This window comes from Telopea speciosissima, chromosome 3 (assembly GCF_018873765.1).
Source record: "Telopea speciosissima isolate NSW1024214 ecotype Mountain lineage chromosome 3, Tspe_v1, whole genome shotgun sequence".
Lineage (NCBI taxonomy): Eukaryota > Viridiplantae > Streptophyta > Magnoliopsida > Proteales > Proteaceae > Telopea > Telopea speciosissima.
Window position 1 is genome coordinate 52,285,970 of NC_057918.1, and position 144,179 is coordinate 52,430,148.

General features: G+C 41.0%; 2 protein-coding genes across 4 annotated transcripts; both read right to left on the reverse strand.

Moving 5' to 3' along the window:
• Positions 1-2,667: 2,667 nt before the first annotated feature.
• Positions 2,668-91,843, reverse strand: LOC122654106. 3 transcript variants are annotated; one of them, XM_043848085.1, is made up of 11 exons: positions 91,655-91,843; positions 88,779-89,301; positions 88,333-88,483; positions 74,372-74,482; positions 63,807-64,009; positions 63,430-63,539; positions 19,733-19,981; positions 19,190-19,259; positions 14,148-14,332; positions 3,190-3,256; positions 2,668-3,006 (listed from the first exon to the last, which is right to left on the reverse strand). In XM_043848085.1, the coding sequence occupies exons 1-11, from the start codon at positions 91,790-91,792 to the stop codon at positions 2,858-2,860; spliced, it is 1,956 nt and encodes a 651-aa protein (XP_043704020.1). In that variant the 5' UTR covers positions 91,793-91,843; the 3' UTR covers positions 2,668-2,857. The 3 variants fall into 3 exon arrangements, with proteins under 3 accessions (XP_043704020.1, XP_043704019.1, XP_043704018.1); XM_043848084.1 differs by having other exon boundaries at positions 2,668-3,003; positions 19,190-19,262; positions 19,724-19,981; XM_043848083.1 differs by having other exon boundaries at positions 19,190-19,262; positions 19,724-19,981.
• A 32,950-nt stretch (positions 91,844-124,793) lies between these two features.
• On the reverse strand, positions 124,794-125,300 carry LOC122655266. The gene has a single exon (XM_043849472.1). It carries the CDS (start codon positions 125,298-125,300, stop codon positions 124,794-124,796), a length of 507 nt encoding a protein of 168 aa, XP_043705407.1.
• Between the last annotated feature and the right edge of the window lie 18,879 nt (positions 125,301-144,179).

A 144,179-nucleotide genomic window follows, 5' to 3' on the forward strand; every position in this document is an offset into this window, starting at 1 on the left:
TTAATTATATGATATTGAAGATGCATCTAATTATGCATTTCCATAACAAAGCAACAAACAACAAAGTAATTTTCAAAAACTACTACTCATCTTAAAAAAAACAAGACGTGTCCCAGTGCACGAGGCTCCCATACTGTAAGGGTGTCAATTGGGACGGTTCCTGGTATTTGGGACGGGACGGTACCGATACCGGTATTAAAAGTGCCAATCCCAATACCGTTCCATTTAGTTAACGGGACCAAACCTAGATCCCAATCCCGATTACTAGTGGGACGGGATGGTACCGGTTCTTAAACGGTTCTAGGCACTATAGAAAAAGGGAGAAGAAGTTTAATTGTTTCTAACAAGGCAGGTTTATTAGTGTTGTGGAATTTTTTCACTATCATGAAATCTAAGTTGTCTACTGTTTTTTATAAAACAACTTAAATTATGAAATCATAGTTTTACTTTTTCAAACTCCCTAAGATCACATGTAATAAGCTTCTCATTTTTTTAAATTTAGAGAAGTCCTACAAAATGGAAGAATGCCGTTGTATTTCCTCTTTGATTTTCCCAAACAAAACTCTATTTAGCACACAAGTCACATAGTAGTATGGTACGAAGTGCAAAAAGGAAGAACTTGGTAGTTGTAGTTGGTCGAGGGAGGAGGGAGGAGCACTGTAGCAGGTTCTGTGAGGAGAGACTTCAAGCTAAGGCTGTTGACCTATTGCTCCTCTTCGTATTCAAAAGGCAATTAGTGAAACCCTAATGAGTCGTAATTCTTATACCTTATCTTTTTTTCTTTTTTTTTTTAAAAGATCTTATATACTCTTTCTTTTTAAACGGTACTAGTAGTTTCGGTACCATCCGGTACCTAATTGGTATTTTGGTACTGGTACCATTGGGAATCCCGTCCCAGAACCATCCCATCCCATTTATCATTCGGTACCAAAATCAGATACCAGTACCGTCCCATTTACTAATGGGACGGTCCAATACTGGGTTTTAGCGGGACGGTATTGGGACGGTTCCCGGTTCTAGTCCCAAATTGACACCCTTAACATACTGTAAGGTGGGAGGGGCAAATGTACGTAATCTTACCCATCCCCTACTTCACAGGGTATTTTTATCTGTTCCATTTCCTGCCGCTCCATTTCCCCAAGTTCTTCTAATAGAGGGGGATGGACCCCATCTGGGCAGTGTGTTCGGGGAGGGGTTGAATGATTATTTTCGCCCAAGATTCAAAATCCAGGTATCGGACTCGGGATTGGTCATGGCCGAAACCTTTCCAGATCGGGATCGGATCAATCCAAATTGGTCAGGATCGATCAAAAAACCCCCCAAAATTGTTTTTTATGTATTGGGTCATGTATCAGCCAGAGTTAGTGGGTGTTGTCACTATTGTGATCTCAGGATTGAATCGGCCAATATTATCTGGATCGGATCAGTCAAAATCGGTTGGTATCGGTCAGAATCGATCAAGATAATATAAAAAACTAAAATAAAAACTTAAAAACTTTGAAAATTAAAAAAAATATTCAATTGGATCGGTCAAGGATCAAATCGGATCGGCCGATCCAATCAAACTTTGTTGTATCGGTCAAATCTCAGGATCGACCTCGACCGATACCAACCCGATCCAGCCAATATCGACCGATCTGATCTGATACCTCAAACCATGTTTCCGCCCCCTCTATTAGAAAAACTTGGGGAAATGGAGCAGTTAAAGATCCCCTCACAAGAGATGTTGTTTCTAAGTTTTTAACCTGCAACCAACAAGTTGCAATATCGCATCTTTTTTAACCATTATGCTAAGGCTCACCCACTAAAATCTATTACTCAACTAATGAACAATGATGTGATTGATCTTGACCACATATCCATCTTTCCATGATTCACAAAATCAAGATCCATGTATAAGTTGTATAACAGTCAATTAAATTATAGGGCAAAAGATCGCTATCTGGTCCTGTATCGCTTGCACCAATGCAAGGGCCAATAAGAATGCGGGCAAGACCATTTGATTAAATGAAAATTTTTTAATCCACTAGAGACTGAGAAGTAATTTCACACGGTCCTGCGTCTAGGACCAGGGTTTACATTCTTTTCCCTTAGGCTCCGTTTGATTGCAAGGGGAATGAAAGGGAAGGGAAGGGAAAATTTGCAAACCTAAAAAAGAAATTTTTGTAATCATTACCCCATGTGCTTATATAAACTACTTATATTTCTTACCGTATTTAATAATGATACATTTTACATGTAATATTTATTTTACATTTTAAACTAAAGGTAAATGGATGCACAGTAAAATGAAATTTAATAACCAAATATGGAATGATTTGAAATTAGTGATATTATCACATGGGGTAATGATTACAAGAATTTCTTTTTTAAATATGAAAATTTCACCTCCCGTCCCTTTAATTCTCCTTGCAACCAAATGGAGCCTTTAATTATTCTCCTACTCTCTTTACGAAACCAAACCAATCCCACACCCCCCCCCCCCAAAAAAAAAAAAAAAAAAAAAAATAAAATCACAATTACTTAACATTTGTGCAAGTGGGAGAGTTTGATGATAAAAAAGAATCAGATTGGCGTGTACCTTTTTGTCCTTTTTTAAGCCTAAATTTACCATGGCTAAGAGTGGATTTAGGCAACTCAGTTCCCAGTACTACAACTAGACTCATTCACAGGACTGCCCATACTGGTCATTCCATATTGGTTGATGGTGTTGAATAAAACCTAAAAACAAGATCCTACCGGTATATTAAGCTTGGTAGTGACAAATGCTAACAAAAGTTGCATCACAAGGAACAGGACTGGTCCGACCAAATGGGAGTTTCTCTGGTATTCAACTTATTGCGATCTGAAGAATGAATTACTTCACTTGACTCGCCATAATACGTAATTTCCTCAGCACATTTGATGCCGCTGATGCCCTAGCTTCCCTGGGGTTAGCCTGTATGTCCCCACTACACGGACACTCAAAGTCCATTCCTTTCACTGTTACATTGGCATTGTAGCCTCCTACAAAATAGGTTAACCAACCACATTAGTGTAGATGCAGCAATACTGCAAGTTGTAGTGATACAGCAACCAACCAAAAAGCAAATTAGAATTTAAGTGAGCAGCTTTGAGTAACGACGACTAGTATGATGCAAAGAGAGGACAATCTCTATTAAACTTCCTTCTGATATTGAAGTACCTTACCATCTAATGGAAATACACTATATCTTGGTAATATCCAGTTGTTCTGTAGGCATATAGCATCCAACTCCTGCCATGGAAATAATATTTAATCAGAACACACCAAGAATAAAGCTGTAAGTATTATAATCCACCCCAAAAGAACATACATCCGGAATTATTTAAAAACATTAACTGCAAAACCAATATACTGACAGAAAAGTGTGAGCTCAGGGAGACATTTAAGAAACTTCTCTTCGATCAACAGAAACTACATTTTCTACCTAGACCCAAAGACATTTGCACAACAAGACTGAAGGACCTCTTTGAAATGCTAGAGACCATGTAATAACACACCGAAAAAGAGAAGTTTAGTATCACTAATACTAAAAATGTGTAAAAAGTGGTGTGAATTGGAAACATCCTAAATAAAGTTGGGGAAGCGGTTCTCTGAGCTGACTGTGGAGGGTATGCAGTTGAAATGTATGGAAGAGATCAAGGTGAGAGAAGGTAAGGAAAGAGAAGAGGAGAGGAGAGGAGAAGATGAAGAAGTGTGTGTACAATGCCTTGGGGAGAGAATGAATTTCTCTCCCCTATATTGAGTTAGTGGCTTATATTACGAAAAATTACATATATTACCCCCCATGCTAACATAAGGTAGCTAAGGGAGATAAAAGGTAAAAACACAATACATGATAATAACAAAGTACCCTTATTACATAAACTCTAACACTCCCCCCCTCATGCTGGAGAATAAGTGTCATACATTCCCAGCTTGCACAAAAGGGTACTGAATTAGTGAGAGATGAACTCTTTGATGAAGATATCAGCCAACCGGTTGCTTGTCTTCATTAAAGGAGTACAAATGTAGTCAAGAGTCAATTTTCTCCTTAATGAAATGTCAACCCACCTCAATGTGCTTTGTCCAGTCATGTTGCATGGGGTTGTGAGCTATACTAATAGCAACCTTGTTTCACAATAGAGACGCATAGGTCTCTCAATATCAAACCCCAACTCTTGGATCAGCCTTCTCAACCATAGGAATTCACATGCTCCATGAGCCATGGTTCTAAATTTTGCCTTTACACTTGATCTAGTCACAACAGGCTGCTTTTTGCTTCTCCATGTGACCAAGTTACCACCCATAAATTTGCCATAGCCTAATGTAGACCTTCTGTCAAAAACAGAGCTTGCCCAATTAGCATTAGTGTAACCTTTAATCCTCAAATAGTTGTGCTTGGCATATAATAGACCTTTTCATGTAGTAGACTTCAAATATCTGAGGATATGATACACAACATCCAAATGCCCACTCTTGGGAGCATGCATAAAATGATACTACCCCAAGAGCACAAGTGATATTTGGGCGCGTCAGAGAGAGATCAGTTTTCCCACTAATCCTTGGTACTTCCGACATCAATTAAGGGAGGTGCACTGTCTTTACTTAACTAGTGATTTTGGTCAATAGGTGAGTTTGCTGGTTTACAGCCTAACATTCTTGTTTCTTTCAGGAAAAGGGGTGTTTTTCTCTCCGCATGATCATCTAGGAGTTGCGGCTTTCACAAATGCGGATTGGGTAGGCTCCCCTGATGATAGGAGGTCTACATTCAGATATGGTACATTTGTGGGTGGAAATCTCGTCACCTGGAGAAGCAAGAAACAAGCTGTGGTTGCTAGTTCCAATGTAGAAGCGGAGTTTTGGGCTATGGCCCATGGTATTTGCAAGTTATTGTGTTATAGAGTCTTCTAAAGAATCTAGGTATTCCCGTATAGTTACCGATGATGTTATACTGCAATAGTAAATCAGCCATTAGCATTGCGCATAATCCGATTCAACATGATAGGACGAAGCATGTGGAGATTTATTCTCACTTCATTAAGGAGAAGTTGGATCAAGGAGTTATTTGTGTTCTCTTTGTTAAGTCAAGAGACTAGTTAGTTGATATTTTTACTAAGGGTCTGAGCAGTAAGTTGTTTCACCCAATTGTGTGCAAGTTGGGCATGTGTGACATCTATGCACCAACTCGAGGGGGGAGTGTTGTGATATGGGTCTAATATGGGTACACAGGTAATTCGTCCTATAAGGCAATTCTTGTACTAGTACCTATTCTCCTATATTATAAATAAAGAGTAGCTGATGTCATGTTGACACAAGCCAATTATCCCCGAAACTTGCATCAGTAAGAAGTGAGGCAAACTTTCTTTGTAGATGATTCCATGGCAATGGCCTAAAGAAACTTTGTTATATCAACACAATTATTAATTTCTCATAATCTTTACGAGGATGAAGAATACTTTTATCAAGCCTAACATGCTGCTTGTTATTGACTATAGAACCCAATAAATTTTATACATTGGCATCATGATCCTTACAATGAGGCTACATAAACTTATCTGTAACAAGCTAAGCACAGTACAGAACAATGGATCAAAACACGTACAGGTTAGGTGAGAGACACTAGGGCATTTCAGGTTATGTCCCTGTCCAAAAGAAGTCCAACTATTAAATGGATAAAGAAGGCATCCCCAAATTCTAGTCTATTTATAATTGGGCAGTAGAGCTGCATAAAAGCTTCAAAATAAAAGAAATAATATATCAACTTAACTGTTGAAGTATCGAGAATTGTTGTGAGGAGAATCTCGATTAGGGTATTCTCATATCCTGATTGAGATTCTCTCCACTTACTGTTTCCTTTTTCTGATATGATTTATTAGTGGTTCCTAGTTAGTTTAGGATTAGTGATTCCTAGTTAGGTTATGTTTATGATTGGATCCTAATACAATTAGGAGTCCCCCTTTGTAATTCAAAATATAAATAAAGGTCGTGAGGGACTGGAGATCAAGACAATCGTCTCTGTCAGTCCCTGTTCCTCTTCTCCATTTCTTCTTCATCTCTTCTCTTCTCTTCTTCACTCTCGGTTCTGGTTCTTCATAGTTGTTTGATCTGCTACATGGTATCAGAGCTATACCCTTAGACTGGAAGTGACTTGCGGTTCTGGTTTGAGGGTCTTCTACAGCTTTTTCTCTTCAAGGGATGCAGCACCCACTGCTACATATTGTTATGGATTAAACCCTAGATGAAGTTTTCAATTGAAAACTAAGGTTTCCTTCACTACTACTACCTACCTGAGTTTTGAAATCGATTGGAGATTCTGGAGTTGAAGCTGCTGGTTGTTATTCTGAAGATTTCTTCTCCATCAAACCCTGATCCAATCTGTGAATCCATTTTACTGTTGAAGACTGCAGTATCAACCTATCTCTTCTTCAAAGTTTCTCTTTATTACTTCCTGCGGTAACCTATTCAGTTGATATTTTATCTCCAATTGATCCATTAAGGTGGTGAAATCTGATTTCTCATCCAGGTACATCCTTCGGTTCATCTTCTCTATTGTTTCTTTTCGGGTTTTCAAAACCCCAGTTACTGCTGCTACCTTTGGGTTTTCAAACCCTAACTCTGACATTACTACTGCTACCGTGGCTTTTTTTTAAACCCTAATCCTGCCGGCTGCTTTACTATCACTATATTTGGGTTTTTCAACCCTAATCTGATTATATTACAGAAGCCAAGTGTGCTATTGCTGCTGCTATTGACTGTGTTACTGCTACTGTTATAATTATGGCTGATCCTAAGCCTCCTATGGCTAATGTCCAAGTTCAGATTACTACTATAAAGCTCTCCGGAGTTGCCAACTATCTTTTATGGGCCCAGGCTGTGCAGGCATACATCCATGCCAAAGGAAAAATAAAATACATTTCAGATGATCCTCCTACTGTTGATCCAAAGGATCCTACCTCCGTCACAGCTCATGATGAGTGGATGCATGAGATCTCTATTATTAGAATATAGCTATGGAACAGTGTTGAACCTGCTATTGCATCTAATGTGATGTTTCACACCCTTGCCAAGGATGTCTAGAATGATTTGTGTGAAAGTTTCTCTCAAGAAAAAAAAACATCTCTCGCATGTATGATCTGTATGAGAAGCTTTTCACTTTTCAACAGGGAGATAAGTCTTTGAATGAATACTTTGCCACTAATAAAGGCATGGTTGAAGAACTCCAGCTACATCAGCCACTTACTACTAATTTGGATCAGTTAAAACAACAACGAGCTGAATTTCATGTTGCAAAGTTTCTGGCTGGATTACATCCTGATTATCAGTCAGTGAAAAGTCAACTATTCACAGGGGAGAAAGTTCCCTCTCTTAATGAAGTGTTCTCCCGTATCAATCGTCTACCTAATCCCTCCAAATCTGATACTACTACTAAAGACAGCTCAGCCTTTATTGCCGGTCGTGGTCAAGGATGTGGTCGTGGCAAATCCAGGGGTCAAGGCCGTGGCATTGGTGGAAGAGGTACTAGTTATCAATCCTTTGACAAATCTGCCCGCCAATGCTCTTACTGTGGGAAACAGAATCATATTATGGATACATGTTGGACAAAACATGGAAAATCTGAATGGGGCAATGAATTAGCAAATACAGCCATGACTGACAACCCTACCATTGAGAAACCTACCAGTGATACGAATCAGAGTTCTACGTCAGGTACTTCATCCACTGTGTCACGTGATGATTACAATCAGCTGGTCAAACACCTTCAACAACTTGAAGCCGCATCTGCCTCCACTTCTAACGCCACCTTAGCATATAAAGATAACTTGATATTTTATCCATCTTCTACCTCTTGGCTTATTGATTCCGATGCTTCATGTCATATGACTGGTAAGTCAAATTTGTTCTCTTCCATAAATCAAGCCCAAACCTCCTCTAATGGTATCCTTGCTGATGGGTCACCTACTAAGATAACTGGTCATGGAACTGTTTCCCCAACATCTTCCTTGACTTTTTCCCATGTACTTCGTGTTCCTAAACTCCCACCAAGTCTTTTATCTGTTAGTCAACTTACTAAATCACCCAATTGCTTTGTAACCTTCTACCCTTTTTATTGTGTTTTTCAGGACCTTCAGACAAGGAAGACAATTGGTGGAGGGCTTGAGCGTGATGGTCTATATTACCTAGATGGCACCGGTCCTTCTACTGCAACTACATCTACTACTATACCACCTACCATGCAATGGCATTTACGACTTGGTCATCCCTCTCAACCTAAACTACAGTTAATGGTTCCTAGTTGCAAGTCTACCTCTCGTCTTGAGTGTGAAGCTTGCGAAACTAGGCAGACATCACTATGCCTCCTTTCCTGCCCGTATTACACCTAGAAGTTCTTTATTGTTTTCTTTAGTATATTCTGATATTTGGGGTCCATGTCGTGTCAGTAATAGATTAGGCGTTCCTTATTTTGTTAGTTTTGTAGACGACTACTCTTGTTCCATTTGGGTTTATTTGTTGAAAGACCGGACTCAATTTATTACTGTATTCAAAAATTTTTATCAGGAAATAAAAACTCCGTTTGATAAGTCAATTAAAGTTTTTCGTTCTAATAATACTCTTGAATACACTCAAAATGAGATTTTTTATTTTTGTCTCACCCATGGTATTGTTCGTCAAACCAGTTTTTCGTACATTCCCCAACAAAATGGGGTGGCCGAACATAAAAATAGACACTTACTGGAGGTGGCACGGTCAATTATGCTCCATATGCATGTACCCAAACGATTTTGGTGTGATGTTGTTCTCACTTCCTGTTACCTTACTAATCGTATGTTATCATCTGTTTTGAACAATAAAATCCCTTTTTCTCTTCTTTACCCCAATCGTCCTCTGTTTGCCACTCCACTACATGTTTTTGGGCCTTGGTTGTGTCTGTTTTGTTCACATCTTTCACCCTGCCGTTGATAAGTTACCCCCTCGGTCTATTAAGTGCGTTTTTCTTGGTTACTCTAGAACCCAAAAAGGTTATAAATGTTTTGATCCGGTTTCTCATAAACAGTTTCTTAGTGCTGATGTCACCTTTTTTGAAATTCCCCTTACTTTTCTTCTCCTACACCGTCTACTGTTCAAAATGAAGATCTTCTAGGTCCTCTCATACCTATGACCATACCCATCTCATCACCTCAGCCAAGTAAAGTTTATCACCATCTCCACCGTCGCCAACCTGTTGCACCGTCCACTACTGAACCAGCCAACCTTGACCTTGGTCCCGTCCCTTCTGCTCCCACTATTTCGAAGCTGCTGTCCACTACAACAGACGCCGCTCCTCTTGACACTCAATCTGATTCTGATGCTGAGGTCTCCCTCGACTTACCAGTCGCTGTCCGCAAAGTTACTCGCTCTTGTACTCAAAAGTCACACCAATCCCATGTTGTTTACCCCGTTGAAAACTATGTCTCAATTTCTCACCTACCATCCCACTATTATCCACTTGCCTCTACTTTATCTACTAACTTTGTTCCTAAGACCCACCGTGAGGTGTTACCTCACCCTGGCTGGAAGGCAGCAATGGACATAGAAATGGATGCTTTGCTATCTCGACACGCTTGGACTCTGATTTCCTTACCCCCTGGGAAGGATCTTGTTAAATGTCGTTGGGTTTACACTATCAAATATAATCTTGATGGTTCTGTTGAGTAGCTTAAGGCCTGATTGGTTGCTAAAGGATATACTCAAACTTATGGTGTGGATTGTAACAGAGTATAGATGAAGAAAACTAGAACTGAGAATGGAGGAAGAAGAGAAGAAAGAGAAGAAGATGAGGAAGAGGAGAGAACTGTTAAATTGATCAGTCTCCCTCATAATGCTTGTATTTATAATCTCAAATAACAATAGAAAGGAGAACTCCTAATCAGATTAGGAATTCCTAATCATGATAGGATTCCAAGTTACAATAGGAAAAGAACCATGAAATAAAACTAGAACTAGAACTAACAACTCAAACTGAAACTAAAACTAACTACTCACAGTAGAATTAGGACTTGACATAATTAGAAACTAGCACTCCAACTAGGACTAGGAAAATAGAAGATACACATACCAATCAAATCACTGTTCACGTGAACAGTATTTCAACACTCCCCCTCAAGCTGGAGTGTACAAATCACCTAGACCCAGCTTGGTACAATTTCGACAAAAAGCAGGTCCAAATAGAGCCTTTGTAAACATATCACCAACTTGATTAGTAGTAGAGACAAACGGAGTAGCAATTAACTTCTTCATAACAGCATCCCGAACAAAGTGGCAATCAACCTCAATGTGCTTGGTCCTTTCATGAAATACAAGATTACTTGCAATATAGATGGCGGCTTGATTATCACAAAACATTTGCATAGGCTGAATAATTGGAAATCCCAATTCTTGGAGCAAGGATTTTACCCACATCAATTCAGTTGTAGTATGTGCCATTGCTCGATATTCAGCTTCAACACTTGATCGAGCAACAGTTGTTTGTTTCGTGCTTTTTCATGTGACCAAATTACCACCCACGAAGATATAAAAGCCAATAGTAGAATGCCTATCACCATCAGCACTTGCCCAATCAGCATCAGAAAACCCAACCAGATTAGCATTCCGATTAGGTCGATAAATAAGACCTTTACCAGGAGCACTCTTTAGATAGTGCAATACACAGCAAACAGCATCCCAATGAATTTTCTTTGGACACTGCATAAATTGACTAATAACCCCAACAACAAAGGATATATCCGGACGAGTAAATCTAAGGTAAATGAGTTTGCCAACTAATCTTCTATATCGATGAACATCTGAAAAATCCTCACCCTCAATGGACCCAAGTTTCTGATGGGGATCCATGGGAGTATCTGCTGGTTTAGAAGCAAGCATTCCAGTGTCAGTCAAAACGTCAAGAACATATTTCCTTTGAGATAGGCTAATACCTTTCTTGCTTCGCAAAACCTCAATACCAAGAAAAAACTTAAGAACACCCAAGTCCTTCATCTGAAAGTGTTAATGAAGATATGCTTTAACTTGGGCAATACCAGAAGCATCATTACCAGATATAATAATTACCAAATATGCAGTAGGGTTTGTAAACCCAGAAGTAGCAACAATAAATAGGGGTTTGAAAACCCAAAAATAGTAGCAGTAAATAGGGTTTGAAAACCCAAAAGGAAACAATAGAAAGATGAACTGCAGGGTGAATCTGTAAGAGAAATCAGATTTTCCAGATTAATGGATCAATTGGAGATAAAATAGCACCTGATATGAAAACCCTCAATGGGTTACTGCAGGAAGTAGTAGAGAGAAAAAAATTAAGTTGAATCTGCAATCTTCAATAGTAGAGAGGATCCACAAATTTGGATCAGTATTATATGTAGAAGAAGTTCAACAAAGGCAGCTTCAACTTAAGGATCTCCAATCGATCTAAGAACTCAGATAGATAGTATTAGTAGAAACCCTAGTTTTCACTTGAAAACTCCATCTAGGGTTTAATCCATAGCAATATGCAGCAGTGGGTGCTGCACCCCTTGAAGAGAAAAGGCTTTAGAAGACCCTCAAACCAGATTCTTAGATCACTTCCAGTCTAAAGGTGATGCTCTAATACCATGTAAGAGAGTATAGATGAAGAAAACCAGAACCAAGAATGGAGGAAGAAGAGAGAAAAAGAAGAAGATGTGGAAGAGGAGAGAAATGTCAAATTGACCAGTCTCCCTCATAATGCTTGTATTTATAATCTCAAATTACAATAGAAAGGGGAACTCCTAATCAGATTAGGAATTCCTAATCATGATAGGATTCCAAGTTACAATAGGAAAAGAACCATGAAATAAAACTAGAACTAGAACTAACAACTCAAACTGAAACTAAGACTAAAAACTCATAGTAGAATTAGGACTTGACATAATTAGACTAGGACTCTAACTAGGACTAGGAAAATAGAAGATACACATATCAATCAAATCACTGTTCATGTGACTAGTATCACGTGATCAGTACTTCAACATGGATTATTTTGAAACCTTCTGCCCAGTTGCCTGTTTGAATTCTGTTCGGATCCTTAATTATCTGGCCTTCAACTTTGATTGCTCCTTGTATCAGATGGATATCAAAAATGTTTTTCTTTATGGTGATCTTCAGGAGGAGGTTTATATGGAGCAACCTCCGAGGTATGTTGCTCAGGGGGAAGATTCTACTAAAGTATACAAACTTCATAAGGCTATCTACGGGCTGAAACAATCTCCAAGAGCTTGGTTTGATAAGTTCAGCTCCATTGTTACTAAGTTTGGATTCTCACAGTGTTATTCTGACCATTCTGTATTTATTCGTCATCAGAATTCAAAGGTCGTTGTGATGGTAGTTTATGTGGATGACATTATTATATTTGGTAATGATACCTCTGGTATTGCTCAAATTAAATCCTATTTTCATCAACACTTTCAGATGAAAGACTTGGGTGTTCTCAAGTATTTTCTTGGTATTGAGGTTTTGCAAAGCAGGAAAAGTATTAGCTCATCTCAGCAGAAATATGTTCTTGATCTCCTATCTGAAACTGGAATACTTGCTTCCAAACCAGCAGATACTCCCATGGATCCCCTTCAAAAACTTGGGTCTAGTGAGAAAATTTTACAGAGGTACATTGGTACAAGAGATTGGTTGGCAAACTCATTTATCTTACTGTACTCGACCAGATATATCCTTTGTTGTTGGAGTTATTAGTCAGTTTATGCACACACTAAAGAAGACTCACTAGATACTGCTTGTGGTGTGCTACGATACCTAAAAGGCGCTCCTGGCGAAGGTCTCATTTATCGACCTAATCGAAATAGTAACCTTGTTAGATTCTCTGATGTTGATTGGGCTGGTGCTAATGGTGATAGGAGCTCTACTACTGGTTATTGCACTTTTGTGGGAGGTAACTTAGTCACCTGGAAGAGCAAGAAACAAACTAATGCGGCTAGGTCTAGTGCTGAAGCTAAGTATCGGGCCATGACACATACTACTGCTGAGTTGATGTAGGTAAAATCTTTACTTCAGGATTTGGGCTTTCCTGTCACTCAGCCTATGCAAATGTTTTGTGAAAATCAAGCAGCTATTTATATTGCTAGTAATCCAATGTTTCATGAAAGGACGAAGCACATTGAGGTTGATTGCTACTTCGTTCGAGATGCGGTTATGAAGAAACTGATTTCTACTCCATTTGTTTCCACTACCAATCAACTGGGTGATATGTTTACTAAGCCACTATTTGGTCCTGCTTTTCGGAGTTGCTGTTCCAAGCTGGGTCTCGGTGATTTGTACGCTCCAGCTTGAGGGTGAGTGTTGAAGTATCGAGAATTGTTGTGAGGAGAATCTCGAATATCCTGATCAAGATTCTCTCCACTTGCTGTTTCCTTTTCTGTTATGATTTATTAGTGATTCCTAGTTAGTTTAGGATTAGTAATTCCTAGTTATGTTATGTTTATGATTGGATCCTAATACAATTAGGAGTCCCCCTTTGTAATTCAAGATATAATAAAGGTCGTGAGGGACTGGAGATCAAGACAATCGTCTCTCTCAGTCCCTGTTCCTCTTCTCCATCTCTTCTTCATCTCTTCTCTTCTCCACTCTCGGTTCTGGTTCTTCTGAGTTGTTTAGTCTGCTACATTAACCATTTATTGATTACCAAAAAAAAGACAGAAGCTTAACTATGTAATAAATCGTTTTAATTATAACAAAAATATGTTAACGATTCATTTTGGCAGTTTAGGTTAGTGTTTATTACATAGAAGTAGTTATTAGTTCTTAGTTTTTCTGTTATTTTGAATTGTTTTCAACTTGGAAGAAAAGTGCTTATTGTCTTGAAGAAACTTTGAATTTGAAGAGCCACGTCATTGCATCCATTAGTTCGTTCAGCTATTAAATCGATGACCTATATGATCTATTGGATATTAATCAGATTTTTGGTTAAATAAACAGATTGAATATAGGCAAAGGTATATCTGCCTCGAATATAATCTGTTTACAACACTACCATCTAATACTTCATCAGAATATAACACAACGAAAATAGCCATTGCTTAAAAAACAAATTGCCATAAAGGGAACAATGGCTATGTATAAAAAATTCAAAGAATGGCATGGTACTTGCCTGACATGGATTCTGTAAATTAAGAATGGCCTCAGACAATCTCCTCCTATTCAGGGATTGAGGCGAACTTTGCTTCTCCATATGTAGCTGGGTTGCACCATAAGTTTGGGTAGTCCCTCTTGAACATGCAACCCTACAAGCTTCCAGTATGGACTCTATCTTTAATATCAAGTCATCTTTGCCACCTACAGAGATTTAAAAAGGAATTCATAGAAACTTGTGTATATATGTAAGTGAAAAGAATCATTAGAATAAGTCACCTCTCAAGATAAACAATACGCTAAATAATATTGAGCTAATTCATCAGGGAACCATACTGATAAATTTTGTAATATCCAATTCCTTATCCTTTGATTCATATTCCCCTTTTAATATTAAATTTCAGGGATGTTCTTAAATTCAATGGCTTTTATAATTTTGTGTTAAAAAGGTCAGACCTGACAGTTTCTCACTCAGAGTGTGTGAGAGGAATGAGAGAGTCACCTTCTCCGTACAGCTCCATCATCAATCACATGGCAGCTCAGACAGGCTCAAAATTTGGTGAACAGATAGAGCCCAGGTTCCCCTGCTTATATCAAGTTTCCCAATGAAGGGGTACAATATGTGGTGAATAGAAGAGATTGATAATTCATTAAAAATCAAACTTTTCAAAAATGGTTAAAAACAAAGGGATGGCTCAAAATTCAAGGCAAAAGGCTGATAAAGGTTCACTACATGACGGAATGCGACTGTGCAATCTGACCAAGGTTCAAAAACTCAGGATTTCAGACTCGTTTTGGCCTGACCAAAATGATCGAAATCTACTGAAATGGCTGAAATTTCCTAAAACAGTTCATTTTTTTTAGAATATGGCCATTTTGAGGGGCAAACGGCCATATTAAGCTCCGATACTTTAGGGAAACATTGTTTTAGCCTTATATACACATTTGTAAACCTTTATATTGCAAGAAAAGTAACACAAAGTGTTGGTTTTGATTTGCACCCTTGGTTGGCTGTATACGCTGAACTCTATTGTATAACTTGTGTAGTATTGCCTATTCTAAATTGTTTTATTACTAGAAGACAGAAAACTCAAGTAAAACAAGTAAATACGCCATGAATGAAGAAAAATAATATTGACATGAAATAGTACAAAGTATATGTAACACAAGTAGAGACCCAATTCCTAACCAAGGTTCTAAAATTGGTCTCGTTTCGGTGTTTCGGTCAGGTTGAAACCCACCGAAACACTGAAATTTTGCTGAAACCTAGCATTTTTCTCAGCTTATTTCATTTTGATGTTTCGATGATCATGGCCATAGTAGGCTCCGAAACTTAAGGTGAAGCATGTTTTAGGCTAAATAAAAATATGTAAATCTTCAAATTGCAAAAAAAAATTACAAAATGTGGTGTTTTGGATTTGCACCCTTGGTTACAGTAAACATCGAACCGTGTTGTATACTTATGAAATATTTCCTATTCTACACATTGTTTTAGTACTATAAGACATAATTGACAACTAAAACAAGTAAATTATGCAACAATGAATGAAGGAACATAATATTGATCAATTATTTAAGAAATTTTGGTGAAATTTCGATCGAAACAACGACAGTCTCATGTTTCGTATTCTATTTTGTCTCGGGGCCTTCGAAATTTCGGCGAGTTGTTGAACTATGGTCTTATCTCCCAAGTCCCAACAATAAAATACTGTGTGGTGAACTAGTGATACATGAGTCAAAGTTTACCCCCTTACTAATGTCTAATACCACGAACTATGACGTGGAGGTTCGAGCCCACTCATGGAAAGCTGGAGCCGACACCAATTTTCCTCCGACTGTATGACAAATGCAACCCACGTCAGTGTGTCCAGAAGAAACGATTTTAGTCCTCCACTGCTGCCCTGTAAATGGCCTCATCTACTTATTGGAGGTAACCTAACCTAGGGAATAGGTCAACGTACCGTGAAAAACTAGCCATTGTGACTTGATGGTGATACCATCATGTACGGCTGGCGGGCCGTGTAGAAGAAGATGGTGTCCACAAAGGACAATCCAGCCAGTGACTGGGAAGATGGTTCTAAATATCGGTCAAAACATGCAGTTTCAGGCAAGATATCTCGGTTTCTCAAAACCAAGACAAAAGCCCAGTGTGATACGACTTTGTACCTGGTTTCAACTAGGTTTCGACTTAATTCGGACATTTCGCAAGTTTCAATCTGAACCTGGTTGAATCACCTATATAAATTCACTTATCCCCCATCAAAACTTGACGAAACCTGGTTTGATTTATGCCAAATATCATTTAAGTAAATGTTTTTATATTTGTTATTTCATTTACTTAAGATATTATTCATAAATAAGAAAATACCCTCTCGATTTGAATCCAATAAAAATAGTTAAAAAAACAAATTCCAAAAGGATACAAAGTTAAACCCCCCCCCCCGGTTGAAGAAGAAAATTTGAATTTTTGGTTGTAGGGGCGATTTTCAAATTTCAAATGATAGGATTTTCTCAAAGCTAAAAATTTCATAAATCTTATTGTAATAGAACTTCACTAAAAAGTAAAAGAGCAGCAAAATAATCTTTTGGTTGGAAGCTGGTTTTGTGCTCTACCCAAACAAATCCAAGATTTCTTAAATCTGATTTATATTGAAGGAGTTATGTTCCGGTCAAGCCTTATTTGGTGTGCGTGAATGCTAGTCAAAATTGCCCTGAATGGAAATCAATTTTTAGACACCAAAACAAAATAAGGTCGATCTCTTAATCTGACAAGTATTGAATCCAGATCCTATCCTATCTATTTATCAATCTATTTTCACATTAAAGATTGCATCAGTGAAATACAATCATGATCAGATGATCTTCACCTACTGATTCAGCACTTAACATTCAGTGCTCCATTAAATTTGTAGCATGGGTCACAAGTAAGCATATGAACATACAATTCTCTACCCCTCTAAATAGCACTTCATTTTTCCAGCTTTGCTAATTTAAAAGCAACTTCAGATTTAAGCAAGGATTAAGGCAGGGAATAAAAGGGTCAGAGTTAAAATAATAGTCCCCATTTCAGAATAAGAAAACCAAAGAAATAGAGATATTCCAAAACAATGCAGAAGTTAGGGTTTTAGGAGGAATTTTAAAACACGGAAAATACTGGTAAGTTGGGGTTCAAATTTAGGCCCATTGGCCCATTGTACCAGTCCCTTTTGACCTTCCAAAAATCAGTGAATTCAAACAATTATAAAGAGGCATGGCAGTTCCTGATGTTTGTATTAGGGAAAACGGGGGAGAGGTGAGGAAAGAGGCTATTAGAGGCTTACAACATGGTATTATTGTTCATTTCTGTCAGAGAATGATATCAAAATCAGAACTACAGAGTTTGACAGAATTCTAATCAAATATTCTGGGAGATATGAATAGAAGAAGTAAAGCAAAATAAAGACAAAACAGGGCATCATCAAACAGACAAGAACAGTAAGAGGAACTAAATAGGTGTGAGAAGAAGAAGAAACAATTACCAGAAGTTTGAAGCAACAACCATTAAAGGAGTTAGAAAGAAATTGATAGCAAAATAAGGGGAAGAACAAGAAGAAGGAGAGAGAGAGATGTCGAACATAAACTTCAGCCCCTTGCTTGATCTCAATCAATGGTATCCAACTAACCATCAAATTCACCAATCAAGTTTTCAAAATTCAAAAACAAATCAGCAATTCACTAATTTCCAAAAACATTAAACTGATGGGTATGTTTACTAATTTATAGACTCTCAATAACAAATACTTAACTCTAATTAAGATTATCAACTTGACTTCTAAGACAAGAAAGAAGAAATTAACACTGATAAGGATTCTTTCTAAACTAATCACGTATACCAGCTAAAGACCCACTACTATTATATCACTGGCCCAGTACATTAAGAAACCAAATTATAGGCTCAACCTATGGTCTAACTAACTCGAACCTGATTTTTGGCACAAGTACCTACATGCACTCTTAGACAGGCCTAGAAAGAACCCACAACCATGAAATTTGATCTACGTCTCTTCCTAGGCTTCGACTTCCAAAGCCTAGCAAATTATTCCATCCAGGATAGCTGTTGCATCAGACCAGGGGTCCAGGAAGGGGTACTCTAGCCCATGACGTCCGGACCCCATTCCTAATCTAGTCACTGCACTATCAGGCCAAACCCTATGACAGCTCATTCACCAATTGGACCAGCTTTCAGGCAGACAGGCTGAGCTAAGAAAGGAGAAAAAATAAGAACAACATCAATAGAATCAAATAGTATAGTCGACCATTTAAGCGTAAAATACACATATCAAAGTGTTTTCATCATGAAATGAAAGACAAATGCTGATGTAGGCATATAGCACTGAAAGCCATAGAAATTGCAGTAATTAGAACGTACCTCTATATTTCATTCAATTCTCGTCACTTTTATTAGGCTTATTTTTGGAAGGTCAAAAACAGTCCGTTTTATGTTACCTATCTAATGACACCAAGATCATGCAATTCCAATTTGTATGGAAGACTTAAGACCAATTTTTTGAAGGTGTTAGTTTATGATGAAGTTTCTATTTCTGGATTTTTAGTTAGTTTAAGTAAGGTTATTTTGGCCTTTTAAGTTATTAGCAGGTCTGATTAAGTTTGGATTTATAAATATGTCCATGTTAGAGACTATAATTCACACTTACTGAAATTAATGGATATTGTGTGCCTGCATCAGTTTGGGTAATCCCCAATCCTTCTACCATTTTGGGGGTTTATCTCCTTTACTTTTTAAGGGGTGTAGTTTAAAACCCTAGGTTTCAAACATAATTAAAACCTTTGACTTCAACTTAGAAACCAAAGATATTGCGATGTTGTTTGAATCCTACACACTTCCGCTACATCAAACACTTTTAAAAGAACCAACTTGTTTCTAATCTTACCATATAAGAGTTTCCTCCCATTGAAGGAAGATAAAAAATGACCTTTGTGCTGCCTTTTCATTGCTTATGATGTGCAAATGTAAACAGATAGACAATTAAAATAAACAAAAGAAATGGAACTGAATTGTACCACTTAAGATTTTCTGGAGGATCTTCTCACAGTGAGCAATCTCATCTTCCAGGTCACGTTGCTGCTGGGACTGTACAGAGAATAAAACTTCTGTTCATAACAAATATGAGCACAAACGGGAGCTCTATGACTACCAAACAAGGAAAATGGTAAATCAGTAGTTCAACCTGAAAAATCTCGTGTCAGAAAAAAAAACAATCAAATAATAACCATCCATCTGCAACATTCCATCTAATGGAATCAGCTGTACAGCATATGCTGGATATATATGGCCATAATCAACCGACTAGTATGCCTCTAGGCACAGCATATGAATCCTGGTCAAAAGAATGGTATAACCCAAAAAAAAAAAAAAAAAAACCTTAAAGATTTTGATGGCCATAACAATCTGAATGGAATGCCTCCTGCCACTCTACATGCATCATGCTTTCATCCATTAAAAGAAGGTCGTCACCATCAAGAGATTTACAAATAAAAACCTCTTTAACCAGTTCCCACAATTATCATTACATGTTATGGATCATAGTCATAAAAAGTACATACCAGATTATCTCGTTTCTTCTGAAGCAATTTCAAGGCAGTCTGTAACAATTCATCTCCCTTTGACGCCATTACAGCAAGGTTTTGCTCAGGCTCTTGGCCATTGGACTTCAAAGGTACAAGCAGATGATCTCTCATGGGTGTTGCATCGCAACCATGCAAGCCAAAATTCCACATATCATTTTCATCAGCAACCTTTACACCTGTGTTTTCTTTGCCGTATGACTTAACCATAGTATCAAACACCTCCACCTGAAAAATCAATCAAAAGCCTTCAAATGACACCAGAACAGAGAGAAATATTCACCAAAGGAAAAGATATAAATAAGGGTAGGATACTACTTTTTCACGTAGTACTTGGTGTTGTATCTATAATATAATGTTCCTAATATTTTGAGATGCCCAGTTTACTGGACAAGCACCTAGAAGCATACCCAACATCCTTGGACCACTCAGCATTTTGGAAACATAATAAATGAGGCCAACTTAGCCAACCCCATTAAGTTCGGATAAGGCTATGATGTTGTTGTTGTTGTAATCAGTGAGGCCAACATGTGTTCTTTCTTATCACACTAGCCCACCACCCTGTATTGGTCAGTGCAAAAATCCAAGCTTCTCATGATATTAGACATCCAATAAGCTGATTCATGGGATCCTAGACCTTCTAAGGGTTTAGGTTAGGATTCCAAAAGAAACCCAGAACTGCAGGGCAAGTTAAAGGTTAAACCAGAGAGTAATCCAGCAGTATACTAAGGTGACACTGATCTGGTCCAAATTCTATCGAGTGGCCTAAGAAAATATAAATTAAGGTTCCAAAGTTTGGAGTTAATCCAATGGCTAGTTCTGGAGAAATCAAAAGAATAGCAATTTAGCAAGTTGCTGAAACAGAGTTTCAGATTTAATAACTACAGAAAAGTCCGCAACTATATCAAAGAGTAGCAGGTGAAAATCAAAATAGAAACTGAGAATGGATTTAGCAACTAAGGAAGACAAATTTGTACGTGAGTTTAGAAAATAGAAACAATCAGAAACTGGAAATCAAAACAAGTTATGGTGCTGCCGCAGGGTATCCATGGTGGGCAGTGTGCTACCAACAAGTGGAGAAATAGGGGATGATCTGGTGACTATTTCAGCACTAGCATATGGTCTGAAAATGAAAAGAAATCCAACAGAGGTTAGTGGACAGAATAATATCTGAAGATCATATCCCAAGGGGGTTGCTCAGTTGGCAAAGACCAACACCTCGCAAAGAAGAGGTCATGAGTTCAACTCTCCTTGGGGCCCAACTATCAAAAAAAAAAAATCTGAAGATCATAACAAAATTTTAAAGAAAACCTCGTATGCACAAGGTTTAGAAAAGGTGTATATCTGACCTTGAATGTAAAGAAGAAGGATATGGACTACACCTCCCACCTAGAACTTAACCAGCACCTCACCAGTCCTCTTGGCTTCCCACCAAGGTTGCTGTTACTTCTCACAAATCACAATAACACTTTGTATCTCACAAAAAATTACAAACCATAGAGCTAACAAGTTGTTCAAATCATGGGGGTAGTGTGATCCCCTACCCTTTATTTATAAACTCAATGTAACAACCACAATGGGAAACCCACCCCCCATGCGTGGAAAGGAGGAATCCCTCACAACCAGAATTTAGAAAGTGTGAGAAGATGAGAGAAAGTGTTTTAGAGATGAATGATTGGTTGTTCTATTAGACAACCCAAGCTTCTATTTATAATAGAAGCCTCAAAGAGGCAAATTACACAAATATCCTTACTATGACTAAACAGAAAAATACATAGAAAATTACCCTTATACCCCCACGGTATACTATAATTTTTAACACTCCTCCTCAAGTTGGAGCATAGATATATATCATGCCCAACTTCGATACAAAAGGATGAAATAGTTTTCCACTCAATCCCTTAGTGAATACATCAGCGAGCTGATCTTTAGACTTCACGAAGGGAATACAAACAAGACCACTCTCAAGCTTTTCTTTAATAAAATGTCGGTCAATCTCCACATGTTTAGTACGATCATGCTGGACTGGGTTGTGGGCTATGCTGATTGCAGCCTTGTTGTCATAGTATAGCATCATGGGAAAAGAAATAGGAACACCAATATCTTGAAGTAGCCCCTGAAGCCATAACAGCTCATAAGCACCTTGGGCCATTGCACGAAATTCAGCCTCGGCGCTTGATCTAGCCACCACATTTTGCTTCTTGCTGCTCCATGTGACTAGGTTGCCACCAACAAAAGTACAATACCCTGTCACAGACTTGCGATCAGAAGAGCCAGCCCAATCAGAATCCGTATAGGCTTCAACTCGAAAGTGATCATGTGGAGATAGGAGAATTCCCTTTCTTGGTGCTGACTTCAAGTGTCGAAGAATGCAAAGAACAATCTTCATATGAGTGGAATAGGGATCATGCATGAACTGGCTTACCAAGCTCACAGCAAAGGCAATGTCTGGTCATGTGTGAGATAGGTAGATCAGCTTTCCTACCAACCTCTAATAACGACCTTTGTCAACTGGTTCTCCATGACATTCCTTCAGCCTGGTGTTAGCCTCTAAAGGGGTTTCACTAGGCTGACAACCCAGCAACCCTGTCTCTGATAAAAGGTCCAGGATGTATTTTCTCTGGGAAAGATATATGCCTTTTAATGATCTAGCAACTTCAATCCCGAGAAAATACCTTAGCAGTCCTAGATCCTTGATCTCAAACTCACGTCCAAGAAACTCCTTGATACGATTCATTTCTTCCCTGTCATTCCTAGTCAAAACTATATCATCAACATATACAATAAGAATTGTAACCTTGTTGCCATGGCGCTTGATGAACAAAGTATGATCAGCATTGCTCTGTTTGAACCCCACAGAGGTCATAGCCTTATGAAATCTGCCAAACCAAGCTCTAGGGGACTGTTTAAGACCATATAGAGCACGCTTCAACTTACATACTTTGCCACTGGTTGTGTCAGATGAGAACCCAGGAGGAACTTCCATGTACACCTCTTCATCAAGCTCTCCATGAAGGAAAGCATTCTTCACATCAAGTTGTTGTAGATCCCACCCTAGATTCACAGCACAAGACAACAGAACTCTCACTGTATTCATCTTGGCAACTGGGGCAAAGGTTTCCTCGTAATCAATCCCATAGGTTTGAGTGAACCCTTTAGCCACAAGTCTCGCTTTATATCTGTCAATGTTGCCATCAACTTTCTGTTTGGCCACAAACACCCACTTGTACCCAACTGGTTTCTTTCCTGGAGGAAGAGCTACAATATCCCATGTGTTATTTTTCTTTAAAGCCTTCATTTCTTCTACCATGGCTGCTTTCCACTTTGCATATGCAAGGGCCTTCTGCCACTTGTGTGGAATACAAACAGAGGAAAGGGAAGAAACAAAGGTACAATAGGAAGTGGACAACGCATCATAAGAGACAACATGAGATATGGGGTGTTAAGTGCAAGACCTAATTCCCTTACGGTGTGCAACAGGTAAATCAAGATCAAGAGAAGGTTGAGGAGAAGAGAGATTACCAACGGAGCTTGGATCTGGCTCAGGGGATCCAACTGAACAGGTTCAGGTGCTGTTGTGGTGGAGATCTCAATTTGCTTTTTCTTTGAATGCTTTCTGTGATAGACTTTGAGGTTGGGTACATTCATCAACCTCAACCTTTGTACCTGAGAAGTAGGCTCCCCCTATGTTGAAATGTCAGTGACAGGCAAGGGTGAGGGAACACAAATAGGGAGGAGAGGTTCCTGGATGTCAGTGACAAGCAAGGGTAAAGGAACACAAATAGGGAGAAGAGGTTCCTAGACAGCCACATCTTCGCTATTACACTCCCCCTGAAGAGGTGGCGGGGAATAATAGGGAACTGACTCATGAAAGACTACATCCATACTCACCACAGTATGGCGAGCAGGGGGGAAGTAATACTTAGAACCCTTTTGTGTGGGAGAATACCCAAGGAAAATACACCGGAGACCACGAGGTTCAAATTTGCTAGGGGAATGAGTGTCACGGACATAACACACACAGCCAAAAGTGCGGGGAGGTACAACAAAAGAGAAGGACCCCTCCAAAACCTCAATAGGAGAGTGAACATTCAAGACCCGAGTAGGCATCCAGTTTATCAGATAAGCAGCAGTAAGAACAGAATTACTCTAGTATTGGGAAGGAACATTATGAGCAAACATGAGTGCACAAGCTACTTCCAAAAGATGACGGTTCTTTCTTTCGGCCACCCCATTTTGGACAGGAGTGTCAACACAACTGGTTTGGTGAATGATTCCATGATCAGCTAGATATTTCTGGAATTGGCCTTCAGTGTATTCAGTACCATTATCACTCCTAAGAATTTTAATGGTAGCTTGATACTGGGTCTGAACCATTTTATGAAATAGTTGGAAACAATGGAATACTTCAATGTTGCATCATATAAACCCAAGTGTTACGAGAATGGCAATCTATGAAAGTAACAAACCAACGGTGACCAGAAATGGAAGTACGACGAGAGGGACCCCACACATCAGTATGAACCAAATGAAAACTAGTGCTGCTTCTTTGATTAACTGGAGAATAGATAGCTCGAGTCTGTTTGGCCATAACACATGCCTCACAAAAAAACTCATTTCGATTACATTCTTTAACAAGTTCAGGGAATAAAAGGGACAAGATCCCAAGGGGGGATGGTCCAAACGGTAATGCCATTGATACAAAGTAATAGAAGAAGTTGAACTACGCTGAGGAGGAACCGAATGAAGCTGAGAAGGCAAGGCTGTTGGTGTAGAAGCGCCCTCAATCAAGTAGAGACCACCATGCACCCTACCCCATCCAATCGTCCTCCCATGCTCCAGATCAAGGAAAATACAATGATCAAGGAAAAAGGTTACTTTACAATTCAAATCTCGAGTCAAACTACTAATGGAGAGAAGGTTAGTAGTAAAATTAGGACTATGTAGTACAAAAGACAATGTAAGAGAAGGAGAGCAGAGTATCGAACCCTTTCCAGAGACAGAGGAGAGAGATCCATCTGCCACTCAAACTTTGTCTTTTCCAGATGAAGGATTATATTTATGAAATAAGGTGGAGGAATCTGTCATGTGGTCAGTGGCACCGAAGTCAATGATCCACGGAGTGGAAACAACAGATGCACAATGACCACCGAAAGGAATACCTAACTGAGCAAAATGGGAACTTGAAGAGGCCGGTGCAGAGGCAGTGGAGGATGCAACGGAAGCAGATGTGGCCCTCAGGATGCGACGAAAGGCCTTGAGCTCCTCCAGAGAAAGAACCAATTCGGTAGGAGGTGAAGTGGCAACTGACTCTGTGTGATGAGCTTTGGTCTTGGGTTTACCTTTGGCTGCACGTTTGGCTTCAAAGTCAGTAGGCTTCCCATGGAGCTTCCAGCAAGTAGCCTTTGTATAGAATGGCTTGTTGCAATGCTCAAATCGAACAGTTTCTTTCGAAGAGGCACCCAAATGAGAGGAACTGTCAGTAGTGGGAGTAGGGATGGCCCCAACTTGGAGGGCTGATCGATCAATAGTAGGAGTATGCAACATAGCAACACAGCGACTCTCCTCTGTAAGGAGTAATGCATAGGACTACTCCAAGGAAGGAAAAGGAACTCTACCCAAAATTTGAATCCGAATCTGATCATACTCAACATTTAAACCAGCAAGAAAATCATACACTCGAATCTTGTCCACATGCTTGCGGTATGTAGCAATGTCCGTAGCATTGGTAGGCTGGTAGTCGGTATAATGATCAAGTTTCTGCCATAAGCTTCGGAGGGCTGCCCAGTACTGGGAGACAGATAGTTCCTTCTGGGAGGTGTCATGAGTCTTCTTACGGAGTTCATACACCTGGGCATCATTCCCAACCTGACCATATATCTCCTTTGCACCAGCCCAGATCTGGGCTGCAGTAGCAAGCAACAAGTACCCACTAGAAATATTAGATTGCATAGAGCTAAGTAAGAAGGACACCATGGAGTCATTTGCAATCCATCTTTTCTTGCCACGACTGTCCTCAATTGGTTTAGCAGTGGTGCCATCGATGTGTCCAGTGAGGTCTCTACCTACAATAGTCAAGTAGGTAGATCTAGACCACATCAAGTAGTTGGTACTGTCGAGCTTGATCGTAACTGAATGAGGAAGGTAATCACTCCGAGGCTGTCCATCAGTTCCAGAGGAAGCAGAAGCAAGGTCTGAACCAGTCATGGTGATCTGAAAAAAATCTCCAGAATCAGCAGCAAAACTGAGAATGATTTCTGAAAAATAGTCACAGAAATAGCTCCAAATACAGCCGTCAGAATAGGGTCAAATCTGGATCGAGTGCTCTTCTTGGAATGGTTGAGATGTGCTCCAAAAATGAGCAACTTCTGATGAGTCAACAAAAAAACCAAAATCTCAAGATTAGGTCAAAAAAGGGAGATTTCAGAGAACTTTCAAACTAGAAATCAGAACTGCCTGAAAGGTGGATCGAGTTCTGTTCTGGGATAGTCAAGTAGTTCCTCCAAAAATCAGCCCAGTTTGACGAGAGATGACTGAAAAAGTAACAGCTGAGATCGATCCTGTAGGATTTTTTTTGAAGAAAACCCAAATATTAGGAAGAAGGTTCACTCCAAAAAATAGGCAGAAGGAGCTGAAACTAGAATCGAGTTCCCCTTTTATGCTGCTGAAGTTATCCTCAAAGTATTGGCTTGATCTGAGAAGGGAAAGGCTGAACTCGATGAGGTTAGGGTTTTGACCAAAAGACCCTAAAAGCTGAAATCGATAGATGATCTTCGCTCTTGCAAGCAGTGATGGATTCTTCCACAGGTGCAGTACTTGATCTTCAAAGGGAGAGGAGTATTGATCTTCAATGATGATGTAGACTCAAACTCCAAAAAAGGAAGATTCAGAAGTTTCAGAAAAGTGGGAAGAACTCCAATCGATTCTTGCAGGGACAGATTGTTTATCTCATTGAGGTGAGTATAGGGCAGCAACTAGATTCATAAGTGTTAGGAGTAAGGGGGAGCCGTGAATAGGAGCTGACGCTAGCTCCCTATTCACGACTCCTCTAATGAGGGGTATTTTTGTCTATGTTGTTTTTATGATTTACCCTATTTAATATATGGTTTTGGGAGCAGTTATTCGAACGGCTGCAGTCCCAATTGTGCAGTTCCTCTTTCTCCTTCTCCTCTCTTCTTCTTTCTTCTTCTTCTTCTTCACTAAATCTAATATGGTATCAGAGCAGGGACTGTAGGAGTTCCTGCGTTTCGATTTGAATAAGCTTGCAGTTTTGAAGACTTGAAGGTTTGGGACTTCTCGTGCTCTTATCTTAAAGGGGATGCAGCACCCTTTGCTGCAGTTTGGTGGTTTTATTTGAGACTAGTTCATGACTATACAAAAGAACTAGGTCTCAGTTTTGTGGAGTTATTTTTTTGGTATGTGCCAAGGTGGAGATCGATTCAGGTTTTGTGGTTTTATTTTTTGGTGGTGATTGCTTGTCCAAGGTGGAGATCGATTCAGGTTTTGTGGTTTTTATTTTTTGGTGGTGATTGCTTGTTGCTGGCTGGTGTTTCTTGGTTATGATTGATTGAAGATCATATCACCTTGCTGTCCTACAGTTACAGAACTGTTTGTAATTTGAGGAGTGTTTGCTGTCCATCAGTTTCACTCTTCTCTGTGAAGATTCAAGGTGTTTAGTGAAGCATGGGTGATGCAAAGACGACTGTGACTGAACTGTCCTCCTCTTCTCATCGCATTACCGAAAGGAAACTTGAAGGGATTTCTAATTTTCAGCAGTGGAGAAAGGTGGTTCGATTGGCCTTGACGGGGCGTGATCAACAGGATCATCTCACAAAGCCAAAGCCTGAAGGAGACACGACATGGGATATAGTGGATGCACGAATATTGAGTCAGACGTTGAACTCAATGGATAATCAGATTGCAGACCTGGTTACTCACATTGACATAGTAAAGGATTTATGGGAATACTTGAATGTCCTCTATTCTGGCAAGGACAACTTGTCTCGGATTTATGACCTATCCCAAGCTTTTTATAAAGTGGATCAGAAGACTCTGACTGTAACCCAATATTTTGCGGAATTCAAGCGACTATATGAGGAGCTGAATTCCATTCTTCCTATCACATCTGATGTGAAAGAGATGCAGCAACAGCGAGAGCAGCTGGCTGTTATGGTATTTTTGGGTGGACTTCGAAAAGAATTTGAGCCAGTACGGTCTCAAATCCTTGGTGGGGATAGAGTCACCACACTTCCAGAAGCTTTTTCTCGACTTTTACGGGTTTCTCGTGAGAACAGCCAAGATTCCACCCATGGTAATGAGAGTTCAGCACTTGCAGCCTTTCCCAACCGTGGGTCTAGTGGTGGGACAGGTACGGGCAGCAGTGGTGGTGGCCATGGTCGTTCTAAATTGTTTTCCATTTTCTGTACTTTTGTGCTTGAAATTCAGAATCAATTTACTACTTCTTTGAAAGTTCTTCGAAGTGACAATGCAAAAGAATATTTTTCTGTTCCCTTTAATGAGTTTATGGTTCAGCATGGGATCATTCATCAGTCCTCCTGTGCGGATACACCTCAACAAAATGGTGTAGCCGAGAGGAAGAACAGACATTTGATGGAAGTTACTCGATCTCTTTTATTTGAGATGAAAGTGGCTAAAAATTTTTGGGCTGATGCTGTTTTGACTGCGTGTTATCTTATTAACTGCATGCCTTCTTCTGTTTTGGGTGGTGGTATTCCATATTCTTTGTTGTTCCCTTCCCATCCATTGTTTGTCTTACCACCAAGTGTTTTTGGGTGTGTTTGTTTTATTCGGGATCATCGTCCTGGTCGCTCTAAGTTGGATCCTAGAGCTCTTAAATGTCTTTTCGTGGGGTATTCTAAAACCCAAAAGGGTTACCGTTGTTATTCTTTCGATTTAAAGAAGTTCTTTGTTACCGCTGATGTCTCCTTCTTTGAATCTACTCCATTTGTTGCATCCTCGCTGCCTGCTTCAGAGTTGGACGATGATCTCCCTCTTTATGTTGTCGATACTTCTACTGTGCAGGATCCATTGCCTCATGTGCCACCTCCAACACAACCACTGGCTGTTTTTCGTCGTCGCCCACCCGATGAGCCGACACATCGCATTACACCTATGGAGAGATATAGTACCCAGGCAGCACCATCTCCCACATCCTCCTCGCCTTCAGATCCCCCTCCAGGTAATTCCTCCTCGGCTACTGTACCTCCTATTTCTGATCTTGATGTTCCTATTGCTACCCGTAAGGGGGTTCGGAGTTGTACCCAACACCCTATTAATCGTTTTGTGTCCTATGCTCGTTTGTCCTCTTATTTTGTTGCTTGTTTGTCTACTATTGACAATTATCCTATTCCTAAGTCGGTGGTAGAGGCCTTGGCTCACCCTGGGTGGTGGGTTGCCATGACTGAGGAGTTATCTGCTCTGAAGGACAATCAGACATGGGATCTTGTTTCTTTACCCTCTGGTAAGTTTGCTATTGGTTGCCGCTGGATATTTGTGGTGAAAGTTAATCTTGATGGGTCTGTGGCTCGGTTGAAGGCCCGTCTTGTTGCTAAAGGCTATGCTCAGGTTTATGGTGTGGACTATCTAGATACTTTCTCTCCGGTTGCAAAACTTACTTCTGTCCGCATTTTGATTTCATTGGCTGTTATACATCATTGGCCGTTGTTTCAGCTAGACGTCAAGAATGCATTCTTGCATGGGGACCTCCTTGAGGAGGCGTATATGGAGCAACCTCCTGGTTTTGTTGCTCAGGGGGAGTCTGGTAAGGTGTGTAAGTTGAGGAAATCTTTGTATGGGATGAAACAGTCACCGAGAGCGTGGTTTGGCCGTTTTACAGATGTTGTGTTGGAATTTGGTTTGACTCGGTCTGAGAGTGATCACTCAGTGTTTTTCAGGCAGTCAGATGCAAGGAGGATATTTTTGGTAGTTTATGTAGATGATGTTGTTATCACAGGGGATGACTCTTCAGGCATTGAGAACTTGAAGATATTTTTGGGACAGCAATTCCAAAATAAGGACTTGGGACGACTGAAGTATTTCTTAGGTATTGAGGTAGCTCAATCAAGGAAAGGGATTTCGCTCTCACAGGGAAAGTATGTGCTTGATTTACTTTCAGAGACAGGATTACTGGGATCTAGGCCTTTGGATACTCCTATGGATCCAAATGTGAAACTTATTGCAGAGGATGGAGATGTTCTGGATGATCCAGAGAAGTATCGAAGGCTTGTAGGGAAACTCAACTATTTGACTGTGACTAGACCTGACATCTCTTTTCCTGTCAGTGTGCTGAGTCAATTTATGTCCGCCCCTCGGACAGCTCATTGGGAGGCAGTTATAAGGGTGTTGCGATATATTAAGAAGGATCCAGGGCGTGGTCTCTTATACTCTAATCATGGTCATAGAAGGATTGATGGATTTACTGATGCGGATTGGGCAGGATCTCCTATTGATCGAAAGTCTACTTCGGGCTATTGTGTCTTTGTTGGAGGGAACCTAGTTTCATGGAGGAGCAAGAAACAGACTGTAGTAGCTTGATCTAGTGCAGAGTCGGAGTATCGGGCTATGGCTCATGGTACTTGTGAACTAATGTGGATTAGACAGTTGATGACTGAACTTGGATTTGGTGATGCTTCTCCTATGCTGTTGTGGTGTGACAGTCAGGCGGCTATTCATATTTCTGAGAATCCTGTGTTTCATGAGAGAACGAAACACATTGAGGTCGATTGTCATTTTGTTCGTGAGAAGCTACAGCAAGGGATTATTTCTCCTCGTCATATTCGCACTGGGGAGCAGCTTGCTGATTTGTTCACCAAGCCTTTAGGAAGTATGAGAGTAAATTATATTTGTACCAAGCTGAGCATGATTAACATCTATGCTCTAGCTTGAGGGGGAGTGTTAGGAGTAAGGGGGAGCTGTGAACAGGAGCTGATGCTAGCTCCCTATTCACGACTCCTCTAATGAGGGGTATTTTTGTCATAGTTGTCACGGCGTCACGGCGATCCAAGTCGATGGAGGGGTGTCACGTCGATATATCGACATGTCGCCCGCCATGGCGTTGCCATGGCGAGCATGTCGACCATGTTTTATTTTTTATTTTCTCTATTTTTAATGTGTTAATAGATGTATACTCAAGCCATGTTTTATTTTTTCTCTATTGTTTCTCAAGTTTTAAGAAGAAAATTCAGAAATCGAAGAAGAAATCGAAGAGGGAAAGAAGACAGGAAGAAGAAATCGAAGAGGGAAGAAATCAGAAGAAGAAAAAGAAGAAATCGAAAGGAAAGAAGAAATCAAAGAAATTGAAGAGGGAAAGAAGAAATCAAAGAGGGAAGAAGAAATCGAAGAGGGAAAGAGAGACAGGAAGAAGAAATCAAAGAGGGTCGCCATGCAACCCTCTCCAGCGCCAGGACGCCATGGCGACGCCATGACAACTATGATTTTTGTCTATGTTGTTTTTATGATTTACCCTATTTAATATATGGTTTTGGGAGCAGTTATTCTAACGGCTGCAGTCCCAATTGTGCAGTTCCTCTTTCTCCTCCTCTCTTCTTCACTAAATCTAATAATAAGAATCACCTCATTAGTGCTGCCCTGCCATGGTTTAGAAGGACAAAGGGAAGGAGAAGTGTGATGAAGGGTTTGTGGTAGAGTGGAGGAAGGAAGGCTGAAAAAACTAGATCAGATTCTAAGCTCTGATACCATGTGAGAAGATGAGAGAAAGTGTTTTAGAGATGAATGCTTGGTTGTTCTATTAGACAACCCAAGCTTCTATTTATAATAGAAGCCTCAAAGAGGCAAATTACACAAGTACCCTTACTATGACTAAACAGAAAAATACATAGAAAAGTACCCATATACCCCCACGGTATACCATACAATTTAACAGAAAGTCTCTAGAACTACTATAAAATAGAAACTAAGGGCTGATACTTGTGAGACAACCTGTCTAGCCTTCTAGAAGCAACGAAAATAAAAAAGGAACATCTTAAATAAACCCGATGCATGAAGTAAAAGGATTAAACCCCAGGCCTGAACCATTTCAGTTTTTGACAAAAACTGGTCCAAAACTTGGACCAAAAGTGCAGAACCATGCAGCACCTTCAGATCTGGAGAGAACCTTGGATCTGCATCACTGATTAATACTGATAAAAAAAGAAATTATGACCATCTACACATGGACCTAACCATCTGACTCAATGGCTAATACAGTTTAAATAACTGTAACGAGGTGCAAGTCCTGCTTTTGTAGGGTCCCAAAAGGGATGAATTGGTCCTACCCATGGTTTAAAGTATCCTTCCGTATCCACCGATACTAACCAATACGTATCTTATTTTTAAGGTACCGATACGATGCCTTAAAAAAATTGGTAAATGTAAGAAACTGCATCCTTTATATATAATCAATTGAATGAACTTGTCTTGTCGTGCTTTGTTCTCCTTTTTACACCTTTTTGACGTAGACAAGCTGATGTTTGGAAGGCATTATGTTAGAAACAAGCATAAAAAGAGAGCTGGTTCACTTAACCAATCAGTGGACCAACCCCTTGGGCCATAGGGCCAACCAGCCTTGGGCTGGGAGTTGCTGGGTCTTTCAAACCCAGATCGTGGGGGGGGGGGGGGGGCATAATTGTCGATTTTCATTGTCATTCTTGCTGGCCGATGGTCACTTATGAAGTGGAGTCCACATGGCTTTATTCACATGACAAGGAATCTTTGGTGGGGTCCACAAGAAGCAAGAGCCAACTGGAGGACTTGAAGACTTCTAGAAGACTTTCTAATTCTATGTAGTTTCTATTTTATGCAATCCTAGTTTCTAATTTTAGAACTTGTCAAAGTTAGACTTCCTATTTTCTTGTAACTTTAGGAGCAAGTCACTGCTGCCTATTTATATGTAAGGCTTTTAGAAGCCTCCCCCATGATTAATGAAGTTGATTTGATTGCTTTGTGCAAATTTTATTATCCTATTGTGACGATGAAGGGCTGAGAGAGCCGAATTCCTTGTCCCCCTTTATCTTCTTCTCGTATCTTCTTCCCCTGGCCTACTCGGTTCCCTATAGTGCTGCTGCTGCCTGTGACTGCTACAACTGCTCGAGTGCATCTTGAAGACTAGAATTGAGTCCCTCCCAGGTCCAGATCTGTTGCTGCTGCATCAAGCCAAAGGAGGACATTAATTACCCCACGACTCTGCTGTTCTGCGTAGATTTCTCCACTAACTTTGAGTATCGATATCTCTGCAACAAGAGCATATATACAGCAGAGGTTTGGAGGGCTGAATCAGACCTACAAGAGGCCCACTCGATCCCTGGTTTGGTGTCCTAAAATCCACTAGTTTGGAAGATATGTCCTAACCTTCTAATTTGACTCCAGTCCAAATCTCAGCAACCAGCCTTCACAACAGGCTGAAATTTGGGGCACAAAACCTACCAGCCCTTACTCCACTCGATCCAAGTTTGGTCCCAACCTGCTGGCTGGTTTGGTTTTGACACACAGATCTCTGCCTTCTAATTTTGGTGATCTGCTGATACTAGTGTTACTGGCCATTCAAATCTGCCCCAACTCGGTGGCTTAATTGAAGATCTCAAGGCCACATTACTTGACTGAAATCTGAGTTTCAGTTTGAACCCTAAATCTGATTTTTGGGTCTCGTTCATGCCCTGCTGTTAGGGTTTATTGTTTGTTGACTGGTTTGGATTATTGTGGATTTATTTGGGGCTAGGTTAATCCTAATCTAGTCTTACATTAATTATATATTTTCCATATTACTTGTTTATAGTGTTTTATGCTTCAAAACTGTATTTTGCATATATCCTAAGCATTTCCATATGTTTCGTGACCATTTCCATAAGTATCTAACATATCTTGCATCCCCTCGATACGATACAATACGCCACCCTTCTGATACTATACCTGATACCGATACTTTAAACCTTGGTCCTGCCTTTGGCATTCTGCACTAAGTAATGCTAATAAAGCATGGAGCAGACAAATTTGGCAAAACTTGCACTGGATAGTGTCAACATCCGGACATCTTAGACCGATGACATGTGCCATGCACAAAAAATCCCAGTTTATGAATACAAGAAGCCTTAACAGTTGGGTTCAAAGATTGTTTAACAAATAAGAACTTAGCAGTAACTTCCACTAACTCTTCAAACCTCCAAAACATATTCATCAAACTATTCAATCAGCTATTTTCTATGCATATCCGGTTCCTATTGCTTCAATTGGAGGCTTCTACTTTATGTTGTAAGTCTTGTATCTAATTAGGTTATTAATCCACCATGCTTCATACACAGTCATGAAATCAAACCGTTGTCCCAAAAGATCATTATGACATGTAGATGACGATACTGAAAAAATAAAAATAAAAAGATAGCACATGTCAAAGGCATTAATGGACATGGAATCATGGACCAATTCTTGGGGGGCTCCAACAGACCTTGGGCCAAAGATTGGAAATTGTACAGCAACAAGACACAACCTCTAAAGAGTCTTACCAACGCCCTTCTAGGACTAGTACAATCTCAAGACCTGCCTCCTCAGTGGCCAATGTAAACAGATGCCTAGAGACAGAGACTTCACCACTGATGCACCAATGATTAGAGATCGAGGCTTGTCAATGTCCTCTGCCATATCCTCAAGAACAGATTGAGCATCCACATGAAACAAGAAGAATCCAACAACTTCCAGCTTCGTTCTGATACTAAAATCAATGGAATTTTAAAAGAAGAAAACCTGTGTGAAACTTAAAAAGCATGTCTTAAGACAGCAGGATTAAGCTAAAGTTGATGCAGTTTCTTAGAGGGACTATCTAAATGACACCTCTATAGGTGCATTTAGAATTTGTAACCTTCTTTTGATTGCCCCTTGTCTTATTCTCAAAAGATCTTTGTCAGGGGTAAAAGAGGGTTTTCAAAATAATTTGAAAGTAACTTATCATTATGTCATCATTCAAAGATGTCATTGTCTTTGCACATTTTTCGAATACACATGTGAAATGACAAGATTTACCCTCATTGGAAAAAAAATTGTAATACGAAAAGGGCAGAAAAGTAAGGTTACAAATTATTTGACACCTTAATGGGTGTCAATAAGAAAATCCCAATCTTAAAAGGCAATGTAAACCATGTGACAGAAAGGGTACGTAAACCTCTTATTATTGATGCAGCTTCTATAGATTACCAAGCACCATTTTCTCACAACAGAGAACACACAACAAGAAGAAAATGGAGTCTCACAGGCATGATATTGAGGACAACTTAAAGTTGCTTATATAAAAATATGGGGAAGTACAAGTTCTTTCAAATCTAGGTGGTTCCCATGAGGACCATGAACCCCATAGTATACTAAGATATATTAAGCGTATGACACAGTAGAACATGTTCCATGCAAAGAAAAATGTTAATGTTAGAATGTTTAACGTGGGAGGGGGTAACAAGCAATTTTCAAGTCCTCCACTAATGAGTTTTCCATGTCAAAACAAACCTAAAATACCTAGACTTTGTTGCCATCAAAAAGGTATTCAGTTAACCATGTAGTTGGGCATGACCTGAGGTTCTAACCAAATCACTATAGAAAAATCACTTGGAATATTCTTTGTGATCGGTTGGAAGATAGAGAGGAGAAGAAGAGGAAATTAACTCGGTGAAATGGGAAATTTGTTTCAATCCAGCATCCTACTTCGAGAGAATGGAGAAGAAAATATCCAGGTGGACAAGAAGATATCTTTACACTGAGGGAGCATCATTCTTATTAATATCATTTTAAATAGCAGTCCTATATGCCTCGAGTCTATTCTCTTTGTACAAATTTCCATGACAATGAGGATGGAAAAATCACTTGGAATCCTCTTTGTGATTGGTTGGAAGATAGAGAGAAGAAGAGGAAATTAACTTGGTGACAGGGGAAATGGTGTGGAAAACAGATGTAACTCACCAGTGACCAGCTTTTGATCGGAATAGCTTTTTGAGTGCTTTGGAGCCATCCCGTCCCATTCCGCCATGGCTTCTGGCCTTGGTGGGGCTCTCCCTACCACAAACCTTCCCTCCCTCCTCCCCCCCCCCCCTTTGGAAACCATTCATGTCCCCTCTACCACACCTCTGCCTCCCCCTAAGACCATTCCTGTATCTTCCCCCTCCCCACGGCCTCTCACGATGGGGATGGTATGGAACTCCCTTTTCGGTCAGGGTAGTCGTCCTACAGGCAAGGGCCTTCCCCTGAGGTTTGTTCCACCTATTATAGATGGCAATTCCAAGTCGTCTCTCTGCCCTTCAAACCTCCTACCGGCTCTCCCCAAGGTCATTCCAAAGGCCCTGCTTTCCCTTCTCTGGTCAGTGATGGTATCAGCTCTCCGCTTGAGACTGCTGGTCATAACTCTTTCTCGATCCTCCAGACTGACAAAGCCCTTGAACCAAGGCTATCCTCTGGCCTTCATGTCTCTGTTGTCCCCTTCTCTCCTGGTGATCTTCCTGAAATCCTCTGTGCTCCTCTGCCGACCTTACTGCTATGTCACACTTGCAGCCTATTCTGCCTTCCTCTTCCAGCCCTGGTCGCAGTGCCCCTCTGCTACCAAACCCTCCCTCCCCTCCTTTTTTGGGAATGAACTACCCTATGGTGCCTTCTTCTAACCTTCCCCCTTCGTCCTCCATAAATTTTCCTTAGTGGTGGGACCCCCCACTCAAATAAACCATTCCTCCATGTATACCATAAACGGTACGAGGCCCTCTCCTTTGGCCCATTCCCTGTGCCCTCTTCTCACTGACCATCAGTTTTTGGCCCATCCCAAAGGCTCCTCTGGGTCATGGGCCTCCCCCACCACTTCGACCCATTCCCAATCTTGGGCTTCAAAGATCTTGGTCCAGCAACCAGCTGAACTTCAAGTTCAAGCCATAAATCCATGTCACAAGACTCACAACAAGACCAGACCCACCACATCCAGTCATACCACTCAAAACCCGTCCCTTCACATGAACCACTTAGGTCCATCACCCTTGGGTCAGTCCTCTAACCTTGGTACCTCCAACCCATCCCATTTGGCCCACCCAATTCTGCCCCTTCATACTGCCCTGGGCTGATTCACCCTGAACCCCAGATCAGTGTCCATCTCCCTCCTTCCGCTCCCCTCCAGACCTTTGTTGTCCCTCATCCCCCACCCCCACCTTCGTGTTTACCACCAGTGCGACATAAGCTCCCCTCCTTATCCCAAGAAGTGGTCCCTCTGGGACTATTCCTTGCCCAGCAATGAGAAGCTTTTGCCTCAAGTATGGATATCCGTAGTCATGTCCTTTGCCGAGACAACTTGTCATGAGAAAGGGGGCTATCCTGCATCTTTAGAGGCCTCTTCTTTTCCTGGTTCGAGCACTTTCTTGAAGATGGGTCTGTTTGTCAGGTTGTGATTAGGCCTTTTCACTATTTTAGTCTGTTGTGGTTGCTTGGGGTTCTTCCCCTTCCCTTTTGCAGGCCCTTGCCTCCCCCTTTGTAAAGGTAGGGCCCTTTTTTTTAAAATAAAAAAAAAAACCCAAATATTCTCTATGACCCGGGCCAGCCCCTAAAATTTTATGAAAAACCAATTCCAAATAATAATAGATACAAAAGGGGGGGGGGGACATGCCCGCCTAACCCCAAAACCTGAGAAGTACAAATAAATCGCTCCACTCTGAACAAACTCTCTCCCAAACCCCATACATATATATTTTTATCTTCTTAACACCGGTAGTCCAATTGCATCCTCACGGGTGATCCGTCGAAGCTCCCTTGGTAAAGAAGAATCTCCAGAGAAAACAGTGTCCATCAACGAGTAGCAAGCAAAATTTGCCAGCCAGCCTGCTGCCCTATTTCCTTCTCTATAAGTAAAGGAGATCAAAGGCCTAAGCAGCTCCACCAGATTTAGAGTTTCCTGAAACCAGTACCAACCCTTCCAAGATCCACAAATCCCCTTGGATATGCAATGAATTGTTGCCGCCGAGTCAGAATTTACATAGACATCCATAAAGGCTAACTCCACACAAAGCTTAAGACCATCTCTCAATGCCCTAAGCTCAGCCACAGAGTTTGTACACTCCCCATAATAACTTGCAAAGGCAGCAATGACAAAACCCTTTCTGTTGCGAATAATAGCCCCACCTCCACCCACTCCAGGGTTCCCCTTGCAAGCACCATCCACATTAAGTTTCACCATATCGAAAGGGGGACACCAGTACACAAGTATAGGCAGCCTCTGGATGGGAGGATGATGAGAAATTCCAAAAAATTGGAGAATGAGGGATGCTTTCAACGATGGGGATTTCACAAATGAGTAGAGGGGAACCTCATACATCCAATTTCTAACGACTTCCACAATGTGTCTTGCCGACCGCCCTTTTTCACCGTGCCTTCTATTGTTTCTTTCTTTCCATAACTCCCATAAAATAAAAGAAGGGATCAAACCTGTGATAATACCACACAGGCTTTTCCCATTGGCGTGCCCTTGCCAAAAAAGAATTTTACTCCTCACATTTTGCAGAGGAACATCTTCCACCTCTAACATCCGAGAGAAAAACGACCATACTTTAGAAGCTGTCCCTCCCCACACCAAACAGTGGGATATCGATTCACATTTTGGAGCACCACAGCATAGACATTAGACGCTAATGGAATTCTGCTAGAACCGTAGGGATATTTTGGACCCTTTTTTTGTGTTTTTTATGTTTCTAATATGTGGGCTTTAGTCCCACATTGCTTATTTGTACTTTTGTCCTCTATTCTCAAAGATATAAATAAAGAGCTTGGGGCGATCATTAATCATCTAAGCCTTACTCTAATTCTAAATCTGTTAACATGGCATCAGAGCAGGCTTTGAATTAGGGTCCTCTACCTTGTATTTTCAGCTCCTCCTTTCTCTCTCTCTCTCTCTCTCTCTCGATCTCCTCTTCTCTTCTCTCTTTTCTTCTTTTGTTTTCTATTCTTCAATACGGCAGCACTGATGAGGTGATCCATAGATCCAGCTGCTGCCCTTTCTCACCTCATTCGATGGTTAAATAAGTTTTTTGATATCAACAACACCTTGGCTGCGATATTCGAAGCTTCCCATATTTGATTGATTCCACCTCAACTGTAAGGAACCAATTTCCCTTATTGAAGATCAAGAACTGCAGCAGTTTCCTTTGTTGAAGTTTTTTTTTTTATCTCAGATCTACCTTGAAGACCCCCTAGATCGATTTCTCCAAAAACAGGGTTTTTTTTTGAAAACCCTGACAAATATCGATCTAGAGGATGCTGTCCTCTGTTGGGACTGATATTTGGAGGGGTGCTTAGTCTCTTCTAGACCCACACTCGAGCCAAGTTTCAGCTCAATCCAGTGCTTTTTTTGCAGGTTTCTCTCCCTACATCGATCCCAACAAAATCAGGGTTTTTTTAAAAACCCTGAAAAAATCGATCTCAGGGTTTTGAGCCTCTGTTGGTGCTGATTTTTTGAAGGCTGGTTCTCCACTTACAAAGACATATCTGCCCCAAATTTGAGCCTCAACAATTCAGTTTTTGGGCCTATTCTTCCCTATATTGATTTCAGCCTAATAGGGTTTTTTTCAAAACCCTAAAAAAATCGATCTAGGGAACACTTGTCTGCTGCTGCTGATTTTTGGAGACACATCTTGTGACATTGAAAGGGGATTCTCCTCCAATTTCCAGCCTTTAATTTGGAGGATTTCTTGTGTTTCTTGTTACCACAGCCCTTCTCTGCGATTTGGTTTTTTCTACTGCACTTATGGCTGAATCTGAAGTTTCTACTGGTACTTCTACTGATAATGGGTACAGTAGGAATGGCACCCGTGATCTTCTCCCTAATCCTATCAAACTGGATGGGAGCAATTACCTAATATGGTCTCGCTCTGCCTGCTTTGCCATTGCTGGCCGTGGGCTTACTGGCCATATTGATGGCACTACTGTCATGCCAGCTAAAGCTGGCCCTTCTCTGACCAGGTGGATCTCCAACAATGGTGTACTTATGTCCTATTTGATTGGCTCAATGCACTCAGACCTTGCCGATGGTTTTCTTCTCCTTGATACAGCCCATCAAATTTGGTCTGCTTAAAAGGAGACATATGGACAGCTCGGTAATGATGCACAGGTGTATGAACTCCGGAAGAAGGCCAATAATACTACGTAGGGGGAGTTATCTGTCTCCAAACACTATGCTACTTTGCGCAGTCTTTGGCAGCAACTGGCCTATTTTTTATTACCATCCCACTACAGCTGCTGATATCACTGTATATAAGAAGCATCTGGACAAAACCAAGGTCTATGATTTTTTGGCTGGTTTGAACATGGAGTATGACCAGATTCGTGTTCAGGTATTGGGTCATTCCCCTTTTCCCATACTTGAACAATCTTATGCTTTGGTCTCCTCTGAAGAGAACCGTCGGGCTGCTATGCTCCACCCTCCTGTTACTGACAGATCAACCCTCCAGTCTACTGCCCAGGCTACCCCTGCCCCTATCGGACATGTTTCTCTTGGTGATTCTACTACAGGGACTGTTACTTGTGAGCATTGTCACAAGCCTCACCACACCAAAGAGAAGTGCTAGAAACTTCACAGGAAGCCAGCTGCCTTTAAGGCTAAACGGGCTGCCAAGAAAAAGACAAAAAATAAGGCAAACCACTCTGAATTTGTTCCTATGGCCCCGGTTACTGACTCTGGCCTATCTCAGGATGACCTACAGGCTTTCCTACGACTACTACGGTCTTCTACTGCTATTGCCTCTACTACATCAGCTCCTGCCACCTCTTCTACTCCTTCAGGTTCACACTTTGCCCGGTCAGGTATTCCATTTGGTGGTCATTGTGCTTCTGTAGCTTCCCATCCTTAGATCATAGATTCTGGGGCTACGGATCACATGACCGGTTCCTCTAGCCTGTTCCATCGGTATTCTCCCACTTCTGGGAAAGACAAGGTCAAACTAGCTAATGGTTCCCTTTCCTCCATATCTGGAAAAGGAATCATCAACTGCACTTCCTCCCTTACTTTGTCTTCGGTTTTGCATATTCCTAATTTTACTACTAACCTTCTTTCTATTAGTAGTCTTACTCGTGATCTTAACTGTAAAGTGACTTTTTTTCCTTCCCATTGTGTATTTCAAGATCTGGCCTCAGGGAAGACGATTGGATTGGGTAAAGTGCATGGTGGCTTGTACCTGCTTGATGATGGTCATCTCACTCCACCCCCATTACCATCTCCACATCAAAACTCCTTAGTCTCTTCTGAAATTTACCAGTGGCACTCTAGATTAGGTCACCCTCCATTAGGAATATTAGCATCTTTATTTCCTACTTTGGTCAAATCATATGATAAGACCGATTTTTTTTGTGAGGTCTGTGTTCTGGCCAAACAGACACGTTCTACTTATTCGGTTTCAAATAAACGGAGTTCTTCACTTTTTCAATTGGTGCATTCTGATGTTCGGGGCCCTAGTCGTAAAACTTCCCTTTCTGGTCATCGTTGGTTTGTTTCTTTTATTGATTGTCATTCTAGGCATACATGGGTTTATCTTATGCACACTAAGAGTCAAGTTTTTTCCTGTTTTCAGCATTTCCATAGAATGGTCCAAACTAAGTTCCAGGCTAATCTGAAGGTTTTGAGAAGTGATAAAGGCACCAAGTATAAGGAACACCAATTTCAGAAGTATTTGGCTGATAATGGGATTATTCACCAGACTAGTTGTATCGATACCCCAGCCCAAAATGGTGTGGCTCAAAGGAAGAACCGACATTTGTTAGAAGTGACCAGGGCGTTGATGTTTTCACGCCATGTCCCCTCCCAATATTGGGGGGATGCTATCCCACTGCAACCTATCTCATTAATCGTTTGCCTTCTCGTGTTCTTGACTCCCGCAGTCCAGTTGAACTTTTACATGGGAATTCCACCTTTATGGTTCCTCCCAAGGTGTTTGGTTGTGTGTGTTATGCCAGAGACACGAAATCTCATGGTAAACTTGACCCTCGTGGGTTGCGGTGTGTTTTCTTGGGTTACTCTCCAACCCAGAAAGGGTATAAGTGTTACCATCCCCCTTCCCGTCGTACTCTGGTCAGTATGGATGTTGTTTTTCATGAACGTCTTTCCTATTATCCATCTCCACATCTTCAGGGGAAGAATTCTGGTTCTACTGAAGATGTGTTTGTGCTTCCTCCCCTTGAGGCTCCTCCTACTTTGGAGCCTATGGCTGCTGTCCAGCCTACTTTGGCTGCTGCCCCTTCTCCTTTGGCTGCTGTCCAGCCTACTTTAGAGCCTACTTTGGCTGCTGCCCCTTCTTCCACAGGGATTCCTTTACAAAGGGAGCTTGTAGAAAATAATGATGGTCATGCTCCTAGTTAGGGGAAGTTGACTCCAATCCAGAAGACCATCAATGAATTTCAGAAGAGAATTGACAACTTGAATGTTATCACCTACCAAATGCTCCAAAAGAGGGCACCATCAATCCACTGTGGCACCCATACCCATCCAATTGCCGGCTCAGGATCCAGATCCTCGTCCTCCTCCTTCTGGTGAGACTTCTCCTTCCGAACTACCTATTGCTCTTCGCAAAGGTACTAGGACTTGCACCTTGCATCTCTCGCTTTGTTTCTTATAGTTCTCTTTCTCCGTCTTTTCGTGCATTTGTGTCTTCTCTTTCTTCTGTTTCTATTCCTAAAAATTGGCAGGAAGCTTATGCAAATGGAAAGTGGAAGGCAGCTATGTTGGAAGAAATGAAAGCTTTTTGAAAAAAAATAATACTTGGGATCTTGTAGATCTTCCTCCAGGGAAAAAACCAGTGGGATGTAAATGGGTGTTTGGGGTCAAACAGAAGGTTGATGGCACTGTGGATCGGTATAAGGCACGTCTAGTTGCAAGAGGCTTCACTCAGACATATGGGATTGACTACCAGGAGACCTTTGCTCCTGTTGCAAAGTTGAATACAGTTCGGGTTTTGCTATCTTGTACAGTCAATCTTGGATGGGATCTACAACAGCTGGATGTGAAGAATGCCTTCCTAAATGGAGAACTTGGTGAGGAGGTGTACATGGATATTCCGCCAGGGTTTTCTTGTGACAGTAATCAAGGTAAAGTGTGCAAGTTGAAGCGAGCACTTTACGAGCTGAAGCAATCACCTAGAGCTTGGTTCGGTCGGTTTCACAAGGCCATGATTTCTATGGGTTATAAACAAAGTAATGTTGATCACACTCTCTTTATAAAGAGGGCTGGAAAAACCATCACTGTTCTTATAGTCTATGTGGGTGACATTGTGGTTACTGGCAATGATGGTGATGATATCAACCAGTTGAAGAAGTTTCTTGGGCAAGAGTTTGAGATTAAAGATCTAGGGAAGCTACGATACTTTCTAGGGATTGAGGTTGCCAGGTCTTCTAAAGGCATCTTTCTCTCCCAAAGGAAGTATGTCCTAGACTTGTTGTCTGAAACTGGTTTGTTAGAATGTCACCCTTCAGATACTCCTATGGAGGCTACTGTTCGTCTCAAAGAAACAGAGGGTGAACCTGTTGATAAAGGCCGGTACCAAAGACTAGTGGGGAAGCTGATTAATCTCTCACACACACGTCCAGACATTGTTGTTGCTGTGAGTACTATGAGTCAGTTTATTCATGACCCCTATTCTTCTCATATGGAGGCTGTTCTTCGGATTCTTCACTACTTGAAGTCAGCTCCTGGAAAAGGCATTCTTCTGTCTCCTCATAGTCACCTACGGATAGAGGCATATACCGATGCTGACTAAGCTGGTTCTGCTGATCGTAAATCTATCTCTGGGTATGGTTCTTTCGTAGGGGGCAATCTTGTCACTTGGCGTAGCAAGAAGCAGAATATGGTGGCTCGTTCTAGTGCTGAAGCAGAGTTGCGTGCTATGGCACAGGGCATTTGTGAGTTACTTTGGCTGAAAGGCTTGCTACAAGACCTTGGCGTTCTTCTTCATCTTCCTATGATGTTGTACTGTGACAACAAAGCTACAACCAGCATTGCTCACAATCCAGTACAGCATGATCGCACCAAGCATGTTGAAGTGGACAAACATTTTATCAAGGAAAAGTTGGAAGACGGATTGATTTGTGTTCCCTTTGTAAAGCTTACTGATCAGGTTGCTGATATTTTCACCAAGGGATTGTCAGGAAAATTGTTCCATCCTAATCTAGTCAAGTTGGGCATGATTGACATATTTGCTCCAACTTGAGGGGGAGTGTTAGAATCGTAGGGGTATTCTGGAACCTTTTCTTGTGTTTTTTATGTTTCTATTATGTGGGCTTTAGTCCCACATTGCTTATTTGTACTTCTGTCCTCTATCCTCAAAGATATAAATAAAGAGCTTGGGGTAATCATTAATCATCCAAGCCTTACTCTAATTCTAAATTTGTTAACAAATTCCCATACTCATGATGGCATCATCCGTAGCGACCCTTCCATATAAAATCTGCCACAAAAAGAATCCAATCTTGGTTGGAATTGTGCGATTCCACAACTATCTAGCAAAGGGTTTTTCAATCGAGGAAGTTCTAACATATTCCACACCGACTTTGATGAAAAATTCCCGTTCCGCACTGGAGCCCAAACCAGTTTATCCTCCTTGTCCGATATTAAAAACTTTCCTTCAAGCACACTGTTGCGTACTAAGTCGGAATCAATCTTGAGTATCTCCTCTTGGTTCCAACTCCCATCAATGCTCAAAACGTCCTTCACCCAGACTGTCAGGTCGAGATGGATCGCCCCATCAACTCGATCAATTAGCGCTCCCCACCTTGTCCAATTATCGAGTCAAAAATTAACATCTCCTTTACCAACCAGCCAGCGAGAATTCAAGATCAGCAGATCTTTTGTTTGTGGTTTTGTTTGTTCTCCCTCACCCCCCCCCCCCCCCTCACTTTCCTTTGGTTATGAATTTTTATATTTTTTCAAATATAAAAGAAATAGAAATGGTGCATTAACTAAACATTTTAAGGGGTTTGGCAATTAGGTCTATGGGGTGGTGGGCAATGCTCTTCACTCAAGTGGCTTCAAAAATTAGCTTGGAATTCATTTCACCTAAAAGGAATGTCATTGTCAGGAAATATAGGTCAAGAATTGGAGTGTTCAAATAAATTTAGACCATCATCTATATGGAAGAATGTCATGAAGCTTCATGCTGATTTTTAATCATGTTACCTTTAAGTAGAGAAAGGAGAGAGAGTGAGGCTTTTGAAAAATGAATCAATGTAAGGGTGAAGGCTCAATTACAAAAATGTTTCCTATATTATTATATAGAAAAGGGTTTCTGACACTGCCAATGGGCGGGGGGAATATTCCAGCCCAAACCAATCGGGGCACGAGAATCGGTTTCATCAATAGGAGGCCCATATGGTCAAGGAAGAGGAGAGGGTGTCAGGGATGTGTTAGGGTGTGGAAACCATCCCCACACTGAAGGCATTGGGATCTTTTCCCCTTTTTATATAGTTTGGTTGTGAATAAGAGGTGGTTGGAACTCAGCAAGGGTATGAATCAGTTGGAGAACTTCTAATGACAACCTTTTCTAGTCACAACCTCTATATTGGAAGATTGAAGACAGTTTGAAGCATCCTCAAGAACACGCAAATTTCATAGTACATCATGAATGTTCAGATTCAAGATTTTGGAAGGATGGGCTGACACAGCGGTTTCATCCAGCACAGTTCACATGGCCTACGGTCATGCATAGTTGTCATGGAGTCGCCATGCCGTCCTAGTGCTGGAGAAATGGCCATATCGACCTACGCCATGGCGTCTGTTTCCCTAAATCTCCTATTTTAGCCTTGCTCTCACCATTCGGTTGCCAGCAGAATTTTGGGGCTATTTCTCATAGATCTGGGCGATTCGTCCTTTCAAACCTTTGGCTCAGCCCCTTTCAACATTGAGGCTCCATCGCACATCAGACCTGCACCTCCATTACTACTGTCAGATATGGTTCAATTCCATCAATCTCTTGGTTGCAAGTTCTTTCAATTAGATTCTTGGTGCCCTTGAGAGAACAGGTTGTGGCGACTCTTGCCTGAAGCTTCATATCGATTAGGTTCTTACGAGGAAGGCCCACCTTCGAAATAACTTCCATTCTGTCACTGGGTTATGGTTCCTTCTTTGGCTGACGAGTCATGAGGTTGAAGAAGACTGAATTCCTTTGTTTTTTGTTTCTCGATTTCTTATCTATTAAACCCATTTTCCTTAGTTCCCAACATTACCCTTTTCTTTTACTTTTATTCCCACCATATATTATTTTCCATTTTGTTCCAAGTATACCCTTTACCCATCAAACGTGCTATCCCACTTCCTGGTTTATTTTCTTTATTAAATTGATTTCCATTAATTACAGTTCTGCCACTCCTTTACAACTTCAGATTAATTACAATTCTTCCATTGCTCTTATAAATTTTGATTTATCTACTAGTTTGCTATTCAACTTTGCCATTCAACTTTGGATTTAATTACAATTCTACCATGGTCAACATGATCGCCATGGCGGGCGACGTGTCGATATATCGATCAGACACCCACCGACTTGGATCGCCGTGACAACTATGTTGTCGTGGCATGGGAGGGGCTTAAGGGGTAGCCATGACATGGGTTATGCCTAGTGGTATTTTTTGTCAATAAAGTGAATGGTGATTAGTATGACTCTTTGCAGGGGGGGGGGCATCCTCCTTCTGGAAAAGTATGAAAAGCTCATAAGAATCCTTGTAGGGGAGTGATAGGTTGTCATGGAGTGTAGCTCTCGGATGCCTGCCTCTACACTAAAGGCTCGCCGTTGCTACACATTTCACCTGTTAACCTTTATAGCTAGGTTGTATTGCCTTCCACTAGTTAATGTGTTCTTTGTTTTCTTACCAATCATGAATGCATGTGCCTTGCTTTCATTTCTTTCTTTTGGCAATTAGCTAGGCTGACGAGTGTGGCCCAGACGCTTGCTTGAGTTTGTTTGTGCCAGTAGTTATTTTTGGGTGAATAAAAAATTCATTACTAAAAAGAGAGAACAACAACAGCCCCCTTAGGGGGAGAAGGAGAAAAGAACCAGAACCTCAAACAGGGGAGACTTGGAAAGAGATAGAGGAGAGGCCCCAAGAGACAACAATAAGCCTGTTTCATGGGATGTCAATACAAGAGGATGGAGGTTCAAAGGAGAGCCTAGCTTTGATTCAAAGGAAATGGAATCCCAAATCTGCTGGTGAGACCGAGATTAGGAGGTCCATTTCCTAAGGTTTCACTCCATCAAGATATGGTTGATGACTGCACAAAAAGCCAACTTGCCAACTGTGTCACAAATAGAAGATCCAACAAAAGTCTTGTCTATCCAAAGCCACTCTCTGTTGAAGGGAAGAATTCTCCGACTTTTGGGCCAACATTGAGCAAAAGTTCCCTTCCAAATAGCTGATGAGAAAGGGCAATCGAAGAAGAGGTGCTCAATATCTTCCTCATTGTTCCAGAAAAGGCAGCACGAAGGAGAGACAGCAATCTGACGATGGCAGAGAAAAGACTGCGTTGGAAGGCACTTGGAGAGAGCTCTACAAGCAGTGAAGCAGTGGCGAGGAATGTGATGCTTGAACTAAAGAAGATTTCTCCAGGGGACTAGAGGGCTCTTGAAGCGAATGTGATCCCAGGCAGCTCTAGTACTAAAAGAACCTGACGAGGAGGGCGCCAACATAACACAGTCGCCTCTCCCAGAGGGGCTTCGAGAAATAGAGGGAAGAGCTGACCAAATGTTGAGAAGGGTCTAGTGCGCAGAGGGCCCTGGGTTCCAACCAATGGGGCCAAGAATAGCAGCAACCTGAGAGTCTCTAGGGAGACCCGACCTATTATTAGAGCTAGATTTGTTAGGAGGAGCAGGCATGGCACAACCGAACAACAAAAAGCGTATTAAGGCCCTCAAGACCCAAGTCCGGACAATTGAGGATTTGGTAGAAGTCTACCCACACTAGTCTAAGGGTAGACGTCCATAGAGAGGGGCACCAACAGCTTGTGGGGAAGATTGACGCCCTTGAGGAGGGGCACCAACAACTCATGGGCACCATAAAGCCTAGAGGAGTTAGAAGGAGACACAAGGAATGCAATAGAGGCACTGGAGGAACAAAGTTGGTAGAACCTCATGCTCGCCTACAAGCATAGTTCAAGACTCCGCAAAATATTTCAGTTTCACAATTTGCCGAAATGAAATATAGTGCGATACTGAAGGGAAGATTTAGGCGGAAATTTCGACAATTGTTTGGCAAAATTTTAACCGAAACGATACTTTTGCTTTATAATAAATACCATATTTCAAACTTTGATTGTTTTCTAGTTTCTAAGGGTTTGACAGGAAACCTTGTGCAAAATGTGATATTTGTGATTGTTGTAAATGGGTACAAGGGTAAAATTGTCTCATTATCTTATAGGGGTAATTTGGTCTTGTATTCATTCTAGAATACTCTTCTCTTATTACAAATAATGTGGGCTTGTGTCACATTAGACAAAAGTCATAATTTTCCCAATCATGAACTTGGTATCAGAGCAGGATCTTCCTAAGGATCCACATCTCGGTTTGTTTTTTCCCCATCATCGCTACCACTGAGCACCACTCCGCCACTAATCACCGCCTCCTTCCCTCTCGAGTTCTTCCGACGGCTCTCTCTCCTCTTCTAGCGTCACCGAGAGTTGGCATGAGGTAGCACCGCCATCACCACCACCCTCGGTGGCTCTCTTTTAAGCCACCGAGGGCCCCTACTTTTTCCCCCCTTGGTTCGATCAACTCTACCGCGATGCATTAAACAAGCTGCTCCGATATTTTTCTGGTTCTTCTTCTTTATGGGATTGGTTCGTGAATTGATTCTTCATCCTCCTATGGTGATTTCTCAGGGATGATCCCTACTTTTCTTCACTGAAGCTTCATCAACTTTTCAGGGCCAATCCCTGCTTGTTTAATTTTTTGGAGACTCCTATAAATTTTTTTTGTCTCCCTTGTGATTAAAAGCCACACGCTCTATTATGCCATGGACATCTAAGATCTCTTATGCATCAATTGGGATGAATGTATCTCCTCAAGGAAATTATTTTCCCTTCCCAGCGTATTTTGTTAAATTGGATGGCACAAATTATTTGATGCGGTCACATTTGTGCTGTATTTCTATTCGCTCTCGTGGAATTTATGGATACCTTACTGCAGATGCCGCGAAGCCTATTTCTGCTGGTGCAACAATTGATAAATGGGAACGTGAGAATTCCTCTGTTATGGTTTTTCTTATCAATTCCATGCAACCACAAATTGCCTGGGGCTATCTTCTTCTTGATTCGGCAGCCAAGATTTGGAAAGCTGCCCAAGACACATACTCCCAAGTTGGGAACGATGCCAAGGTCTATGAACTCCGCAAGAAAGTCCTTGAACTGAAACAAAAAGAACTTACTCTGTCACAGTACTATGCTGAGTCACAAAGCCTGTGGCAAGAGTTGGATTTTTATGAAGAGTTTCAGGCTACCACTACGATTGATGCAACCAATTTTAAGAAACGTGAGGACAAACTTTGAGTTTATGACTTCTTGGCAGGCCTTAATATTGAGTATGATCAGCTTCGTGCACAGGTGCATTGTCGTAATCCTTTTCCTAATATGGAACAAGCTTATTCTATGATCCAACTGGAGGAAAGCCTTCGTTCTGTCATGCTTCAACAGCCTACATCGACAACTCCAGAGCGATCAGCTCTTTTTTCTGGTAACCAGCCCCGTGGTGAGCCCTTAGGACTAGTGGTTCCTCATCTAAGAGGCCCCTGTGAAGTGTGAATATTGTGGCAAAGAGCGTCACACCAATGAATATTGCTGGAAATTACATGGTTGGTCTGCAGATGGTTTTGGTCATGGTTGTGGTCGTGGTCATGGTGATCGCTTCAACCCGACCCAGGCCAATCTAAAGAGACGGTCGAACCTGCTCTCTCTACACCTGCTCTTGCTGCACCCGGTTCCTCTTTGTCTCCAAATGAGCTTACTGCCTTCAAGCGTCTTCTCTCTCGTATGGATCAGCCAGCATCTGCTTCCGTTGCTGCCTCTATTGCCCCTCATAGTGCCAATTCAGGTATTCATTTTACCAATCTTGGTATGTCCGTTGCACACTCTCCTTGGATCATGGACTTGGCGCATCTGATCACATGATTGGTTCGCCTAACCCATTTTTCAATATTCTCCATGTTCTGGTAAAGGCAGGGTTCGAGTGGCTGATGGGTCCCTCTCTCCTATCTCTGGAAAGGGTTCCATCAAGTGCTCTCCCTTCTTATATCTTTCCTCTGTTTTACATGTTCCCAATTTTTCTACTAACCTTTTGTCCATTAATAGTCTTACTTCCAATCTCAATAGCAAACTCACCTTTTTTCCTTCTCATTGTGTTTTTCAGGATCTGGTGACAGGGGCAACAATTGGCTCTGGTAGGGTGTATAATGGTTTGTATCTGCTTGATGAAGACTCTTCTCCGGTCTCTGGTCAGGCTCTTCAAACAGTGTCTCCTGTCCATTCAGACCTAATTCAATAACATAGGTGTTTGGGTCATCCCCCTTAGTAAGGGTGTCAATTCCAGGCCCGACCCAGCCCGATTATTAAATGTGCCGGGCTTAAGCCCGATCCCGGTGTGAGGTCCTAGCCCATCAAGCGCCCGACCGGACCGAGTTCAGGCCCGACCTAGCTCGACCCATTTAAGATTTCTTTAAATTCCCATTTTACCCTAAGATACATTTTCTACTGATCAAGTTTTTTTTTTTTTTTTTTTTTTTTTGGTGAATAAAAAATGTATTACCAAAAGGAAATGGGACAAGAAGGGGGGGGAAACTAGAAAGATTGGATGAGTAGTTGAGGGCAGAACTAGAAAGATGTTTTGGACAAATGGGAAAACCAAAAGCCTGCAATAGCTATTTAGAAAGCCGAATCTTGTGTACATGAAAACGAGGGATAAGTACTGCAAAACTACCCTCCTGGATTGGAAAAAAAATTGCAGAACCGGGACATGCTTCTTTCGGAGGAATTTCTACCTTCTAACTTGATCTCACATTCAGCCTTGTCTTGATCGCTTTAGAGTTGCAAACCAGAAGTTGCACTCATCCCACTCACTTGTCGTAAGAAGCATCTGGATTTGCAGGGCAGTACCAAAATCGCCATTATCCAAAGCCTGGCAAAGTTGGACAAGCTTATCAGCCGCTTTTTTAGAAATTTCTCCATTATTAAGTTTTGCAAACAAGGTACCAATTTTCCTTGAATTATCCTCTATTTCACGCTTTTTAGCTGGATTTGCATGGGAACCACCAAGCGATTTTGATGTCTCATTGAAAAGTCTTGACAACGTTGTGATAACCGGTCTCTGCTGGGCGGGTACATTTGAAGTATTAATTAATGGATTGATTAAGATGAATAAATAATGAACATCAACCTATTAGCCTGATTAAGGCCTGTTTAAAGACCGTTTAGAATTAAATAGGCCCATAGCCCAGTTAAGGCCCGATTATAGTAGCCCGAGAACGACTAAGCCCGTCCAGGCCCGGCCCGATTAGCTAAACGTGCTCACAGTGTAGGGCTTGAGATTGGTGAAGCCTGGTTAGGCCCAATCGAGACCGTCCGAGCCCAACCGGTTGACACCCCCTATCCCTTAGGAACATTAGCTCGTATTCTCCCTTCTTTCAAGCACTATAAATTGTGTTTTTTCCGTGAGGCTTGTGTTTTGGCCAAACAAACTCGATCAGTTTTTTCTAGTTCAAATAATAAAAGTGCTACTCCTTTTTCTTTAATACACTCTGATATTTGGGACCCCTCTCGTTGTACTTCTATTACTGGCTTTTGTTGGTTTGTCACTTATATTGATTGTCACTCTAGAACTACTTGGAAGTTTTTTCCTGCTTTCAACATTTCCATTGTATGGTTCAGACCCAGTTCATTGCCACAATTAAGATACTTCGCAGTGACAATGGCTAGGAATACATGGAGGTTCTTTTCAATCTTACCTTGTTGCCCATGGGATCCTACATAAACTAGTTGTGTTGACACTCCTGCTCAGAATGGGGGGTTGCAGAAAAAAAAATCGGCATCTTTTAGAGGTTGCTCGCTCTCTTATGTTTGAAACACGTCCCTCCTCAATTTTGGAGTGATGAAGTGATGACAGCGGCCTTCCTCATTAATCGCATGCCATCTCGTGTGCTTGATTTTCGTTCTCCTCTTGATGTCCTACAAGGGTCTTCTACATTTCCCGTTCTTGCTAAGGTATTTGGCAACGTCTGCTATGCTCGTAATCATCATCCCCATGGGAAACCTGATCCTCATGGTGTCCACTGCATTTTTTGGGGTACTCTGCCTTCTGGGCTAGAAATGTTACCATCCTCCTACTTGTCATTGGTTTGTGATCATGGATGTGATATTTCATGAGACCGTGGCTTACTACTCTGCGCTTCCTCTTCAGAAGGAGCCTCCTATTTCTCTGGAAGATGAGTCGCCTCTGCTGCCACTGTTAGTTCCAAATCATTCAACCCAAGGGGAGATTACTCAGGACACTACTCAGCCTAGACCAGAGAAGTGTGTCCATGTTCAAAAGCAGTAGAAACAGCCCATTGCACCTACCATACCTAGTCAACTGCCACCCCTCGATCCTGATATAGGTCTTACTTTGGAAGGTAATTCTTCTCCCTCTCCTAGTGTTGACTCTTTGTTTGATCCCAAACTTAATTTACCTATTGCTTTCCACAAAGGAACTCGGTCTTGCACTATTCATCCTATTGCTCAAGTTGTTTCTTATGATTCCCTTTCTCCTTCCTACTTCACTTTTGTATCTTCCCTTTCATCTGTTTCTATTCCCAAGAACTGGCAGGATGCTTTAAGGAGGTCACAGTGGAAGGCAGCTATGGTGGAAGAGATGCAGGCTCAAAAGAAAAATGATACTTGGGATCTTGTTAGTCTTCCTCCTCATAAGAAGATTGTTGGTTGTAAGAAGATTTTCACAATGAAGCAGAAGGTTGTTGCCTTAATGGTACGGTTGACCGGTATAAAGCAAGACTCGTTGCCAAGGGCTTCACACAGACATATGGGATAGATTACCAGGAGAAAGCTGCTTCAGTGGCTAAGCTTAATCCTATCCGTGTTCTTCTATCAATAGTTGTGAATATGGTATGGGACCTACAGCAATTTGATGTTAAAAATGTTTTTCTTCATGGGGAAATTGAAAAAGAGATATATATGGATGTCCCCCCAGGTTTTGATTCTCCCAAGACTTAATGAAAGGTGTGCAAGTTGAAACGTGCCTAATATGGATTGAAGCAGTCACCTCGGGCCTGGTTTGGGAGGTTTCATAGGGCTATGGGGTCTGTTGGTTTCACTCAAAATAATGCTGACCACACACTATTCATCAAGCGATCTGCTAGTAAGATTGTTGTTTTGATTGTTTATGTCGATGATATTGTTGTCACCGGTGATGATGTTGATGAGATTGCTCGCCTTAAGAGTTACTTGGGTACTGAATTTGAAATCAAAGACTTGGGACAGCTTCATTAATTTCTTGGCATTAAGGTGGCAAGGTCTACTCGTTGTATCTTCTTGTCTCAAAGGAAGTATACTCTTGATCTCCTATTAGAGACAGGACTTTTAGGCTGCAAACCAGCTGATACTCCTATCGATGCAAATGTTCACCTCCTGAGTAAGAAGGTGAGCCTATGGATAAGGGAAGATATCAGCGCTTGGTTGGCTGGTTGATTTATCTTGCTCATACCTGTCCAGATATTGCTTATGCGGTCAGCTTAGTCAGTCAGTATATGCATGATCCATATTCCACACATATGGAAGCAGTTCATCGTATTCTCCGTTACCTGAAGTCTGCTCTAGGTCCTGGGATTCTTTTTTTCCCTCATTTTCATCTTCGAGCTGAGGCTTTTACTGCTGCTCATTGGGCTGGCTCTCCTGATGATCGTCGGTCTACCACAGATTATGGCACCTTTGTGGGTGGTAATCTGGTTACTTGGAGAAGTAAGAAGTAGGCTATTGTGGCTCATTCTAGAGCTACAGTAGAGATTCGTGCTATGGCACATGGCATTTGTGAGCTTTTATGGCTCCATGGGCTTCTACTTGATTTGGTTGTTCCTGTTACCCTTTATATGATGCTCTACTGTGATAGCAAATCTGCCATTAGCATTGCCTATAATCCGATTCAGCGTGATAGAACTAAACACGTGGAGATTGACAATCACTTCATCAAGGAGAAGTTAGAGTCAGGTCTCATTTGTGTTCCCTCTGTCCCTTCTCATGATCAGTTGGCTGATGTATTTACCAAGGGACTTAGTGGTAGGATTTTTTATTTATTGTTTCCAAGTTGGGCATGTGTGATATCTGTGCACCAACTCTAGGGGGAGTGTTGTAAATGGGTACAAGGGTAGAATTGTCTTATTATCTTATAGAGGTAATTTGGTCTAGTATTCTTCTAGAATATTCTCCTCTATATTATAAATAAAGTGGGCTTGTGTCACATTAGACACAAGTCATAATTTCCCAATAGTGAACAGTGATTTTTGGCCAAATCACTCCCGTACAAGCGTAGAACAAGTTGTTGGGCAGTAGAGGAACACAAGGGAGGGAAGATTTGTGCAAGATTCAAAGTTGAAGGGTATATCACTTTTCTACAAAAAATAGGGTAAACACTTATGGTTGGCCTTCATTTTTTATATGTTACACACCGTAATCCGATCTATGACTTCATAGAGCCGTATTTTGTTTTTAAAATATTTTTAGAATTTTCTAGGAAAAATTGATATAGTCAGAGGATAACTTTCTTCGGCAGCAGTAGCAACATTCTAGTGATTTTAATCCTGGCCAGAACTCGATGTGGTACTAGGACTTGATTGTATTCTTGACTCCCATATCTATAACTCTTTGTAATGAACCATGTATGATGTATAACATTTGATACTTACAAAATGGTTTATAATTTTATGTCTATTCATTCCTAATGGAAATTTAAAATTGACTTGCTTATATTCTTGATTCCATATCTTTGACTATTTGTAACGAACCATGTATGATGTATAACATATCATAATTTTGAAATGGTTTATAATTTTATGTCTATTCATTCCTACTGGAAATTTTGTTTTAATTGAATTACATGTGTTCTAGTACTAAATTTTGTATGGAATAGGGCACATAACAAAATGTATACAACAGCGTACAATGTATGCTACCGAACTAGGGTCCGAAGTCAAACTGCCATTTTGGGTGTGTGTTTTAAAATCTAAGGGTTCCACTATATTTAGAGGGCCTAAAATAAGGTTTAGAAGTTTCGGGACCTAATTTGGCCATTTAGGCCTCAAAACCCTCCACCAAAAATTGCAGCCGAAACCATCCAGGTTTCAACCAAAATTTTGGTGTTTCGCGAACTATGCCTACATGTACCCGAGCTAGGCACTTATGGGGGTTCCCAAGATGCCAAAGAGCTGGAAAATTTCTTGTTCAACAAGGAACAATGCTTCCACATCGTGAGACCTGGAGAGGGAGTTAAGGTTTTGATAGCTATAATGTACTTAATGGGCAAAGCCAAACTTTGGTGGCACTTGTATGACAAGGACATCCAGGAGGGGTTAAGCACCATTGACACATGGGAGGACCTAATGAGGGAGGAAAAGAACCAATTTCTCCCTAGAAATGTCAACTACATTGCTCGATGAACCCTACCTTAGTTGTAATACACTAGCACAATACGTGAGTATGTCGAAACTTTATGGCCCTGATGCTCGACATCAAGGATATGCCAAGAAGGGCATCCATTCATTGAGAGTTTGAAGCCCTAGGCTAGGACCGAGCTGCACAGACAACAGGTGAAAAACCTTGCTTCATCCTAACTGCTATAAAGTTGCTTGGGTGAACAACACCAGCCTAAAAATCAATGAAGGGTGTTTACTCACATATTCTATTGATGGGTTGATCAATATAGTGCAATGTGACATCGGACCTCTGAAAGTTTGTCACATCCTACTCGGACGACCATGGTTATTTTATAAGAAGGCGTAGCATTATGGTTATGAGAAAGCTTACTCCTTCAAGCACGGTGGACTCGAGATAACGCTTCTGCTCGCTAAGGACTTCCCAGCAATTAAGCTTAAGCAAACAGTGGAATCATTTCTCCTTCAGCAAGTTGACTCAGGTGGCATCCTTGGTCCTTATCCAAACTTGACTGAGTCGAGTTCTTTCCAGAGGAGGAGAGTTGATGCAATTGCATTATCATGGCTATACCACTACAACCGGATCTGTAAACCCAAGCCAAGACGAAACCGGCCCAACCTGGGTTTGGACCAAAAAGAATTGGTAGGGGTTATTTGAGGATACATTAGGATTGCGTTTTACTTTGGTCGGAGTTAAATATACGTAAGGGTGTCAATTTAGAACCAAAACTGAACCGAATCGAGCCAAAGCAAATTGGTTCAATTTTATTTTCAAATGTGGAATCTTTTCTCGATTTGGTTCAGTTTAGGTTTCATGATTGAAACTGTCAAACCTAATTACCCATTTTTTAACCAAATAAACCATAATCTTTTTTAAAATTTTAGTCAGTGTCGATGATAATTCTATTGCTTTTAATGTTTGAAAAAAGTTTGGTGGATTATGGCCCAAATAAATAAGGGAGTTTTTGTTGTTCAACATGTAAAAAGTTGGCCCAAACCGAATAGTGAACTGAATAAGGAACCTAATAAAAACTGAACCTAAACCGAACTGAATCGATTCGGTTCTGGTTTGGAAAATAGGCTCTTATTCGGTTTCGGCTTCCACTGTATCTTGAACTGAAACCAAAATGATTGACACACTTAACTAATAGGAAATATTTGGTTGTTCCCTATTTTGTTTAAAGTTTCGTAGTTAAAGAGTAGTTTCTATTTTGTGGGAGTATTTTCTTTATATATATGGTTGTAAACTCATTGCTACACAGAGTTGAATGAAATTTGGAATTGAGTGTTACCTTCACAATTGCGAAACTGTGGACCAGCAACCAGGCTGGTTCACCGTGAATGCTCTTCTTCTTCCTCCACCCTTTTTCTTCTGGTATGATTTCTTCCCTTCTTCTATTCTTCTTCTTCTGTCCTTTCTTCTCCCGTTTCTCCTCCTTATTCTCTTCTTCTATCTTTTATTATTGTACTGTTGTGCCTTCTCTGGCAAATACTTCCCGCCCAAATAGAATGTGTTGATCTCCTTCACTTCTGCTCCCCTTGTTCTGTTCTTGAGTGGGCTATTCACAACCTTTAGTGCAATCCTACCTGTAGAATATCTGCTAGATACCTAGCTCGAATACAGAACTCCAAATCGAATCCATATCTTGGTTTTTTGTTCTTATGCTAAGGTTAGTTGCAGGATAAAATAATCATTTATATTGGCATCTATCGGGGCTGCAATCTCATGCATTTGATAGGGTTATGACTTAGGAGCTTAACCCTGAAATTTCTATTGGATTGGACTCTTATTGCGTGAGTTCCATCAATCCAAGCAAAGGAGTATTACTGTTGGGTTTTCTGGTTTCATGAAGGAAGAAGACGAGCTCTTCTTATTGTTGCTTTACCCCTCCCTTCTCTTTTGTATTTCCGATTTTACCCTTTAGTCATTGTATTAATTCATTCATTACATATATTATTGACTTATTGTTAGTTCAAGGATTACCCTTCCCCACTTGTTTCGTTGGTCTAGAGTTCCAGTTATTACAGAACTGCCACTGACCCTCTTGTTTGAGTTTCTTGGCTTGGGTGGACCCATAGCGACTCAGAATTAGGGATTTGAACCCGTGGCCACGCCATACATTCTGCAAATCACTTGCGAATCATTTATCACTAAATGCAGATTTGAATTCCCAAAAAAGATCTGGGTTTTTAAAATTTTGAAACTAGTAAATTTTAAATCCATTAAATAAGGAAAACCTCTTAAAAAATTGACCTTTTAAAACATTGAAAACATGGGCCATTACCCATTGCTAGTCCCGCCTACGTGGGGTCCTGGGAAGAATGAGTTTGGAGTCGGTCGTAACCTTTGGCATTTTTGCATATGGTGGTCAGTGGTCACCCTCAAGACTTGAACCCGGGCATTTGCCTTGGCAGCCCGAACCTTTTACCATTGATCTAAGCAGAGCAATGGCCCCTAATAAGGAAGTAATAATACGATCAATCAAGGGGCTAATTAGTAGCCTACTAATCAACAAGTTGAAAATATTAAAGTGCCCTTTTTCCTAGACAACTTCTAAATCAAGTATTTTATTTCCTCTCCCCCCCTCCCACCCTCTTTCTAAAAAAGGACAAAAAAATTACATACTAAATCATCTCGTCACATCATGGTTTAACCGAAATCAGGTGGTTTAACTGTCCAGGTCCAATGGTTTGCTAAAAAGAAGGACAGTTCATATGGTTCCCTCTAGTTCTCCAGGCATTTGGGTTCAATAAAGGAGCCCAACGTGAAATCATGGCCAGTTGACGGTCCAACCAGTTTGACTGACTGGTCTAGTCCGTCTTTCCAAAAATTGTCAGTAACAAATCTCTACTTCAGTCATTGTCCTTTTGTCAGTTTTCCTTTCTTGTTCTATGCTAGTCTTGTCCCTGTACTAAAACCTATTCCCTGTGACAAAATAATAAGCCCCATCACTCTAGTCTAGTTTCAGCAAAAGCATTAAATCTGAAGTTCGGGCCTGCATACTCCATAATGCAGGATTTCTGGGTGCTGAAATCCTTAAATCCTATATCAGGAAGAAGAAAAAAATAATCCAAGTTTGACCTATATAAAAAAAATCAAGAGAACGCTAACCAGTCGTTTAGCGCCTGCACCAGCACAGGGGCCAATAATAGCTTGTGCAGGAGCATTTAACTTAATGGGATTTTTTAGTTCACTGGGGGCTGAGCGGTAATTTCGTGCAGTCCTGTGTCTAGGCGCAGGAACCACGCCACCTGTTAATGTTCTTTTTCCCATAAAAAAAAGAATAATAAATAAAAAGCTAGTTTTCACAGGTGATGAATTTATGGATCCTTGGATGTCAAAGTGATGAAATGTAAACATAACTGATGCTGAAACTTGGATTTATAATAAATATCCGAGCAATGGAGAATGTTAACAGGAGTGAATTAGAGCTTAATGCTTGGATGTGTTACTGAACATCCAAGCACCTTGATTTATAATAAAAGAAGGATGAGACAAATTACATAAATAACTCCACACCACCAACTCTATTAATTAGAGTCGGTTGGATAGGGACAAATACAGAAATAAGTCCACGGTCCTATATTCTAACACTGCCCCTCAAGTTGGAGCATAAATATCAAACATGCCCATCTTGACTAAAATAGGATGAAAAAGACTGTCCCACTTAACCCCTTAGTGAATACATCAGCTACTTGATCAGAAGACTTCAAAAACGGAACATAGATCAGTCCTTCTAGCTTTTCCTTGATAAAATGCCTATCAACCACCACATGCTTGGTACGATCATGCTGAACAAGATTGTAAGCAATGTTAATAGCAACCTTGTCATCATAATACAACATCATTGGGAGACGGACAGAAGCATCAAGATCTTGCAATAAACCTCTAAGCCATAGCAACTCACATATGCCTTATGCCATAGCATGAAATTCTGCTTCAGCACTAGACCTTGCCACTACATTCTACTTTTTGCTGCACCAAGTGACAAGATTTCCACCTACAAAGGAGCAATAACCATATATGGACTTTCTATCAGAAGAACCAGCCCAGTCAGCATTGGTATATGCTTCCACTCGGAGATGACCATGAGGAGATAAAAGAATCCCTTTTGCCGGGGCTGACTTCAAGTAGCGAAGAATACAAAGAACAACATCCATATGAGAGGAATAAGGATCATGCATAAACCGACTTACCAAACTCACGGCAATAGCTATGTTTGGCCATGTATGAGAAAGGTAGATAAGTTTTCCCACCAGCCACTGATAGCGATCTTTGCCAACCGGTTCACCCTCCTTTTCCTTGAGCCTTGTAGTAGCCTCCATAGGTGTATGGGTGTATCAGAAGGATGACACTCTAACAACCCGTTCTCAGATAATAGATGTAGAATATACTTCCTTTGAGAGAGAAAGATGCCCTTTGAAAATCGAATAACCTCTATCCCTAGAAAGTACTTCAACTTTCCCAAATCCTTTATTTCAAATTCACGGCCAAGGAAAGTCTATAACTTGTTGATCTCATCACCATCATTCCCAGTCACCACAATATCATCAACATAGACTACGAAAATGGTGACTTTATCCCCAATCCTTTTTATAAACAGAGTATGGTCAGCATTACTCCGCTTATATCCCATAGAAACCATAGCCTTGTGAAATCTTCCAAACCAAGCACGAGCTGACTACTTCAACCCATACAAAGCACGCTTCAATTTGCAAATCTTGCCGCTGGTTTTGTCACATGCGAAACCAAGTGGAATATCTATATATACCTCCTCATCAAGCTCTCCATGGAGGAATGCATTCTTCACATCCAACTGTTATAAATCCCACCCCAGATTTACTGCACAAGATAATAGCACTCTGATAGTGTTTACTTTTGCAACATGTGCAAAGGTCTCCTGATAGTCGATCCCATATGTCTGAGTAAACCCCTTTGCTACAAGTTGTGCCTTATATCGATCCACAGTGCCATCTACCTTCTGTTTGACCACAAACACCCATTTACATCCAACTGGTCTTTTCCCTAGAGGAAGAACCACAAGATCCCATGTATCATTTTTTTGTAAGGCTCTCATTTCTTCCATCATTGCTGCCTTCCACTTTCCATCTGTAAAAGCTTCCTACCAATTCTAGGGAATACAAACAGAAGAAAGAGAAGAAACAAATGCACGAAAGGATGGAGAAAGGGAATTAAAAGAGACAACATGAGACATAAGATGCTGAGTACAACTCCTCTGTGAAGAGCAATATGTAACTCAGGAGAAGGGGTCCTACCTAGAATGGAAGGATGATCCGGATCCAGAGTCAGCAACTGGATGGGTACTGGTACTATAGTGGATGGAAGCTGCTTGTTTTTTGAACTTCTTCTCTGATAGTTTTTGAGATTGGAGTCATTAATTCTCCTCTGAAACTCACCAATGGTTTTTTGAACTGGAGTGAGCTCCTCCTGAACAGGAACTTCATCATTACTAGTATCCAAGGTCTCTCCCTTCGACCGAGTGAGCTCCTCCTTCTGTCCTTTGGCACAAGCTTGTCTGGTTCAAAGGCTACATCCCCCGTCACAGCTTCCTTGCCTGGAGAACCCTGAGTCTTTGCCTCCCAACTCAAGCCTTCCTTTCCCACCGAAGAATTCCTGCCCCCCCCCCTCTTGCATTTTCTGTTGGAATGGCTCTGAGGACATTGACCACCTTTTTTTCGCCTGCCCTTTCACTTCCACCATCTGGAAAAAAGCCCTGTCGTTCATTTGGCCTCGCAGCAGGAGAATCCTTTCATTCAACCGAGAGTGGCTTTGGATGGTCATGACTTTCACAGGCGGCACCACCTGCGAAACCATTGGCAAGCTTGTATTTGGCGCTACCCTCTACCACATTTGGATGGAGAGGAACCTTAGGAGATGGACTTCCAACTCTCGTTCCTTTGACCTGATTTGGAAAGCCATCTCTTGGGAGGTTTCCTCTAAGCTCAGTCTTCTGCCCCTTAAGGCCTTTTTGGACTCCCCAAGGAACAGGCATATTGTTGTTTCCTGGGGCCTAGATAGCACTTTGTTGCGCCCCTATTAGAGGGGCCCGGAGCTCCCCCCCCCCCCTTTTCTTTCCCCCTTGTATTTTCCCCTCCCCCAGCTTTTCCCTTTCGCCCACCTCGGGCTTTTAGTAATATATATTTTTTATTCACCCAAAAAAAAGGGTCTCTCCCTGTATAGGATCCTCTCCGATAGAAGGATTGTGAGAAACAAAAGGAGTGGGTTCAGGCTGGTTATACACAGAAGCCACAAAAGGAACCTCAAGGGTCAACACATTTTCACTAGAACTCTCCCTCTGAAGAGGTGTAGTAGGATAATAGGAAAGGGCTTCATGGAAAATGACATCCATACTCACCAGAGTACGACGGGTGGGTGGATAGAAACATTTGTAACCCTTCAGGGCAGGAGAATAACCCAAGAAAATGCAGCGAAGGCCACGGGGCTCAAGTTTACCAGGGGACGTAGTATCCCGATCATAACAAACACAGCCAAAACTTTAGGGGGAACCACAAAGGAGGAGCCCTGTATAAGGTCAGCTGGGGTACAGGAGTCAAGAACCCAAGTAGGCAGCCTATTAATGAGGTAGGCTGTAGTAAGAACAGCATCCCCCCAATGTTGGGGGGGGGGGGATATTACACGCAAACATAAGAGCCCGAGCCACCTCCAATAGACGGCGATTTTTTCTTTCAGCCACTCCATTTTGGGCCCTAGTTATTTAATTCTACGAATTATTTGCGAATTATTCGGCCGCACCAAATAATACCGAATAGTACGAATAATTCTCCCCAAATACGCTTTTAAAATAAAAGTCGCGCCTTTTTCGAATTATATAAAATATCGCGAATTATTCGGGAAACGAATTATATATGAATAATTCGGTTAAGTAAAAAAAAATAACCCTTTTACGATTTTAGGCTTTGCTTTTAGGGTTTTAATTTTACAGTTTTACCATGACTTGAGGGAGACCGGGAGAGCGGAGAACGGCTGACTCAGGGCACCTTGCTACTTATCCGACGACCCCGAGCCTCCGGCCACCGTTTCAAGCAGGCAATCGGCAAGCCTAAGCTTGTTTTGAAGCACATATGAGGCTTCAAATGCTGTACCATACTTGTTTTTCGAGTATTAGGCCTAATATTTTATTGAATAAATAGGCTTCGGCCTTTACAGCCAACCAAGGGTGCAAATCCAAAACACCAAATTGGGTGTGTTTTTTTTCAATTTGAACCTTTAAATATGTTTATTAAGCCTAAAACAAGCTTCCCATAAAGTTTCAAAGCAAACTATGGCCATTTGCCCACCGAAACATTGTTCCGAAACAAAAAAATAAACATGTACACTGTCTCGCCGAGATCTCGGAAAACTCGACCTGGTCGAGACCGAGTTTTCAAACCTTGCTGCACCTTTAGCCTTTAGGCTTGCGTCATCAATTCTTTTTCTCCCTTGGTTGTGAGTTCAAATGCTCCTCAAAATTGGTAAATTAGCAGGCCTGATTTAAAATCTCTCAAATCCAACTAGACTGCTCACAGACTGGACCAAACCAGTACTTTTGCTTAAGAACCCAGGTGAACCACCAGAATTTTGAGTAAAATGGAAATTTGAAAAGTTTTGACCTAAAAAACTCACTGCCACCCTAGTGTGACACTAGGGATGACAAACCCCATCCCTGTGATTTCAGGTCAGCAATTCCTACCATGTTAATGATACTATACATCTCCTGAACATTACAGTAAGCTAAAGACTCAATTTGAAAAAATCTTTAAGAGAAGATTTAAAGAATTCAAAATTCTACCACGAGCCATTAATATTAAGTTCAGGTTGGTCTTTGAAGACCCTGTGGATAAATTCAATCAACCAGAATTCAGACCTAACCCAACATGACATATAATAAATGAAAATATTCTCAAGGAAAAAGTACTAACAGCCACCAACGGATGTCCATGCAAAAAACTTAAACAAAAATAAAGCAACAAAGGAAGCTGTAGTGGAAACGTACCTTATATTTGGAACTGCTTCTGGTAAAATCCAAATCATCTTCACTGGAGGCTATGATCTTTCCCTCAAGATGGTTGGCCGGAACTTCCCTTGGAATACTCTTTCCTTTGTCTGCACTTTGGGGACAAGCAGTGGAGGAATAATCAGCCTTACTATCGATCCTACATGATGCATCCACATCTTTAAAGTCCTTTTTGGTAGCATTTATAGCACTTTCAATGGAATACGACGTCTTTCTATCAAGATGGTTGACTGTTACTAAATTCGGAATAGTCTTACTCTTGCCCACCCTTGGGGAACAAACTACTAAGGATTCTTCCTCGACCATACCATGTGACATACAGGAAGCACATGATGCCCCACTGATATGATACTCCCCAATTTCTTTCTGGTATAGAGTTTCATCAATTCTCTCAATTGTTTTGTCATCCATTCTATGTGCAGTTTCAAAGGTTCTGTTAGATATATCACTGCTGTCATCCACTTCAACAGAGGAAGCTTTTTTTGCACTCAGAGAAGAACCTATATTTACATTTCCTGGTCCCAACTGTAAAAGTGACGACTTATTTGGATTCTCCTCCCTGTGATTTAAAAGAAATCATCATTTTTCAAAAAGCCCAAATAATATATTCTAAACATATTGACACAGCTAAGAGGTAAGTAAGAGAACAAAGAATTAAAATTACAAATTGGAAACACAGAGGAGATAAAAAAAAAATCTTGCAAACTAAAAGTTCGAGAAGTAACAAGTTCTAATTGGAAGACCACCTAATGGATGGAAAGTAGATTGATTATAAGGCCGAGCCATGGCTTCTGGTATTATGACTATTGGTTGCAAACAAAGTATATAGAAAGGTTACAATTTCTAACCCTTGCCAGAGTCTGAGGAAAGAATTGTGAGGATTTTTGAGAATGGATTTCATTTGGAACCCCTTAGTTGTGGACAAAGTTTAGGGCTTGCTGTCTTTGGCAAAGAGTTCAAAGGGATCTGCTATGTGGTTTGCCATAAAAATTAGGAAATACTGTAATTACAGGAAGTAGGAGAGTGTCTAATTGACCTTATTCAACCCGCTCCTACATAATTTTTGCAATTGGATACTTCTGTTGTATAGGGGAGTCATGAGATTCCTTTCTTTTCCCTTCCATCCATATATTCGTTAGATGCATATAGGATGGCCATATTTTGTTATTTCATATATTATCAACATTTCCCCTTCCTTGCTTTTAAGAGAGCCTTGCTTCTTGTAGAAGCAAGAACCAAAATTGTCTTCACAAATTAATGGAAGTCATGTTGCCTTTCTCTAGATAGAAACCACTTCCCAACAAAAACTGAAGTTAAAATGGGAAAAAAAATTCAATAATGAATGACAAGTTCAACTCAGATACAGGCAGAGAAATATAATCAAAAAAGCTTCCACCCGGTTGGATTGAAGGGGCAAAGGGAGAACTATTGTCTCTTATTAAAATGAGGATATCTGGTTGGAAGGCCAAGCAGACTGATTCAAACTAAAACCCCATACACTTAATTAAATTTCAAAGAATAAAGAACTACAATTATTGGAGACGTCAGGAGTCAAACTACAAATCAATAGTGAGTTGATCATGATATTAATGATGGCACAGCACAGAGATAGTGTGGTGATAGTGAGCTTAGGTGGCTTAATCAGATGTTGAGATATGTATGTAAACCCGATAAGGGTATTTTGGGTATTCTCTATGTTTTATTCCTTTATTTCCCTCCCTAGCTATCATAGTCGTCTATGGAGGGTTATATTTGTAATTCTGCCCTATTAATGAAATCTATAAGTAAAGGGGCAGAGTGAAGACACAACTCACTCAAGCATTTCAGCTCTCAATCATTCTTCCTTATCTTCTAACATGGTATCAAAACAAATCTGATCTAGGGTTAGAACCAGCCTTTAATCCCATCGTTTCTCTCTCTCTCTAACAGCCCTCTCTTCACCTTCGATCTTCTTTACCTCTCCCACCTTCTTCTTCTTCTTCTCCCTTTCTTCTTGGTCTGAAATCTGAACTAAGGGCAGCACATATGAGGTGATCAATTGATCTTGTGCTGCCCTCTACCTACCTCAATCAGATTACATTTGAGAAGATTGCTTTTGGATTGATAGCTGTTGCCACTTTCTGCAATTTTGGATTCTTTATCTCTTGAAGATCGACTCTGTCCAAATATTGGAGATCGAGTCTTCCATCCTTGAAGATCCATATCAGCACCTTTGGATAGCTTCTATCAATCTTCTTTCTGTACACATCAGCACCCTTCAACAGCAGCCTCAGCCCTTCAAAACCCTGACACTCAAATCGATTTGGGGTTCCCCTTATCTGTTGCTGCTACTTTTCTTTAGGGAAGCTTCCCTCATTATTGAAGGTCCTCCAAGTATTGATCAAGATATCACCATTTCTCCTCTCAGCTATCGATTTCAGCATACAAGAGTGCTCAACAGGTGTTTGATGATTTGCCTCTTATAGTTCTTCTCAGATTGGTGTGAAATTTTGAGGACTTCTTTCATCATTAGTGAAGAGTACTCGATCAATTTTTCAGCCTATTTTATTGGAAATTTCTTGGGGATATTGCTGTTTCCATTTTCAGCAATTACTCTCTTGTGTTGCTGCCATTTGTTGGAGCATTTCTTTGAATCATCATGACAAGTTCCGACTCCTCTTCTGCAACTCCTGGGCTTGATGGACAGTCTCGGACAGAGTTGCTTCCTCTTGCTGCTCCTATCAAGCTCGATGGGACAAATTACCTCAAGTGGTCTCGGACTACTTACTTGACCATTGCTGGTAGTGGTCTTACTGGCCATATCCTTGGCACTAACACTATGCCAGCTGAAACAGGTTCTCCGCAAGAGAAGTGGATGTCACGTGATGCTATGGTGATGTCTTACTTGCTCCACTCTATACAACCAGATCTGTCCGACAATTTCTTGCTTCTGGAGCCAGCCCATCAGATCTGGAGTGCTGCCAAGGAGACTTATGGATGTGTTGGGAATGTTGCTCAGGTGTATGAGATTCGCAAGAAGTCCCATGACCTCACTCAGAAGGAGTTGTCCGTCGCTGCATACTATGCTGCCCTCAAAAGCTTGTGGCAGCAATTGGATCATTACTCCAACTATCAACCCTCTACACCTACTGATATTGCTGCCTACCGTAAACATGTTACAGTATCCATGTGTACGACTTCTTGGCAGGTCTGAATGTGGAGTATGACCCTATTAGAATGCAAGTGCTGAACCAATCTCCCTTTCCTACAGACCTACACTAGAGCAGTCCTTTGCCATGGTTCATACAAAGGAGACCCGCCGGGCTGCGATGTTACATGCTCCTATTGTTGCTAGGTCTGCCCTACAGACTACTTCCAGCCCCATTCCCATTACAATTACTAATTATGGTAACGCTGCCTCCAAGGAGCCTGTCAAGTGTGAACATTGCAACAAGCCTTATCACACCAAGGCTCAGTGTTGGAAGTTACAAGGGAAGCCCGCTGATTTTGAGGCGAAACAAGACCGGGGGAAGCTCAAACCGAAGGCAAATCTGACTGAAGCTGCTGCTCCTACTGCTACAGTCCCCTCTACTGACACTAGTTTTTCTCCGGATGAGCTACTAGCCCTCCGTCGCATGCTCCAGACACCTTCCGCTGCACCTTCTATGGCATCTGCACCCGCTGCCTCTTCTGGTTCTTACTTTGCCTCAGGTATTCCGGTCGGTAGTCATTGTGTATCGGCTGTCTCTAGTCCTTGGATAATAGACTCCGGTGCCACTGACCACATGACTGGTTCCTCCCATGTATTTCCTTAATATTCTCCTGGTTCTGGAAAAGATACTGTTGAGCGGCTAATGGTTCCCTTACTCCCATACATGGAAAGGGTTCCATTCACTGCTTTCCTACCCTTACACTAAATTCTGTTTTGCATGTTCCTTCATTTCCTACTAATCTTTTTTCCATTAGTAGTCTAACCAGAAATTTGAACTGCAAAATAACTTTCCTTCCCTCTCTGATGCAGAAGCCGAAACCATGATTAATTTGGCTGTTCTTTGATTTTTCGTTGGAGCCTTTTTATTTGTTTGTTCTTTTAGCCTAGGATTAAAACAGTCTTTTTCATGGTTTATCTTCTTAGTTCCCCTCCACGATTTTAGAGGGATTAGTATTTTATTTTATTTGTTTTAGTTGTTTACACTTATACTCCTATTTAGAGTATAAGTCTATTCTGTGTTTCATAATTAGGATTCAGATTAGGAATCCCAACTCCTAATCTGATTAGGATTGCTTTAGATTGATTATTTGTAAAGCCTTTAGGCCCCCCTTTATTATTATAAATAGTAGAATCGTGGGAGGCTCCCCCACCTATTATGTTTGAAATTTTGTTTCTTCTTGCTGCTGCCGCCATGACTGCTGCTGCTTCTCTGTCTTGTGTGTCATATCAAGACCCCTTGTGAGTAATATCAAGGGCTAGGGCTGGAGTAATCCGGCGACTCCTTGCATCTTGCAGATCGGGAGGTTCGTCTTCTTCTTCCTTCAAGTTCTTCAAGGTTGCTGCTGCTGAAATTCTGCAATTCCAGTAAGAGTTACAATTTCCTGCAACTTTATCATCTCTTCTTCTTACTTCCATCTAACCTAATCGACTTCCCCAAACCCTAGCTTCATCTACATTCATCACAGCCCTATTCCCTCATCAGATTACACTCAAAACCTAACCACAGGTCCATCACAGTAACCCTCCCACTCGATCTCAGTTGCAGCCTCACCTATCCACTACAAACCCTAAATCCCTCCCTCAACATAAAAACCCAGAAACCCTAAGATCTGCCTAGACCTAACCAGCCATCAAAACCCCACCAAAGTCCAGCCGAACCACCCCGTCCCTGCTAGGAAAACTCGACCTAAAGCCCAGCCCCTAAATCTGCTCCTAAACCCTAGTTTCAGCTTAGATCCTAAATCTGAAAACCCAAAACCCTAACCCTAATATTTCTGAATTTCTATTTCTTATTCAAACCTCATTAAAACCTATTCTAATAGACTCCTAAAATTCTGCAGACCATTACCCAATAAAACCCTAACTCAATCTCCCATTCCTAACCCTAATTTTGCCCTAGTTACCCTAAACTGCCCATTCGGCCAACCCTAAAACAGAACCTGGTCCTAAGTGAGATTTATTTCACCTAGGCTACATTACTCTCATTGTGTCATACAGGATTTGATGAAGGGGCACACGATTGGGGGTGGTAAGGTACATGGTGGTCTCTACGTACTCGACACAGGTCAGACTTGTTCACCAACAGCTTCATCCTCAGCTCATCAGTTACATTCAGTCACCTCTCCAAATCTCCATCTATGGCATTGTAGGCTTGGTCACCTTCCACTTTGAACTTTAGCTTTTTTGTTTCCTCATCTTGTCAAGGATTGTAAAACGGATGAGTTATTACGTGAGGCCTGTGTTTTGGCCAAACAGGCTTGTTCAACCTATTCTCCATTAAATAAAAGAAGTATTTCTCCAGTTGCTTTAGTTCATACTGATGTATGGGGCCTTGCCCGTCGTGTCTCCATTTCTGGCCATCGTTGGTTTGTTTCCTTTATTGACTGCTTTACTCAGACCACTTGGGTTTACATGATGCAACACAAAAGTGAGGTCTTTCGTAATTTTCAGCACTTTCATCGCATGATTCAGACCCAATTTGGTGCCACATTAAAAATTCTAAGGAGTGATAATGGCAGACAATACATGGAGGGACAGTTCCAAACGTATTTGGCTGAAAATGGAATCATTCATCAGACCAGTTGTGTTGACACTCCTGCCCAGAATGTCGTGGCTAAGAGAAAAAACAGACACCTTCTTGAAGTAGCTCGGGCCATTATGTTTGCTCGTCTTATTCCTCCCCAATATTGAACCACTGCTATCCTCACTGTTGTACCTCATTAACAGAATGCCTACTCATGTCCTCAATGGTCATGCATCTATTGACCTTCTCCAAGGTTCTTCCTCTTTTGTGGTGCCTCCCAAAATTTTTGGTTGTGTCTGTTATGCTCGCAACCACCATCCTCATGGCAAGTTGGATCCTAGGAGCATTCGGTGGATTTTTTTGGGTTACTCCGCCACCCAGAAAGAATACAAGTGTTATCACCCACCTACTCGGTGTACCTTTGTTACTATGGATATAGTCTTCCATGAATCCTTGGCATATTATTCTCAGCCACCTCTTCAGGGGGAGCATGATCCAGGCTTTGAAGACATATCTATTATTCTTCCAGCTCCTATTCAGGGGGAGCGTAGACCTATGAGTTAGATTCATGTTGACAAAATCTATACTCGGAAGCACAAAGAGCAAGTTGAGACCACCACTACCGTACCTCTTCTTCAATCGTCAGATCCTGATCCAGATCCAGATTCTACTTCATTACTTGGTAAGGATCCTTCTCTTGATTTACCTATTGTTGTCCGTAAAGGCATTAGGTCTTGCACCCAACATCCCATCTCCAATTTTGTTTCCTATGATGCTTTGTCTCCTTCCTATCGTGCATTTGTGTCCTCTGTTTCTATTGCTCAGAAACGGCATGAGACGATTGCATATCCAAAGTAAAAAGCAGCCATGATGGAAGAGATGAGTGCATTATCTAAAAATGAGACTTGGAAGCTAGTGGTTCTTCCTCCAGGAAAGAAACCAGTTGGCTGTAAGTGGGTATTTGTTATAAAGCAGAAGGTGGATGAATCAGTAGAGAGATACAAGGCTAGACTTATGGCAAAGGGCTTTACTCATACTTATGGGATTGACTATCAGGAGACATTTGCCCTAGTTGCAAAGTTAAATATTGTTCAGGTCCTATTGTCATATGTAATCAATCTAGGCTGCGAATTGCAACAATTAGATGTAAAAATGCATTCCTTCATGGAGAACTGGAAGAGGAGGTATATATGGAGGTCCCTCCTAGCTTTTCTTGTGACAAGACTCATGGGAAGGTTTGTAGGCTGAATAAGGCATTATATGGGCTGAAGCAATCGCCTCGGGCTTGGTTTGGCAGGTTTCATAAGGCAATGATCTCTGTAGGATACAAACAGAGCAATGCTGATCACACCTTGTTCATCAAGCGAAATGGAGATAAGGTCACTCTTTTTATAGTCTATGTTGATGGCATAGTTGTGACTGGTAATGATGCAGATGAAGTCTCTCACCTAAAGAATTTCTTGGGACAAGAATTTGAGATAAAAGACCTAGGACAACTCAGGTACTTTCTTGGGATTGAAGTTGCCCATTCTCCCAAAGGTATTTTTCTCTCCCAACAGAAGTATGTTCTAGACCTACTCACAGAAACTGGTTTGTTAGGGCGTCATCCATGTGACACTCCCTTGGAAGCTACTACTCTTCTGCAAGAGAAAGATGGTGATCCAGTTGATAAGGGTCGATATCAAAGACTGGTGGGAAAATTAATTTATCTCTCCCACACCAGACCGAACATTGCATTTGCAGTAAGCTTGGTCAGCCAGTTCATAAATGATCCCTACGTTACTCATATGGCGGTTGTTCTTCGTATTCTCCATTAATTGAAGTCAGCTCTAGGAAAAGAGATTCTTCTCTCTCCGCATGATCATCTTCGCAATGAAGCTTACACAGATGTTGATTGGGGTGGGAATCTAGACCGGAAATCCAATTCAGGTTATTGTACTTTTGTAGGAGGCAACCATATCACCTGGCGAAGTAAAAAGTAAAATGTGGTGGCAAGATCCAGTGTTGAAGCTGAGTTTCGTGCCATAGCTCAGGGCATATGTGAACTTTTGTGGCTTCAGAGTCTGCTCCAAGATATTAGTGGTTCTGTTCATCTTCCAATGATGTTTTACTGTGACAACAACGCAGTAATCAGCATTGCCCATAATCCAGTGCAGCACGACCGTACCAAGCATGTGGAGATTGACAGACACTTCATCAAGGAAAAGTTAGAAAGTGGGCAGATTTGTATACCTCTTGTGAAGTCAGGCGATCAACTAGCAGATGTCTTCACAAAAGGGTTAAGTGAAAAGTTGTTTCATCCTAGCTTAGTCAAGTTGGGCATGCATGATATCTATGCTCCAACTTGAGGGGGAGTATCGAGATATGTATGCAAACCCCGATAAGGGTATTTTGGGTATTCTCTATGTTTTATTTCCTTTATTTCCCTCCCTAGCTATCATAGTCGGCTATAGAGGGTTATATTTGTAATTCTACCCTATTAATGAAATCTATAAGTAAAGGGGCTGAGTGAAGACACAACTCACTTAAGCATTTCAGCTCTCAATCATTCTTCCTCATCTTCTAACATCAGACTATGGGCCTAAGTGACAACTTCAAATTGAAGCATGATTTTATAACCATGTATGCTTCTTCAAATGGGCGGCCGCATGTTGCCAATCTTTCCCTAAATCACCCTTCTGGTATTTATCAATAGTGCTCATTCAGTAAGATAAGACTAAGACAAGACTATTTTGTCAAAAAATAATAAAGCAGTAATTAGCATTGCCCACAATCCAGTGCAGCACGACCGTACCAAGCATGTGGAGTTTGACAGACACTTCATCAAGGAAAAGTTAGAAAGTGGGCAGATTTGTATACCTTTTGTGAAGTCAGGTGATCAACTTGCAGATGTCTTCATAAAAGGGTTAAGTGGAAAGTTGTTTCATCCTAGCTTAGTCAAGTTGGGCATGCATGATATATATGCACCAACTTGAGGGGGAGTGTTGAGATATGAATGTAAACCCGATAAGGGTATTTTAGGTATTCTTTATGTTTTATTTCCTTTATTTCCCTCCCTAGCTATCATAGTCGGCTATGGAGGGTTATATTTGTAATTCTGCCCTATTAATGAAATCTATAAGTAAAGGGGCTGAGTGAAGACACAACTCACTCAAGCATTTCAGCTCTCAATCATTCTTCCTCATCTTCTAACATCAGATTATGGACCTAAGTGACAACTTCAAATTGAAGCATAGTTGTCACGTCATCACGGCAATCCAAATCGGTGGAGGGGTGTCTAATCGATATATCGCCATGGCGATCATGTCGACCATGTTTTATTTTTTATTTTCTCTATTTTTAATGTCATTTAATATGCTATAATATATACCCTATAACAAAAAAAATACAACAGCCGTGTGTATTACTGTATTTGGCTGTGTGTGTCACATGAAAAAATTACCAATACCCCCCTCTCTCTGTCTGTGTGTGTGTTTGTGTGTGTGGCTGTGTGCAAGGGAAGAAGAAAGAAAGAAAAAAAACTGCTGTTGGTGACTTGGTGTTGCTTTAGTGCTTTACCAAACAAAAAAAATACAACAGCCATGTGTATTTGGCTGTGCCACTGTCACATGAAAAAACCCCCTGTGACTGAATATTATCTATAAAAAAAAAAGGGAGAAGAGGAGTCGCCGGAAGTGAAGAAGACGAAGAAGTGAGAAGAACTGAAAAAGCAATGGGAGGAGAAGAAGAACCGAAGGAGTGAGAAACCCCCTCTCTGTCTCTCGCAGTCTCGCTGGAGTCGCGACTGTGCGTGAATGAGTAAGAAGAAGAACTGAACAGAAGAAGAAGAAGAACCACCAAATAAAAAAAAATAAACAACAGTAATTACTTACCTGCTTTAAGAGGTTGCCGGAGCTGGGAACACTCGCCAGAGCCGAGGAAGGAGGCCGACAGCCGTTCAAAGAAGTGAAGAAGAACTGCGTCTCTCTATCTCACGACTCTCTCCTCTGTTTTCTTTTTCGATTTCTATTTCTCCCAAGAGACGAGAGTTAGGGTATAGTTGTATTGTTTTAAGCTTTTTAACTTTTTTTAGGTTGATGTGTATTGCAGGTGTAACTTAAAAAGTTACACCTCCAATCCACATTAAGCTAAAAGCATTATCTTTTAAAAGGTTAAAAAAATTAATAATTATTAAAAAACTTAAGTTTTATACACTTGAACATGAATATCGGCCGATATGGCCATATAACGTGGTATGGCGTCCATGCCGGCGCCATGGAGGCCATATCGGTCGATATTCTTACATATCCCATGTCGTTGGTAGATATGCCCACTAATCCAGCGATATGTCGCCATGGCGATGCCATGACAACTATGAATTGAAGCATGATTTTATAACCATGTATGCTTCTTCAAATGGGTGGCTGCATGTTGCCAATCTTTCCCTGAATCACCCTTCTGGTCTTTATCAATAGTGCTCATTCAGTAAGATAAGACTAAGATAAGACTATTTTGTCAAAAAATTAATCTGAATATTACTGTCATAATCCACGTAAATCATGAGATAGGAATAAACATCACTTGTGTAATAGGTTGAAGCTCAACTAAACATCCTGTTGCAATAGTCTCAAGTATCTCCCTGTTTTCTCCCCCCTCCTACTCCTGGCCAACCGAACTACTTGTTCTATCTTTACTTCCAAAATTGGACGTCATTATAACAAATTTATTAACTAAAAATTGTTTTCACTAATTCTCTTGGAGACATTCTAGAGGAAAAATTCCAATTAACAGAAAAATAAAAATTGGGTGAATGTTTCCTTCATAGCACGTGAACTTAAGCTTCACTAAACGGCAATAAATAGCTGACACAAGGCAGCATATTTGGTGTTCATTTTCTCCAAATTACCATGTATTCATCTGGTAAGTTCCAAATGGAAATTTAAAGCTCTAAGAAGTGAGAAGTAATTAAAGATTCAACGTTGAACAGTTTTCTTATAACAGCAGAAAATACTAAAAGTTCAATCATGGTGGATCAACATCATTGTGTCCAAACCTCGTCACATGGATAACATTCACAATATAGAATATAACCCAACCCAAGGCTTATTTCCACTAAAATAAGCCTATTTATGTTATTTATCTGCATCGAGGACAGACCAAGTAAGGGACATTTTTCCCATATAAAATCAAATAAGCAATAGATAATATAAAATAGTGAACTTGTTTACCTGGAAAACCAGTCTGACATAATCCCAGCATAAGGCAATAAATGGAAAAATTCAACAGCAGGGGTTACCATGTAAGTGCTGGAAATCTTCTTCACCAAGGGACCCTGCAAACTTCAGAAGTTGTAACAAAACATGCTTAATTAGATATTGCAGAACTAGGCATAGGCTGTCTTTCTTTTATTGAGCAAACCAAGCCAATCAAGTAAAATAATGAGAGCATAGATTTTGGTGCTTCCCAATTTCCCCACCATAGAATTTCCATGTCACATATATAAGAGCCTAGACAGCCAAACAGCCTTGGAAGTCATTCTGGCTCAAGAATACATCAAAATAGGTGGATAGAATCATCTCTCCCCCCCCCCCCTCCTTTTTCTTTGGGAAAAATAAAGAACCTAAAAAGAAAACAAATCATTAGATAATTTACCATAAAAGGAGATTAAAGACCTTAGATGGAAACAAACCATTAGATAAGTAACTCAAGCCAATTAACTTAGGAGGGACATCCTAATCTTGGGATGGCAACTGGCAGCTGGCAGATGTTTGGGCATGCCTATATTTACACCTAGATAATCATACATCATATATTTCTATTACCATACAATGAAGCAAACCCGTTTTATTCTCTCTCCTCCATGTGGCATCACTTTCTCCTTAACACTTGGCTCTTCCATTCACATGGTATCCCCCACCCAACCCATTACAATATTATATCAGTCCTCAAATCTCTCTCCTAGGTCCTAAAATCTCGCACTTTAGAAATCTTTCTTCAGTATTTCCCTAAATCTGTCTCTCTCTAAAGGATAACCTTCCCTCCCTCTCTCTCATGTTCCTAAATCAAACCCTCACCAACAACAACTCAGCCTTATCCCAACTAAATGGGGTCGGCTACATGGATACTTGCCCTCCAATCAGCTCTATTTGAGGTCATACTTGATACAAGGCCTAATGATGCGGTAGCTGTGCCATGGGCCAGGCCAAACCCATTGGATAATCCATGTGAAGATGAACAGGGTCCAGTTTAATAGAATATAGTTAATTATTTTTTATTTTAGAGTAGATTTATTCATTGGGTTTATCTTGTACAATTTTTGTTTTAGTTTTAGTCGGCTATGTATTAAAAGAGTTAGAGTCCAAGTTAGAGTACCCTTTTGGTTTTAGGATTAGGATTACTTGGGTTAGGAGTCTCTTATTTTATCTTTAAATATTCTTGTAATCAGGTTTATTTTTCAGATTTGGATGAATTAAGATTTTTGAGTTTTGTTTATTGTTACCGGAATGGAAAGAGAACTCGGTCGAAACCAACCAAAACCACTGAGATATCTCGGTTTCGCAAGAAACCGACACGAGTAAAGGTGGGAGTTTAAAAAGTACAAGGTTTTAGTTGGTTTTGACTGGTTTCGGTTGAAACTAGTCGAAACAAGTTGAACCAACCCAAACTGGCACTTAAAAATAACAAATTTCAATTGAAACTTGCCATTTCTCACAAGTTTCGATCGAAATATACACTATCTCAATGGTTTCGACAAAGGGAGTGGGAGTTTGGCTCAAAAGTGTGGATTTCTCGGAGGTTTCTTCGATCAAAACATACAATGACAAGTCTTTATTTTTATGAGTCTTTTATTTTTACCATTCTACAAAACTCGTGGACGAGTTTTTCTCAACACCAGGGGAACTTGGTAGAAATCAGAGTTGCAGGGGACAGAGAGAAGAAATCGCATAAGAAGAAGGGAGGGGAGAAGAGTGCTCACGCACACAGCCCTCAGGCTACTCAAACCATAAACTCAATTCATTCTTCAAAATCTGTCTCCAATGATGGGGAATTACATAATATATAAAGAAAAATAAAAGATTCATAAAAATAAAGACTCTTAATTACTTCCTAAAACTTAGACTAACTAAAATAGAAACTCAATAAAACTCAAATTAGAAATTTCCCTATAAGTCTAATAGCTACCCCAAAATAAAAGATTACATATCTTTTCCAAATAAAATAAATTCTAAATATCCTACTGAACCAGAACATGGTTGGGAACCGGTTCATCTTGGTTTGGATACCCAACTGGGTTTGGGTCAGTCCAAGGTAGTGTATCTGCATCACCAGCTGCTGGTCGGACGCCTTATTTATCTGTCTCAACTCAGGTCAGACATAGCCTATGCTGTGAGTTTGGTGAGTCAGTACAAGCACGACCCTTGCATCCCTCATATGGAGACAATGTTTCAGAATTCGGATTCTTCAGTACCTGAAGTCGGCTCCAGGATAAGGTATCCTTTTTTCGCCCCATGATCACATGCGTGTAGAGGCCTTTACTGATGCATATTGGGATAGGAGGTCCACGTCTGGATATTGCACTCTTGTTGGTGACAATCTTGTTACCTGGTGTAGCAAGAAGCAGGTCGTAGTAGTCGGTCCAGTGTAGAGGTTGAATTTCGTGTTATGGCACATGGTGTTTGTGAGTTGCTATGTCTTCTCCATGATTTGGGCTTGACTATCCGTGTTCCTATGATGTTATACTGTGATAACAAGTCTGCGATCAGCATTGCACACAATCCGATTCAGCATGATCGCACCAAACATGTTAAAATTGATAGCCACTTCATCAAGGAAAAGCTGGAGCAAGGCCTTATTTGCACTCCTTTTGTGAAGTCCAGTGAGCAGTTAGCGGATGTCCTCACCAAAGGATTTAACAGTAAGATGTTTCATCCAATTTTGTGCAAGTTGGGCATGTATGATATCTATGCTCCCTCCAACTTGAGGGGGAGTATTGTAAAATAGGGTGCAGGAGTAGTTTAGTCATTATGGTCATTATATTGTAACCCTAATGTAACCCTACTTTCTCTTTACTCTTTACAAATAAAAGGGCTAGTGCTAGTCTAAAAATAAGTCATAATTTCCCAAATCTCAACTGGGTGTCATTCCTCTTTCTTCTTCTTCTCTTTCATTATCTATTGTACTTCATATTCCTCATTTACTAGTGAATCTTTTATCTATTAGTCAATTGATCAGAATCTCAAGACAAATAAGACGATTGGTGGAGGGCATGAGAGGGATGGCTTGTAAAGTTGTACTACTTTGATGTTGCTTCCTCATCTACGACAACATCAGTTACCTACTTACCTTTGCTGATGCTTCTCCACTTTATTGGCATTACCAGCTGGGACATGTATCTCTCTCCAAGCAACAGCATATGATCCCAAGTTGCAAGCCTATCTCCCACAATGAGTGTGAAGCTTGTGAGCTTGTAAAGCATCACCACACTGTGTTTTCGTCTTGTATGTCTAGGAGTCGTTCTTTATTTTATTTAGTTCATTCTAATATATGGGGTCCATGTAAGATTAAGAGTTAGTCAGCTTTTTCTTATTTTGTCACTTTTGCAGACGATCACTTTTGAATGACATGGTTGTATCTTTTAAAGAATCGTTCTGAGTTTGTATCTATTTTTAAACAATTTTATAATGAAATTAAAGTTCAGTTTAGTGTTTGTTTAAAACTTTTGCATACTGATAATGCTGTTGACAGCATATGATCCCAAGTTGCAAGCCTATCTCCCACAACGAGTGTGAAGCTTGTGAGCTTGGAAAGCATCACCACACTGTTTTTTTGTCTTGTAGTATGTCTAGGAGTCGTTCTTTATTTTATTTAGTTCATTCTGATATATGGGGTCCATGTAAAATTAAGAGTTAGTCAGCTTTTTCTTATTTTGTCACTTTTGTAGACGATCACTTTTGAATGACATGGTTGTATCTTTTAAAGAATCGTTCTGAGTTTGTGTCTGTTTTTAAACAATTTTATAATGAAATAAAAGTTCAGTTTAGTGTTTGTTTAAAACTTTTGCATACTGATAATGCTCTTGACATTAATCAACCTGAAATTTCAACCTTTTATTCTGAAAATGGCATTATCCATCAAACTAGTTATTCTTATACACCTCAACAGAATGGTGTGGCAGAAAGGAAAATCCTTCATTTGTTAGATGCTAGATCCCTGATGTTTCATATGAGTATACCTAAAATTTAGTGGGAAGATGTTGCTTTGACAGTTTGTCATTTGACTAATCGGATGCCCTCTTGTCCTTCAAAACAGTCTCCCTTTTCCATTGTTTTCCAAACAGCGTGTTATTTGGCATAACACCACATATTTTTGGGTGCACATGTTCTAATCATAATAATTGTCCTGGCATTGATAAACTTTCTCCTCATGCTATAAAGTGTGTTTTCCTTAGGTATTCTTGCACCCAAGAAAGATATCGTGGTTAATCCTGTCACTCATTAGCAGTTTGTTAGTGCTGATGCTATCTTTTTTGAAAATAATCCCTATTTTGGTGGTGTTATTCCTGATACTGATTTAAGGCCTGCCTCCCCTTGTCCTCCCCCGTTCCTAAATTAATTCCTCTTGAAGATTCTGCTTCCAAATCCACAGGAGTACAATTGCAAGTGTACAAGCACAGCTCCAAGCTGTCACCGCCAGTTCCAGAAACTCATCACCTCTCCCAATCTGATTCTTTGCCTGAAGGTTCTTCTACTAATGACTTGCCCATTACTCTATGGAAAAGTACTCATTCCTATACTCAGAAATCCTTAGTTGCCTATCCCATTGCCAATTATGTTTTTATTTCACAACTTCTTGTTTCTCTTTGCACCTTTGCCTTCTCATTGACTTCCCACTCTATTCCTACCAAATGTCAAGATGTTTTATCTCATCCTGGTTGGAAGTCAGCCATGGATGTGGAAATGGATGTCTTGCTAGACCTAACTCTAGGTAAGGGCCTTGTGCAGTGTCGTTTGGTGTACACCATTAAATATAACCCTAACGGATCTGTTGAAGACAGAAAGCTCGTTTGGTTGCTAAAGGCTATACTCAGATCTATGGAGCTGATTATTTTGAAACCTTATTTTTTTGTTGCTCACCTGAATTCTATGAGAGTTCAGCCTACAAACTTCCTGTATGGCAATTTGCATGAAGATTGGAGCAACCTCTTGGGTATGCTGCTCAAGGGGAGAAAAGCCCTGAAAGTTTGTAGGCTGAACAAAGCTATTTATGGGTTGAAACAGTCCCCGAGAGCCTGGTTTGATGAATTTAGCAAAGTTGTTGATGGCTTTGGCTTTTCTCAATGTTACTCTTACCATTTAGCGTGTGTTCATCATCAAGACTCTAAAGTGATTATGTTGGTTGTTTATATTGATGATACTACTATCTCGGGTAATGACTTGTCTAGAATTAAACAGGTCAAGTCTTACTTACAGCAGCACTTTCAAATAAAAGATTTGGGAGTTCTTAGATATTTTCTTGGTATTGAGGTCATTCGCAACAAGAAATGACTTAGTTTCTCAGAGGAAGTATTTTGTTGATCTTTTAAGTGAGATGGGGATGTTAGGTTGTAAGCCTGTAGATACTCCTATGGATCCCCATATGGATCCTCATGTAAAACTTGGAGCTTTTGGTGACGAGTATGCAGACAAACATCAGTATCCGAGGTTAGTTGGCAAACTCATATATCTTATCGTTACCCTACCTAAAATATCTTTTGATGTTGGTGTGACTAGTGAATTTATGGAGAAGCAAGCTCATTGGGAGGCAGCATGTCGTATCCTGAGGTATCTTAAGGGTGCTCTCTGAAAAGGACTTTTTCTATGAAATCTCCTTCAATCTCTGATCTCAAAAACAAAATCATAGTCTGATAGTCACATGGGCCTTTAATGGCCGTATTGACGTGTTGATGCAGACCCTAGCCTCCTCAATTTGAAGAAGCCACCCTAAGCCTAGGGTTTTAGTAGGAACCTTAGTTTAGTTATTTCAGTTCTATACTTAGTTTTTATTTTGTGTTTTTAATTGAACCAGTTTAAATTGGTTGCATCCAATTGGTTCAATTGGTCTAATTTAAGTGAAGTGCTCCTATTGGCTAATAGGTTCTTACATCCAATTGGCTAGTAGGGAATCTTCTTTTATTTCAAGTAGTTTAAGTTGTTTTAAGTCATTAGGGTCAATTGAGTCTTTTTATACCTTTTAAATTGTTTTAAGTCACTTAATTGTACCTCTCCAAGATTTTGGATGGAGATTAGAGTTGTAATAGTTTTAGGAATTAAGCCTTTGGCCTCCTATTTAATAATAATAGATCGTGGGAGAGGCTCCTCCACCCATTATGTTTTAAAAAAAATTAACTTTTGCTACTGGCCATGGCTGCTGTTGCTTCTCTCCTCAGAGAATTGTCTTGTGAGTCATATCAAGGGTGAGGGCTGGTGGATTCCGGCGACTCCCTGCATCTTGTAGATCGGGAGGTCCTTCTTCTTCTTCAATCAAGCTTCCTCAACTTGCTGCTACTGCAGATCCGGTGAGTTGTTTGTTAATTTAGTTATTCCCTTCTCCCCATAACCTTCTACAGCCAACCCTAACACCCCTTTTTTTATTTTATTTGAGTTCCTTAACCCTGAATCACTCACAGCCCCATTCCCCCATCCATTCCATCGATTCCCCCCAAAACCCTAATCCATCTAAATCTGTCCAGCCATAATTAACCATCAGAACAAGCCCCAAACCTGGTCGATCTACCCTCTCACTGTGCCCTATGCTTGATCCAAAACCCTGCCCTAAATCCCCATAAGAAACCCTAAATTCAGCCTATTTCCTAGTTCCTAAAACCTGAAACCTAAACCCTAATTCTGCAGATTTTTCAAACTTAACCAAATCCCAAATCCAATTATTCTTATCCCATAATAACCCCCTAGACCTGCATATTAAAGCCATATAAGACCCATTCCCAAATTCCCATCCTAAACCCTAGAATTAACCTAAATCCTAGTGCTGTCCATTCGAACCAGCAACCCCTTTTAGCTATTGATCCTGTTATCGGCTCCTAGTAGGTCTCCTACCTTTCTAGGACTACATTATGTGTATTGGTTGGTATTGATCGTATCGGTCTGTATCGAGTCGTATCAGCTGATACAATACAATATCAAATGATACAAACTATTTTCAAAAAAAAAAAGATATTTATCGGTATGTATTGCATTGGTACCGACCGATACCGATACGTATCGGTCGATACGATACAGACAACAACAATAAACTCAACCTTTATCCCAACTTAATGGGGTCGACTACACAGATCCAAACAAAACAAAAAGGAAAATTGAGGCCTAAAAAAAAAGGAATGAGGAAATGGGAAAAGAGGGATGGAGAATGAGATGAGAAATGGAAAATGACAAATGAAAGATGCAAGTAAGAGGAAAGATGCACAGCCCAGCAATTCAGAAGAAACTCAGCTAAATGGGGTCTGCTACATGGATCCTTGCCCTCCAATAGGCTTTATCCGAGGTCATACTTGGAACAAAACAAGACGATATGGACCAATACTTTGAACCATGGTCATGGTCACACCAATATTATTGGTTATTCTAATGTGGATTAGCTGTCGTTGATGATGATCCGAGGTCTACCATAGGCTACTATACATTTGTTGGAGATAATCTTGTTACATAAAGAAGTAAAAAAGCAAACTAAAGTAGCCCGATCTAGGGTTGAAGCTAAGCATAGAGCTATGGCTCATACTACAGCTGAATTGATATGGCTTAAATCCTTTGTTCAAGAGCTAGTCAACAAGCCTATGGAAATGTTCTGTGATAATCAAGCAACTATTTATATTACTAGTAATCCAGCCTTTCACGAGAGGACCAAACATACTGAAGTGGACTGTCATTTTGTCTAGGATCCAAAGATGAGGAAATTGATTTCTCTGTTTGTCATATCTTATGATGAACTTGGAGATTTGCTTACCAAGGCCTTGTTTTGAAGTGTATTTCTCCAAGGGTGTTACAAGCTGGGTTGTGCCTCTTTCCTCTTATTATCTTTCATCTTTCATTTGTCATTTCCAATTTTTATTTCTCTTCTCTTTCCCCGTCCCTTTTTTCCAATCTTTTCTTTCCCTTTTTTGGTTAGAACTCAATTTTCCTTACTGTGTTTTGTTTGGATCCATGTAGCCGACCCCATTAAGTTGGGATAAGGCTGAGTTTGTTGTTGTTACAAGCTGGGCATAGGTGATATCTATGCTCCAACTTGAGAGGGAATGTTAAGAAGTGTTAGTGTCAGCATGAGTATTTCTATTGTTATGTGTCAATTACACATAAGTAATAAAAATAAGTTATAGATCTGTCCTCATTTGTAATTTTACATTTATTATCAATATAATCTCTCCACCTACCCACAATTAGAGGTATTCTGTTTTCTCTCTAACCGTGGGGTGTTGTCTCTCCACTTTCTCTTCTCTTTCTACACTTCGATCTCCACCTTCTCTTTCTTCACTTTGATCCCCACCTTCTTTTCTCTCTTTTTCTTCATGAATAGGTACTGATATCAAGTTCCAATAGTCACAGTTTCATAGTTTCCAATTCTATTTAATAGAGAATTGGCAAGTTTGAGGGTCTGGTTTCATCTATAATTAGGATCCAAGGGGTCCCTTGTAACACAAACCACAATTTTCTGAGATCATAAAATTCAGTTTCAAATTTCTCTTTTAGTTCTGCAACTACAAATTTTCTATTCCAAATTTCTAGCAAAAAAAGATTGGCTTTCTCGTTCAGCCTTGAGGCTCTATATTAAAAGGGAGTACTGTGCAGCCATATCATATTTATCCTAATACAATTTCAGTTGCCCATAAAAGGAAACATATATCATAATATCATATCTGTATTAAACAAGGATGAGTGACCAGTAACTGGAATAGAGGAGGGAGGAGAGAAGAGAGAAAGAGAGACAATGGAAGGAGGAGTTGAAACTGCAAGAGAACTGCAGAATCATTACTCTAGCAATCCCCTCTATCGCTATTATATAATAACCAAAAGAGTTAATCTAAACAAGGAAAGTGATTCCTTGTACAGCTAGAGAAAAGAAAATGGAAGTCCTACTCTAATTAGGAAATAGAAATCTAAACCTAGCCAGGAAATAAGACAAACTAAAGCTAAAAGATGTATATATATATATATATATATATATATATATATATATATAAATATATGTCAAAAGAAGGCTCCAACTTGGACCAACAAGGAGACATTAAAAGCAGCACTCGTCGTGAACATATGTAGCAGTTATAGACACCAATGAGCACAGCAACACCAATCATCAGCAACATTAGTAAATAAAAATCTTTATGTCGAACAAACCCAATCAGCAACCAACAAAAAAAGCGGTAGTGAACAACCGCAACCCATAATATTATAGCAGCAACAGCAACATCAACATCAAAAGCACTTTTCAAAGAAGGCCGGTAGTAGGTAATAATCTTCACAAAGAAAGATAAAAGCGCATCATCCAACAGCTACACCATAAGCCCTTCGCAAGGAAGGTAAATTGTAAGCAATAAGTTGTTCAAAAAAAGACAGATAAAAGTGCAGCATAAAACAGTTATATCAAAAGCTCTTCTCATAAGAAGGCAAACAAAAGTACAGTATAGGATACTACAAACCAAGATCTGATTGGTAAATATAAAATTCACTCCTGAGCCCCAAACAGAGGTCTCAGATAAAAATCTATTGATGATAAATATGCAATATAGGTTACTGCGAACCAAGAAGTAGCATCAGGTTGCTAGAAACCAAACAGCATCAGATTGTCGTGGATTAGATAAATTGCATTGTTGTTTAATACCATCTTCATAGATAAAATTGTTGATGAGGAAAAGAAAAAATAAATAATAATAATTTTCAACCGATGGCTTGAGCAGATAATAATGATAATCTCCAATCTCCCCCTCACATGTAGCATTACACGTGGAAAAATAATGCATAGGTTACAATAAATAATATTCAACCATCATCTAATAATTAGTATCATCAAGAGCAGTCACAAATAATCTCCAATCTCCCCTCATGGTAGATAATAATCTCTCCATGCAAGTACCAATTTTTGAAAAAAATTGCAAATCTCAAACTAATGCGAGCTGGGGCCTACCAAAGCAATAAAATTTGCAAATATTCAAACCTAATGACAATTCTGTAAATAATCCATGCAATCCCAGGTTGAAACCCAATTATTGGCCACACTTATGGGACCTCCCAAGCACATATACCAAATAATGCAATTTGGGGTTCCAAAAACCCAGCTTAGATCATCTATGGGCCAGCCTAATTATCTATGGCAATATTGTAATAAACCAGATTTTTCAACGGATACCAGGTAAGATTAGGAGCCAAGGATATGGAAGGGGTTTATAATTATTGGATAGGGGTAGACTTGAAAGCAAAGTTAAAGTAAAGACATGAGGGACTTAATGGTAAAGAGGGGTAAATATGGAAACTAAATAAGGTAATGATGACACACATGGGGGTAGTTATGGAAGCTAAATAAAAAAGGAAATAACAAATAACACAACTATTGAGAATGGGCCCTGGTGCCGTGGTGGTACAAGGGTAGTTTGGGTAATTTGGGGATTGCCCCTATCTTGGTTTCTTAGTTTGTTTCCACCATTTTATGTTAGTTTCCTTGTTAGGGTTAGTTTCTTATTATTTTTAGTTTCTTGGTTGACAAGGAATGAGTTTTCTATTTTGATGTAATTGGTTATCATTATAAATACAAACTGTGGGAGAGGAACTCTGTGCATCTTGTTCTCTTCTTTTCTTCCCCTTCCCTTCTTCTTCTATTGTTTCTTCTGTAGTTTTTCCTTTTCTTCTCAGGACTTGTAACATGGTATCAGAGCTGTAACCAATACCTGTTTCTCTCTGTATTGCCGATTTGAGAGTCGTCTTGGGTTTCCGGTTTGAAGAAGGAAACCCTAGTTCATAGAAGAAGAAGAAGAACTAGGGTTTCGTATGGGTTTTGTATGTTGAAGACTGAAGTATTGTATGAAGAATCATACCTGATCAATTGACTCTGCTACTCTGAAGTGTTTATTTTGATTTTGATTCTGCTGGTTGCTATTGTGCTTGTCTTCTGCGGCTACTACTGATTTATATACTGGTTTCCTCCTCTGGTTCATGCTGGAGATTTCTGGAATTGATTCTGCTTCTCTGAAGTGTTTATTCTGATTTCTGGAACCTGGTATCATGGTTGATTGTTGCTGTTATCTGAGTTTTTCTATCCATTGCTGAAGATGCTTATCGATTGCTGATTTGCTGCTATATCGATCCATGCTACTGCTGCCCTTTGAGAATTTACTGAAGTTGATGTTCATGGTATGTTGCTGAAGATGGTATGTTGCTGCTATAGGTTTTTTTTTTTTTTTGGTTGAAGGTTGAAAGGTTTTGGTTTCTGGTTTTACGGAAGGAAAGAGATGAATTTCTTTCGTAAGTTCCTCTCTTTCCTTTCTTAGTTCCCTTCCAGGTTTCACGAGGGTTGAGAGTTACTTTGTTTTATTCTTTGCGTTTTCCCATACTGCCCCACTCCCTTTCCTTTATTATGCTATGTCCCACCTTTTATTTATCTTCCAACTTTAACCACCGCCCCTTATTGTCAAGTCCGTTCCCACACAAGGTACTTACCCATACCACCTTGGAATATTCTGTTTAATTACAATTTTGCCATTCTTTCGTTTATTTACCCAAGTACCCCATTGGACATTCTAGTTAATTACATTTCTGCCATTCAACCTTGTTTACTGCCTCTTGTGTACTTAGGTGGGTTCACACGAACCCAATTGGGTATTTTGACCCGGTTTTTGCATCACTTGGAGATTGCATTAATTATTTACAGAATTGCCATTGGACTTACAAATTAAATGGTGGACCCAGTCATATCACTTTGGAGTTCCAATTTTTTTTAAAGATTGGCATTGTAGGCGCACTCTGGCCGTCTCCCATTGGCTTTACCTTATTTGTCCACGTGTAATGCTACACGTGAGGGGGAGATTGGAGATTATCTTGGTGATTATTGGTGCGTGTGGTTATTGCGTTGCTCGTGAATTATTTGGAAATTTGTCTGACTTATCTAGCCATCAACATGGTGCGTTTCTACATGATTGAAGACTTATTTGCTTCAGTAACTCATTCTTTAAGATTATTTTTATACGTGTCATCTGCTCGTATCAACAGCAACATTAAGAGTTTGTGTTTGGTTCAGCAACAGTACAGCTTTTATCTACTTGATCCATGGCTGCCTTACACTGAGTGGTTCGTCAGCAACCATATGTTGTCTTTGTGTAGTCGATCAGCAACCATATGCTGTCTTTGATTGGTCAGTCAGCAACCAGATGTTGTCTTTGTGATTTGGGTCCGCATTCTACAAGCACCGAGCTGATGTACAAGTACCGCAATAGTACCTCTGAGACAGTAGCCATTTGTGAAATGGTGCCTCTGAGAGAATTGTGAGATTCTTCTTGTGATGTAGCTGTTGAAGCTACACTTTTACTTGTCTTCTTTGGGAAGATGCCTATCTGCTACATGTCTTCCTTGGGAAGATTTTGTGATGTTGTTGTTGCTGTTATATGATCTTTTGATCGCGGTTGGAGTTCTCTATCGCTTATTATTGCTTGTTGCTGTTTGGTTCTATTCGACACCGTTGCTTTTACTTACTGTTGCTGATTGGTAGCCATTGTGATTGAGCAGTGACAGGCTACTGGGTGGTGCTACAAATGTTACCTTGTGCTTTTGTTTCAAGCTGAAGATTTCTTTTTGCTATATGTGTACTCCAGCTTGAGGGGGAGTGTTGAGAATGGGCCCTTCTGTCGTGGTGGTACAAGGGTAGTTTGGGTAATTTACCATGAATAGGGGGATTGTCCCTATCTTGGTTTCTTAGTTTGTTTCCTCCGCTTTATGTTAGTTCCCTTGCTAGGGTGAGTTTCTTATTATTTTTAGTTTCTTGGTTGACAAGGAATGAGTTTCCTATTTTGATGTAATTGGTTATTATTATAAATACAAACTGTGGAAGAGGAACTCAGTGCATTGAGTTCTCTTCTTTTCTTCCCCATCTCTTCTTCTTCTATCATTTCTTCTCTAGTTTTTCCTTTTCTTCTTAGGATTTGTAATAACAACAAAGGATGTTACCCATCAACTTGCAAGTTACAAGAAACCAAAGATTGGGGGGAGGAGCTGGCAGTAACCAAGGAATCCTCAGCAAAACAATGGTAGGAATTAGGCGTTGGAGTCTTCGTCAACCTTCGACCAACAGATCAAAGACAAGGAATAAAAGCAAATGAGCAGCAAGATTTTCGCAACCGTCGCAACCGAGAAAAAAGATTACAATCATGATCAAACATATCAAATCAATTCCATTGTCTCCTTGTTCAAGATGAAGCCAAGGAGCAATTAGCGGAAAATCAAATCCAAAGTTGTTCGGTTTGTCGAGGCAGAAATCGAGATACCATTGGCGGACTTGAGGACCACAATTTTTGGATTCCTTCAACCTTCAACCTCCCATAAGTTACTGCTGATGATATACAAAAACAGCAATCGAAGATTTACTGATCGAATGTTGTATCGATCAGTTCAGAGTTCAGACAGTAATGTTGAGGTGCCTTTGTGCAAGAGACCATGAAGTAACCCAGAAGTCTCCTTCCTCATGATCAAGAAGAACCAAACAAAGCAGGAAGCATCCACATGCAACGAAAGTCTTCCAATCATAACGACAACAACAACAGTAATTCGACGATTCTAGGTACAATTCATTAACTAATATACCAACAATCTTCATAGTATACTAAACCCATACGAAACCCTAGTTCTTCTTCTTCTTCTATGAACTAGGGTTTCACCACAAACCAGAGACTTGAACTACTCTCAAAACGGCTACTGGTTACAGCTTTGATACAATGTAACAAAACAGGATCTGTAACTAATAACAAGAATAGAGGAGAGAGAAGAGAGAAAGAGACATGATGGAAGGAGTTGAGACTGCTAGAGAACTGCAGAATCATTACTCCAGCAGTCTCCACTACTGCTATTATATAATAATCAAAAGAGTTGCACCTAAATGTGGTATACAACACAACCCCCACAGCATATATCTTTTAACAATATCATCTAAGTGAGTAATATCAAACCTGTTAATAGCATCCTTTATAGGAACTTGAATGATATCCTCATTGATTGGCTTGGTACATTGCATTATATAAAAACAAGCAGCTGTCTTCCTTTTGGTTATTGAATAAACAACATGGCTTTCCAAAACCATAAGATCAGTCTGATCAATATCTGTTCCAAATACACAATTCAAATCCCAGAATCAGCAACGACAAGAAAATGGAAGTCAGCTGCTAGTGTAGAAAACAAATATAATGCAGAAAAGACACGGTCATTCTTTGAATAGATTAAAAACTGTGTTTGGCATCATACAATTTCTTCAGCTAACTAGATAACTTTTAAGGCTAAATCTCTCCCTTAATGTTAGTATTCCTGATCAATAAAACAAATCAAGTAGACCAATTTAAAAGAGCAAGGAATAGTAGACCCTTAAGTAAGCTTTACTCAAACTTTCAAGATTACATACTTGTCCTTTCTTTAACAGCTGAAAATGCAAGTTGCTGAAAACCAGACTCCTCAGCACTCAGTTCATCCCTCAAAGATCTTTTAGTGATTCTTTTCCTTTTGTTAGTATCTTTTCTCTCCAAAATACCTTCAGACAGGGGATTGAGCTCATCAAGGTCCTTTTCTATCAGTGACCAAACGCCCTCGGTTATAGAGCCAAAAAACAGCAAACAGTTCTTTTTCATGAAGTCAATTAGAAAAATGGTGATTTTAGAAATAGGCCATCCCTCCATGCTAGGACCATCTTTTGAAGCATCTAAATCTACACAAATATTGCATGCATCCATGATGACATTCTCCGTGATTGAAAGCTGTTGGTCCCGGTCACACTCTCCAAAATTGCATCCTTGCATGAGTTTCATATGCGCCAATAAATTTGGTTTTGCATTTACAGCTACCTTGCAAAATGACTCAAAACATAGAAATTCAAGCTTTGGAAATTGTCTCCTGTGATAGTAGTTGTAAAGCATCACCACTGCATGCATCTGAAACCCGAAAAATTAAAACCATAAGTAGTTAAAATGGTTCAAAATCATGGTCATATTAAGAAAAAAAATGTATGTGATGCACCCATATAGTTTCTGGAAATAATTGTCTGCCTATAAGGACTGCAAATGATGCGTACTGCCCTCTTTCCATAGACATGGCCTACCAATACATTGATCAGAACCATGCAATCAGCATGTGCTCTTTCTATCAGCTAGATCCATTACGTATGAACCTCATTCATTTTCATACATCCACAGATTTAAGCAAGGGTGAGCTATGGCCATTAAGATGGTGAGAACTAGTGGATCTGTATGATCAATCAAGTCTATGGTTAGAAATATGTTGGGGGTCAGATGCATCAACCTGATGCGACTAGTTGCTTCATATAGATTCTCCGTACTTCTAATAATTCCTTCAACAAAAATTACACTCATAGTACAGCGTTCAATGTTTGTTTTCCAGGCTTTACTGAATATTATTACTATTCCGTCCTTGCTGCTCCGTGGGGAAGAAAAGAAATCCCTGTTGCGTAAGAGTGAGGGGTCAATCTGCGCCCTATCTTACTAGGACGTATATTTCGACACGTCCACTTCTGAGTCTGATGTTTTTTCATTTTTTATGAGAAATCAAACGAGACAAGTACAACAACAAATTAATCATTCCCAAGTATCATCATAATAAAGTTGATAACATAAGATAAAACCATGAAAACTTTCAGTTTCATTACCAAAATGTTAGATTTGTCATACAGGGGGCAGAGTGAAGTTCTGTGGGTTTTATTTGATTTGTTCGTAAGCATTCAAATTCCTGAAGATCCCATATTCTGTCCAGAGAGATTCTTTTAGAAGATTTGTAGACATATCCCATATTTCAAGCTTGCACTGAGCAAGAAGCTTGGAGAAAGTAATGGGAGTCTCATAAATGTATAGAGAATGTAAATATCAAGCTTTAATCAAGAGGCTAGGAGAGAATAAAAGATTTTCAGTCATCACTTCAAAATTCCAAACAAGAAGAAGAGCTTTCTATTTGGGGGAGGAGGAGCTCCCATAAAACTGAGTGAATTCTGTCTCAAGAAGAGATGTTTCTTACATACAAGCTTTTTGAGTTCTTCAGATAGGATTGGGTGCTGCCAGCGACAATTTTTCCACCTGTCCCTTTCCGTTATATGCTGAAATACAAATTGTTACAGCAAATGTTCAGTGGGTACAGTTCTAAAGAGCCAGGGGATCTCCTTGTCAACCCAAAGGTCATACAACGATTAGCGCTTCTTCAAACCAAAGCCTACAAAGAGACACTAATAGAGTCCTATATAACCACATTTACCCATTAAGCATCAAAAAGAAGACTCTCCAAGAAAGCTTCTTCAAACCAAAGCCTACAAAGAGACACTAATAGAGTCCTACATAACCACATTTACCCATTAAGCATAAAAAAGAAGACTCTCCAAGAAAGATGTCGGAATTTTAAATGGTTTTAAAAAATAATTATTCAAAATATTGTTTTTCTTTTATAAAAGGTTTGCTAGAAGGTTATGTTTTTTCCTAATGGGCACCTAAATAACCAATAGGTGTGACAACTGGGAGACATGTTTGAATGGTCATAAGACATGTCTTGCGGGAAACGTATAGTGTTTAGGCATTGTTTTTTGGAGACAACCTTGGTGGTCTCTTCCTCTCCTATATATAAAGAGGAGGTTAAGCCCATTTCTCTAACAGTTTTGAGAGCCAATTACAAATTCTGTTTCTCTTGATCTTGACTTTCATTTTACATAGTTTTGTTATGTCCAATTGGGATCAGGATCCTCTCCAACTACTTGGGCATCCAACTCCTCTCCAACCACCCATCTAACAGTTGGGAGGACTTGGACACCCAACCCAACACCTATCAACAACTGGCGATGTGTGTTCAAGTCATCCCCGCAATTGGATGGGTAGATGGAAAGGAGTTGAAGTTGGAGAGGATCTTTTTCCGTCCAATTCCACATGGTCCAGTAAGCGAGTGCAAGGATTAATAGAGGGGCCTGCAGGACTATTTATTTTGGAAGCTGATTCACAAGAATCCGGTTTACACCATAGGAGCATTTACAATCTTTTAAGAAAGTAACTGCACATTGTAGAACGACTCACCCCCACCGATTCCTTAAGTTTTTTCATATGATTTCAGGTTGCTCTGTATGGTGCTTGAGTTTGCCATCATCAATCCCGATTTGTTTAGGGTTCAGATAAGTTCTTTATTCCCTTTTACATGTGTTGACAGGTACATTCCGGATGAATATTTCCAACAAAAGAACCGCAAAACTTCAATTTCAATTCACTTTAGCCATTCAAGTTCAGCAGAAAGAAAAGATACCTGCTTTGCAACCCGTTGTTGCTGAGAGAGTGATGAAGCATCACGAGTAGAGGACTTCAATGGTAAAACTGGGTCGACCAGATAATCCATCAAAGCCTGAACAAGGTCCTCCATAGGAACTACCTTAGGTGCATCCATAAAATTCGAAACTCTTATCCTTCCACCATCAAAGAACAAGAAAGAGGGTGGAAAAAAAAAACAAAAGAAATATTTTCAGGGTTTTAGTACCGTACTAGGGTTTCTACGAGATGTTTTGAGAAATATAAATGCAAGAGAGGTCTAGAGAGAACTGAGAAGAAAATAACTCACACGGTTACACTGCAACATTTTCTTAAAAAAGGCGCGAATTGTGTGGTTTGTACGGAAAAATCAGGGAAAAGATGAGTATGTCCTCAAATGAGATGGTTGTTTTCATCGTCCGATCAGAATCAAATTTTTGATTCCTGAACACTCGTAGCTTTTGTATCGGTGTTCCTTTTCGAGACTAATCTAACGGTTCAAAAGTAGAGTACCGATCTGACCTGCATGGGCTTGATGCAACTCATACTCTGCCTCTGTGCAGATTTTTTTTATTTTTTTTGGATAATCACACAAACTATACGCCAATCCCAAAAGGTTGATCAGATTCTATTTTTCCAAGGCCCCATTTGTTTAGAAGGAAAGGTGGAATGGAAGGTGGAACGGAGTTACAAAACTTTGCCAAAAATCAAAAGTTTCTTATGGCACGCCTGTGCGCAAGGTTTGTCATCAGGGGAAGCACTGCAACTTTGACAAATCCAAGCTGACCCCTTCTGTTCTCACTGTGGTGCGCCTGTGGAGACTGTGGACCATATGCTCTTGGACTGCCCCTTCTCTCGAGCAGTTTAGTTTGCTAGCCAAGTTTCGTACATTTTTCCCTCCTTCGAAGATCCAATATTCCATCTGTGGATCAAAAGTTGGAGTGCCATGCAAGCAGGATCGAAAAACAGATACAGAGAGGCACCTAGCCTCTGCTCCTTCATTTGTTGGTTCATGTGGAAGGCTAGGAAGGACATGATCTTCATGCGCAAGAACTAGGATCCTATCGAGGTGGCATCAATGGCTCAAAAAGCTCACTCGGAATTCTTGGAAACCAACCTTCGATCTCTACCTCTCCTTCATCGCCGGCCTCTTCTAGCTCTTGGTGTCCCCCCTCCAATAGGTTTTATCAAAGTTAACAACGATGCTGCTGACTGTTGTGCCTAAGGAGGGAATTCCGGGAGGTCTTGGTTACATAACTCGTAACCATATAGGAGCTTGCCTATTTGCGGTTTCAGAACCAGCAAGCTTTTCATCAGTCCTCATTGGAGAAGCTCTCTTGGTTCGCTCTGCGCTTCTCAAAGCTATATCAGAATGCATGGAGAAAGTTCAGCCTGAATCGGACAATCAAGAGCTCATCTTCCTCATCATTGATCCCTCTAGACCAGCTCCTCTTGATGTTTCCCCTATTGTCCAAAACATCCACTACTTGGCTTCTTTTTTTAAGATAATTTCTTTCTCTTTTGTTAATAGGAAGTTCAACAGGCTGCTGACTCTCTAGCTAGGAAGGCCTTGTTGGTTCTGTGCACGACAAATTGGCCAACTTCCACTCCTTGGACTCAACACTTGTGTGATTTGGATGCCTCGACTTATGCACACTTTCCCATTCAATAAATATATTTTTCACCAAAAAAAAAAAAGAATGGGATTGTAGGGAAGATGGGATCCACACGTCAGTGGAATTTTTTCCTATCCGGTTCCCTGCCCTGTACGGTTGTCTAGTTCCCCTCATAGGGGTCGAAATGATGACTTAACCTCACTCAGGCAGTGTGTTCTTGCAGGGGTTAGGTCGTCATTTCCGGCCCCCTATGAGAGGAACCAAACAACTGTACCAGGCAGAGAACCGGACAGGATAATGATCCCATGTCAGTGTGTTTACACCCTAAAATTATTGATGGACTGGTAATGACAGACCGATCAAGTTCAAGTTGTAAAAGAAAATCGATCAACAAGGTAGATTCCCTAGGTGGAAAGTTAGTGGGGCCAGAACGGTTGAAACCGCGAAGCACCCAATACTAACACTACCACCAAAGTGGGGATTTCTATAGGAAACGTGATAACTAGGCAGTTCTATAACTGTTAGAGGTGGCACCGTTAAAGGATATTCAATAGAGACTCCAACCTGACAAATATAAAAGCTAAGATTCAAGAAGTGAGGGGGATCTCTCGATTAATCAACAACCTACAATTTTACTTCTTTTGTTTTACTGCATTTTTTTTCTTAGTGTAGTCTTCTCCCTGACCATCGCGGTCATTTTCTCTGTCGAGTTCTTCTTTTAGTTTCTTTCAGTGGTATGTCATTCGTGTGTACTAATATTGAGATCAATAGAAATTCTTGACTTCCTATTTCATCTCTGATACACTATACTTTATCTACCCAATCCGAGGATGACATGTGGAGTGGCTTGGACTCTAAGCCACCAGTCCTCGTCCTGAATAGATCAGACCACTTGCGAGACGGTTATACTGGTCTAGACACATCAGCAAGATCTGTTTAGAGCACCCTAGAGGATGGTGACTGGTAACCGTAATCCACGTGTGAGAAGATTCCGGATCCTAGGATACGAGGAGAGGATCGCCCTTTTCCTAATCCGAGCACAAGGGGACCACCTTACAAAGAAGGAAAGCCATCTGGTAGATCCAGGAAAGAATCAGAGAAAAGAGGGTTGGGGAGAGAAACTTGTATAAATAGGGGCCCTTGCACCCATGTAATTCAATTCGAGTATTCCATCAATAGAGAAACCAAGAAACCCTAAAGAGTAATCTTCATTTTCCATAATTGTATCTAGTTTGATTCTAGTTATAAGGTTGCGGTGTTTGAGGAACTCCCTTGAGCACCTTTCTTTGTGCAACATCTTTGGCGCCATCTGTGGGAAGCAAAGGAGAAAAAACCTACGAGGATTCCACCATGATGAACACTCGTAATCAATCAAAGATTCCAAAGGTTGTTGTTGCTGCTGCAGCAGTCGCCGCTCATACAGTTGCTCAAGGAGGAGCTCTGGGTGGACCTGTAATCCCTCACCCCAGGACGGATGATCCAATCCTAGAGGTGAACGAATCCTAGCTGGAGGAATCTTATCCAAGACTCCCTAGAGATCAGCCACGGTACGTGACAGTGGAATAGTTCGATGTGATGCAAGCTCGATGGCAAGACAAAATGGACCAGATGCTGGAGTTGCAATGCGATTTCCTACAAGGAATCCTGGCACCACCACATCCATCACAAGTAAGGGAAAGAACCCATTCCCTTGAACACAGCGAGAACCACAGTGACGCGAACAATGTTCGAATAAAGAGTAAAGAGGTCTTGGGGGACAGCAAACGCCAAGGATCCCAGATGACCAAGGTTGAGCAGGCTTTGAATGACAATGTGCTGGAGTTGCAGGATCAAATTCAAGAGGTCATGAAGGGAAAGAACCTAGCTCCAGGCCATGATTTCCACTTCACAGACGAGATCAGAGCGGAGCTCCTACCAAAAGGCTTCAAGATGCATGCGATCGAGCAATATGCGGGCATGACGGATCCAGAGGACCATCTGGAAACCTTCAATCATTGATGTTCTTTTAGGGAACATCTAACACCATAATGTGTAGAGCATTCCCTTTACATTGAAGGGGGTGGAAAGACAGTGGTTCTCATGCCTCAAGCCGCGCTCCCTAACAAAATGGGAAACTACTTCGGTAGAGTAATGGCGTCGGGTAGTTATGGGAGTGGGACACTCGACTTTCGGGTAGAATAACTAGGCCATAAGGAAGTACGAAGGAGGGTTGGAAAATCGGGCTTGGGTTAACGGACTTCAGACAGAGGGACTAGGCTTGGCTCGAAAGCTAGGAGTTGGGGGGGGGGGGAACCCCAGGACAAGGAAAGCAGGGCTTCGGGAAGGGAAACGGGCAGAGGTTTGGAGCCTAGGAGCACCCCCTCTCTTGGGAGCTTTGAATGTGGAAATGAGGGGTGGAGGGGGTATTTATAGGAAAAAATCCAGTCTAGCGGTGCCGCGGTGAAATGTGCGGTGCCGCCGGGCAAAAAAAAATCACATTTTGGGTTCCCTGCAGTACTGCCGCTCGGGGCTCGGTGCCCCAGGGTGATTTTTCCCGCAAGGTGCGGCGCTGTCGTTCGGTGCTGCGGCCGCGTGTGGCACTACCGCATGACACCGTGACCATGTGCGACACTGCCGTGCAGCGCTGCATCATGTTGCGGCGCTACCATGCAGTGCTGCACCATGCTGCGGCATTGTCGGGATTTTTTTTAGGGTTTTTATCTCTTTTGACCTTCATAAAATTTTATGTTGGGAGGCTCCGCCCCCCTACACCCCTGGCAGGGGGCTGCCTGTCCACCTACAACCCCCATGGCCCGCTACGTTTTAGCGGGACCGCCGTGGTCGGGGAAGGTGAGCAGTACCTCCTTCAGCACTAAGTAAAAGGGTCTTGTAAATTGTTTTTAGGGATATGGAGGGGCTGATGTGGCTCGTGTATAAGGGAAAAATTCCTTTGGGGGACATCGTCAGTCATTCGTGTCCAATTGTCATCATTGTCGGGGTTGGTGACAAAATTCAGCGTCTACAATGCTGCTTTGGAAATGCATGACAAAGGCCTTCCTATGCTCTATAAAGCTCTTGATAGAACCTGACTTCAGACGTGAGAACCATGTGGTTGCTTCCCTTTGCAGAGATCCAAGGAAAGCTCTACAAGAAACCATGTCGCCCCCACCGTAGATGGTCATCATGGCGTTGAAGTAGTTGATGTGATCATTTGGATCTGTTGTCCCATCGTATGGTATGAAGTTAGGTGGTTTAAATCCATGCGGCAACTCAGCATTCATGATTTCTATTGAGAATGGGTGATCTCCCGGGAGGGAGTGCCCAAGTGGCAACGGCGGCTTATGGAGGCTCTTGAGCCGTGCATCAAGGTTTTGTATCCTTCTCTCCAGATCTTGGCTCGTCAGCCTACTGGACACTATGATCTGTTGATTGGGCCTGTAACTTCACCCTGGGTCTTTCTGTGATTATCGAGCAGGCCGCGTCGTGTGGGGTCTCCGTCACGCTCTCTAGATCGTATTTCTCCTATTATCCTGCGCTGGATTTCTACATGTTGCTCCTTAGATAAGGGTCCTTCAGTTCTGACCGAGGCCATATTTGAGTTGTAGGCTCCACATTCCTTAGAGCGAGCCTGCATTATTGGGGAGCGCATAGGGAGTGTCTCCGTCTAGACTGTGGGTATTATCGTCTCACGGCGGGATGGATGGGATGACCCTACTCGACTCTCTGACCTTCAGGCCGAAGATGCCGCTCACGTCAAGGACCCTTATAGATTTTAGGCTATAAGCGGCACATACTACAGAAGTATCACAGGAGGTGGTATGGGGAACCTGACAGGGCCTCCTTGCCAAACAATCTCCCTAAGGAAGGCATTGGTCTACATGACTTGGAGCTGTAATACTCAGACTTGCGCGATGGAGGCCGGAGCATCAGCGCCCAACGTCTCTGGGATCATCATAGCCAGGACAGGCGGTGGAGGTGGAAGCTCCTCCACCGCCGAGATGGTGTGTCCTCCAGGAAGATCTCCAAGGACTGGAGCTACTAGCTCTGTAGCTGGATCTCCCGAGTTTGTTTGCTGCTCCACCTGTGAAGCTATCTTCCTAGGGCGATTGATTCCGTCATGGTATCCCCTGGGAGGACATCCACTACCCCTCCTGCGGGAGGAGCCAGGTTGCAAGTTTATTGTTGTCTTAGTCATTGATAGAGGGTCATCAAGTGGGTTAGATTGCAAGTATCGTTATCATAGACGACGCAAATATGTTGCATTAAAAAACCACCGATGGGTCCTTAAAGAGTGGGACCTACATAGAATAACAAATAAACAAGGGAGATAAGTATCAGTGGGGTGCCGGTAAGGGACTCTTTGATGCCTAAGTTAGGTCCTTCTAGCAAACAGATGAAAGAGTAAGAGTTTGAAGAGTTCAATCCCCTTAAATGGGGTGTTACCTTCCCATTTATAGGGTTGGTTCCTTTAGGTTGTCGTGAAAATGTTGAGGTCCTGATGTGACCAATAATGGAGCCCTCCTATCAGGAGGAGGTGGAGTGTTTCTCTATCTCAGATGTAAAGAGTCCTATGTGGAGAATGCTTTATCGAGGAAGGCCTCCTACATGCATCGGGGCTTCTTTTGGTGGGCATCATTAAATGCTCATAAATGCAGTGGAGGTATGGAGAGTGGGTTCCATCGCTGGATCACCACCTTTGATGGTTGTTGATGTGCCAAGGTCCCCTGTAAGGAGCCCACACCTAGGGAGGGGTGATGTGCTAGGGCATATAGAGTTGCCTTTGATAGGCTAATTGACCTGATGGGTGTGTGTCTCGCCCCCATCCAAATGTTAAAAATAAGCACAGTCAATGGGTAACTAGGATGACACGCATCATCCTCTTTCCTAGCAGGATCAATGACACAGTGTCCCAGCCCATAGTCAACAGTCAAGGACAAGCATAATAATTGCGATTTAAAAAAAAGGAAGGAATATTACATTCAAAACAGAGTAAAAACAAGCAGAAGCGACATAAATAGCAGTTACTATATGTTCAGCTGGCTAGATGATATAATAATAGTTTAACACTATTTGTCGACTGACCATGACGTAACTACTCAAAAGAATATAAAGTATTACGACCAATGTTCATAATGGGCACAAAGCCCCAAAAGATTCAAAAGAGGGGATTATCCCCAACAACATCACGGCCCGTAGGCACAATCATCACAGGGGCATCCGTCACCATGTTCTTCTGACACAGCCTCAGGTTCCTCCATGCCAATACCATCGTAGCCTACTGGCTGGACCTTGAGACAAGCTAGATATCCACCATCTGCATCAAAATCTAAAAGAGTGTGTACACAGGGGGATAGCTCCACTGAGCCAGTGAGGGGAAGGGAAATACAAAAACACACAATCACACATAGTCCATGATGAATGCAATGTTAAATAGATTTTCCGCCTAACAAACAGTCTAAGTCGGGGGTATATGCTACTATGATAACTCAGGAGACACTGTGGGTCACTTAACTTATTGCCACAATGAAACCTTTATTATCACCAGGGAGCCTACGCCGGTCGAAGCCTCCAAGGCCACCCAGTGCCGGACCCCAATGATCAATGGTTATCCCTGATCTGGCCTCTCTCCCCCACAGGCAACAAGGAACCCCGATCACCCAACACCTAAACCCCTGTTGGTAAGGGTCGTAGCATAAGAAAGTAAATCTTAGCCATAGATATACTACATGCAAGTCCTATCATTCCGAGAGGTATTTCGGGTGCATCAATGTCCCATTCCATCTAGTACTCGGGTACCAGCATGGCACGACGCATACATGGTAGGACGATAATCAATAATTCTCATGAGCATTTCTGGGGTTTCGACACCGGCATACCCGACACCGCAACCCGATACAATAATGTAAAGTAAACTTATCCACATTGTATCAATTTGTAACCAACATAGTTTATATGCAAGGATGCAACTTGTTAAGGATGGATGTAAGCATAAGCATAATTATATGATCTATATAGATATATATAACAAGCCCAAACATCACCCAAAACCCACTCACAGTTTGCTTGATTGTTGCTCGGGGTGTTTGATAAGATTTGCCTCGGTGCATGCACTCCCGTACAGGTTACAAAGTCTAGGGATGCGTGAGAACAATGTTAGAAGAGTGTAGGTGGGTCCCACAATGGGTCCTAATAATTAGTTTGAAGTTTAAGCCAAGACAGCACAGATAGACGCAGGGACGAAGGCAACCAGGTGAGTCCATTCCTGGCTCCGTCCAAGGATTCAGTGAAAATAAAAGGGACGGATTCACGGACGAGACTTCCAGGTGAATCCGTTCGTGCATCCGTCCGGACCCTGAGACTTTCCCGAGAGAGAACGGAACCACGGACGAAACTTCTTAGTGAATCCGTTCGTGGCTCCGTCCCAACCTAGTCAACTAGGTTATATCGAACGGATCAACGGATGGAACCACGATGATGGATCCGTTCGTGGATCCTTCGAATCTCTTTTCAAGATTTGGAAAGATTTTCATCTCCAGTCTTCCGTACATGAGTCCACATGGTTCTAGGGTTAGGGAGGTGAGTCCCAAGCTTTGTTGCGGGTCCAAGGCACCTAGCCCAACATTGGCCTTCGGGGATTTTATGGAGTTTGGAACCATCTCCAGGGTTTCCCAAACCCTAGATTTGGGTCTTAAGGCATTGAGCAGTAGCTTAAGCCATTCAACCACGAAAGGCATCAAGGGAGAGAGAAATAGGTCTCTAGTTAGGGAACCAAAGAGAGGTATTGGGTTTCCAAAAGGAAACCCTAAGCTGGAATCGATTCCAAAGGGATTCCAATGTTTAAAAATGGAAAGAGAGGGAGAAGGGGGAAGAGTACTCACCTAAATGATGAGCCAATAGAAGGGTTCCTCCTCCAACAGCTCCCTCCAATCACCTTATCCTTCAACTTCAATGCCCTCCAAACTCTCAACGGTTTTTGGGAGGTAGGACAAGTGAAAGAGCCATAAATGGTTGGGTTATACATTTATAACAAAGCTCTCACTTAGGGCCTGTTTGGCTTGGGGCTTTAAGAGTCAAAATTGTCACACCCCGGCCTAGTTAGTAAGGGCAAGGTAAGACCAAATGCCAACTGGCATTCAATCGATCCCACAGGATCAATAAGTGTAGTACTCCATATCACAGTTCATTAACACAGTAAATTATTGCAGCGAAAGAGAATAAGCAGTAATAATAACAATAATAATAAAGGAATCTGATGATAACTGAGTATTTATATTAAGTGAAACCTATGATACAATGTATAGTTCTCAAAATGCACCACAAGTCCAAAAGTAGAACAGTAACTACATATTATATTTCACAAAAAATTTATAAACACAAAAAGATTAGCCTGCTCCATCAAGCCAAATCAAGTGAACACGCATGCATCGCATCCACAGAAGGCTTTATGAACTTCAAACTTTTGCACCGCACGGTCTCCCTCGGCGTGGAAGTCAGAAATAGTAATATCAACATCATCTGGTTTCTCAAAACCAGCAGTACTATCTGAAAAAGAAGAGGTACCACAGGGGTAAGCTCCACTGAGCACAACAAGGAAAACATGCAAACACAAGCATACAGTCCATGATGCATGACCTATATCTAAGAATGCTACTAACGTCAATGTCTAGGTCTCACGAGGTATAAATGCTATTGTAGTAGGCATGATATTCCCAGTCACGGAATGAACTCATCGGTCTTCCCAAGAATACCACTCTACTACAATGGAAACCCGCCAGTTCCGGAATATACACATCAGACCTCGACAAACCCCCAATGATAACCCTCCTATTGTTTCCATTCCGGCATGTACTCATCAGACCTGGGACAGTGAATGACATTCCGGTATTAACCCTTCAGACCTGCCACGGGTTATCCAACACCTTACCCCTGTTGGCAAGGGTCGTAGCATTTGGGTTAATAATAGCCTAACCATATGCATTTCTAAACAGGATGTCATATGAGGCAGCGATAGATAGTAATTTAGAAGTCCAACATCATTTCTCAATACATCGCAGTAAATCATAGTAAAAGTATGCAAATGCATAAATGAATGATACCTATAACATGCATACATCTAATACAAAGCAAAAGGTATAAAACTACATGATGTTATACTACTAGGATGATGGATGTAAGTGGTAGCCAGCATAAAAAGCAATTAAAGAAGAAATATTCCAAAGAAAATCAAAATTTCCTTACCTGTACTGGAGAATATCCCTAGACAAGAGAAGCTCTAATACACACCAAAAATCTCACCACTTGATGTTATTAGACCCTAAATAACCAATATATAACAAATATTAGGTCTAATATAGTCCTAAGTAAAAGCCTAAGGTACTCAAGAACCCAAACCAAGCCAAAAGGTAGAACCAGATTCAGAACTGGCTGAATCCGGTTCACTTTATTACTCAGGTGTGTGAATCCGGTTTAGCTACCAGTGACTATTTTGGGATCCAAAATCCATGGATCATTCAATTATGGGGCTACCTTCCCAAAATTAGTTTAGGGCTTTGATAGATTATAGCAATTGGAAGATTTTGATCCATTTGCATGTAGGGTCTAATTAGGGTTTCAAATAAAATTTTAAATAATTATAAATTCTGTAATTTTTTAAGAAAATGGCTGAAATGAAAGAAGGAGATAAGGGATTGGTATTACAGCCTGGTTTTAGTAACCTACCAAGCTATATCTAAGTCCTAAGTTAGGATTTTTTCAAAAGCCATCTAAACTCTTAGGTCTAGGCTGAATTAGGTCTTAGTTCTAAGAAGAATTCAGCATGACAAATAGAGAAAAGGTTGAGAAATTGGGGATTTAGGGTTAGAGGATGTTTCTAGAACAATAGATTGTCTAATTAGGTTTTCAATTTAGGGTTTATCATGTTAGGGTTGATTTCATCCATTAGAGAAGAGAGAAGAGACGAATTTGGGAAGAACAGGTTCAAAGTTTAGGAGCTTTACCTGAATTGAGAGAGTTCTTGATGATGGCAGCCCCAAATCCCAAGTTCCAATTGAACCTCAAGGTTAGAAGAGAGCAATCCCAACTTTCCCTCTATTTTCCTTGGTTTTCTTCTAAGCTCCCAAGGCTGGAATCGATTTCTATTTGGTGTAGAAATGAAATCCTAAGCTAAGGATTTCTTATATAGGAAGCCTACTGAAGGTTGTTTGTTACTTATTAGTTAAAATCAGTTTTTAAAATGTAATTTCTTAATCTATTTTTAAAGTAATTTAATTACTTAATTCAAAATTTTAAGTTGTAACTTAGGATTTTAAAGGTAATGGAAGTGGGCCCGGGTATGTTGGTACCTAAGCAGTCTAGATTTATAAAGGGGTGTGGGTCCCACTAGGTAAAAATTACTATTTTACCCCTAGTACAGTAATTAAACAAGAATAGTATATATATATATATATATAGAATGGGATTCTTACCTATATACCGGTCTAGGATATGGTGAGGTTCCGCATATGCTCGACCCAGCAAGTCTGGCATAAGAAACTAATATGCTGGAACCCGGTAGGATTTTCAGACTCAAGGATAACTAACTATCCTGGCTCCTCGGAATCTTCCATAGGTGTGTCAAAGGATTGCTCTAAATCCACTACCAATGCAGCCCACAACATAGAGGCAAGCATAGACACAGACCCAGAACCTGTAATCACACAAGTTCAAAAAAGTTCAAATTAGAGGTGGGTTTCACACTCCCCCAACCTTATAATAAATTTCGTCCTTGAAATTTGACATACCTAGTAAGTAAAAAAGATAGGGATATCTTTGTCTCATCACGTCTTCCCGCTCCCAAGATGCCTCACTAGGAGAGTGATTACTCCATTTGACTTTAACAAAAGAGATGGTACGGTTCCTCAGATTATGCTCTTTCCTATCAAGGATTTCTTCTGGTGCCTCCTCATATGTCTAATAAGCAATTAGCTCAGCAGGTTGCTGCGGTAAGAGATGCGTAGAATCCGGTATATACTGCCTCAGCATAGAGACATGGAAGACATCATGCACACCTACAAGTAATGGGGGCAGTGCTAGCTTGTAGGCCACTGCTCTAACTTTGGCTAGGATCTCGAAAGGACCAATGTACCTTGGATTGAGCTTCCCTCTTTTACCAAAGCGTACAACTCCTTCAGTTGGAGATACTTTCAGGAATGCCTTCTCTCCAACATTGAACTGTAAGTGTTGTCTTCTCTTGTCAGCATAGCTTTTCTGTCGAGACTGGGCAGTCCTGATCTTTTCTTTTATAAGATCAACTTTCTCATAAGTAGATTGAACCAGTTCTGGACCCGAAATGCGTCGCTCACAAACTTCATCCCAATACAATGGGGGTGCAACAAGTTCTTCCATACAATGCCTTAAAAGGAGTCATTTCAATAGATGCTTGGTAGCTATTATTATAAGCAAACTCAACTAGGGATAGATGCTCATCCCAGCTATCACTCATCTCTAGTGCACATGCTCTAAGCATGTCTTCCAAGGTCTGAATTGTTCTTTCTGATTGGCCATCTGTTTCAGGGTGATATGCTGAGCTATGGTTCAACTTGGTACCCATTGCACTCTGCAGACTCTTCCAAAATCTTGATGTAAATCTGGGATCCCTGTCTGACACAATATCTACTGGCACTCCATGTAGTCGAACAATGTTATCAACATATAGCTTCGCCAACTTATCCATGGAATAAGTGATCTTCATGGGAATGAAGTGGGCTATTTTTGTTAGCCTGTCTACAACCACCCAAATGCTATCCATACCTTTCTTAGTGCGAGGGAGGCCTATGACAAAGTCCGTTGTAATCTGTTCCTATTCCCATTCCAGTATAGACAATGGCTGTAGCAATCCACCAGGCCTATGTCTAATGGCCTTGACTTGTTGGCAGGTTAAACATTTGGAAACAAAAGTTGCTACATCATTCTTCATTCCATACCACTACAAGTATTGCTTCAGGTCCTTGTACATTGTAGTACTCCTTGGATGTATAGACACCAAAGATTGGTGTGCTTCTTTCAACACCAAATCTTTCAAGTCATCAACTGCAGGCACACACAATCTGCTTCTGAACATGAGGACACCACTTGGAGTTAGAGTAAAGTCCAAGTCCCTCTGTCTACCTTCCTTGATCTCTTCCAGTATTCTTTGAAATTCTTCATCAGAAGATTGGGCTGAAATGATCTGTGCTCTAAGTGAGGGCTCCACAGTTAGTGCAGCTAGAGCCTCAGTGGTATTTCCCCTCACAAAGGTCATGTCCCGATCCTTGAACTCTTTCACTAGATGTTTGTTCAAGTGTATCATTTCTGTTGACCAGTCTGGTAACTTTCTGCTCAGAGCATCAACCACTACAATGGCTTTGCCTGGATGGTAGAGGATTTCACATTCATAGTCCTTTACAAGTTCTAACCATCTTCTCTGTCTCATGTTCAATTCCTTATGGGTGAAGAAATATTTAAGGCTCTTATGATCTGTGTAGGATAATTCTTCTCGTACTCCTTCAGTTGTCGAGAAGCATATGCAACAACTTTTCCATGTTGCATCAATACACATCCAAGTCCTACTTTGGAAGCATCAGTATACACAACCATTCCTTCAGTGCCATCTGGAACAATCAGAATAGGGGCTATAACTAGCTTATGTTTTAGCTCTTGAAAGCTCTTCTCACAAGCCTCAGACCACTCATACTTGGCACTTTTCTTTGTCAGCTGAGTCATAGGCACTGCTATCTTAGAAAAGTTTTCTATGAACTTTCTGTAATAGCCAGCTAATCCCAGGAAGCTCCTTATTTCTGTCACTGACTTAGGTGTCTCCCATTTCATAATTGCTTCAATCTTAGCAGGATCTGCTTCAATTCCCTTTGCTAAAACAATATGGCCCAGAAACCCAACTTGTGATAGCCAAAATTCACATTTGCTGAATTTGGCATATAATTGTTTCTCCCTTAGCCTTTGCATTACAAATCTAAAGTGTTCTGCATGTTCTTCTTCATTCTTGGAGTAAACCAAGATGTCATCTATGAACACTATCACAAATTTATCCAAGACATCATGAAAAACTCGATTCATTAGCTCCATAAAAGCTACCGGTGCATTTGTAAGGCCAAAGGGCATCACTAAGAACTCATAATGCCCATATCGAGTTCGAAAGGCTGTTTTATTAGTATCGCCTTCCCTGACTCGAAGTTGATGGTATCCAAAACTGAGATCAATCTTCAAAAACACCCTTGCGCCTTATATCTGATCAAAAAGGTCGTCAATCCTTGGCAAAGGATATCTATTCTTTATTGTCAACTTATTCAGTTCCCAGTAATCTATGCATATGCGCATACTCCCATCTTTCTTCTTCACAAATAATACCGGTGCACCCCAAGGTGAGACACTTGGCCTGATAAACCCCTTTTTTAGTAAGTCTTGCAACTGAGCTTGCAATTCTTTCAACTCACTTGGCGCCATTCTGTACGGTGCCTTGGACACTGGTGCTGCTCCAGGAAGCAAATCAACCATAAACTCAGTTTCCCTTGGTGGAGGTGGATTTGTCAATTCATCAGGGAACAAATCAGGAAACTCCTTCACAATAGGAATTTTTTACATAGGCCTAACCTTAGTCTTTGTATCTATCACTAAGACAAGGTATCCCTGGCAACCTTGCTAAGCAATTTCTTCATTTGAAGTGCTGAAATAACTGTCTTCACTGACTTTTTCTTCTTGTCTCCCACAAATATAAACCCTCGTTCTCCCTTGGGTTGGAAACAATCTTCTTATCCGCACAAAGCACATTTGCTTTGTATGCTGATAACCAATCCATACCCAATATGACATCAAAGTCAGTCATATCAAGTTGGATTAGATGTGCTATCATTTCCCGGGCCGATACCAAATATCAGAGAATATTGTATTAAACTTCAATTTGCCAAATACAAAGGGGACGAGCCATATTTATAGGCTTTACAAACTATGGTTACAAACAAACCAGGGCTATCAAACTATGATTACAATTATTACAATCAAACCGTAGTTACTTTAAGGAGACAAACTCTAGTTACTTTTTGGACTAAAATACAAACCGAAAGCAAAAGAAACAAACTACGATTACTTTAAGACTTCTTAGTCGGTGTCGGGTCCACTGTCACTGGAGTACGGGATAAAATCGTCCAAAGCATGGTCGATCTCGAACTCCACGTGGTTCTGCATTAAGTAGTGGATGACAGGATGCTGTAGCTGATGATTGACTTCCCATGCTGTGCTGGTGCTCTGTATGAGACAAGCTGGCAAAGTACTGGGGTCCACATTATTGTGGGTGCACATGGTATGCATAAAGGTGATCCATTCTTCTTTGGTGGTCTCAGTGTCATCACGATGAGTAAAAATATCTTCTTGACTGGTTCCATGCAGAACATAGGTGGGGTCGTAGGCTACCATGTGGTGATCAAGGATAGGTGGAGAAACCATGTCATGGTGGATGAAGTCTGGAGGGCGATGGAAGATATATGTGACGTGGGGATCATCATTAGGGAGATCATGAAGCATATTGATCCACTGCGAGACTGGAGCAAAAAGGCAGAGGAAACGGGCCAGGTATTGGGGACGCTGAAAATGGAAGAAGTAAGTATGAGTGGGATTGGCAAAAACTGCAGAGACTGTGTGTAAGTAGTGTAAAAGACTAGGCTTATAGAATGTGATAGCAATTTGGTGGACTGCTAAGAGGTGCCAGAAGAAGACGACACAATCTTTGTCGAGCATTGTTGGGACACGAATTGTGAAGGGGATAAGGAAAGGATTATCGGGATGACAGATAACCCAATCAAACTGGAGGCCATTTTTGTGGATAATGGCAGCAATGGTAGATTGGAAAGTTTTAATACTATTGGCTCGAAGGGTTCGGAGGGAAATTTCACATAGTATGGGTGGCGGAAGAGCAGGGAGTAAAGAGATTAGTGGGTCTACAGGTGGTGGTGTAGAAGAGGATGCACCAGAGGAGGAAGCAGGGTATAGGGGCATGCAAAGGATAGGGATGGCAGAGGATACAAGAGGTTTAGTTCTTGAGAGGAAATCAGCCAAAGAATTTCTTTCCCTTTTATGTGTTTGACTTTGAATGACCACTAAGAGAACCACTATGCCCACCGGAGAAGTTGAGATTCGGGGAGAATCTTCTGCTTGAAGTGGAGCATCTTAGGGAAAGAAGTCATGTCCATTTCAACCTGGAAGGTGTAACCTATGAGGAAGAACTGGAACTTTTCAATGCCACGCCGAACTGCTAGAATCTCCTTGAATGTGGAGTGGTAATGCTGCTCTGACAATTTGAATTCACCGCTGCGGTTTCCACAAATCTTTCTGGTCTTGTTTGGAGCTTCTTCTAAGAGGACGGAACCCATTGGATATCACTAGCATCAGACTGAAGGATACGAAGGCCAGAAGATGGTATCTGTAAGGTAAGAAGTGCTTGTGCAAGCTTCTTGAGGGCCTGGATACCCTGAGTATGGACCTGAGACCATGGAGGGGGGTTCTTCTTACGAAGACGATGAAGATGGCTGGTGAACTGAATCTACTTAGGAAGAAATTCAGTCATGTAATTGACAATGCCAAGGAATTGCTGTAATTGTGTCTTGGTAAGAGGGCCATCAGAGAATTAGAGGAGAGACCGTCCTATATGAGGCTGGAGATGAAATTGTCCTTTGGTGATGGTGACACCAAGAAAATTGACTGTCGGAACTGTCATTTCCATTTTGCTAGGACATGATGCCATACTGGAGTGTGAGTTCTACGAACCGTTGGAGGAGTTGGTGATCATCTTCTTCTGTCTCAGAGAAGAGAAGGATGTCATCGATGTAGATGAGTGCCTGAGACTGAATGGGCTCATAGACTTGGAGCATTGCTTTCTAGAACAGTGAAGGTGCAACCTTGAGTCCAAAAGGCATGACAGTCCACTGGAAGTGATAACCTGGAATGCAGAATCCTATTTTGGCACGATCATCTAGATGGATGCCAAGCTGCCAAAAACCTACCTTGAGGTCAAATTTGCTGAATACAGTTGCCTTGGAGAGTTGAAGAAGGAGTGACGGACGCATGGGCAGAGGGAATTTGTCATCAGCCAGAAAAGAGTTGAGAGGCTGATAGTTGATAACAAGTCTGAGCATGCCACGAGTCTGCTCAGCTCTCTTGTTGCCGTAGAATGCTTCGTAAGCCCAAGGAGAAGATGTCTTCTCTATAAGGTTTTGGGCCTGTAGAAGGGCAACCTCTTGTCAAGCAAGGGTGAGATGCTCAGGCTTCATTCCTGAATGATTGGCCTTTGTTGGATTAGCATTCTCATTTTTCTTGAATGGAAGACGAATGAAGAATTTAGGGGTTTACCATAGAGGATGGTCACATTTGGTGAGAAACTCAGTGTGAGAGTTTGCACTGCATGGGGACAAGAGTTGCTGCTTAATATCTACAAGAGGAGATGTTAGTAGAAAATTAGAGACACTGGTCTAAGGGAGGAAGTGGTTTTTATAACTGAGGCCATGTATGCTCCATCGGAGATGTGGGAGGCGACAGAAGAGGTCGAAGCCAATAAGAGCATCACGCCCGGGAAGAGAAGAGCCTAAGACAGTATGGCTTATGATAACAGTAGGAAAGATCTTAAAACGGACAGGACCTCAAGAGATAAGGTCTACCAAAAAAATCTTTCCGTCTGCTGCAGTAAAATACTGCTTGTGGGGCTTCCAAGAATAAGAGGGGAGGACATGGGGGGCTAGGATAGTCATGGAACACCCTGTATCAAAATAGCCGATGACCTTGGTAGGTCGATCCCATGTGGAGGCAGAAATGTAAATGGAAGCCTGTGGAAGAGGGGTTTTGGTAGCTGCTAGTAAAGGTTGAGAAAAGGGCTGAGTGAGGGGAAGATCTGGAGCATCTGTGGAAATTATCGGGTAAATGGGGTCAAATCCATCGGACTCGGTATCTGAGGATGATGCAGAGTCATCATTGTCATGGTTCTCAATGGCAAATAGCAGATCTGGAGAGAAATCATCATCAACAGAGTATATTGACTCTATATTTGCGACTGGTTCATCTTGGATGGAGAACTGGGTGAGCATGTGCATGAGTTTGGCCTTCTTAGTTTTATCAGGGCAATTTTTGGCAAAATGCCCTGTTTTTCCACAAGCATAGCATCGAGTAGAAGTCTTGCTGCAAAACTTCTTCTTCTTGAAGAATTTGTACTTCTGAGGAGAAGACTGATGCTGGCGGCGTTTCTTGAAACGTCGATGCTTGGACCTGGACTGTTCTTCTTTGGAGAGAGTGCTATATTTGGAGAAGTGTGACTTCTTATTTAGAGGACAGGAATAGTTATTGTCCTTGCATTTGATCTTGAGATAAGAAGTGTCACATGCATCTGTGATCTTGTGGGTGGTTTTCTCCCACTGCTTGAAGGACTGTTATTGATCACACAGTTTCCGAAGAGCACTTAGAGTCTCCTAGTAGAGTCGGCCAATGGGAGCTTGGTCAAGCCGGAGACCAAGGTGTTGCAGAGCTTTCAAAGCATCCTTTCCTAAAGGTTCAGGGAAGGAGTTTAGGAACACTTGCTTCATGTTGGGATCATCTAATCCACCGAGGATGTAAAATCTGTCAAGCATTCTAGTGTAATGCTTAGCAAGGTCGGCCTTCTGAAAGGAACAACACTTCATCTGGAAGTATTCTTCTCTAGCTTTGAGTTTGCTATTTTCTATCGGACCAATCATCTCATTATATAGTTGGGCAATGAAAACATCAATTGGGACCTGTGTCCACTGGAGTTGTCGATAGCCACCAAGAGCCATGAACCATTCACGGAGGGTGCCATGAGTGCGAGCCAAGAATTTAGTGATAACACTGCCATCTGTAGATCCATCTTGCAACAGTTCTGCTGTTAACCAGGCATGGAATTCAGAAATTCTTTCAGGCCACTTATGGAAAGGAAGGCCATCAAAAGTGAACAGTTGTTTCGGATCTTGGTTGGCAAAAGGCTAAGGAGCAACTGGTGGAGGTCGTTGTTGCTATTGCCGTCCAGTAGCATGGGTAGATCCATGGTCGCTATCACTTTTAACAATGGGTTCAGTGACACCTTCAGTTGGAGCATCAGTTGGAGCCTGGGTTCGGGTTTGAAAGACCGGGAGGGGCTCATCATAGGAGTCATAACTTGAGGTGTCTGAGGAGGTTTCTTTGGTAAGAGACAGCACCGGGATAGTGTCTTGCATGGTTAACTGGGTGAGGTAGGTGCTCAGGGTATTCGGATTTTAAGGAGATGGGACAAGGGCAAGAGCTGTCTTAGGGATTGTGGGTTTAGAAGGAGGAGGTACCCATGGTACAAAGGGAGGAGGTCCTTGTGGAGTGTGACCTGAAATGGGTTGGAAGGTAGGCTGCGAGGTTGGTGTGGATGGAGGTGTAAAGTACGAAGGGAGAGAAACGATGGGTGGATGAGAAGGCTGAAATCTTTTTGGTTTCGGGGCTTTGGTTTTTTGGGAAGTAAGGTTTTTTTGTTGTTCTTGAAGTTCTTTGAACATAGCTATGGGGAATGTATGAGGGATCTCTGGTGAAGGATGAGAAGGGGAAGAAAAGGAGTCAAAGAACAAGGGATAGCTATAAGAAGGTGGACTTGTTGGTAGTGTGGGTAATGGTGCCTGGGCATACCTCAACTGGTCCTCAAGCTGTTTCTTTTCTTTCTCGCGAATGGAAATGAGGGCAGATACATAAGAAACATCCTTTAAAGTAGTAGCAATATGCATAAGTTCTTGGTGGAGAGTCTCAATTCTTATTTTGAGATACCGGACATCAATTTCATTTTGCTGAAGAGCCAGAGTGTGGTGTTCTTGGTAGGCAACCAATTTGTGCAGATATTGGTTCCGCACAAAGGCATTTTCAGCTTGCCAATTTAGCTGGGCTTCAACAGAGGAATTGACGGGCATCTGTCCCATGTTGTCAATAATACTAGGGGGAGTGACTTTCCATTTATGCCGACGGTGATCCGAATCTTCATAATCGATCGTAGGGGGAAACTTCTTGCTAATGCCTTTGAAGCCGGAGGTCATGAAGCAGGGAATAGGCTATTGAATTTGCTGCTGCTGCCAGAGCATCAAGGGTGGTGATGCGGGTGGCGAGGGCGGTGCTGGAGGGAGATGTGGCTTGCAAGTAGCAGGAGGTGGCTCTTGGAAAGGAGGCTCTGGTGCCGGGGAGACAGGAGGGCAGCAACCCAAAAAGCAAGGTTTGCTGGAGCCATATTCAACAATGAACTGGTATCTGCCTCTGTCTTCTCCAAGAGGGCCAACGTTTGGGCATCCTGCTTGGTATCGTTGCCAAAGGGGATTAGGGCCTTTCTTCTTTTTCTTAGGCTTTGGAACAGGTGCAGGCTCGTCATCTGTATGATCGCAATTAGGGCAATCACATATATCAAACCAAGTGTGACCAGTTGGTCCAGAGAACTGGTAGATCGGGGCACCGTCATTGTCAAACGCCTTGATGGGAACATGAGGTAGCCTTTCTGGAAGATCTTTGGGGTAGATCGGGACAGCTGTGCAGAAATCAGCTGGCCTGGGGTAGGTTACCATGGTCCTGCCATCATCAAGAGGCTGGTAGACAGGGTTTGTGGCCGTAATAGGAGGAGTAGCAGCTGGCGTATTGTGAGTGGACTCGTAGGCAGTGATCCAAGATTCAAGGATGAGCTTAATCAACTCAGCACGGCTGATCTGTCTGGGAACATGGGTCACTGTAGGAATCCGATCTTCACCGATTTGAACAAATAATGTAGAATCATTACTGAAGAATCCAGTGTTGAGGTTCATGGCATGGTTTTGAAGCCGATAACAAATTTGGCAGTGAAGTGTGGCTGCTATTGTTGATTCTTTCTGGGGAGCACCTGTGAGCTAGACAAGAAACTGCCAGGCATCCAAAAGGTTGGGATCTTGCAAAGAGACATTATAGTTTGGATACACTGTGTAGAAGATCGTGCCGTCATTCAGAGTGGTCTGGACATCGGTAATAGTGGCATGAGGGAAGTTGCGGAACCTTGTATCAAGTAGGTTGAGACGCATGGCCACTGGAAGTCCTTTTTGACCATGAAAGGTAGCAGTAATTTTCACAGCTCCAAGATGGAGGTGGGTGTAACCAAGGGCGGTCCACTGTCGGATGAGATCTGGACTGATTTCCACCAGGAAATACTGTTCTTTACCGCTGGCAGTAATCTGATTCTATGAAAAAGGAGGTGCCTGGACGTATTCCTTTAGACCTGGGGTCTTTTTGGGAGAAAGGATAGTTCTGAATCTCTTAGTAACAGAGGTGGATGCCTTAGGGAAGGCATCGTAGGGATTTATGATGGGGAAATTAGTGGGATGTATCTGTTGCTCAGCCGAAGTGTAGTTGAGTTCGTATAGGTAATCTACTTTAGACGCATGAGAGCTTTTGAGAGAAACACCGGAGGAAGAAGTAGAAGGAGGTTGCAGAGACATTAGTGGGGAGAAGTATGTACCTTATCCTTAAGAGATACTCGTTGCATAAATCAAAATACGGGATAGCTGCCGGAAAAGAAACTAAAAAGATAAATAGTGCTACTCAGGGTTCAGGCTGAAGGTAATCTGAGCACGCCAGGATTTATAGCGGTCATTGCCTGCAACCTGCACCTTGCTCAAGGAACTTTTATCGGCCTGGATCCTGAGAGAACACCAAATATTGTTTCCTGTCACGCCAGTTTCTAATTCTATTGTCAATCCTATGGGTGTGCTAACCGCCAAACCACTGCTTAGACTCTTGGGTGTAATCCCCATTCTCTTCGCAAAAGATGGAGACACAAAGGAGTGTGTGGCTCTGGTATCAAACAGTGTATATGCTGGCGATGCATAGACAAGAATGGTACCTATTCGACAAAATTTGATGAATGCATGAGTATGTCACTAAACAATGAGCATAAAGAAAGTATAGATAGGATTTATACCTGTAACTACAGTTTGACTTGCCTTAGCTTCCCCGATTGAGATAGAATAAACTCAACCTTGAGGCTGGTTGCCTTGTTGTTGACGGGGTAGTGGAGGTCTCTGATTGGTACAGGTCCTTGAATAGTGGCCTATTTGACCACAATGATAGCACTTGGCTTCCTAGCTGGCTACACTTGTCAGAACTTCTATAGCCTTGATGTTGGGATTTGCATACACTGGCTTAGGAGCCGATGACTCTATAGCCCCTCTTTAAAGTTGAGAAGAGGCTGAGCTATAGTAAACTGGCTTAGGAAATTTACTGTATTCCTTGTCTGCAAAAGGTACTAATCTCTTGCTAGACCCTATATTAGTCAGATAGGTGTCTCTCTGTTTGTCTTCAATCCTCTTAGCCATTTGTACAACTTCTGAGTAACCCTAAGCCTTATATGTAATCATTACTGTGGCAAGGGATGGCCTCAATCCATCTTCAAACTTTTGTGCTTTAGCCTCATCAGTGTTCAAGTGGGGAGGGGCGAAGAAAAAGAGTTCTTCGAACTTCTGTTGATATTCTAACACTGATCTGAGGCCTTGAATTAACTCCATGAGTTCAATTTTCTTCTTCTTTCTCACGCTAGTAGGGAAATAGTTGCCAAAGAAGACTTCCTTGAAGATTTCCCAGTTTAGAACAGGGTGGGCAGCAACCAAAATAGGCTTAGTGATCTACCACCAAGCTTCTGCTTCTTGCTGTAGCTTATATCTTGCACAAGAAATTTTCTGTTCTTCATTACAGCCTAAGAACTCAAAGGCTTTCTCCATTTCTTTAACCCACTTAACTGGTAGAAGGGAATCCTTAGAGATCCCAACAAAAGTAAGGGGCTAGATCTTTAAGAATCTCTCCATTAAGCGACCAGTAGCATCATTTGCAGGGGCATTTTGTGCAGCTGGGACTGCAGGAGTAACAGTGGTAGCAGGAGCAGTAGGAGGGGTCTGCATGGACCTTACAGTATCTTGCATCTGTGTGGCCATAGTGGTCATAAAATGTTGCATTTGTTCTTGTTGCTGGTCCATCATATGATCTACTATAGCAGTAACATCTCGGGCCGAGAGATTTGGAGGATTTTCAAGAATGTCCTCCCTTTGGGACTGATCAACATTAGGGGGATTAGAAGTAGAGGCCGTATTAGTATGTCCTCAAGTATTCATCCGCTGATAAGTGTTCGGATGTTGTCCAACCATGGTTGATCAGCTGAGGAAAGAATCAAACTATTAGCATTTACAACAATAGTTTGATATGCATCAACAACAAAGTAAATACTAAGATTAAACAAAGACATACATTTACAGTGCCTTATATAAGGCATTGGACTTGGTCCGCCCACCAATTAAGTATGCTTTCGATGCGGGTAGTATGTATTTGAAGGTATCCCACCCTTTGCTCGATGACATTAAAGTCTATAGTCATCAGAGTTCTGTCATTCCACAACACAGACTGGAGATATCTCCAGTCATTTATAAACATTTCAAGTTTACAATTTAAATCATCAATATTTTCGTCATTGTAAACATAATCACTAGTAGGCCTCAGTGTGTAACTCATTGGAGTTGCAAAAAATATCGCAATGAAATCCCTATATAAAAGCATAATGTTATAACAATTTATCATTATAATATGCATTTATAATTATATAAGTATAAAAATCAAACTTTAATACATGATATTTCACAAAATATAATTACATAACATAATATTTATGTATCTTAACATATTAAGTCTAGTCTATGTAATTTATTAGTGTATGTATTGCTTATATAGTTATATTATCATACTTTATTTTATTTTATTTAAATTTTTATGGAATTTATTAACCCAATCGGATTTATGCCAAAAACCCAATCAGATTCACTGTTGAAGTCTTACGAATGACTGTAGGGCTTCACAGTGACCTTACAAAAATTTAATGTGAACCGGATTCACGATCTGGGTGAACCGGTCAACTGGTTCACGAAGCAGTGGCTTAAGTTATAAAAACGTGATTTTTTTCCTGATTTCATTTCACTCTTCATTTTCACTTTCTCCAACTCTCCTATCTCTCCTAAGGGCTGCCTAGGGTTCCTCTAAACACCTTGGAAGGTTTCTAAGCTCAAGATCTCCTCATTTAAACTAAATGTAAGTATCCTAAACTTGTTTCTTCTAAAAGTTGTCTTTTTCAAAATCTAGGTTAAGTTTTTCACTCTTTTTCTTAACTTCTTGAGTAGAGTAACAACCTTTTAACCTTTTTGGTTGCACTTTCTCTTATATTCTTTTTTTTATGTGCACTTTGTTCCCTTTCTTCTTTTGCTTTCTCTTCTTCTTCATTTACATGGTCTCTATGTTCCAAACTTACTGTGCACAACAAGTGTTTGTATACATGCCACAATGAATTTATTTCACTGTTTACTTGTTTATTTTTAAACTTTCTCAACTCTAATGTATGTTGTACTATCCTATTACCTTTCCATCCTAAAATCCTTCATTTTTTACTAATATTTACACTCTTTATTTTTTTTTACTTATTATTATTACCTCTAAGACTGTTTTTACTTATGCCCACTGTGTTTGATAAAATGCTTGTGTAAACATTTTAACTTATAACTTGCCTATTTTTAAGCCAACTTTACTCTACTCCATCTTAATACTATATATATTTAAAAATTAGTTATTTATACTTAATAAATAAGCATATTACCCAATCAACTTAGCACACGCATCTTTATTCATTCCTTAGCTTGCTGTCTTATTGACTATGGTTACATATAGGGCTGCTGTCCTATATGTAAATATACATATGCATCTACATAGTTGCTGTCCTATATGTACCTTTATGTACTTATTCTCTTCTACATATGCAGCACTTGCTTGACAATGGCTGCAGCCCGTGGTCGTGGAAGGGGTGGAAGAGGGGCTGTTGACCTTGATGCTGATTTTGAGCTCCCGTTCTTCCTTAATGTACAGGAAGAGATTAGATTTGGGGAGCATTTCATGGAAAAGAACATAGAGATTGAGCGAGAAGTAGTCCTCGATGATCTAAGGGCTTTCAAAGTCCGAGAGAGGTTTGAGAGGATAGAGTGGCTACCTATGATTCGGCCCGAACGCCACTGCTATCCTCGCCTCATCCAGCTGTTCTACAGTATTTTGGCCTATAGACACGAGGGGAACGACTTCATTATCACCAACTATGTGAAGGGTAGGGAGATCTCCTTCAGCACAGGGCAGCTGGCCCAAATACTGGAGATCTCCAACAGAGGAGAGTGGAGGTATTGTCCACCTGGGACAAAGACTACGGAGTTCCTTTCTCGAGTTGAGATACAGTGGCTATTCTCGGTGCTCACAAACGGGACTTCCTATGACAGAGTGTTATCTGAACTAGATTTCATTCCTTCAGCTTAAGTGATTTCCAGGATTTGCGGTTACAGTGTTGCACCCAAATCAGGTCATCGCACAGAGCTTTCCTCTATGTAGATCATCACCACCTATAGCTTGTATTGTGGATATGAGATCTGCTTGCCCTATCTTATCATGCAGACCATGGCTTATCTACATGATCACCCGAGGACAGGGAATTTGATTTATTCTCAACTGCTCACCAGGGTGTTCAGGAGATTCAGCGTGCCACTACTAGATGAGGAACATTCAACCAAGAAGGTGTTGAATGTTAATAGGGTGACTTTGGTAAAGATGCACATTAGGATGCCACCCTTCTCTCCTAAGCTAGGACATCCAAACTGCATAGAGTTGGGTCAGCCTGTAGCTGCAGAGGAGCTACCCGTGTATGAGGAGGAGGAGGATGATGATGCACCCACAGACATGCCTACCAACCCTCTTACTGAGACTCATGCTCCAGCACCATTCAGAGATCCAGGTGCTTCTTCTTCTACTGCTGCCCCACAGTTTTCCAATGATGGTACTACATGGGGGCAACTTTTCAGTAGGTTGGGCAGCTTAGAGAGGGCAGTGTACCAAGGCTTTACACAGTTGAGTGGGCGAGTGAGTGCAATGGAGACTTAGCTGTCGGAGTGGAGATCACACTTCTCGGGGCAGGCACCACCACCACCACCACCACCACCACCACCACAGCCATGATCTGATGACTTTCATGTTTAGTCTTGTTTAGCTTTTTACTGCTTTCTTTGTAAGGACTATGTCCTCTATCCTGTACTTATCTAACTTGATGTAACCCAAATCAGCATATCTTGCTGAAATTTTGTATCAAATTACTTGATTATATAAATAAAGTTTTTATTTTCTTGTCATTTGTGTTTTACAATCAAATTTCCTTTAGTTTGAAGCTTTTAATTCAACATTTGGTAGACTCACCTTCGGGTTAATGAGTCTAAGATGCTGATGTATTATGATTTAGGCTGTAAACAGGAGTAGAGCACTGTTTGGTATGATACCACTAAAATGTCATACCCCGGCCCGATTAATAAGGGCAAGGTGTGACCGAATGCCAACTGGCATTCAATCGATCCCACAGGATCAATTAGTGCAGTACTCCATCTCACAGTTCATTACCACAGTAAATCATTACAGCAGAAGAGAATAAGCAGTGATAATAACAATAATAATAAAGGAATTTGATGATAACTAAGTATTTATATTAAGTGAAACCTATGATACAATGTATAGTACTCAAGAAGCACCATAAGTCCAAAAGTAGAACAGTAACTACATATTATATTTCACAAAAAGTTTATAAACACAAAAAAATTAGCCTGCTCCATCAGGCTAAATCAAGTGAACGTGTATGCATCGCATCCACAGAAGGCTTCATGAACTTCAAACTTCTGCCCCGCACAGTCTCCCTCGGTGCGAAAGTCAGAAGCAGTAATATCAACATCATCTGGTTTCTCAAAACCAGCAGTACTATCTGAAAAAGAAGAGGTACCACAGGGGTGAGCTCCACTGAGCCCAGCAAGGGAAACATGCAAACACAAGCATATAGTCCATGATGCATGACTTATATCTAAGAATGCTACTAACATCAATGTCTAGGTCTCATGAGGTATAAATGCTACTGTAGTAGGTATGATATTCCCAGTCACGGAATGAACTCATCGGTCTTCCCAATAATATCACTCTACTACAGTGGAGACCCGCCAATTTTGAAACATACACATCAGACCCCGACGAAACCCCAGTGATAACCCTACTATTTTTTTCATTCCGATATGAACTCATCAGACCTGGGACAGTGAATGAAATTCTGGTATTAACCCTTCAGACCTGCCACGGGTTATCCAACACCTTACCCCTGTTGGCAATGGTCGTAGCATTTGGGTTAATGATAGCCCAATCATATGCATTTCTAAGCATGATGTCATATGAGACAGCGCTAGATAGTAATTTAGAAGTCCAACATCATTTCTCAATACATTGCAGTAAATCATAGTAAAAGTATGCAAATGCGTAAATGAATGATACCAATAACATGTATACATCTAATGCACAACAAAAGGTATAAAACTACATGATGTTATACTACTAGGATGATGGATGTAAGTGACAGCCAGCATAAAAAGCAATTAAAGAAGAAACAGTCCAAAGAAAGTCAGAATTCCCTTACCTGTACTGAAAAATATCCCTAGACAAGTGAAGCTCCATACACACAAAAAATCTCACCACTTGATGTTATTAGACCCTAAATAACCAATATATAACAAATATTGGGTCTAATATAGTCCTAGGTAAAAGCCCAAGGTACCCAAGAACCCAAACCAAGCCAAAAGGAAGAACCGGATTCAGAACTGGCTGACTTCGGTTCACTTTATTACTCAGGTGTGTGAATCCGATTCAGCTACCAGTGACTATTTTGGGATCCAAAATCTATGGATCATTCAATTATGGGGCTACCTTCCCAAAATTAGTTTAGGGCTTTGATAGATTACAGCAATTGGAAGATTTTGACCCATTTACATGTAGGGTCTAATTAGGGTTTCAAATAAAATTTTAAATAATTATAAATTCTATAATTTTTTAAGAAAATGGCTGAAATGAGAGAAGGGATAAGGGATTGGTATTACAACCTGGTTTTAGTAACCTACCAAGCTATATCTAAGTCCTAAGTTAGAATTTTATCAAAAGTCATCTAAACTCTTAGGTCTAGGCTGAATTAGGTCTTAGTTCTAAGAAGAATTTAGCATGACAAATAGAGAAAAGGTTGAGAAATTGGGGATTTAGGGTTAGAGGATGTTCCTAGAACAATAGATTGTTTAATTAGGTTTTCAATTTAGGGTTTATCATGTTAGGGTTGATATGGGTCAATGATTCATCTATTAGAGAAGAGAGAAGAGAGGAATTTGGGAAGAACAGGTTCAAAGTTTAGGAGCTTTACCTGAATTGAGAGAGTTCTTGATGATGGCAGCCCCAAATCCCAAGTTCCAATTGAATCTCAAGGTTAGAAGAGAGCAATCCCAGCTTTCCCTCTCTTTTCCTTGGTTTTCTTCTAAGCTCCCAAGGCTAGAATCGATTTCTATTTGGTGTAGAAATGAAATCCTAAGCTAAGGATTTCTTATATAGGAAGTCTACTAAAGGCTGTTTGTTAGTTATTAGTTAAAATCAATTTTTAAAATGTAATTTCCTAATCTGTTTTTAAAGTAATTTAATTACTTAATTCAAAATTTTAAGTTGTAACTTAGGATTTTAAAGGTAGTGGAAGTGGGCCCGGGTATGTTGGCACCTAAGCAGTCTAGATTTACAAAGGGGTGTGGGTCCCACTAGGTAAAAATTACTATTTTTCCCCTAGTATAGTAATTAAACAAGAATAGTATATATATATATATATATATACATAGAATGGGATTCTTACCTATATACCGGCCTAGGATATGGTGAGGTTCCGCATATGCTCGACCCAGCAAGTCTGGCATAAGAAACTGATATGCTGGAACCTGGCAGGATTTTTAGACTCAAGGATAGCTAACTGTCCTGACACCTTGGAATCCTCCATAAGTGTGTCAAAGGATTGCTCTGAATCCACCACCGATGTAGTCCACAACATAGAGGCAAGCATGGACACAGACCCAGAACCTGTAATCACACAAGTTCAAAAAAGTTCAAATTAGAGGTGGGTTTCACAAAAACTCCATTAAATGCCACCATAGGCAAGTGGGTCCACCTATATAGCACATGCATAATTCAAGGAGATCAAGGGTGGGATCCACCTTGTCTGGGTGCTTAGGTAGGATGCCCGGGGCATGGGGTATGGGTCCCACATGAGAAAAACACCGAAAAGCTTAAAACAGTATGGACGGACTCACGAACGGAGGTAGTCTTGTGAGTCCGTTCGTGACTCCGTCATTGCTGTAAAGGGCAGAACCCTAATGAAATTTATTGGGCTTTGGCCCACACTTCAAGGCCTTAAAGAGGAGGGTACACTAACATACATCAAGGGAATATCTTACCCTTCGACCGTCACGACGTGTCCTTTGTGATCCCGAAGAGTTTCCCGGCTACGATGCTAAGCTCATCGTCGAGTGAGGTGTCTAAATGTGGGGACGGACTCGTACTAGGAGGATGGTCCACGAAATCATCATCGGCGAATCTCCCCCACTGCCGATTGAGGAACCTCTCTTCGACAGGTAAACCCATGTATTGGTCAATGATCTTGTAGCTGGGTTTGACCACAAGTAAAAATAGTTCCCCAGCGTACACGACATCAATATCTACACGTCACAAGAGAGAGAAACTATAATTAATTAGCAAATCCGGGTGCAGATGTAACATCCCCCCCACCTTACAAGAAATTTCATCCCCGAAATTTGACGTACCTTGTAAGAATCCAAGGGAAGGGTACTCCGCTCGCATCTCCACCTCGGCTTCCCCGGACTCTTCCTCTGGGTGGTTGCACCACTTCACCTTCACATTGTGAATAGGTCTATTGCGGAGATTCACCACTTTACTGTCTAGGATCTTCTCAGGTTGTTCCTTATAAGACATATCCGCTGCCAGCTCCGGTGGTTCTTGAGATAGAACATGGCCTGGGTTATGCAAGTATTTTTGTAACATAGACACGTGGAAGACATCGTGCACGCCATCCAAAGATGGTGGGAGTGCCAATCGATAAGCCACCGGTCTGACCTTCGTAAGAATTTTGTAGGGCCCAATATATCTTGGGCTTAGCTTGCCCTTCTTGCTGAACCGCATCACGCCCTTGGTGGGCGACACCTTGAGGAATACCTTGTCACTGAGGGAGAACTCTAGATCCTTACGCCTTTGGTCCGCTTAGCCTTTCTGTCTAGACTGAGCAGCCTTGATTCGTTCACGGATCAAGTCCACCTTCTCACAAGTCGCTTGGATCAATTCTGGCCCAAGGATATGTCACTCACCTACTTCGTCCTAGTACAATGGAGTCCAACACTTCTTCCCATACTTAGCTTCAAATGGTGCTATACCGATAGTAGTTTGGTAACTATTATTGTAGGCAAATTCGATGAGCGAGATGTGCTCATCCCAGTTACCCTGCATATCAATGGCATAGGCTCGGAGCATGTCTTCTAATGTCTGTATAGTCCTCTCCGATTGCCCATCCGTCTGAGGGTGGAAGGTAATGGTAAAACTCAATAAGGTGCCCATAGCTCTTTGGACCCCAAAACTTAGATGTGAACCTGGGGTCCCGATCTGAGATGATGCTAACTAGAACTCCTTGTAGGCAAACTATGTTATCAATATACAAGTGGGCCAGCTTATCCATAGAATAGGTGACCTTGATTGGGATGAAATGAGTTATCTTTGTCAATCTATCCACAATAACCCATACAACATCAACACCTCTGGGTGTACGAGGTAGTCCAGTGACGAAGTCCATGGTAACATGTTTCCACTTCTATTTTGGCATGGGCAAAGACTATAAAAGGCCATGGGGCTGCTATCTATCTGCCTTTACCTGCTGACAGGTGAGACAGCTGGCCACGAATTCAGCTACATCCCTCTTCATTCCACTCCACCAGTAGTGTCCCTTCAGGTCCTTGTACATCTTAGTACTACCTGGGAGAATCGTATAGAGAGAGTCATGTGCTTCTGTCAACGCTTCCTTCATCAGCTGATCATCCTTGGGAACACATAGCTGGTCCTTAAACATGAGAACACCACTCTCAATCAATGTGAAATCCATATCTCGCCGTGTGTCATCCTGAATAGCTTCAATGATCTCATGAAGGTGTTCATCTGAGGCCTGAGTAGACTGAATCCTTTCCACCAAAGTTGACTGCACTGATAAGGCTGCAAGAGATAGAGTAACACCCTCTACCAGTAACTCCAAATCCATCCTTCTAGCTTCTTCAACAAGTTCCTTACTGACAGCTAAGGATGCGATGGATAAGGTCTGGGACTTTCGACTAAGAGTATCCGTCACAACGTCTGCCTTACCAGGATGGTAATGGATGGTGCAATCATAGTCCTTCATGAGTTCCAACCAACCATCGCCTCTGTCTCATATTAAGTTCCTTCTGGGTAAAGAAGTACTTAAGACTTTTATGGTCACTGTAGATCTCACTTTTTTCTCCATACAGGTAGTGTCTCCAGATCTTCAGAGCAAAGACCACAGCCGCCAACTTCAAGTCATGAGTTGGGTAATTCTTCTCATAATCCTTCAGCTCATGAGAAGCATAGGCTGCCACTTTTCCATCCTGCATCAGAACACAGCCGAGGCCCATCTTGGAGGCATCACAATAAACTACCATCCCTCCAGTACCATTTGCAATGGTGAGTATCGGAGTTGAAATCAATCCCTGCTTCAATTCTTGGAAGCTCTTCTCGCAGTCATCAGACCACTCAAACTTTACTCCCTTGCGGGTTAGTCGAGTCATAGGAGCTGAAATCCTTGAAAAGTTTTCAATAAACCTCCTGTAGTAGTCGGCTAAACCTAGGAAGCTGCGAATATTTGCTACACTCTTGGGTGTTTCCCAATCAACTACGGACTTCACCTTACCGGGGTCAACTTCAATACCCCTGGCAGAAACCAGGTGACCTAAGAAAGCCACTTGTTATAACCAGAACTCGCACTTACTGAACTTAGCATACAGTTGCTTTTCTCTCAAGCGCTACAGCACGAAGCGAAGGAAGTCAGCGTGTTCTTCTTCACTCTTGGACCAGAATGTCAACAATAAACACGATAACATACTTATTCAGCACGTCGTGATACACCCTGTTCATTAACTCCATAAAAGTTGTCGGGGCATTGGTTAGTCCGAAGGACATGACAAGGAACTCGTAGTGTCCATATCGTGAGCTAAACGATGTATTGTTTATGTCACTACTTCTGATCTTCAACTGATGATACCCCGAGCGGAGGTCGATCTTTGAGAATACTCTTGCACCTTGCAACTGATTGGATAAATCGTCAATCCTAAGCAGCGGGTACCGGTTCTTGATCGTAAGCTTGTTACGTTCACGATAATCAATGCACATACGCATACTACCGTCCTTCTTCTTACAAACAAAATTGGTGTGGCCCATGGGGAAACACTTGGCCTAATGAAGCCCTTCTTCAATAAATCATTGAGTTGTTCTTGAAGTTCCTTCAATTCTAATGGGGCCATTCTGTATGGTGCCTTGGACACTGGAGCAGCACCAGGTACTAGGTCGATCATAAACTCCGTCTCCCGATCTAGTGGTAACTGTGTGAGGTCTTCCAGAAAGACATCAAGGAAGTCTCTTACTACGCTTATCTCTTCCATAGGTGTAATCTTGGCTTCGGTGTCCAACACGGAGGCTAAGTAACACTGACAACCTTCTTCCATCAACTTCTGGACTTGAAGAGCTGAAATGATACTTTTCGTAGGCTTCTTACTTTTGTTACCTTTAAACACAAATTCCTTGCCTGCCTCTAACTTGAAGAGTACTTTCCTCTCTGCACTGATCAAGCTGGCTCCGTGTGTGGACAACCAATCCATTCCCAGAATTATATCAAAGTCTTTCATATCCAAGATTATCAAACTAGCCTCCAGCCCATGGTCACTTACTCAAACAGGATATGATTTGAAGACTTGGTCAAGCTCGACCATACTTCCCGTCGATGTACAAACTATCAGCTTCTGCTCCATACTTTCCAGTCTAATAGGTAGTTTCTCGGCAAACGAAGGTAATATAAAGAAGTGCAACGCTCCTGAGTCAAATAACACGTAAGCAGGTATGGAACATACAGAAATCATGCCTGACAACATTGAACAGCCAACCATAATAAAACTCAACATAAATAATTTCATTCAAGTGGTTGAGTACAATACCTGTGATGACACCAGGGTTAGCCTGGGCTTCTTCATGAGTGACATAATACACTCGCCCCTGAGTTCTGCTTGCTGGAGGAGGAAGAAGTGGGCGAGCATCGGCCTTTACTTGGGGTGCCTTGGAAGTCACAGTTGGCCACGAACCTGCCTATCGTGGATGTGGGCAATCCTTGACCATATGACTGGACTCCTTACAGTTGTAATAGACAAGAGTCTGGGTCCCATAATAAGGAGCCGATGTAGCTTTGGGTCCCTGGGCCACATCAGGTTTACGGGACTGTATTGGAGTTGTAGTCATGTAGGCCCCTCTCTTCTGGAACTTATTGGGTCCCTTGGAGTCCTAGGATGACATTGGCCTCTTGCCTGCTTGTATGGCCTTGTGGTTCTCTCTCTGCTGATCTTCAATCATCTTAGCAGTCTGAACCACTTTCGCATAGGTAGGGTACTTGTGTAGTACCACAGATGTACTCAAGCTGGCTCTCAGCCCTCTTTCGAACCTTCTCGCCTTAACTCCCTCAGCCTTCATGTGCTCTAGAGCAAAATAGAAATGCTCCTCAAAGGCTTGTTGATATTCGAGGACCGACTTGGATCCCTGGTTGAGGCTCATAAACTCAACTTCCTTCTTCTCTCGAATGTTCCTTGGAAAGTAATTCTCGAGAAAAGCTTCTGTGAACTGAGCCCAGGTTGCATTTGGGTATTTGGCCAAGAAGTGCTCCTTTGAGGAATGCCACCATGCATCAGCGTGACCTTGGAGTTGGTAAGTGGCACATCGAATCTTGTCGGTGTCATTACACTGCAGCACCTCAAAGATTCTCTCCAGATCTCTTATCCAGGTAGCTAAAAACATAGAATCGTGAAGGTAGGAGGATGATGCTTCTGGAATTTTTCCGAAAGCTTAGAGGCATCAGCCCACTCTGGCGCCACATTTTGGACTGGTAGGGCAGCTGAAGCAGGAGGAGGTGGATTTGGCACTACTTGCACCGCAAGGACGTTAATTGCAGCTGGTGCCGGGGGAGGAATGATAGGTGTGGTAGCAACTGCGGGAACAGGGACTATGCACACCAGGGGTGGTACTTATTGTCCTTCCCGACTAACATTCTGGAGCTGATTGGTCACAGTCTGCATGAAAGTGTGTTGCTCATATTGCACCTCTCGATCCTCCCATTGCATATCTCACAAAATGTTCCCCAGGAGTACGACAACATCCGCATTAGTGTTAACTGGAGGTGGTACAGGCAAAGCCTCTTAAAAAATGTCACTGATGTCATCCTTAGGAGGGGAACAATTTTGATTGCAGGTGTTGACCAAGTTTCAGCACCTGTCATAAATAAGATGCTTCACAGGTTAGCGCAAGGACATGGGGTAGCAATATAAGGTGCCTCAAGGGGACAAGTAATAAATTTCACATAAGAATGTGTGTAGCAACACACAAGGGGAACCAAGGGCCTAGAGGTAAAGCTGAGCCAAAACTGTAGGCCAATAGCCCTTTAGAACGCAGACGGATTCACGGATGGAATTAGTCCTCTGACTCCGTTCGTGACTCCGTCGCCAGAATAGGCTGGACGGATTTACGGATGGATTTAGAACATGAATCTGTTCATTGATCCGTTTTCAGGGTGTCCATTTTGGCCAAAAGACCGAGCCGTACGGAACTACTGACGAATCCTTGGTTGTCGTTCCGTTTGATGTTCCGTGCAGTTCAAAGAATGAAAAGTCAAGTTTTTAAGCTCGACGGATTGACAAACTGAATCACGATAGTGGATCCGTTTGCAAAATTTTCATAAGAATACAAATTGGGAGTTTTCAAAACTCATTTGGATTTTTGGAGAGAGTGGAGGCACAGAGCAGGGCAGCCCTAGCCTTCGTTCGTTCGAAGTTTCTACACCCTCAATCGGTGGATTTGAACCCTTCATCCCCAAGATTCAAGTTTCCAACTTCAAGGTATGTGTTCCTCCCTCCATTTTGGATTTCTTAGGGTTTGTTCTAGACCTTTTCTAGGGTTTTCTGTTGGTTTCTTCTTCCCTTGTTCATTTTGCTGTGCTAAGTTGCATGAAAAGTATTGAGATAGTGTTTTTCTTTGATTCATTACTCTCAATTCAAGAATGAACAATTCTATTCATCCCTACTTCCATCGATTAGGGCAAGAGTTGGTTAAGCCCCTCCCAAAACTGAAAATCCCAATTATTTTTGGGCAATTAAATTTTTATACTAGAAAACATATTCTAAATCTTCATACATTCCATGAATTTGTCAAAACCTAGATGTATTCTTACTTGTCTGGTATTATTGTCAATTTCTCAATGGAAGTTTAGGAGAAAACTCCCAATTTCCTACTATTTTTGGGAAGAATATAGTTCCTTGACTTAGAGGTGTTTATCTCCCCTTTTATTACTCCCATAAGTATGTTGTTTATATGGTTTATGCTTGATTATTATTGTTGAATTCAACTTCATGGTAAGGTTTATTGGGGATCCTCTCCTTGACCCAAGTTCAAGGGAGTTACTTTCCCTAACAATTCTTTTCTAATTTCCCAAATATGGATTGCTTAGTTGCTGTATATTACATACATTCTTTATATTCTTGGTGAAGTTAGAGTGACAAAACATATGCATTATCACCTTATGGCTTGTGTGTAGGTGAATAGAATGGGATGACTCCTAAGACAAGGGGAAGCAGGGCTCCTACACTAGCACCAGCATGTTATGATGCTAGTCTATTCGTATCTGCTGAGGCAAAGAGGTTATACACTGAGAAGTTCCATGACAGAAAGATCCTAGTGGGGAGGGAAGCTATCCCAGATGAGTTGGTTACCTTCAAGGTGGGGGTAGAGGTTTGATAGGTTGGGGTGGTTCAGCATGTTGTCTCCACCCAAGTTTTATTACCACAGGTTGGTCAAGCACTTTTACTCCAACCTGTTAGTCATCCAGGAGGACGCAGTAAGGCGTTGAGTTAACTCTTTTGTGAAGGGAGTAAAGATTTCCTTCAATGAAGTGGAGTTGGGGGACATACTTGGAGTGAGCTCTGTTGGGGATCGAGTCTACCACCTACCAGGGAGGGATCCACTCTCCTGTGTGTCCAAGACAGAGTACAAGCATCTGTATTCCACCTTGACCAATGAGAAGTATGAGTAGCGGGTGAACTTGACCGAGTTTGGTAGGTCGCAGAGGGTCTTGACTATGCTGTCCAAGACCAACCTTGTTCCTGTCAGGGGCCACAGCACTGATCCCTCACTTATGGCTGTTGCCCTAGGCTATTCTCTGTATGTGGGAGTTCAGGTGTGTCTGCCCTATGCTATCCTCAGGCACATAGATCAAGTTCTGTTTAAGTCCAATAAGAAGAAGACCTTGCCCTACGGGAGATTTCTCACCCGCATCTTCCAGCATTTCCACGTCAACTTGGAGGATGAGCTAGCATCAGAGAGCTTTGAGGAGCCACTTGGGCTCAATTCCCTAACTCGGATGCGCATCAAGTGTGATAAATTCAGTGATGAAGAGCCTGTTGAGCCAGAGGGAGGTGAGGGTGAGGAGGAGAGTGACGATGAGGAGGGAGCACCGGTACAGTTTTCTATTGGAGCATCTAGTTCAGGGACCTCTGATATGAGTGTCGTTCTAGATGCTCTTGGTCAGCTGAACAACAATATGACCAAGCTCAACTCAGACATGGTGCAGGGGTTCGTAGGCATACAGGGACAGTTTGCTTCATATGACCGCCACTTCGAGAGAGTAGAGAAGGATGATGAGCACATTTATGTGTGAAATCCTAGGGCATAAAGCATACATTTTACCACATTGGACAGAGTTACTCGGTGCTTTCTTGTGCTTTTTAGGTTTTAGGTGAATTCTTATGAAAATGGAGGAGATGATGTTAAGGAAATGTTTTTAAGCTGTTTAGAGGTGTTAATGACTTGGATGCGTAGCCCATCGAGTCAGCTTCGGAACGGTTCAAACGACACTTGATTCCGAGTTGAAACGAAGAAGTTACGACCGTTTCCATAGCGAAGCGTGAAAATGGTCTATAGGGGTTTATTTGTAATTATTGACAGTCGTCCGGGGACAAAGTGAAGCGAAATTTTGGATTCTAGGGGCTCTAACGTAATAACCAAAAGTTATATTTCCTGTACCCGAAAGATTCTATTTGGAGGGCTTTGGACAGTCCAACTTCAACTTGAGATATCTTGGGCTCCCGAACTCCAAATTGGACGAAATTTGGGTCTATTTTGGATGATTTTTCGCAAGAAACACAATGGTGAGGCCTATATAAGCACCCCATGCTCCACGTTTTCTGAAAGATAGAATGGGTATTTTATTTATTCTTGAAGGAATCCTAGTCATCACCCCTACTATCTCTCTCCTCCAACTTCTCAAGGGCACTTCTGAAATTCTACTTGAGATAGATTTATTTTGAAAGATATTCTCTCACCTATGAAAGTTGAAAAGTCAAAGATGCTTTGATTTTATTGCTTGGAGAAGATATCTACAAAGAAAATGAAGCACTTGTTAGAATTGAAAGTTTAATTTTCTAAAAATAGAAGGTCTATGTAAACAATCTTCACTTCTTCTTCTTTCTATTTTTTACTTTTTTCTTAGGATTCAAGGCATTGTAAAAGAGGAAGGAGAAGAGAATATTATCTTTTCTTAGGGAATATTTCTCCTACACTTCCCTCTTCTCTCTTCTCCTCTCTTCCCCCTATAACTACCCCTTGCCCTTTGGCTTGTAACAAGTTAGTTTTTTAGTTCAGTTTTTAATTCAATTTTAATTCAGTTTTTTAGTGTAATTTTTACTTCATTCACTTAGTGAAATTTTCTCTTCTTTTCCTATTTTTGGCTTAAGTTCTTAGTTTTGATTTCATAAGTCTAGTTTAATGGTTGTAATAGTTTTAGTTTAAAGCTTTCTAGTCTAAGTTTCTATGTTGATGACAAGACATGAAAATTTAGAAGAGGAAACCATGGTGAGTTTATTCAAGTATTCAAGCACATCAAGGTATCTCATTCTCTAAACCCTTAATCTTATTCTCCCTCTCCTCTATCTCTCTCTATCTTCTTCTTCTTCTCCCTCTATTTCTTTTATTTATTTTTTTTTATACGGTTGTGGTTTGTGGATGCACTTTTATTCACTTATTCCTTTTTATGTGGTTATTATGTGTGGCTGTATTTTTATTCCTTTCAATTTGCGTTAGTCTGATAGGTTAGATGCTCATGTGTTAGGACGCCAATTTAATCCCTTAATTTTGTTAGATGTTTATGAGTTAGAATGCATTAATTTTTATTAATTTAATTAGTTTAATTTAACACTTTAATTTGGTTCACTTTGCATTACTTTTAAGTTAGTTAAATAGAGTGGGGTATATCTCCTCGTGTTCGACCCGTAGCTACGATTGACCCGTATGCTTGTGGTATTATTTTAACTTAAACAAGTTTTTGGCGCCGTTGCCGGGGAGATTATTAACCACTTTATTTTTTTGATTTTTAAGTAATTCGAAGTGTTTTAGTTTATTCTCTTTCTCCTCTTTCTTTAAAAAAAAAATAAAAAAAAAAAATTGAAAACCTCCCCTTGTTTCTCTTCTGTTTCAAATAGTGTGTGCCCAATCTAAAGTCCTTCATATGCCCAAACCTAGCCAATCTTGGTGCCCCTTGATTCGTTGGGTGGTTTGGATTGGCATGTGACTTATCTTTGGAGGTGACCACTCTTGATAGCAGGAAAGCGACATAGTGAGAGCGTTGAAAACATAAACGTATAGTAGTCCTCCACCCTACATCAGAATCCATTTGGAGTCGCCTGTAGGTGGCTCGTGAAAACTATACTGGTTCCCTTGCTGTCAACCTATATGGCAACCTTATAGCTTTGGAACCATTGTTTCGATTTCTGAGGGATAGATGCACTATCTACCTTGGGCTCCCTCTTGTTTTTAGCATTTTTTTTCTAGTCTTTTATTTTTCTTTAAACTTTTTTTTATGAGAGACCTGAATTTGGGATAGGTGGTTAATTTAGAATAATGGGAGATAGATTTCCGTATAAGACTTTGGGGGAAAGATGGACCTATGCTAAGGCAACCATGATTTTGGAGAAAATGTTTAAACAAGTTAGGGAAGCCAAAAGTAGTGAGATAGAGAACAATTTTGCACCACCCCAGTATAATTTTGCTCTCCAACCCAACTATGGGCTTTCGGGAAATTTTGATTGGTCACAGCCCCAGACTATCCATGTTATGGAAGGATGCCCTAATCTTTATGGGGGTAGCAATGGTGATGAGAATGTGAGTCCTCAATTTCAATATAATTCTTTTGGCACTTACAATCACGGGTGGAGTGATCATCCCTATTTCTGGTGGGATCAATGGAATAACCAAGCTGGACCACCCAATTTCCAATATCATGGTCAGTATGGTCCTCCAATGCCCAACCCTCCATTGAATTTCAATGGGCCACCTCTCCTTGAACCATACCACCAACCCCCTGAATTTCAGAACATGGGTGAGGAGGCCAGACTAAGTGAGCTTGAAAAATACATAGACCTTCTCACAACAAGCCAAAATACCATGAAGAAGCAACTCTCTCAACTGATAACCATGGTGCAAGAGGAGGAAACGGGTACATTAACTAGTCAGCCTGAACCGCCCCATCCCCAGTTTAATGATATTGAAAGTCCACCACCCCAATTTGAGGTTAATGAGAGTCACTCCCAACAAGATGCTTTTCATGGCAATTTATTTGTTGAGATTGAGTCTCCTAAAGATATTAGTGAAGTGAGGTTTGATGAGCTACCTGGGGAAGTCCACCTTTTGCCCGAAATTTCTGATTTTAGTAAGCCTAGTGAATTTATTGATTTAGAATTAGATTTTCATGATAACATAGAAAGCCAGGACATTTGATCTCCCCCTCTCTCTTTGGAAAACTTAGATAATTGTCATTTTGAGGATTTCATTGTCACACATGTTGATTTGTCCAAACCTCTTAGGTTTGACGATTTTATTGAGGAGGACAATGCTTGTCATAATGCCTTTCAAGCATATTTCCATGATCCTTATTTGGCAAACCAAGTTATGCAAAGAGCGGATAGTTGTATTGCTAGGATTGATTTGAGTAAACCTCCAATTTTTTATGATTATTTAGATGAGGTTATTCATAATCCTTTTTATGCTTATTGTGATCCATTTTTGATTGATTTTTCAAAGAATGATAGATGTTCTACATTGCAAACGGGAGAGGAGGGACGGATTTATGGCCTGAGTTTTAATGCCTTCATTTTTCACTGTCCCATGAGGATAGATTTTTTTATTGGATATTTCTCATTTGTGCTTAACTTCCATATTATTTCTCGTTTTACTAAAATTCATGGTCGAGTGTTTTCTGGGTCTGAAGCTATTTCTCCATTTACTGGCCATGGAATGAGATTTTTGTTGCTACTCCTAGCACTTTTTGTAGAGCTCATGACTCTTCATGATCCTCTTTGTTGATTATATCCGGTAAGCCCCTTCATCTCCTCCCTTGTCCTTATTCTTTCTTTTATGCATGCATTGAGGACACTGCATGAATTAAGTGTGGGGGGCATGTTGGGCTTAATTGGTGAATTTTGATCGTGACAATAGTTTGGTTTTGTGCATATGTCTCTTTGATTGCAAAGTGAGAGAAAGAGAGAATTAGGTGTCCTAGCATGCGAAATATAAAAAATCCCTTTTCAAGGACGGTAATTGGTTTGTATCTGGTGAGAGAGATTGAATTGGAAAATATGAGCGTTATTTCATTTGATGGCTAGATTCCTCTATGTGTTTTATGGACCCTTTGATCTTTTGGCTAGTAGTTGAGACCAATTTGTTTGTGGCAAGGTAAGGCATGAAAGTGGAAGTCAATGAAAAAAAAAAAAAGAAAAAAAAACAAAGAACAGAAAAGAAAAGTGGAATTCTTTGGGACTAGACAGGGCACTGTGCCTCATGAAGCAGGGTGACTTGATCGAAATTCCTTGGAAGGAAACTCAAAAAAAACTCTTGCATCAATGTCTCAATGTCTTTATGGATATATGCAAAAAGCGAAGCTACCAAGTATTTGGGTGTCTGGTGTATGCTCCACCATGTCATTCAGAGAACAGTAGTGGAGTAGAAATAGAGTTTGTGAAAAAAGAAAGAAAAAAAAAAAAGACAAGTTTTTGCCTTAATGCCTAAAAAGAAAGTATGGTCAACAATACTCAATGCCTAAGTCTTTGGTTCCATCGATGCTATCAGTGATTTACTTGAAGGTGAGTAGTGTTCAGAAAATATGAGGAGATCCCTTGACCTTGATGCATGCTTGTTACTTGAATTGATGTGGGGTGATAAAATTCAAGTGTGGGGGAACCTTTGGCCCCTTGATCTTTAGTTGAGCACTTTTTGGGATTATGTGCACTGTCTTACTTATGCCATGATTAAAATTTGCAGCATTTATTTATAATTGAATTTTGGGTGTATATTCACTACAAACACCCACGAGACACAACTTGTCCACTAGGGGTAACCTAGGGGTTTAAATGCTTGTTGCACAGGCTAAATGCAACCGTGATTCCTACAAAAGTGATTTAGGATTTTCTGCATTCTAGGTTAGTTTTTGTTTTTGTTTACTTGAGGACAAGTAACGTTCAAGTGTGGGGGAATCTGATGAGCACATTTATGTGTGAAATCTTAGGACATAAAGCATACATTTTACCACATTGAACAGAGTTACTCGGTGCTTTCTTGTGCTTTTCAGGTTTTAGGTGAATTTGTATGAAAATGGAGGAGATGATGTTAAGGAAATGTTTTTAAGCTGTTTAGAGGTGTTAATGATTTGGATACGTAGCCTATCGAGTCAGCTTCGCAACGGTTCAAACAACACTTGATTCCGAGTTGAAACGAAGAAGTTACGACCGTTTCCATAACGAAGCGCGAAAATGGTCTATACCCAAAAGTTTTGGATTCTAGGGGCTCTAACGTAATAACCAAAAGTTATATTTCCTGTACCCGAAAGATTCCATTTGGAGGGCTTTGGACAGTCCAACTTCAACTTGAGATATCTTGGGCTCCCGAACTCCAAATTGGACGAAATTTGGATCTATTTTGGGTGATTTTTTACAAGGAACACAATGGTGAGGCCTATATAAGCACCCCATGCTCCACGTTTTCTGAAAGATAGAATGGGTATTTTATTTATTCTTGAAGGAATCCTATTCATCACCCTTACTCTCTCTCTCCTCCAACTTCTCAAGGGCACTTCTGAAATTCTACTTAGGATAGATTTATTTTGAAAGATATTCTCTCACCTATGAAAGTTGAAAAGTCAAAGATGCTTTGATTTTATTGCTTGGAGAAGATATCTACAAAGAAAATGAAGCACTTGTTAGAATTGGAAGTTTAATTTTCTAGAAATAGAAGGTCTATGTAAACAATCTTCTCTTCTTCTTCTTTCTATTTTTTTCTTTTTTCTTAGGATTCAAGGCATTGCAAAAGAGGAAGAAGAAGAGAATATTCTCTTTTCTTAGGGAATATTTCTCCTACACTTCCCTCTTCTCTCTTCTTCCTCTCTTCCCCCTATAAATACCCCTTGCCCTTTGGCTTGTAACAAGTTAGTTTTTTAGTTCAGTTTTTAGTTAGTTTCTAATTCAATTTTAATTCAGTTTTTTAGTGTAATTTTTACTTCATTCACTTAGTGAAATTTTCTCTTCTTTTCCTATTTTTGGCTTAAGTTCTTAGTTTTGATTTCAAGTTCTTAGTTTTGATTTCATAAGTCTAGTTTAATGATTGTAATAGTTTTAGTTTAAAGCTTTCTAGTCTAAGTTCCTATGTTGATGACAAGACATGGAGATTTAGAAGAGGAAGCCATGGTGAGTTTATTCAAGTATTCAAGCACATCAAGGTATCTCATTCTCTAAACCCTTAATCTTATTCTCCCTCTCCTCTATCTCTCTCTATCTTCTTCTTCTTCTCCCTCTATTTTTTTTTTTTTTTTTTTGATACGGTTGTGGTTTGTGGATGCACTTTTATTCCCTTATTTCTTTTTATGTGGTTATTATGTGTGGCTGCATTTTTATTCCTTTCAATTTGCGTTAGTCTGATAGGTTAGATGCTCATGTGTTAGGACGCCAATTTAATCCCTTAATTTTGTTAGATGCTTATGAGTTAGGATGCATTAATTTTCATTAATTTAATTTAACACTTTAATTTGGTTCACTTTGCATTACTTTTAAGTTAGTTAAATAGAGTAGCGTATATCTCCTCGTGTTCGACCCGTAGCTACGATTGACCCGTATGCTTGCGGTATTATTTTAACTCAAACAAAGGACATCCACGACATCAACGCCTACCTATACTATGAAGGAAATGATGAAGAGGATGGAGACAGTGATGAGGAGATGGGGGACTAGGCCCCAGGACTACTGGAGTTGTGATACATTTTTTTCTTGGTTTTTTGTGTTTTGGATGGTTGTTCGGGAACAATGATTTTAATTTAGGTTTTCTTTCTCCCTTTTTTTTTGTTCCAGTAAGAAGTTATGATGCCCAGTTGTGATTTTGGAGTTCCTTTTTGGGATTCTAAGTATTATGTTCACCTCCAAAGGAACTTAAGTAAGCAAGAAATGATGTAAGCATATATATATATATATATATATATATATATATAATATATATATATATATATATATATATATATATATATATATATATATTGCTATTGTTCTCGGATATAGCAAGAACAGCTCTTTAATTCTACTATTGTCCCTATTATATTGCTATTGTTCTCGGATTCCACCCTAGCTAATCTTCTCTTTATGTATTACACACATTCCAATTATTTCTGTTGAAAGCTTTTAATTTAGACCCTATTGTGTAGAATAAATCAAAAGTCCTTGGTAGACTATATATGGTGCAGAGCATCGCGCTCTAATACCACGCTGTCACGCCCCCATCCCAATGTTAGGTATAAGCACAGTCAAGGGGTGACTAGGATGACACGCACCATCCTCTTTCCTACGAGGATCAATGACACAGTGTCCTAGTCCATGGTCAACAGTCAAAGACAAGTATAATAATTATGATTTAAAGAGAAGGAACTAATATTCCATTCAAAATAGAGTAAAAACAAGCAGAAGCGACATAAATAGCAGTTACTATATGTTCAGCTGGCTAGGTGATACAATAATAGTTTAACACTGTTTGTCGACTGACCATGATGTAACTACTCAAAAGAATATAAAGTATTACAATCAATGTTCATAATGGGCACAAAGCCCCAAAAGAATCAAAAGAGGGGATTATCCCCAATAACATCACGGCCCGTAGGCACAAGCATCACAGGGGCATCCATCGCCGTGTTCTTTTGACACAGCCTCAGGTTCCTCCATGCCAATACCATCGTAGTCCACTGGCTGGGCCTCAAGACTAGCCAGATATCCACCATCTGCATCAAAATCTAAAAGAGTGTGTACACAGGGGGTTAGCTCCACTGAGCCAGTGAGGGGAAGGGGAATGCACAAACACACAATCACACATAGTCCATCATGAATGCAATGTTAAATAGATTTTTCACCTAACAAACAGTCTAAGTCAGGGGTATATGCTACTATGATAACTCAGGAGACACTGTGGGTCACTTAACTTATCGCCACAATGAAACCTTTATTATCACCAGGGAGCCTACACCGGTCGAAGCCTCCAAGGCCACCCAGTGGCGGACTTCGATGATCAGTGGTCATCCCTGACTTGTCCTCTCTCCCCCACAGGCAACAAGGAGCCCCGATCACCCAACACCTAAACTCCTGTTGGTAAGAGTCGTAGCATGGGAAAATAAATCCTAGCCGCAGATATACTACATGCAAGTCTTATCGTCCCGAGAGGTATTCCGGGTGCATCAACGTTTCATTCCATCTAGTACTTGGGTACCAGCACAACATGGCGCATACAGGGCAGGATGACAATCAATAATTCTCATGAGCATTTCTGGGGTTCCGGCACTGGCATACCCGACACCGTAACCCGATATAATAATGTACAGTAAACTTATCCACATTGCATCAATTCGTAACCAACATAGTTTATATGCAAGGATGCAAGCATAAGCACAATTATATGATCTATATAGATATATATAACAAGCCCAAACATCACCCAAAACCCACTCACAGTTTGCTTGATTGTTGCTCGGGGTGTCCTAGATTTGGGTCTTAAGGCATTTAGCAGCAGATCAAACCATTCAACCATGAAAGGCATCAAGGGAGAGAGAAATAGGTCTCTAGTTAGCGAACCAAAGAGAGGTATTGGGTTTCCAAAAGGAAACCCTAAGCTGGAATCTTTTCCAAAGGGATTCCCAGGTTTAAATGGAAAGAGAGGGAGAAGGGGAAAGAGTAGTCACCTAAATGATGAGCCAATAGAAGGGTTCCACCTCCAACAGCTCCCTCTAATCACCTTCTCCTTCAACTTCAATGCCCTCCAAGCTCTCAACGGTTTTGGGTAGGTAGGAGAAGTGAAAGAGCCATAAATGGCTGGGTTATACATTTATAACAAAGCTCCCACTTAGGGCCTGTTTGGCTTGGGGCTTTAAGAGTCAAAACTCCATTAAATGCCACCATAGGCAAGTGGGTCCACCTATATAGCACATGCACAATTCAAGGAGACCAAAGGTTGGATCCACCTTGTCTGAGTGCTTAGGTAGGATGCCCGGGGCACAGGGTGTGGGTCCCATACGAGGAAAACACTCGAAAGCCTAAAATAGTACGGACGAACTAAATGGAGCAGTCTTGTGAGTCCGTTTGTGACTCTGTCGCTGTTGTAAAGGGCAGAACCCTAAGGAAATTTATTGGGCTTTGGCCCACACTTCAGGGCCTTAAAGAGGAGGGTACACTAACATACATCAAGGGAATATCTTACCCCTGGACCGTCACGACGTGTCCTTCGTGATCCCGAAGAGTTTCCCAACCGTGATGCTAAGCTCATCGCCAAGTGAGGTGTCCAAATGTGGGGCACAGGAAATGCCTTTCAGTGCTCTTCACTCCGGGGACTCGTACTAGGAGGATGGTTGACGAAATCACCATCGACGAATCTCCCTCACTGCCGATTGAGGAACCTCTCTTCGACAGGTAGACCCGTGTATTGGTCAATGATCTTGTAGCTGGGTTTGACCATAAGTGAAAACAGTTCCTCAGCGTACACGGCAGCAGTATCTACACGTCATAAGAGAGAGAAACTATAATTAATTAGCAAATCCGGGTGCGGATGTAACAGTGTGCCAGTTTCTTCTTGCTTCTTTGAGGGGACCTTTGGAATTCTCAGTTACGGATCTTGGGCGGGTATTTCTTTATCCGATAACCTCAACTAACTGGCCTTGTCAATACCACGTGTCATGTTATCGTTGGGTGGCCATTATATGGTATAACACATACTATGTGTAGACAAGAGAGTTTTGTTCAAGCCACAAGATGGTGATTAGTTTGCCTATGTGGGGAACAAGATGAGAAAGCCTTAGAAGTTGATTATTTCAGCTCTTCAAATGAAGAAGCTGTTAGACCAAGGATGTCAAGGGTATTTAGCCTCTGTGATGGACACTGAAGCCAAGGTTAAACTGTTGATGGACTTGGATGTGGTGAAGAACTATCTGGATGTATTCCCGGATGACTTGACAGAGTTACCACCAGACCGTGAAATGGAGTTCGCTATCGACTTACTACCAGGGTCGACACTAGTTTCAAAGGCACCACACCTGATGGCGCCTACAGAATTGAAGGAGTTGCAGGTACAACTGTAAGACCTTTTGAAGAAGGGGTTTATCAGACCAAGTATGTCCATATGGGGAGCACCAATACTGTTCGTCAAGAAGAAGGACGAATGTATGCGAATGTGCATTGACTATTGAGAGATGATCAAGCGTACCATCAAGAATCGGTATTCATTGACAAGGATTGATGATCTGTTCGATCAGCTTCAAGGTGCAAGGGGGTCATTTCCAAGATTGATCTCAGATCTGGTTATCATCAAATCAAGATCAAGGAGAGTGATATAACCGAGATAACCTATAGATCTCAATACGGGCATTACAAGTTCTTGGTCTTGTCTTTTGGGTTGACCAACGCACCGGTGATGTTTATGGAATTAATGCACAGGGTATTTTAGGATATGTTAGAGAAGTTTGTGATTCTATTCATCCTTTATTTGATACCTTAGAAATAAGGTGGTCCACGATTCTGTTAAACCCAATCATACTTGGGTTCTTATTAATACACTCTTAAATGGTTGAATGACTTGAATATTTGTCCCCCCATCCCTATCTCATTCTAGTGATATATCTATATCTACTATGTGTGGTAGTTCAATCTCCTCATATTTGGACTCATTTCCTCTATTACAAAAGCATATTTTGATTTACGCAGGGACTTTTAACTCTTTCTTGAACAGATCAGGGTGGATATATAGCATTTTGTTGGAAGGGTGTCTTGTTTTGATAGTTGTAGGGTACTTGGATACTAACCATTGTCTTGGAACCATAGATTTCAGTCTTGCCAAGGACTCGATCATGCTGCTCAATTAGGGTATAATATCGAAGAAATCTGGTGCTGCAACAAGGAGCTTCTTAATATCATTCCCACCCACACTAAAGCTGCTTGGCTGTGGAACCTTGTTCCGATTTTGATGAAAGTTACGGATTCTATCACAAGCATCCCTATCTCCCTCAACTAGAATGACAATATGTTGAAGCATACTAAGTCTGCTTAGTATGCCTTAGATAAAAGGCATAAGTTTGTATTTAAAAGAAATCCTGTAGAGATTCTCTCAACTCTTTGTTAATATATTTTATTTCTATTATCAAAACTATATAGACATATGACATATTGTAGTCCATGTCAATAGTGATGTTACATGTGTAATCCATTATTTTATCACCCAAAAAAAATAAAAATAGAAGAAAAAAGGTTGTTAGGTTGCGTAATGCCTGCAAGCGTAGATACAGGAAGAGTAAAATGACCGCTTGCCCCCCACAAAATGAACAATCCACTCCTTTTGGTTGCCCCACGTGCACTCTCATTGGCCCCTGTTGTAGATGCAGAATTTTGTCACCACCCCCGACGATGGCGACAATCGGATATATATGGCTGACGACATCCCCCATGGGCACTTTCCTCATTTTCTCCAACAACAAAAATGCACCTGACTTGGATGGGGCTCATACATGAACTGCTGCAACAAGCCGTAAGCATTGTAGTAGCCCAAGAGCTACCACAGAGCCATGCTAGCACAGCACCGCAATGGTGCTTGCACTACTGCAGCGCCGTGGTAGTGCTTATACTGTTGTAGCGCCGTAGTAGTGCTTGCACTACTACCGTGCCGCAAACGTAGCTCCATAGTAGTTCATGGCACAACTGTAGTGCCGCAAATGGGCGGGAATCCTTATAAATAGGGGTCTTCGCCTCTCATTTGCAAGCAAATTCTAAATCTCAGGAAATACGCTCCCATACCCCTTTTTTTGCCTTTTTTGCTTCCCAAAGCCCTGTTTTGCCAATTTTGGGGTTCGCCCCACCTCCAATTTCAAATCCTTGAGCCTTGTTACCTTGCCCAAAATCCGAAACATCTGAATCCAACTTTTCCAACCCATTTTCATCCTATTGCATTGAAGACTTGAGAATTCTCTATGGCGTAGTTACTTCGTCCGAGGATTAAGCATTTGGCACCCAAAACCTCATGACGTGATTACTCTGCCCGAGGTTCCAAGATTCAATATTTGTAATCCTTTACTCTACTCAAGATTCCAAGACTCAATACTTATAAGTCGTTATTCTGTCCCAGATCTCAAGACCCAATACTGGTAAGTTGTTACTCTGTTAGACAGAGGATAACTCAGTCATTTGTCTCCACCTAAGTCGGGGGACGCTGTCCATCTTGCATTTCTCATAATCGCACTAGTTTAGCGTGTAGTTTGTGCATCATCATAATCGCATTGATTTAGCATACAAGTATACATTTCTATCGTTAACCTTTGATTTTGGCACAATGCAAACCTTTAAGCATTCATGTGTAGTGTACATAGTAGTTAGTGTAATGTAGTTTAGTTTTATTTGAACAGTTTGTGCATCATTATTTAGTCATACATGTTGGTATAGGATATTTATAAAGGGAGAATATTCAAAAACAAACATTTAGTAGAAAGACCAGTTTACCCGATCAAGGTGGGTGCCTAACACCTTCCCACTCTTGTAACCTGACCACTTACCCCAAATCTCTGACCAAACCAAGTATAACCAATTGGGTCCTAGGACCTAACCCTAGGTGGCGACTCTATCCCATATGATTGTATGGCCCCTCATAATTGACATAGACCCTTCTTTCCATTGAGGAGCACGGATGACACCATCATCCGCAAACAAAAAACCCCGTGCGGCGGAACAGATCCTCACAATAATGATATTGCTGGGGAAATGATGGTCAAGCTTTCAATACTAAATGCTATCGTTGAACGTAATAATTTTCTCCCTTATGCATTGTTTGATTGATAACATATTTGGCTACCCACTTTTTTTGTACTAACTGCATCATGCATCGTGTTCAAAGTGAAATCAAACGATGATGGTACTCCCTATTGTCCCTTTACCTCCAGGGAGGTGGGGCACCTCATTCTAAGTACTCTGAGATCGAATGATAGCAGTTTCCTGCACCACTATCCTGCACACACACTTTGTATGGGAACACATTTAACCCCTTGGTTAGTCGTTGGGCCCCATGTGTAGTCATGGGTAATTCGCGCGAAGCCACAACCCTTGATATTTACTTTATGGGTCTAGGATCATTGGCGTGGGTATTCACTAATGTGTCATGGAGTACTTTCGATACCAAAAAGGGCACTAGATTGATTACTCTAAGATCGTGTGACCTAATCCCCAGGTATATCAAAAGGATCACGTACCCACGACGCGCGTAAAGTGATAGGTAAATCGATTCTATCAAGGGTGACCTTGTTTTGTCCTATCAACCTACCTATTGCATGCATCATGTAGTAAATTAGACCATATATGATTAGGATACGCCACAAGCTAACATACTCTATTTAGGACTATAAGCGAGATTCTTAGTGGTATACCCCTCCTAATGTGGATTGTCTGTCATGGAAAAGAGCTCTATCCGTCCCTCGATAGTCCTTCGTCAAAAGCGACATATCTATCTGGATTAGCATATAAAAAAAGATGTAGCCTTGATTGTCCCTCGGAGAATGATGCTATCCAGTATAGTACGCCGATGATGGAGCTCTGATCATCCCGTAATGAAAGATACTCTATATTAGCAAATGATAAACCGCTAATCAATTCTCAATTAGGTCATTCTGTCTATTACTGTGTGATGATTCAAATTTAATCTTAAAAAAACATCGAACAACGAAGGATTTAAGGTATGATTACATTAATTTTAAGGTTATAAGGGTCTTCCCTGATTAATCATGAGTTTTGGTGAAATTGCACCATGGATTACCTGAATAAGATGGAATCAAGAGGTTAAAGGCGAATTGTTGCACATACTAACCTTGTCTGTATATATATTTTGATATAAATGATAAAAATAAATGATAAATAAAAAAATTATAAAAAATAAAAAAATATTCTCAAGTCCTAAAAAAGTTTTTTCTTACTTTTGTAAAGCACAATTCATGTCAAGAAAGATTCATGTTACTTGTGTGGGTCCGTCATGACGATGGGCTAACCCAAAATGGTCCGATCTGATCCCCAGAGGTCTTAAGTACTTCCCTTTCTCCAGCAACCAATATGACGGTGGACAATATGGGAAAGCCAAATGAGCCTGAAGGCAAGGAAGGGGCCAAGGAAGAATAAGTTTTGGTAGGATTGCAATCTCGGATTGACCTTTTGCCCTTCCATCTCCAAGAACAGATCATGCATCAGGTCTTGCAAGCAAAGAGTGAAGATTGCCTGCAGTGGTTTCATGAAATTACTCTATTCAACCATGGGGATAATGACCTCCAAGGACTCCCAATTTATCTAGATTATCCTTTCTTCAATATCTTTGAGATAAGAAATATCTACTAGTTGTGTACTGAAGCCCTTTGTTTCCTCTCATACCTCTGTGAGAGATACGTGGTAGCATTCTGCTTTCGTGTTCCAGAATTGTTGACCTGTATGAGCTAGAATGAATTGCACCCAGAATTTGTTCCCCCTCGATCGAACACAATGAAGTTCCTTCTCAGGTTTTAGACGTAAACTCAATAGCTTGAGCAATTATTTGGTTGTGCAAAATGGAATGCCCATCCTCATTGGATACAGGAGTGGCAAGGAGAACCAAATGCAAATATGATCATGCATCAACCTCGCTGCACCTTCCATTCTGGTACCACATTCTGTTTGGTGGATTTCTTTAATAGATGATACAAAAGAGATGATTGTGAGAAGATAAGGAACCATCTGTGTGAGATTAACAGAGTCCCTAAGAAGCAGATCCCTTCGAGTTTATGGAAAAATCCTTTTGATGTCACCACCAGTGTAGAAAGAGACTACTTCCTCTACATTGCGAGGATAAAAAGAAGTGGGATTGCTAAAGGGAGTTCTCTATAATCCTTCGATGAAACAGGGGCAGATACTGATTGAGGACATTACTGTCGCCTATAGGCGTTAAACTATGATCAATAACTTGATGAGCATTAGTCTTACTGGCCGACTTGAAATGGATCCAGTACCCAGCTCCGGTTAGAAGGGCATTTTTGGATGACATAAACTGCACAGTCCGATGACGAAGCAGTGACAGTACTTTACTCTTGTGTAGACCGGGTCGCACTGAAAACATCATTGGGTTTGCATCCTTTAGGTCTTTAGGTTTTTTATTCAGTCAAATTTCCTTTTATAATCTCATCCACAATGTATTTTCCTTTAGGTCTTTAGGTTTTTCTTTTTGTTTTCATCCAAGTAGCAGTTAGCGATGATTTCATGACTGTTAGCAAAAAAGAAAAACTAGGTCAATCAAGAATGACCAGTTAAAAAAAAAAAAGAGAAAAAATCCATTACCCTTTTTCCCAATGTCAAAGTCTCAATGGTCAAAGATCTTAAGCTTTCCATACATCTGATCCCTTCCAAAGAGCCGAAAGCTTAGATGAAGATTTCACCTTATGCAGCCTATTAAGAGATGCTCTCTTTGGCCGCTAGTTATCCCAGATAAATCCTGAGACAACAAAATCCATTAGTCCCCCAGTTGTGCCTTAGCATTTTTCTTTGAAAGACTCATCTTGGCCCACCTGCACCCCATTATCCATAAATCCTCTTGCTTATCAATGTTCCTCCAGCTTCTAGGGTCTAACCAGAAGAGGTCTCGATGTTGAAGTCATATGTCACAAGGGCAATGCATTTCCCAAGAATAAAAAAGAAAAAAAGAGCTTCGCTCCCACAACCGAAGTTGGGCCAATAAAAAAAATGAGAGATAAAAAAAAAAAATTTTAAATTTTAAAAAAAGAGAAAAAATAAAGAAAAATGAGAGAACAAAAAAAAAAAAAAGATAGAGCAAAAAAACGTTGAGAGGTTGCATTGGCTCAAGATCTTACAAATAATTGAGAGCAATTAGACCATGGGCAAAAATTGAAAATTTCCCCTCCGGGTGGAATCGTCAAAATTTTTAGTCAATCTTCAGGGATGAAATGATCAAAATCTTCAGTTGAAGTATGAGAGGAATTGCCAAACTTTTCAATTGCACTTCTGGAAAGAAAAATTGCCAACCCCCCCCCCCCCCTCAATAGGTTCAATTACTAGATTATTGATT

Bases quoted from the DNA above. Each gene is read 5' to 3' on its own strand.
- LOC122654106 (XM_043848083.1), bottom strand. From the start codon at position 91,792: ATGGATGCACCTAAGGTAGTTCCTATGGAGGACCTTGTTCAGGCTTTG. The intron at 88,484-88,778 runs GTATGTAATCTT...TATTTGGAACAG, and splicing joins AGCTGTTAAAGAAAGGACAA to ATATTGATCAGACTGATCTT. The intron at 64,010-74,371 runs GTAAACAAGTTC...TTTAAATCACAG, and splicing joins ATGTCAGACTGGTTTTCCAG to GGAGGAGAATCCAAATAAGT.
- LOC122655266 (XM_043849472.1), bottom strand. From the start codon at position 125,300: ATGTTTTTAGCTACCTGGATAAGAGATCTGGAGAGAATCTTTGAGGTG.